This window comes from Acomys russatus, chromosome 27, assembly GCF_903995435.1.
Source record: "Acomys russatus chromosome 27, mAcoRus1.1, whole genome shotgun sequence".
Taxonomy (NCBI): domain Eukaryota; kingdom Metazoa; phylum Chordata; class Mammalia; order Rodentia; family Muridae; genus Acomys; species Acomys russatus.
The window spans coordinates 50,693,808-50,837,986 of record NC_067163.1 but is presented as its reverse complement, the minus strand read 5'-3'; the positions used below and the strand labels follow the sequence as shown (position 1 = coordinate 50,837,986).

General features: G+C 42.2%; 2 protein-coding genes across 2 annotated transcripts; both read left to right on the top strand.

Annotated features, from left to right (window-relative positions):
• Window positions 1–3,137: 3,137 nt before the first annotated feature.
• Window positions 3,138–15,100, top strand: Msmo1 (methylsterol monooxygenase 1). The gene is made up of 5 exons (XM_051169503.1): window positions 3,138–3,407; window positions 7,945–8,093; window positions 9,133–9,259; window positions 11,998–12,152; window positions 14,522–15,100. Exons 1-5 carry the CDS (start codon window positions 3,153–3,155, stop codon window positions 14,715–14,717), a joined length of 882 nt encoding a protein of 293 aa, XP_051025460.1. The 5' UTR covers window positions 3,138–3,152; the 3' UTR covers window positions 14,718–15,100.
• A 21,087-nt stretch (window positions 15,101–36,187) lies between these two features.
• Cpe (carboxypeptidase E) lies at window positions 36,188–134,984 on the top strand. Its single transcript, XM_051169501.1, has 9 exons — window positions 36,188–36,849; window positions 109,188–109,384; window positions 110,987–111,154; window positions 117,798–117,915; window positions 119,781–119,963; window positions 123,572–123,711; window positions 129,561–129,660; window positions 132,319–132,437; window positions 134,308–134,984. Exons 1-9 carry the CDS (start codon window positions 36,543–36,545, stop codon window positions 134,404–134,406), a joined length of 1,431 nt encoding a protein of 476 aa, XP_051025458.1. The 5' UTR covers window positions 36,188–36,542; the 3' UTR covers window positions 134,407–134,984.
• Window positions 134,985–144,179: the final 9,195 nt, after the last annotated feature.

Genomic DNA, 144,179 nt, shown 5'->3' with positions numbered 1-144,179 from the left:
CAAGTTGCTGGATTGCACATATGCACTACTATGCCTAGTTTATGTGATGTGGGAAATGGAATGCGGGGCTCTCTTTGTGCATGTTAGGCAAGCACTTTACCAGCTGAGTCTTAAAGTATGGTATCTGATTTGCTTTTTTAATGGAATGGTCCATCAATTTGTATTATTAACAGCAGGGTAATTTTCCCAGAAGTGAGATTCACAATGAATTCAACATATTTGATCGGTGGCCAGTTAGGCTAACATTTATTAAGTAAGTACAATATATTCTCCCTTAAGAGATTAGAATTATTAAAATTAAGCTGGGTGTGCTGCCTTTAATCCAAGCACTCAGAAGACAGGCAGGTGGATCTCTGAGTTCAAGGCCAGCATAGTCAACAAAGTGAGTTCCAGGACACCAGGGCTACACAGAGAAACCCTGTCTCAAGAAAAGGAAAGAAGGACCCCATGCATGAGATGAGAGTGTATAGAGGAAGAATGTAATTTTTATTAACAACCTAGGGCTTCAGTTTTACATAGTCACATTTGCCTTTTCCTATTTCTGTAAATGTCTCTTTTGGGTTAAGACTAAATTTTATACGTCATCTCCTATGCAAAATATATAGGCTTCCCCTTTGTAAATTTAATTTTATTACCTGTATATGGTGAGCATTTGGGGGCACTGACATCATACATGTAACTGCAGGTGGCTGAAGGTCCAGAGGAGGGAATCTGATCCTTTGGAGCTGGAGTTACAGGCAGCTGTGAGCCGCCCAACATGGGTGCTAGGAACTAAGCTCATGTCCTCTCAGAGCTGGGTGTGTTGATTAACCATCAGCCCACCTCTCCATCACCTCCTTTTTTTTTTTTTTTTTTTTTTTTTAAAGAATAAAAGAATAGGGCTTAGCTGGGCATGATGGCACATGCCTTTAACTTTAATCCCAAGACCGGAGAGGCAGAGGCAGGCTGATATCTGTGAATTTGAGGCCAGGCTGGTCTACAAAGAGAATTCCAAGACTATTACACACAGAAACCATGTCTCGATAAGCAACAACAAACAAAACGAGCAAAAACATGGGATTGAGAGATGGCTCCGTGGTTAAGAGCACTGGCCGTTCTAGAGGGTCCAGGCTCTGTTTCCAGCACCCACATGGCAGCTCACTCACAACTGTCTGTAACTCCAGGTTCGACACAGATGTGCACGCAGACAAAACACCAGTGCACATAAAGTAAATATTTTTTTAAAAGAATAGTATATAATTCCATTTTAGAATGAAGAGTAAGCGCTGTACTGATAGGTGATGCTGCATAGATGGTTGCAGAAGTGCTAATACGTTGGCAAGAATGTGCTTAACCAGTTTCTCACTTGCTTCTGAAGGCTTTCATAGTATTTGAGATATCTTGAAGGTGTCTTCCTATGTAGTTCAGGCTCACCTTGAGCTCCCAGCCATCTTCCTGCCTCAGGTTCCCAGTGCAAGGATTACAGCTGTGAGCCCCCAATGCTTAGCTTCCTTGTCCTTTTGTTTTGTTTTGTTTTTCTGTTTGTTTTGGTTTTTGTTCTTGAGACAGGCTTTCTCTGTGTAGCCTTGACTGTCCTAGACTTACCTTGTAGACCAGGCGAGCCTCGAACTCAGAGATCTCTCTGCCTCTGCCTCGCGAGTGCTGAGATTACAGGCGTGCACCACTGAGCCTGGCTAGCTCCCTCATTCTTGTAAACAGCTGTATTATTGCCTGTGGAAGGAATTAATAGAATTTACTTAACTCATCTTTTACTTATGGACTTACATATTCCTTTGTAATCTGTTGCTAGTTAGAAGCTATGCTTCCTTCTAGCTTGGTGTGTTTGTCCTCTACACTTGAGTTAAAAGATAGAATTATTTTGGGGTTATGTCCATGCTGCTGATTTTTTTTTTTCCCAAATGATAAACTGATTTGTCCCAAGCCAACAGTGTGGATAATTAATGCCTCCTTACACACCAGTCCTGAGCAGTGGATATTGTTGAGCTTTAAAAGGTTTGCCATTCAGACAAAAAGAGCTCTTAGGGTTACAACAGTTCCTCCTTAGAGGAAAGTTATGTTTCTTGGTTTGTGTATATGTGTTTGTGTGGGCTTGCCTGCCTATGAGTGCACGTGGGGAGGCTAAGGGTCAGTGTTGGCTGCTTCCCTCAGTTGCTCTGTACTTTATTTTCTCAGATAGATCTCTCACTGAGCCTGGAGCTCCTCGGTTTGACTACTGGGGTTACACGTGTCTGCTGCTATCCCTAGTTTTTGTTTGTTTGTTTGTTTGTTTTTGTTTTTGTGAGACAGGGTTTCTCTTGTAGTCTTGGCTGTCCTAGACTCACTTTGTAGACCAGGCTGGCCTCGAACTCACAGCGATCCACCTGCCTCTGCCTCCTAAGTGCTGGGCTGTCCCTAGCTTTTGTGCAGCTGCTCAGAATCTGAACTCCGTATCTGTGTTCCTACAGCAGGCCCTGTACTGACAGAGCCATCCCTTGAGCCCTTAACTAAGCCTGTGGACCATTTAGTTTTATTATTCTGTGAATGCCCTTTGTTATTTTTTCCACTAGGTTTTTCTAAAGCACACTGTGTCCTTCTTTATCATGTGCTGAGATGCTTTTTGTAGTCATTTGATCTCTGGCTTTGTTTACAAATACCATTTTGTTTCTGTCAGAACTTTTACTTTGTCTCTTTTGGCAACGTTTTTGGTAAGGTGTGTGTGTGTGTGTGTGTGTGTGTGTGTGTGTGTGTGTGTGTGTGTGTGTGTAAATCAGAGCACAGTTTCGTGGAGTCAGTTCTCTCTTTCCATCTTCACATGGGTTCTAGGTAACTTGAATGGCAGGTGCCCACTGAGCCATCAAGACACCCCAAGCCAAATGCTTCCACAGAGGATGTACATTGAAAATCTCTTTAAAGTTAGCTTGGAAATCCCTTCCCACTGTTGTTTTAGATATTGCTGTACAAAAGATCAGGTAGGTTTTAAAGCAATGTCTGCAAATGGAGATGGTGAATAACATTCAGTAGATTATTTTTCATCATATTTATAAGTTAAGAAATTAGTCCTTACTTAGTAATATCACAAGATATTTTTATGGCTGTTCTTCAGAATGTCGTTATTGTTTTGTTTATCTGTTTACTTACTACAGGAATAAAAGGCTCCTGGCAGAGATTTGAAAATGGCCACCAAAAATAACGTAGACATATTCAGCTCAGCATCGCTGGCTGTGGAGTATGTGGACTCACTGTTGCCTGAGAACCCTCTGCAGCAGCCCTTTCGGGACGCATGGTGCTACATGCTGGACAACTACACAAAGTTCCAGATCGCAACCTGGGGGTCCCTCATAGTTCACGAAGTCATCTATTTCTTGTTCTGTTTACCTGGATTTTTATTCCAATTTATACCTTACATGAGAAAGTACAAAATTCAAAAGGTGAGTATGATGGGCTTGGGGTCAAATACTCTGATGTTTTTGGATGCTTTTTAAGAACACTGAGCTTTGAGAGACACATTAGTTCTGTCCAGTAGTCACTTACATAGCTTAAGAAGGTGAGGAAGCAATAGGGAGGCTAATTTCATAATGGTTTATTTAATGCGATAAAGCTAGGCTATTATTTCACTAGCTAAGCCCAATCAAACTGCTTCATGAGACATTTTGGTATTTTTTATCTTCATAGTTGTATGACCTTGACTGTGTATGTGTGCTAATTTTGAAAAAGTGTTTGAGCCTTTAATCCCAGCACTCGGCGGGGGCGGGGGGGGGGGGGGGGAAGAGGTGCAGAGGCAGGCAGATCGCTGTGAGTTCGAGGCCAGCCTGGTCTTCAAAGTGAGTCCAGGACAGCCAAGGCTACACAGAGAAACCCTGTCTCGAAAAAACAACAACAATAACAACAACAAAAAGAAAGTGCCTGGTAGCTTCATGCTGTTAGTTGATGGTCTCCTCAACAAAATAACCATAGATCATAATTGATGGTTCTTCAGAGCATTGTCTGTGAAAGTGGGTTTTAACGTTTGATCTTTAAACTAGCTGGCAGGTGTAGTTAAATGTGCTCACGGCACTAGATTTAATCCTCAGCACACATTTTTTTTTTTTTTTCAAATCCCACCTGTGTGCTCCCATCCTGAAAAAGAGAAACTATCTGGGTCATAGGAAACCGAGCACAGGGATTTGTGGACTTTGCTACAGTTCTTCCCACTCCCACAGCCTTAGCAAATCTAACTGAATGTTAGTATGGAAAAGATGTCGGGCCTACACAATGGTGTGTCAGCAGCTTTCACGTGTTCCCAAATCAGGAGGTAATGTCCTTTGTGTCTAGGCATTTGTTTCAATGTATTAGATGTGTCTTGCAAGCCCACCATGTACATGACAAGGTACTCAGGCATACATAGTACTTTGCCTCGGTTTTAAACAAAGGTAACGTTAGCATGGCTTTTAGGAAGAATTTAGACACGTGTAGAGGCAGAAAGGAGTTTGGTACATCAATATTAGTTCTTGTTTGTTCTGAGCCAACATCTCTTATGTGGCTCAGGCTGGCCTTGAACTTGAGATCTTCTGATTTTCACTTTCTGAGTGAAATAGACACAGACCATCTCCAATCTCCAATGCCTTTTTTTTTTTTTTTTTTTTTTTTTTTTTTTTGTATGCCACCATTGGCTAATCTGAACAACCATAACTAGCAAAACTCAAGGGTACACAGTAGTGGCAAGAAGTAGATGCTGAGTGTTCGTCTGGTTTATTGGCTGTGTAGGTTATGTCTCGTCAGTCTCTTGGCTTTGTAGCCTCTCTCAGTGAGTCATGTAAGGAAGGACTCACGCAGGTTCCTCTGCAGCTAACATAGGCATTGGGTACCTGTGGACTCTGGGCCAAGAAGAAGAAACGAAAAGGAAAGGAGGAGAAAGGGGGAGGTAGCCTAGAGGGCCCTGTCAGCCTTACAGTGGGAGCACTTCCAGGGTGCATTTGCTGAAAGGACCAGAGCTAAAAGACAACTCAGTTTGAATGTCTTACATTCTGAGTCATTGAGGTGATGCTGGCCACCGTGTGTCATCCACTGATTCATTTATTATAAGTAAGGCTGAGTCATCGTGTGGCCACCAAGCTGAAGCATCCTTTCTTCCTCCACTGCCTTCTGCAGCTGGCTGCTCGGTCAGCGGTGGTGGCGCCCTTTCCACAGGAGAGCTCTTTTAGCCCAGTTGTGGGGGTGGCCTTAAAAGGAAATGTGTCTGGAAGAAGACTAAGCAGGGCTGAGGATGTAGCCTAGCACACACAAGGCTGTGGGTTACAGCCAGTGCAAGCACACGCACGCACACACGCACATGCACACATGCACGCATGCACCAAACTCCACCATCCAATTGATTACACCTAATGAAAGGCTGGATAGAAGGGCTGCAAGTTGGTGCTCCATGTCATTTCCTTGTTTGGGTTTGTTTTTTGGTTTTTTGATTTTTGTTTTTTGTTTTGTTTTTTGTGGTTTTTCAAGACAGGGTTTCTCTGTGTAGACTTGGCTGTCCTGGACTCACTTTGTAGACCAGGGTGGCCTCAAACTCACAGCGATCCGCCTGCCTCTGCCTCCTGAGTGCTGGGACTAAAGGCATGCGCCACCACTGCCCGGCTCCATGTCATCTCTTTAAGTTTCACAGCCATCAGAGCTAACTAGTGACTAGAATTGGCCTCCATGATGATGGGGAGCGAATATTGAAGATAAGGAAATAGCTGACTTGTAAAAATAAATGGATATGGACTAGAAAGAACAAAGCTGCTGAGCTGAGGGAGAACTACAGGTACTTGCACAGTAGGGAATGTAGGTAGAGTGGAGAGCAGAGTAGGAATAACAGCAATCCATGAAGCTGTGGAGTCTCCAGTCGCCTTTGAACCATAGCACACACTTAATTGTGAACTTCACTTAACCTAGCAGATGTTTTGAGTGAGCTGCCTTGTGAGTACTAGGAAGGTTTGGAAGGGTGAAATTATACCTGATGGACCCACAACTGACCTCTAGTTTCATTTGTGAATTCTGTTTTTGTTTTTTCCAGACAGGGTTTCTCTGTGTAGCCTTGGCTGTCCTGGACTCACTTATTAGACCAGGCTGGCCTCGAACTCACAGCAATCTGCCTCTGCCTCTGCCTCTGCCTCCCTAGTGCTGGGATCAAAGGCATGCACCACCATGCCCAGCCTCATTTGTGAATTCTGAAAGCACACACTGATTGAAACAAATAGAAAATGGCTCATGGCTTTTGCTCAGGGTTTTAGAAAGTCCAAGATAAAATATTCAGGAATTATATTATTTAACACAGAACCTTTTTTTTTTTTTTTTTTTTTAATTGACCTTTCCTCTTCCACATACCAGTAATCCTAACACTTGGGTTGAGGCAGGAGGATCAGGTTTAAAGTTGTTATCTGCTACTTAGGAACTTTGAGGCCATAAGATACATGACTCAGGGGCTGGAGTGATGGCTGAGTGGTTAAGAGAACTGTCTGCTCTTTCAGAGGTCCAAAGTTCAATTCCCAGCAACCACATGGTGGCTCACAACCATTTATAATGTGATCTAATGTACACTGTATACATAATAAATAAATACATTTTTAAAAAGATATATGAGACGCTGACTCAAAAAATCCTCACTCACAAAAAAAAAAAAAAAATTAACTAGGGGCTAGAAAGATGGGTCAGTGGTTCAGAGCTGCTTCTGCAGAGGACTTGGGCTTGGTTCCCAGCACCCACATGGCAGCTCACAAAGCTCTGGGACTCCTGTCCCAGGGGATCTAATGTCCTCTTCTGGACTCCAGGGGTACCAGGCATATACATGGTACACAGACATATATGTAGTCCAAACACCTGCACATAAAAACTAGCAATTGCTACGGTGATTACACAATACTAAATGCTTTCCACTTTGACGTGACTAGACAGCTGGAATTCACATGCTTGCTGGTTAAAGGAAGTTTCAGCTACATGGCAAGTAAAGCAAACTGAAAGCATTGTTTCTTTTAGAGATGGCTCCAAGGTTAAGAGCACTGGCTGCTCTTCCAAAGGACCCGGGTTCAATTTGCAACACCCACATGGCAACTCACAACTGTAATTACAAGATCTGACACCCTCACATAGACATAGATGTAGGCAAAACACCAATGCACAGAAAATAAAAACATAAATTTTTTTTTAAAAATCACATTTTGATAATTTTTCTCAGAGATGTGTAACTAAAACATCTCTAAAGTCCATGGTCCCTATGGGGTATCCCTTCATACTAGGGTACAGATATGTATATTAAGTAAAAAGAAAAAATATGCTTTGGTGTTGGACTGGGCATTTAAATGCCTTTAAGTACATTTAAGTGCTGTCTTAGCCATTTTTACCATAGAAATATCATAGCCTGTAGTATAATAGTAGTTGGTTATTCTAGGTTCACACTACACACACTAAGGAAGGCCAGGGCCTCACATGTGCAGGTGGCATTTTTCTACTGTTCTCTTCCCACCTCCTAAGGTGGTTTGTATTTGTCTTCTTAAAGCTACGTGAGTATCAGAGTCTAGCCAGGATAGAGGTACCATCACAAATAAGCCTGGATTTTTGGGCTACTTTGTTTTAGGTCACAGACTGAAGTGGGGTCAGAAAGTCTTTTGAGTAGAAATACAAAGGCAATCTAAGTTACTGTGTGAGGTCCACTTTACTGCTGAGGAAACTGATGCCACTGTGAGCATCACAGCTGGTTAGCTGCTTAGTTAGTTACTTCAGTATTAGATTGAGGATTGACTCTTAGATTAAGGATTAATTTTGGTTGTGTTTCCTATATACTTGTTTGTATGTTTAAAGTAATTATGTCAAGATCCCTTACTAGACCTAGCATAGGACTAAGAGATTATATACATTAGAGAAAATTTTAAGAATTATTTCCACTTGTTCAACTGAACTACTGATAATAGACTAGTTTTAAATCTTATGATTTTTTTTTTTTTTTTTTCTCCATAGGATAAACCAGAAACCTTTGAAGGCCAGTGGAAGTGTTTGAAAACAATTCTCTTTAATCATTTTTTTATTCAACTGCCTCTGATTTGTGGAACTTACTATTTTACAGAGTTTTTCAGTATTCCTTATGATTGGGAAAGAATGCCAAGATGGTATGTCAATGATAATTTGATGTTCATATTCATTCATGATGTATTTTTTAATTAAATTTTGCTTAATGTTTATCTTCTTCATTTGGTTAATACCCTGAAGTTTATTATGTCCTGAAATAACTGGACATGTATGTACCAGGACCTAAGTATACAGTCATTCCTGTGTATGAGTTCTACCTCTCTGTAGCTAAGCAACTACAGATTTAAAATCCCTTTTTGAATAGAATCTTTTAAACAGGATGTGTTGGCACACACCTGTAGTCCCAGCACTCAGGAGGTGAAAGCGGGTAGGCCTGGAAATGCAGAATCACCTTGGACTACACAGCTAGTCCATAGGCTACCTGGGATACAGTAAGACCTGATCTCAAAAAAAACAATAAAAATAAATCAAAGAAAACATTGAATCTTTTCTGAACCACTTACATGGTTTTTTTCCCTTGTTATTTACTAAATAATACAGTCCAACAATTATATAGCATTTACATTATTAGGTATTGTAAGTAATCTAGAGATAATTACATGAGAGGATTACCAAGGGCTTCCTACAACTGACTATTTCAATATCTTAAATAATATGTTTGGGCATATTTGTATACAAATTATTTTTCATCATTTTATTTAAATTTAAGTATTTCTATGATTTAAAAAAAAGCAGTGGTTTTACTGTTAATTTTAGACTTTGGTTTCTTAACTGCTTTTTAGCCCAGGTCTTTGGCAGCATAAAATATAATGGCAATAGAGTCAAACTCTTTAACTCCTCTTTCAGACTATAACATGTAGACAGTTTGTTTCTTTAAAACTAGGTCTTATAGTGTAGCTTGGAGCTCACTGTGTAGACCAGGTTGGCCTCTGCCTTCTAAGTGCTGAATTTAAGGTGTGGGCCACCACACCCAGCTCAGCTATCGTGAAGCCTGGAGAATGTATTGGTGAATATATGCAGTTAGATCGAGCTGATAACTGGGTATTTGGTTTGTTTAACGTCTGAGCAGTAATACCAAGTTATGGCTACTTGGTGGTGGTCACTGTTTGTCTCTCACAGGTATATGACTTTGGCAAGGTGTTTGGGCTGTGCAGTCATTGAGGATACCTGGCACTATTTCCTGCACAGACTCCTTCACCACAAGAGGATCTATAAATACATTCATAAAATCCACCATGAGTTTCAGGTATGTTAGAATCATAGTTCAGGCTTTTTCTGCTGAAGTGGAATAACCTGGTTTATTGCTTAGACATTTTAAGAGCTATCAGGGGTATTTTATCTTTTTTTTTTTTTCCCTTAACTTTGTTTGTTTGTTTTGTTTGTTTTGTTTGTTTTTCGAGACAGGGTTTCTCTGTGTTAGCCTTGGCTGTCCTGGACTCACTTTTGTAGACCAGGCTGGCCTCGAACTCACAGCGATCCACCTGCCTCTGCCTCCCGAGTGCTGGGATTAAAGACGTCCGCCACCACCGCCCGGCTCCTTAACTTTTATTATGCGTGTGTACATGCACACACATGCTGTGGCAGGAAGAGGTTAGAGGACAACTTTGTGGAGTCAACTCTCTCCTATCTTAAAAAAATGTATTTTATTTTATGTATATCTGAGTGTATGTATGTCCACCCTGTGTGTACAGATGCCTCAGAGCCAGAAGAGGGTATTGTGTGTCCTAGAACTGGAGTTATAGGAATTGGAGCTGCCAGTGTGGGTGCTGGGAACTGACTCTGTGTCCTCTTGTAAGAGCAGCAAGTGCTTTTAACCACCCACCCATCTCTCCAGCCCTCTCCCTTCTACTTTTTGAGATGGGTTCTAGGGATGAAAATCAGCTCTGCAGGTTGCATAGCAAGCATCCTCACCCACTGAGCCATCTCTTGGGCCCCTTTGTTTCCTTTTGGCATGATAATGAAGAACATGATGTGCATGTCCATACGGAACCATGCCTAAAAGTTTTCTTCAGTGTCACAATTTCACAGTAGGAACTGGGACTCAGTGGTTAAGAGCACATCCTGCTTTTGTAGAATGCCTGAGCTCAATTCCTAGCACCTGTACAGACTACTCATAATCAAAGTCATCTGTACTCAAGTACACACACACACACACACACACACACACACACACACACACACACACACACGCGTTAAATTGAGACTTTAAACACTTAATACACAACATAGTTGAGGTTCTCATCCTGTGGTGGACGTCCGGATACAGCTAGCTGCCTGGCAGATTGGTACTGGCTAGCGTGATGCCAGGGTTAAATAAATGAGCTGCATAAACAATAAGTACTTACTATTTAAACTAAAGCAGTTACTCAGTTGACGTGCATCTTCAGAACAGAGGATTTATTTTTAAATCAGAGCTGCTTTCATATAGGTCTCAGTGGATACTGGAAAAACATGGACAAGACACCAGAAGTAACTACTGGACAGTGTATTCAGAATATAAACACTGGACGAAAGAGAAAGAGTATTTCTTATTGGGAGGGCTGAGACTGATAGGACATTACTCAGAACAGTGCACAATTTCAAACAGTATTCCTCATGGTTTTCCACTTAGTACTTTAGAACAATAGTTAATCTAGGATAAATGTAACCCTGGAAAACAAAGCCATGAATAAAGATTGACTACAGTGTGTGCATGTATAAGCGTTCCCTTGTTGGGAGAATAACTGCAGAGTCATAATTTAAAAATAGAGCTTAATGGTCTAATGACTAGTATGACCCCTGACTCCCCCACAAGGTGGTAGGAGAGAACTGAGTCCTGAGGCTTGTCCTTAGACCTCGGTGTACACAGGTAGATAAGAAGTGTGTATTAGGGTTGAAGTTAGATAAAAGATGAATACTAAGACTTTCATATCCCCAGACCTTTTGATAAGGAATGTACTGGGAACTGCTGTCATTACTTGTGTATGTACAGCTAACTCAAGAGAACTGCTGTTATTACAGCTGGATCAAGACAGAGAAAAGAACAGGAAGAAATCCCTGAGTCTTAAGTTTTTATCCCTTGTTTTCTCCCTGAATAAGACCATTAATAACTTATAACCATCCCCTTTATATTGGCAATAAACATCCGTATTCCAAGAAAACAACCAAAACCCTACCCAACCCACCTTAAGGGAAACTGGACATTATTCTTCTCAAGGTTGCTTCCTGCTGATTTTGGGGCATAGGATACTTTTTTGGGGGCCCAAATAAATTTGGGGAAAATGGTTAAGCAAGCTAGCAATAACATTTGTGGTCCAGTCTCTGAATGTTGAGAAATTTTAAGCTTAATACAAGTCCTGTTTGGAACAGTCTGGGAGGCTGGACAATTTGCAATCAGCAGCTTTGAAGATGTCCTGGAAGTAAGCCTTGATGGGAAGTAAGCCTGAAGCAGTCTGAGGCAGGACATCTTGTGTCAGCATCCGATTCAGCGTCACTGTTGTCTGTACAGCTCGATCACCATCACTACGTACCCAAACAATATAATTTTATAAAATTGTGTGTATAAATTGAATATATTATGGTTCTCCAGAGAAAGAATCAACACACAGCTAATGTAATATACACATAGGTTTATTTGAAGTCTAGTAGTATATACCTATAATCCTAACAGTTAGGCTGAGGCAAGATGCCATGAGTTTAAGGCCAACTTCAGCTATATAGATCCTGTCTTAAAAAAAGAAAAGAAAATTGATTTTTAGTCTGAGGCCCAAATTTGGTAGAGTACCAAGCTGGAAAGTGAGGTACAGTTGTGTGACTCTTTTCTTGGGAAGCCTTGTTGTTGCTCTTATGGCCTCTCGTTGGCCAGATGGACGCCACCTTCAGTATGGAGAATAAAATCCGCTGGTTCAGACACTAACCACAGCACAGCGCAGTTGGACCCTAGCAAGTTGACTCATAAATTACCCATCACCATATGTTAAAGAATTCTTCCTCTGTTGGATTTAGGCTCCATTTGGGATCGAAGCAGAATATGCACATCCTTTAGAAACCCTAATTCTTGGGGCTGGATTTTTCATTGGAATTGTCCTTTTGTGTGATCATGTGATTCTTCTCTGGGGATGGGTGACCATTCGGTTGCTAGAAACTATCGATGTCCATAGGTGAGTAGTGCTTTTTGTTCAGGTAAAAGGCATAATGCTTGTATTTGTGTGTGTGTGTGTGTTGGTGTGCTTGTGTGGATGGATGCATGTTCTGTGGGGGTAGGTGGGCATGGGTGAACATGATCACTCTTCCCAGGCAGGGTTTCCTCAGTCAAACCCAGAACTGGCCAGTCTTGCTTCTGAGAATATCCCATCCCTGCCTTTTGATGCTTGAGTTACAGGCAGGCCACTCAGCTTTTATGTGGATTTCTGGAGCTCTAAACTCCCATCCTCGTGCTTGCATGACAAGCATTTTGTTGTTGTCATTGTTGTTTTGTTTGTTTTATTTTTTGAGATAGAGTTTCTCTGTGTGTCCTTGGCTGTCCTGGACTCACTTTGTAGATCAGGATGGCCTCGAACTCACAGAGATCTACCTACCTCTGCCTCCTGAGTGCTGGGATTAAAGGTGTGCACCACCATGCCTGGCATGGCAAGCATTTTTAAAAGTTTACTTATTTATACACTTTATATCCCTGTCGTAGCCCCCTCTCTCCTCTCCTCCCAGTCCCACCCTCTTTCCCCTTTCTTCCTTCCCCTTCTCCTCAGAAAAAGACAGACCCCAACAACAGCAGCCCCCTCCCTGCTCCCTCCATCTCCCACCCCCCTACCGCCTATATCAAGTCACAATAGGACTAAGTGCATCCTCTTCCACTGAGGCCAGACAAAGCAGCCCAGCTGGGGGAAAGTGGTCCAGCATAGGCAAGAAAGTCCATGTCAGAGACAGCCTCCACTCTACTTCCTAGGGCACCCACATGAAGACCAAGCTGCCTGTCAGCCACATGTGTAGGAGGCCCAGGTCCAGTCCATGCATACTCTTTGTTTGGTGATTCAGACTCAGTGAGCCCCCATGGTCGTCGTTAATTGACTCTGTTGGCCTTCGTGTGAAGTTCTTGTTCCCTGCAGGTCCATCTATCCTTCCCCCAACTCTCCCACGAGACTCTTCGAGCTCCCCTAGTGTTTGGCTGTGGGTTGCTGCATCTGTTTTGATCTGCTATTGGGTGGAGCCTCTCAAAGGACAGCTTTGCTTCAAGCATAGCAGACTATTGTTAATAGTGTTAGGGGTTGGCTCTCTCCCATGAGGTGATCTCAAGCTGGACCAGTCATTGTTTGGTCCTTCCCTCAATCTCTGCTTCATCTTTATCCCTGCACACCTTGTAGACAGGGTAAATTTTGGTTTTGTGGGTGGGTTGGTGGCATGACAAGCTTTTTAAAGAGATTTATTCATTATGTATACAACATTCTCCCTGCATGTGTGCATGCCCACCAGAAGATGGTTGTGAGCTACCATGTGGTTGCTGGGAATTGAACTCAGGACCTGGAAGAGTAACCAGTGTTCCTGACCTCTGAGCCATCTCTCCAGCCCACGACAAGCCTTTTAACCACTAGCCATCTCTTATGTTATTTCTAAAAAGAAGGTCATGATCATTGAGTAAAAGTTCATATAATAGATGTTTTTTAAAGACTAACCTGTTACCATTCATTAAATGAAAGCATACAGTGTGTGTCTTGTCAAGCAAAGTGCTCAGGACCAGCATTTACCCTGCTGTGGTGAGCCTTACTCTCAAGAGGATGTTGAAAACCTGTAGCTTCTGCCTTATAAAGTTGTTGCTGGACACTGGGTAGTGCTGATGAAGGCACCTACTTAAGGAAGGTGCTGCTTGAAACGGGTATGTTTAGATATTTCCTTTCCACGGACTGCAGACTCGATTAAAAGCTACATACAACTTAGATTATATCCAGTTTACATTAAAGAGGGTAGACCAAACAAGATTCTTTTTGAAGTCATTTGTTCTCCCAACTTAAACAGCACAATGGTATTTTAATTTTTAAATACTCAATGCTAATTTTACACAACTTTTTCATAAAAACACAAGTAGTATTTATGGACTTTGTTTAAACCCTTTCTAGATTGTGGTGGACAGGCTCCTCTAAGCAGAAAAAAGTTATTCTTGAAAATGGTTTACTTCTTTACTACAGCCCCTTTCTTTCATTTCCTGGTGTCAGATTTCCATCTTTTAAGGTTGTTACATTTTCCTAACACATATCTTTTCCTGTAAGGGTTGTTGTTGTTTTACCAGCTAGGGCCTTAAAGCCCACACTGACCTGGAATTCACTCTAACTCAGGCCACTTAATTGACAGTCCTCCTGTCCCGTCTCCCCAAAACTGGGGATACAGTGCTTGCCACCACACCCTGCCCAGGTTTTGTTCTTTGTAAACACGTGAGGAAGGAAGTGATTGGACGAAGTAGATTGTTATGTGCTAACGAGCAGGTGACTGCTAATGAAAATACCATTCTTCTCGGAAATGACCTGTGCGGCTCTCATTTCAGTGGTTACTACCTTCCTTTCAACCCGTTGAACTTCATCCCTTTTTACGCGGGGTCGCGGCACCATGATTTCCACCACATGAACTTCATCGGGAACTACGCCTCCACCTTCACGTGGTGGGATAGAATCTTTGGGACAGACGCTCAGTATCATGCCTACATTGAAAAGATGAAGACGTTTGAGAAAAAGACTAAGTGAATACCCTTCAGACACACCTTCCTGAAGTTATGTGTTTCCTCAGCTGGAGCTAGTGACTAACCTTGCTTCTGGGGAGCAGAGATAAGCATGTGACTTGGCTGCTACGCGATCAAAGGAACATTAACAGCATTTAATTATCTTCCACATGGGAACTTTTCTACTTTACATTCAAGTTCTGTATATGTGGGAATAAATAAATATATATATTTAAGTACAGTTTTCATGAGGAGGTTTTAAAGGCCATATTGCTAACCTCATCAGAAGGTTTCAGGTATTGGAGGAAGAATTAATGTACAACTTATCACTTCATGCCTCCCGGGGCTGAAGTTGACATTGCCTTTTAAGCCTTTTATATACGCTGGTCAGTTGAAAAAAAAAAAATCTCAACAATAATGCTTGCCTTCTGGTTGACTTTAAGATTTAGTGTTTTTTAGAATTTACCTGACATGAAAATATCATGAAGTGGATATATCAACTGATGAGCGAGTGAGTAAAACCCCACTCTGGTCTGGGGTTGGCCTGGTTAGGACTATTCTTTCTGTGAAGGACTGTTTGATTGTAGTAACTTTACTGGCATCTTGTAAATTGACTCATTTCTTACGTGATGTACATAGAATATTATAGTCTAAAGATTTTCAAATTACTTGAGGTGTTTTTTAAAATCGAGGAGCTCCGTTTCTGCCGTCAAGCCCCATGTTCTTGTGTGTCAAGTGTCTGATGGAGTCACATTTTGAGCTTTGTGGGTCACTTCTCTGTCTGCCCCTGGAGCTGGTGAAATAAATGTAACTTTTGTCTGATTCTCTGGTTTTCAGCTTTGAAGATTAGCTGTCATGTTTTATTCTTATAAGGAAAAGCCCAGAAACCATTAAAGTAAGTTTTACAGTCAAGGAATGGTTCAGTTTTGCTGGTGGTTGTGGTGCGCCCGTGGGTGGTCGGGGTGTAGTGGGGACATTCCACTGACCTGGTGAAGGCGCTGAGGCAGCTTGCTGGGCTTCGAGAATTTTCCACGCATATGTAAGGATAAGCATTATAGGCGAGACAGCTGCCACTTCTCAGTCCTTAGTAGTTTCTGTTCTTTTTCACACAGGCTCTGTCTATCTTAGGCTGATCTTGAATTTGTAGTCCTGCCTCGCTTTTAAAGTGCTGGGGTTAGAGGGCCAGCCGTGGTTTTGCATAGGTTCTTACTATGGGGCTCAGGACGGCCTCACCAGCCATCTTCTTGCCTCAGCCTCCCAGCTGCTGAAGTGGTAGACACAAGCCTGGCCAGGTTTGCTTCAAACTTTTGCTCCATATCTGCCTCTCGTGTGTGTGAGAGAGAGAGAGAGAAATTGTGCTGTGCTGTTTGCTTATGAGATTACCTGAAAATTATTTTTAATCTTTGCTTTTCACTTTCATGCCCATGGAATATACAAAACTATTTGGAAGGAAAGCAAATTCTACTGCTAGAAATGGTGGTAAGCATGCTTAAGTAGCTTGGTGCATGACAAGAACATTTAAATTTTTTTTTTTTCTCAATGCTGGAGAGCAAACCCAGGGACTTGGGCGTGCTAGACAAGAGTTCTGTGACAGCTGTGCCTGTCACCTACTCAGTATCTACTAATAAACACTTAGCACTTGTTTTTGTTTTTTGTTTGGAGACAGGTTTCTCTGTGTAGCCCTGGCTGTTCTCGACTCACTTTCTAGACCATCCTGGTCTCAAACTCACAGAGATCCACCTGCCTCTGCCTCCAGAGTGCTGGGATTAAAGGTATGTGCCACCACGCCCAGCATGGTGTGGCCTTTTAAAATATGTGTTCTTTTTTTCTTAACTGCCCCTAATTCTACTAGATAAAATGCCTTCTTTTGACTTCCTAGGGAAACCATACACATAAGCGCACACACTCTTCTACTGGCGTCAGTGTTCAACCTAACATAGCTTAGTCTTCTGAGGGATTGCCCAGATCAGACTGCTCTACAGCTGTTTATGATGACTGATGATTGATGTGGGAGGGTCCAGTCTAGTATGGGCAGCACCATCTCTAGGAAGGTGGACCTGGCCTGTCGAGAGTTAGCTAAGCTGATCATGAGCCACAGAGAGGCAGCAAGCAACATTCCTTTATGATTCTCACCTCTGGGATCCTACCTTATGTTTCTGCTCTGGCTTCCCTCAGTGACTGAGTGTAACCTGGAGATATAAGCCAAATGAAACCTTTCCTTCCCAGGTTATTTTTTCACCAGGGTGTTTTTATAACAGCAACAGAAAGAAAACTAGGACACACATAAAAAAAAAAAAATCTTCAAAAGATCCATATTCCTAAATATGTCAGTACAGAATAAACATTACTCAGCCAAAACTTTCAAAGTTACCTGAATTGATAGTTAAGAACCCTAAAATATGGGCTGGAGAGATGGCTCTGAAATTAAGAGCCGTGGCTGCTCTTCCAGAGGACCTGATTTCAATTCCCAGCACCCACATGGCAGCTCACCAATGCCTACCAATCCAATTCTGGGGCATCTGATATCCTAATACAGACACATATGCAGGCAAAACACAAATGCACATAAAATGATTTGTAAAGGCTAAAATACAATATATAAACAATAGATACAATATGAAGCCACAATATATAGCTTTGATTCTACCTTGGAGAACAGTTGATAAAAGCTAGGTGTGGCAATATGTGCCTAAAGTCCCAGCACTCAAGAGGCTGAGAGAGGTAGATCACAGGTCCCAGGCTAACCTACAATAACAACACTTTTTTTTTTTTCCTCTCAAAATTAGGACATTTTTCTCTTTTAAAGATTTGCTTATTTTATGTGACAGGAGTTTTGGGTGCATGTATGTTTGTGTACCATATGCTTTGTTTATCTGGTCCCTTTATTCCATCCAGTCCCCAGCTTATGAAATGGTGCCAACCACATTCAGGGATAGCCTTTCCCCATCAGTTAATGGTCTCAAAATTCCCTCACAGACACACAAGAGTGGTCGGAGTCACACCTGGTACCATGCAGGGTATTCTATGTCACCTATGTGCTTCCTAGTCCAACCAAGGCAACTGTCAACATCATTATTTCTTCTTCTCCTTCTTCTCCTCCTCCTCCTTCATCTTCTTCATCTTCCCCTTTTCTTTCTCCTCCTCCTCTTCTCCTTCCCCTCCTCTCCTCTCCTCCTCCTTCTGTGTGTACTATGACTATATATCATAAATCTAAATGTATATTTGATAATTATATCAAGCCATTAAGTAATTGGCTTTTGAGATAGGATTTCATTGTGGATCATAAAGTGGCCTGTAATGCCTCCTCCTCCTTCTTTTTAAACATGTGTGTCTTAGCTACTGTTCTGTTGCCATGAAGATACACCATAACCAAGGCAACTGTTATAAAGAAAGCATTTAATTGGGGCCTGGGTTACAGTTTTAGAGGATTAGCTTAGCCCCTGATCACTAGTCATTGTGGCAGGAGGCAGAGGCACTAGAGCATGGCCTTAGAGCACTAGAACGAGCTTTACATCCTGGTTCACAGGCAGAGGGAGGAATGCCTGGCCTGGCATGGGCTTTAGAAAACTCAGAGCCCTCCCCAACCAAGTGACCCACCTCCTCCAAAAGGCCACACCTCCTAACAGCTCCATTTAAAGAACCAAGCATTCAGACATAGCCTATGGAGGCTACTCTCCTTCAAATCACAAGTATTTCTCTCTCTCTCTCTCTCTCTCTCTCTCTCTCTCTCTCTCTCTCTCTCTCTCTCCCTCCCTCCCTCTCTCTCTTTCTCTCCCTCCCTCCCTCTCTCTCTCTCTCTCTGTGTGTGTGTGTGTGTATGTTTTACTGTGGAACATTTGGAAGGACCCTGCTGTTTGAGGTTGCAGTCCTCCTGGTCTGGGTAGCCACTCTGAGCTCAGCATTAGGTGCAGGCCTCCCTCTCCCCAGTAGGGCCTCCTACTGTCTGCCTGACTCCATCTGGAGTGTCTTTAGACATAGATGCCCCTAACCACATTTGATATGTGGCCTTTGAACAGCTCTCCCCTCTCTATGTCTATAGGATACTTACGTACTGTATTTCTATTCATATAATAGGAGTGTGCTGCCAAATGTAAAATAATAAGCATCCTAGAAGCATCTGGTTTCAACCAATTATGCATACCTAACCTAGAAGGCCCAACCCCTCCCCAAGGACTATATAGCCTGAGTGGTCAATCTCCTTCAGGCTCACAGCCTTCCAATCTCTCCACCTTGACTTCTGCTCCTCCTGCATTCATGGGCTGGTAGCCACCCATTCCCCAAGGAAAAGGAATTTACTCTTGTGAGTCTTTAGTCTTGTAGATAAACAATTTTAAAACAGCCTCAGGAAATACCATTTTATTGAAGTTTGAAAGAAAAGCAACAGGGCAGGTGTCTTAGGATTTTATTGCTATGAAGAGATACCATGGCCATGGTAAACTCATAAAGGAAAACATTTCATTAGGGCTGGCTCACAGTTTCAGAGGTTTAGTCCCTTATCATCATGTTGGGAAGGAAGCATGGCAGCGTGCAGGCAGACATGGAGCTAGAGGAGCTGAGAGTTCTAGATCCTGATCCACAGGCAGCAAGGAGAAGACTGTTAAACTGGTCAGATTTGAGGACTTCAAAGCCCTCCTCCACAGTGACACGCTTCTTCCAACAAGGCCACACCTACTTCAACGAGGCCATACCTCCTAATAGTTGCACTTCCTATATGACTGCGCGGCCAATTCCATTCAAACTACCATAGCAGGCAAGCTATAAAGCTTGGTGGCTTCTGGGAGAAGGAAGATGGATTTGAGCGAAAGGCAGGCATGCTTTGAGTTTGGGTCCTATAGAAGTAGCTGTGTGGGGTCGAAACTTCAAAGAAGCAGTGAGAACAGGTAGTGTCAGTCCACGCGTACTGAGGATTTTGGCCAGTATGCAAAGGATGGATAAAAAGTGGGGAAAAGGAAATATTACACTTTCTGGTTAGAACTCAGAAAAGTAGGCAAGCTTAGGGGTGGAAATTTGCCATTGACTACATGAGGAAGGAACTTCTCAGGGGACCGTGTTAAGTACCTTATCTTACCAAGGGCTTAATTATTTCTTCCATCCCTCCATTATGTTTTTAGGTGATTCAGCTGCCCTAAGGGACAACCTCCTGGCAAAGTGATTGACAAGTCTGGTTGAATTAACTCTTAAGGGAAGAGATAATAGTACACAATGTTTTGGGAGCATAGAATGTCATGTCTCCATTCAGTGCCAGAGGTAGAACTCAGATTCATTCTCTTGACCAGGGTAAAGTAATTTTTCTTTACTGGGTATTCATCGAGCCCTGATACCCCTATCCTCCTCCTTATTGAGATTTAAGGAGGGGTAAAGCTGTTATGAGGGAGAGGTCCATCCTAAATGGCTTCCAAGCCTGCTAATGCCTGCCTATATATAATATATATATATATATTTAAAAATATATATGATAAGAGAAGCTTTATATACACACACATGTGTATGTATGTATGTATGTATGCATGCATGCATGTGGTCCATTTTGTCTACAGTGTTGTTCAAGTCTGCCTCTTCAGCATTACTTTTATATCTGGGTGTTTCATAAACCGTTAGGAGTAGGGTATTGAAATATCCTATTTTTGTTGTATTCTTGTCTGTTTATTCTTAGATCTCAAAATGCTTGCTTTATTTATTTTGGTGCTCTGGCATTGGGTTATGTATAAATGTATACGTATGTGTATATGTTCATAATCATTTCATCTTCCTAAGAATTGCTCCCTTAATTTTTAATTATTATTTTTGATTGTTAGTACATCATGTACATATTGAATTTTGCTCATATTTTCCTCCTCTCCTTTATGCTCTCTTAACCCCCTCTCTCCTGATAAATCTATTCCTGTCAGCAAGTCTGCCTCTTACGTTCATCACCATCACTATATGATTGATTGACCAACCAAGTTTAATTAGGGTTGCTCTCATGAGCACCTTTATAGAGCCTGCACAACTAATCAGGGCTATCCTACTTTAAAAAATGACATCCTCATTCCCCAACAACCACTAACTACCAACGGCTTCTCAGGGAGGAGAAGGGCCTCGTGAGCTCCTCCCCAACACATGATGAAGTGCTGACAGGCCCTGTCTCGTCCAGGACTTGGACAGGTAACGACAGAGGCTGTGAGTTCATGAGTGCAGCAGCCAGAGCACTGTGTTCCACAGCACTCCTCCCCATCCTACTCTCCTACATCCTTCCCACTTTTCCATGATATTCCCTGAGCCTTGGAGGGGATAGCATAAATCGTCCCGTTTAGGGCTGCACACCCAACAGTCACTTATTCTTGGTACTTTGATCAGTTATGAAGCTGTGTATTATCTGCTGCCCATTACCAAAAATAAAAATTTAAAAAGTGTTATTAGGTATCTAGAAAAGGACAATAGCCTTAAATGCCATTGAGGATAGACTTCTTTCTACTTCTCCTTTGGACACTGCATCCCTCATTGTTGGTTAACCCTAGATAGGGATAGGATACATTTCGCTCTGTTTCAAAGATTAAAACATTACATAAAATTGTCTACTCCCTAGGTGCACACCTATAAGCCCAGAACTCAGGAAGACAAAGTCAGGCAGATCAAAGTGAGTTCAAGGCCAGCCTGGTCTACAGAACGAGTTCAGGACAGCCAAGAATACACAGAGAAACACTGTCTTGACAAACAAACAAATACATAAATAAATAAACAAAAGATTGTCTATTCCCTTAACAGTCACTTCACCTGGGCCTGTCAGTCATCTAGCCAGGAGCTCATCCCATCCTCCGTGAAAGTTGATTTACTTGAAGGCATACTAAAAAGGTAGAAAGAATACTTATCCCTTTAATGAAATAATATATTATGTTTCCCAGAAGCCCCCTTTCCATGCAGCCACTTAGCGTGCTTCTGCCAAGCAGCCTGATGTCTTTCATGAGTCCTTACTCAGAAAAGTGTGACTTTCCCTCTCCCAACCCCAGTTTTGATACTGCTAAAGCCTGGACATCCTTTTCCTGAGGCTCCAGGATTTCTCACTCTTTTCCCAAAGATCCCTCTCCCTTTACCATGAATCCTTTTTGCCAATCTCCGTAGCTAAACATGCCTAACAAAAAAAGTGTCTTTCTCTCTCCCTTTTGTTGAGCTCCCTCCTTCCAGCAGCTTCCTGACCAACTTAGTTTCCCCTTAAACTCTAATAAAATTGTTCATTAACTTTTTTCTGCATCCATTTAAAAATTATTTTATTGGGAGATGGATAGATAGATCAGCCATTAAGAGCACTGGCTTCTCTTTCAGAGGACCTGGTTTCAATTCCCAGCATCCACATAGAGCTCACAGCCATCTATAACTCTAGTCCCAGGGCATCTGCTATCCTTTTCTGGGCATCAGGCATATATGTGGTGCACAGATATACATGCAGACAAAATGATCATAAATGTAAAACAAAAATAACAAAAAATTATTTTATTAATGCGGCTAAATCCCAATTTCCACAGATACACTCTGACAAAGGCTGAGAACAGAGCTAACCTGCTAACCTATGGCTATAAACAGAAGGGTTTCGAAGGCAGTTTGATAACATGTCCATTTAGCAAAAACAATAGTTGTCATTCTAGCGTGTGTTACTCAGCAGGGAGTGGTAGGATGGGCCTATTGTGTAAAAATATGTATCTCTTATAGACACCACAGTGCTGGATTTTAAGCCCATTCCATCTCTCTCTCTCTCTCTCTCTCTCTCCTCTAATACATTTACATTTATTTTAGTTACTGTTCTATTGCTGTGAAAGGACACTGTGACTAAAACTTGCTTACAGTGTCAGAGTTTAGCCTGTCATCATCATGGCGGGGAGCATGGTCGCATGCAGGCAGGTACTGGAATAGCAACTCAGCTGAGCTGATCCATGGACAGACAGATACTCTGGCCTTGGCATGGGCTTTTGAAACTTCTAAGCCTACTTCAAGTGACATACTTCCTCCAAGAAGACCACAACTCTTAATCCTTCGAATCCTTTCAAATAGTGCAAATTCCTGATGGCACTTACTACGCATTCAAATATATGAGCCTATGGGGGCCAATCTTATTAAAAACCATGCATTTCATTTGAATGATTGATGGGTAAGGATTTCTTTACCACTTGTTTCTGTTCCCCTGTTGGTCATCTGCTCTTCTTCCTCTAATCCTACTGTCCTTTGTTGGTTTTTATGATGATATGCATCGTTTCCTATTGCTCTTAGCTTACATAATGTGGGTGTTTGTTTTTTATGGTTCCTTTGAGACCCACAGCATCATTAAAATAGGTGATTTTAAATTGATGGAAATATAATTTCAGTTTCACAGAAAGGTTCTCAATTTTCTCTCCCCTTTCTGCAATTTATACTGTTTGATTCTTTGTGCTTTCACGTTCATCGTGGCCTCTTTTCATGACACCTTTGAAAAAATTCCTTTCTCATTTCCCCTAAGGAAGCATAGGTAATAATGGGTTACCTTAACTTACGTTTGTTTAGAAAAGTCTTTCTTTTCTGGAGACAGATTATTTCCCCTGATTATTTTCTTCTTTTAACACTTGGAACATGTCATCAACTTCCTTCATGTCTGCAAGGTTTCTGCAGAGAAATCTTCAAATAGACTCATGGAAGCTCTCCTGTATATAGTAGGTCATGTATCATTTTGTGTCTTTTTTTTTTTGGTTTTTTGAGACAAGGTTTCTCTGTGTAGCTTTGGCTGTCCTAGACTTACTTTGTAGACCAGGCTGGCCTCGAACTCACAGCGATCCACCTGCCTTTGCCTCCCAAGTGCTGGGATTAAAGGCGTGCTCCACCACGCCCGGCTTTTTGTGTTATTTTTATCCTCAAAAATATTTCCTTATTTATTTTTTATTTTCATTTATTCATTTATTTTTTTATATATTACACACACACACACACACACACACACACACACACACACACAGACTCACTATGTAAACTAAACTGGCATCAAACTCACATCCATTGCATCTGTCTCTTGTGTGCTAGGATTAAAGATAGTAGCTACCTTTCCTATCCTCTTTCCCTTTGATTTTTGACAGTGGGGTTAAAATATATCTACTGAAAACTTACTAAGCTTCATCCTACTTGGGATCTTTTCAGTGCTGTTAATTAGATGTGTATTTCTCTAGAGTTGGAAAATTTTTTTCAGCTTTTCTTTTTCTTTCTTTGCTTTTCCAATTTTTTATTTTTCTTTTTAAAACGTTTGTCTTTCGTGTATTCCATCCTGACCACAGTTTCTTCTCTTTCCCCTCTCTCCAGCACACTCCCTCAGCTCCTCATCCATTCCCCACCCCCCAATGTTCCCCTCCTTTCTGAAAAGACCAGGCCTCCAAGGGACATCAACCATACATGTCATAACAAGCTACAACAAGACCAGATGCATACCATCACATTGTTGTTTTTTGGTTTTGTTTTTTGTTTTTTTCAAAAAGTCTTTCCTGGTGTTGGAGGGATAGTTAAGAATACATGTTGTTCTATAGGAGGGCTCAAGTTCAGCCCCCACCATTCACATTGGGCGGCTCATAAGCACCTGGGACTCAAGCTTCAGAAAGGTCTGATGCCTTTGGGTATTTTCAGGCACCTGTACTCACAAGCAATACTCACTCACACACAGATATATACATACAGTTAAAAATAATTGAATAAAATACATCTTTGGGGTTGTCATTAAGAGCAATTGCTACTTTTCCAGAGGACCTGAGTTTGGTCCTCTGGAAGCACCCATGTCACGTGGATCACAGCTGTCTGCCCAGCTCTAGGATGTATTCTTCTGGTCACTAAAGGTACCTGCATAAATGTGGCATATGCTCACAGGAATCCACACATGCATAGCAATAGAAGTAAAGCTTGCATTCCTTTAATGTCAGCACTCAGGGAGCAGAGGCAGGCAGGTCTCTGTGAGTTCAAGGTACAGAAAGTTCCAGGACAGCCATGACTTAAACAGAGAGACCCTGTTTAAAAAAAACAAACAAAACAAAACAAAACCAAAAACCCCATATCTAATCTTAAACAAGACAAAACTATTTTCCACCCACTGTTTTTCCATTTTCTGTATGGATACCGTGTGTGTGTGTGTGTGTGTGTGTGTGTGTGTGTGTGTGTGTGTGTGTGTGTTATCTAATAACTTCCCTACATTATATGTATACTCTTTTATTCTTTTCATTTTGATGGGATACTTTCAAATAAACATTATTTGAACTCATTAATTCTTCTGCTTAATCAAGTTTATTGTTGAATCCTTCTGGTAAGTTTTTTGGTCAAGTTACTGTACTATTTAGCTTTAGAAGCTCTTTGACTCTTACTCTTTTCAATTATTTGTCTTTGCAACATTTTCATTTATGTATTTATTTTACTTTGTTTCTCTTATAACTTACCAAACTTCATTAACATCATCACTTAGAATTATTTGTCAGAGAACTTATAGTTCTTTATTTGTGTAGCTTAGTGAAAATTTATCTTACTCTTTTGATTGTGTTTTGTTTCCTGGGCTCTTAAAATTTTTAGCATCTTTACACTGACGTGTGTATACCTGAAGAAACAGGGAGGTGTTACAGGATATTTGATCACACTGTGAATCCTGAGATTGTCTTGTTTACTGGGGGAAAAAACTGTTTCAAATGGTGGTGTGGCTCAGCCCAAGCACACACCTTTACTCCAAGAGTTTTCTATTTGAATTAAATAAAATCAAGTATAGGTCAAGAGGTGCAGCGAACTACCAGTTGACAGTAAGTAAACACAGGGAAAAAATACTGAGAATAAGAGGAAGTCAAGAGGATGGAGAGAGAGAGACACATGGGAAGCAGAAGGGAGGGACATTAAGTTTGAGAGGTTTTGTGAGATGGTGTTGGAGAGGAGGTTTTCTTTTCCTTTTGGATCATTGGCTGAGGAAGAAGGACAGCTGGGTGCTTTCTTTGCCCCTCTGAGCTAGCAGCCTTTCTCCCCAGCATCTGGCTCCCCAGTATTTATTGGTAAAATAGAATTATTGATATTTTTCTTTTTAAAAAAACACACTTGGATGTATCACAGGAAGTAGATTGTCTACCTAGCATATCTGGAACCCTGGATTCAATCCCTAGCACTGTGTGGAGAGATGAGAATGGAGTGGGGATAGGGTGGGGGAGTCCCTATCCATGAAAGCTCTACTGCTGGCAGAGAAATGAACCATGAGAGGCAAGAAGGAAATTCAGTTTAACACAACTTAGTAAGCCAGTGCTTACTAAAGTCTGACCCTGATCAGCTTATTTTTAACATCTTTAAGTACTGTACAAATTGAGTAAAGATTTCCTTGTGACAATTATTGCAACAAAGCTTAAGGTGTGATTATATTAAAACTGCTTTGCAAAGTACATGTCTTTTGCAAAGTACCTGTGACCTCTTCCACAACAGTGGGTTCTATTGACTGAGGATTAGTGCCCAGGATGAGTCTAGTGAGGAAGGGTCTAGAATAAGTATAATTGTAAACTCTTTGGAGAAGTATATGGGACCTCTTTTATAAGAATGGATTCCATATTCAGCAGCGATTGAATCTGCCGCTGTCAAAATACCTTACTTGCACTATTCCAAATAATCTTGTTTACTCTTAACTTTTTATGCAAATTGTGAAAGGTTTCTTATGCCCAAGCTTGAAAAATGACTTTCCAGTAGACAAAAGGCCACCACCCATCCTCCAGTTGTGTTCATTTACATGAGAAGGTGACAGGAACACCCTCTGTTCTTGTCCTAACAGGGCAGCCATGAGCCAAGGAAAGGTGGAGATGGCTGTGCAGGTACAAATAAGAGCAAGGTCTCTTACCTGCAACTGGAGGTTGCTAAGCCCTGACTGACATTCAGTGCCAGTGACAAGGTTGTCCTCAGGGTTTGTCCATTGGCTTGTTGAGGGGGGCTGGGCTGCTGCTGGTCCCCTCTTTAGAAGTACAATGCATACGCAGCGTTTATTTGGAGGTTTTTGTTTTGTTTTGTTTTGTTTTGTTTTTGGCTTTTTTTTTTTTCCTTTTGTAAGTTATGAAACTTGTATGCATTGATTTCACATCTTCCTAGCTAGACCCACCCATGGTCATTATGACCGTGTCTCCCACAGGGTCACTTTTGTTACACAATACAAAGAATGCTGTTTTCAGCCTTGTTTTTCTAGAGTGTGTCTTTCGGTCATTTCTTCAAGGAAAACTAAATTATCTAGTTGGAGAAAAAAAAAAAAAAGGTTGGGTTCTATCAACTGAGAAACAATGCTCAGGAGTCTGGGGGATTCAGGCGGGGCCTGACTCTACAGACAGCAAAGATTGCCAGGCTGTTAACAGCATCCATTCCAAGCATATGTGTGTGTGTGTGTGTGTGTGTGTGTGTGTGTGTGTGTGTGTGTGTGTGTTAAAACTCTTCCGTTGAAGAGAAGTCTGAAAGTTTAACATCACTGGTTTCTCTAATTCTGTCTGTGAGCACAAGGACCCCGGGCCTTTCTGCATAGCATTGCATAAATTGGGTATGGTGGTACATGCATGTTCTCCCAGGACTCAGGAAAGAGATAGGGGCTCATGGTCATTTCCAGCCACATAGAGGGCATAAGGATAATCTGGGCTGTTAGAATAAATCCTGTCCTTGCAAACATCCTTTTGAAGAAGCACCCCCCTGCCCCCCCCCCACACACTCCAGGACTGCAAGACCTGCCTTTGACTGGGAGAGAACATCAGAGGTCAGGCATCATAAAGATTCTGGGGCTTTGTACCTAGCTGCTCCAAACTTCAAATTTTTATTTATTTATTTATTTATTTATTTACTTATTTATTGTCAACGTCAGTTATCCAATGATGTCTTGTTCACTATGAGGTCTGATTACAAGGATTTTGTCAGTGCTCTACACGAAGTAAGGCAGGAAGTGGTGCTCTGCAAGAGGGTGACAGGAATCAGAGCTCTACAGAGGGGAGGCAGGATCAGTGCTCTACAGAGGGGAGGCAGGATCAGTGCTCTACAGAGGGGAGACAGGAATCAGAGCTCTACAGAGGGGAGGCAGGAAGTGGTGCTCTACAGAGGGGAGGCAGGAAACAGTGCTCTACAGAGGGGAGGCAGGAACTAGCTTCTTCCGGAACTCCATGAAATGCTGGAGAATCACAGCCATGACCCCCTCCTGCTCTCTTGGACAATAAGCCTCTGTTCCATGCCTTCCCTGATGTTGCAGAGCCTTTCAAGACACAGACAAGTGCTCACTTCCTCAGGTTTTCTGGGGTATCTGGCCTGTACCTTTTCTGCCGCCATTTTGTGTGAGAGAAGTCAGGAGCTGCCTCCTGCCCTTGAGTGTTTCCTCCCCTGCCTACCCCAGAGAGACATTGTGGTATATCTGTTTTCTAAACTATGTGGGTTTGTGGGTAGGGATTGAAATAGGTAGAGCTATTTTTCCATGTTTTAGTGTGGCTCTAACCTTGACTTATGCTTGCCTGGGGTACTTTAACTTCTTGATTCAATTCAAGACTGATAATGTAGCTAAATCTGGGTTTCTGTGGGAAAATAAGAAGTAGGACTTGTTATTCTGCCTTCTTACTGACAACATTATTGCCTTGGAAGCCGGGACAAGAAATTCACAGCAAAGCTTAACGGCGTGAGTGGTTGTTGCCTGTCCTCAGTCCTTCACTGACTGTGAGGTGGAAGCTATCAGTTGCTTTCAGGATGGCCTCAGGAGGCTTCATGTCACGGTTCAAACATCAGCTTTCCTACAAAGGCTCATGCTGAACGCGTGGCCCCTGGTGTATCCAGGGTTTGTAAATGGGGTCTTTCGAGGATTGGATAATAAGAGCACTAATCTCATGAATAGACTAACCCATTGATGATTCCACAGCTGCGTAGGATATAGGAAGTGAATTCTAGCTGGAAGATGTAGGGTGTGAGTCCTTGGTCCATTTCTTCTCTCCATCCCTTCTCTCTCTCTCCTTCTTGGCCACCATAGATGAACAGCTTTCCTTCATCACAGTGCACCGCCATCATGTTGCTGCCCTGCCACAGACCAAAGCAATAGATTCAGATGACATAGTACTGTATCCCTGAAATGGTGAGCCAAAGGTATATATTTCTTCTTTCAAATTGTTAATCTTAGGTATTTTGTTACAGTGATAAACAACTGATTACGTAGCTCTGCAACATGGCTGCCGACTCATATTCATACATACATATATACATATACATGTATATACACACACACATATGTGTGTGTGTGTGTGTGTGTGTGTGTGTGTGTGTGTATAGAGAGAGAGAGAGAGAACAAGTGCAAAAAGATGGAAGCTGTACTCTTTCTGTAACAGCTTTGGAAGATATATCTCTTTATGTTTGCACTTCTAGAGAGTTAACTCGGGGCTTTATGTATGCTAGACAGGTAATTTACCACTGAGCTAAATTTTCAGCCCAAATTCCCATCATTTCTTCTTTATTGTGTTCGTTTGACTGAGTTACAAAGTCCTGCCTACATTCTGATTCAAGAAAATTAAGCTTCATCGCTTTGAATGGAGAATAATATAGAACCTATGGCCGTCATTGCACCGTGTAATAGTTTGTTACAGCATATTTCTTAACAGGGTTTTTGATAATTTCACTTTGGTAATTTGAGATTTGCCATGGTGGAAATCTCTACATCATGCAACACAGCAAAACCTCTGAAATCAAGCTGCCCACCTCCCCCCACTCCCCACCGAGAGAATTAGTAACCATTTCCCAGCACACAGCTGGACAGCTGTAGACACAGAATTTCCGTTGGGTAGATAAGCTGTAGACAAGACTTTGGAAGAAGGGAATAAAAGTTAAACACATAGTTCCTGAACTGATGGGTATAGAGGTGAAGCTGAAAGTAGAGGTTGTGAGAGTTTAAATATGCAACAACAGATGTCTAGAAGTGACATAAAAGAAGTGAGTCCAGGACAGCCAAGGCTACACAGAAAAACTGTTTCAAACAGTAGCAACAACAGCAGCAGCAACAACGACAACAACAACAACAAATACACTGTCTCTTTCAACTTCTTTATGTTTGTACTGTCTTTTTAAAGTAGGGTCTGCCCACTGAATTTAATTATGGGTATACAAACATATTAAAGACTTGGCATGCAAGATATTTTAAAATTCCACTATCAAGACGAGTAAGTGCATACATGCCTATTAAAGCCACAAAGAAGTAATGCATGCTGCTCCAGGAGAACGGATGCAGCTGACCCACATATAAAATAGCCCAGAAATGCAAAGACCAAACTTTAATTCCTTTGAATCAATGCCTTAAGTCTCTGGTAGGCCCGTCTATCAGGTTTGTGGGAAATTATTTAAAAAAGAACACTTCCAGAACCATGGCATTTTAGATTTGAAATAGACCTTAGCAAATACTAATACATGCACCATTCTTTCTTTCTTTCTTTTTTAAATTTAAGTAATTTGTTCATATTATATCTCAATTGTTATCCCCTTACTTGTATCATCCTATTCCCCCTCCCTCCCTCTTTCATCCTATTCCCCTCTCTTAGGTCGGTGACAGAAGGGGGCATCATCTCCCACTATGAGATCACAGCCTACCAGGTCTCTTCCTGGTAGCCTGCTTACTCTTTCTCTGAGTGTCACCAGGTCTCCCCACAAAGGGAAGTGGTCAAATAGGGGGCACCAGAGTTCATGTCCGAGTCAGTCCCTGCTCTCCACACAATTGTAGAGAATGTGCTGTCCATTGGCTAGATCTGGATAGGGGGTCTAGGTTTACTGCATGCATTGTCCTTGGTTGGTACAGTAGTTTGAGCTGACCTGCCTGGGTCCAGATCTGCCAGCCTTAATGGGTTTCTTATAGGCTTATAGGACCCCCTGGATCCTTCTATTTCCCCATTCTTCCTTACCTTTCTCACCTAGAGTCCCAATAGGAAGTCCCAGTATCTATCACAATCTTTGGCTAAGTGAAGATTTTCAGGAGACATCACTGTTGGGCTAGTGTCCAATTATAAGTGAGTATATACCATGTGTATCATTCTTTCTTTTTTAATTTAATTTTAATTTTATGAATTTATTCAGATTACAACTCAATTGTTATCCCATCACTTGTATCCTCCCTCCCTCCCGCTTTCACCCTATTCCTCTCCCCTAGGTCTAAGACCGAGGGGCTCCTCCTCTCCCACTATATGGTCATAGGCTATCAAGTTTCATCTTGGTAGCCTGCCTATTCTTTTTTTGATTGCCATCAGGCCTCCCCACCAAGGGGAGGTGGTCACATATGGAGCACCAGAGTTCATGTCAGAGTCAGTCCCCACTCTCCACATAACTGTGGAGAAAGTCCTGCCCATTGGGTAGATCAGAGTAGAGGTTCGATGTTTACTCTTTGTATTGTCCTTGGTTAGTGCAATAGTTTGAGCAGACCCCCCCCCCCCCCGGGCCCTGATCCACCCATCACAATGTTCTTGTAGGTTTCTAGGACCCTCTGGGTTTGAATGAGAAATGCCTCCGGAGGCTCAAGCAGTTGGACACTTCGTGCCCAGCAGGTGGCGCTGTCTGAGACCATTATGGAACCTTTGGGAGGTGGAGCAGGCTTTGAAAGTTGGTGGCTCCGCCCCTCTTGAAATTTACTCTTTCTGCTTCTTGCAGGCAGATAAAGATGTGGTCTCTCAGTTCCCTACTGTGGCCACCTTAGCCACTTACTGCATGCCGCCTCTGCTATGATGGCGCTGTAAACCAGAATAAATTCTTGCTTCTATAAGCCTTTTTTTGGACATGATATTTTATTGCAGTAACAGAAAATTGACCAATGTGTGGAAGGAATGTCACCTTGTCTTAGGCTGGGCCCAAGATGAGAGTAGTCTTGGATGGCTTGACCCTACTGAGATGAAGATCTTAGATAGGCTCAGTGAGAAAGGAAGTTTCAGCCCAAGACAAAAGGCAGGCTCCTGCCTTGTATTGCAAAAAGGACCAACAATCAGGAGGAAAAGGACGTTGTTGACTCGGAGTGAGAGAGATCAGAGGTTCCTGACCATGGAAGGGGCTGGAGTTCTGGCAGGGAGTGTGCAGACATCTTCTGTCCGGTAGGGGAGAAACCAGGAGAATTATGCTAAGGGATTCGCTCCTTGCAACTGATACCCAGGTTTCATTTTTGTTCTCATTATTTTTTTTACCCCCTCCTGTTTAGGATAGTCAGGTTGTAAGAAAGATACCTTTGTAGACCAGGCTGGCCTTGAACTCACAGCGATCCGCCTGCCTCTGCCTCCTGAGTGCTGGGATTAAAGGCATGTGCCACCACCGTCCGGTTTACAAAGTTAGTCCAGGACAGCCAAGACAGAGAGACCTTGTCTCGAAAACCCAAACCAACCAACCAAACAAACAAAACAAAAAGAAAGAAAGAAAGAAAGATAACTTTGTTTAATAAATTCATAATAAGGTTTAATTGTTAAGGACCCAGAGCCAACACCATTGCAACATATTTGCCAATCAGATATTAACATTGGAATTCTTTTCCTCTCTATTCTTTTGTTTGTTTTGACAGGGTTTCACCGGACCCAGGTTGGTTTCAAACTTGTTACTGGTTGAAGCTCCTGACTCTGCTGCCTTCAGTCTCAAGTGCTGATGTACCAGCACACTTGGTTGATTTTTTTTTTTTTCTGGTTAAAATCAAGCACGTTTAAAAAACTTTGTCTTTTAGAAAAAGCTTAACTTATTAAATGTGTGTGCCTGCCATGTGTGTGTAAGTGCCCAGAAAGGCCAGAAGAGAATGTCACCTTCCCTGGAATTGGAGTGATAAGTGATTATAGGCCACCTGACAAGGGTGCTAAGAGTCAAACTCAGGTCCTCTGGAGGAACACAGAGCAATGTTAACCAGTGAGCCATCTCTCCAGCCCCCTAAACCAAGGATAATGATGATGATTTCACTTATTGAGACAGGGTTTCTCTGTGTTACCTTGGCTGTCCTGGACTCCTCTGTAGAGCAGGCTGGCTTCGAACTCACAGTGATCTGCCTGTCTCTGCCAGCCCCCTCCCCAACCCAAGTGCTGGGATTACAGGTGTCTGCCCAGTGCTAAGAATTATTATCAATGCCTGAAACTCTGTGGGTCATGAGAGCTTGAAGGCACATGTATTTAAAACACACACACACACACACACACACACACACACACACACACACACACACACACTGTGGGAGAGAGCCAACTCCAGACACTATTAACAATACTCTGTTATGCTTTCAGAGAGGAGCCTAGCATAGTGGTCTTCTGAAAGGCTCCACCCAGCAGCGGATCAAAACAGATGCTGAGACTCACAGCCAAACACTGAGCAAAGCATAGGGAGTCTTGTGGAAAAGGATGGTGGTGGTGGATAGAAGGACCTAGAGGTAACAGAACTCAGCAAGGAGATGGGCAGAACCAACTAACCAAGGCCCAGAAGGGCTTGCGGACACTGAAGCACCAACCAACGACCTTGTATGGACTAGACATAGGCCCCCTACACAGTTTTTGATCACTTCCCTCTAGCAGGGCTGCCTAGCTTAGCCTCAGTGGAAGAGGATGCGCTCAGTCCTGATGCTACTTGATATGCTGGAGTCGGTGAGTGGTGTTGGGGAGGCTGCGTGGGGGGATCCCCCCTTCTGAGGACTAGGAGAGGAGGAGAGGGAAGGAGGATGGGATGGGAGAAAAGCAGGAAGGGGACTACAGTCATGGTGTAAATTAAGTAAATAAATTAATTAAAATGCATACAAGGGGACTGGAGAGATGGCTCAGAGGTTAAGAGTGCTGACTGCTCTTCCAAAGGACCCGGGTTCAATTCTTAGCACCCACATGGAGCTCATAACTGTCTAAAGTTATGATCTGACACCCTCACACTGACATACATGCAGGCAAAATACCAGTGCACAGAATAAAAATGCATATATGTATATATATATATCTTCAAACAATGCTTTTAAATTGTTATTTTAAAGTGCATATGTGTTGTGCTTACGTGTATGTCTGTACACCATGTGCCTGCCTTGTACCAGCAGAGACCAGAAGAGGGTGTTGGATGCCCTTGAACAATAGCTATAGACGGTTGTAAGCTGTCATGCGGATACTGGGGATTGAACCTGTGTCCTCTGGAAGAGTAACACGTGTTCTTAACTGCTTAGTCCCAACACATACATTTTGTAAGAACCTAGATGGTTCTCTTGCACTGAAATATTTGAGGATGGATAATCTAATCTTCTTTCTTTCTTTCTTTCTTTCTTTCTTTCTTTCTTTCTTTCTTTCAGATTAGGGCCACAAATATCTAAAATGCCAGAGAACTCTTCAAGTAATATCACATAGTTAGTATAATCCCACCTCCATGCCCCCCCCCCTTTAAAGTAAAGAACAAAACGAAAAGTACCTCATGATCCATAAAGGTGCCATTTTAAAAGAAAAGTCATCCAAGGAACAAGTTAGAACTTCAGCCAGAGGACATTATGTGTGTGTGTAGTTATGAACCACTATGCCCCCACCTAGCCACAAATTAGTGAGGTGCTTTAAATTGCTAACATGAAAATCTTAACTCTGTACTTTTGAATTCATTGGTTTTCAGCCACTCTGTTTTCTTTTCTCTGGTTTTCCAAGGCTGCTCTTTTGGGAATGATTTTAGAAACATAATTATAACTATGGTTTCAAACTTCTGAACGAAGTAATCAAACCCAGGCTGCTCGTAGTGGAAAGCATGGAGGTTTTGTTGTTGCTGCTGTTTTTCCTAACTCTCTGTCTCCTTTAAGGAGGAAGTTGGATGGCACCTTCTCACACCCCATAAGACCTGACCCACCAAAATCTCTGGTAGCTCCTTAAGGCAGCACCTAACTATAGTACAAGCCAGTACTTGGGAGGTTGGAGGTAAGAGATCAGGAGTTCAAGGCTAGCCTCAGATATATACTGAGTTTGAGGTCAGCCTGGGCTACATGAGACCCTGTCTTAAAAAAAATCTGTGCTGCTGTGGGAGATGTAGATACTGCGATTTGAAGCTAACCTCTCTTTTAGCACCTTGGCAACTACGCCTATCTTTATTAACTCACTTTTACTTACTTTCTTGAGGCAGAGTCTTACTAGTAAGCTCAGGCTAGCCCTGAGCTCTCTATTCTTCTACTCTTGGATGCCTGGACTATAGATGTGCACTATCATGACTTGGTTTTTGCTTCCTTTAAAAATGTATTTATATGTGTGCATACCCCCTTTTATTCTTGTGTATGTGAGGGTGCCCAAAGGAGCCTGGGCATCAGATCTCCTGGAGCTGGAGCTGCAGACAGTTGTGGTCCCCTGCTTGTAGATGTTGGGAATTGAACCCAGGTACCCTGCAAGCATATTATGGTTTTTCTTTTTTTCTTTTTTTAAACCGTGAAGCCATTTCTTCAGCCCCTGAAACAGGAATATTTATTTTTTGACTGATTGTTGAAATTCTAATTCTAAGGATAAGCTGACTGTCTAGAATTGCTGCTTGTTTTGGTATAGGTTTGTTCTCTGAATGCCTGACTAACAATTTTTAGGCCCTTTGTTCATCCAGTGCCAGTAATATTTTGTGCCTTAGCTATGGAACTCTGGTTATGATTTTGAAGGGGAGGGTGTGTGTGGGATGGGATGTGGGGAGAGGAGGGGGCAGTCATATCTACCACAGGCCAAATTTCGAAGCCAGTGGTCCTTTTAGGGCCACAGGGTCCACACAACCTGTTAGCCTTATTGGTGTCACTTTCCAAGCACCTGGGTTCCTTGTGTCCTTTAGCTGGTTCTGAGATCAAAGCACGGGGAAGAGACTGCTTCATGCGTCACTTTAAAAAGAAAATCTAATGGAATTATTTATAGATCTGGATTCCTTTCCAGGTGACAGGTTTTGTTCAGGACAGTGTATTATTAGCCACACTCAGTGGATTGTTTCCTCAGATCTGTGCCGTTGTCAACTCCAAAAGGCAACCTATGCAGAGTAACATCTGCTGCAGATGTTGCTCCAGAAATACAAACTCTGCCCAATGGTGGCCAGTTAAGCCCGGGATTTTTATATTTTCTCAGTCACTTTGTGAAAGGAATGGAGATGTCATTTGCCAGTATCGGTTTTTCCTCCATTACAGGTTTTAATCCTAATGCCAAACTAAATCCTTTGTCTAACTGACGGGCAGAGTTTTATTTGGGTTTTTCAGGGTGTCACAGAATATGAGTGGTTTACGTTCTGCTTGCAAAGGACACTGTCTTGCCTCATTTTTTTCTTTCTAGAAGGATTCAGGAACACGTCTAAACACAATTAAAAACAGTATCTGTAAATTAGTACAAAGCATCTTCAGTTCTAGCCAGACCATGCTATGAAATCACATAGATGAAGTAGATGAAATCACAACCAGTAAGTTTGGACTATTGAGGCAGTGATGATCGAGGAGAGAAGGCAAGCAGCTGGTTGCTTCTCATCTTCACCCCGTATTCTGGTGCATACTGATGGGAATCCTGGTGACGCTACTTTAAAAGGGCCTGCCAACAACCCAAAACTGTGCTTTCTATAAGCATGGTGCTGGGTCGTGGTCCGCTCTCATTGACAACAGCTTTCCTGAGGCAAAGCCTTAGCTGTCATTCTACCTGCGTGGTCCCTGGCGCCATTTGGCTTTTGACGTGGGTCTGAGCCAAGGAATAAAGCCAGCATCTCTAGCGGCAGCTCGCCCTGTGCTAGGCCTCCTGTCTTTCGCTCCCCGGGGCGGGTAGTGCTGGACTCAGAGCCGCCGCGTCGCCGCTGTCCTCTGGGTGGCCCCAGCGCGCACCACCGCTCATTGAGCCCTGGAAGGTGAGGCGAGAAGAGGCTGGTGCTGAGCTCGGCAACTCCACCCGAGACCGGGCAGACAAAAGAGACCGGCTCTGCAGCTCACCGGGACGCGATGGCCGGGCATGGAGGACGGGTGTTGCTGGCGCTCTGCGCCGTGCTGGTGGCCGGCGGGTGGCTGCTGGAGGCTGAAGCCCAGGAGCCGGGGGCTCCAGCGACTGGCATGCGGCGGCGCCGGCGGCTGCAGCAGGAAGACGGCATCTCCTTCGAGTACCACCGCTACCCTGAGCTGCGAGAGGCTCTGGTGTCCGTATGGCTGCAGTGCACCGCCATCAGCAGGATCTACACTGTGGGTCGCAGCTTCGAGGGCCGGGAGCTCCTGGTCATCGAGCTGTCTGATAACCCTGGGGTCCATGAGCCGGGTAAGTGTGCTGCCTGCTGCCTACTGGGGGTGTGTGTAGGGGGGAAGTGGGCCCCGAATTGCTTCCCGGTGGAAGATGCCTGAATGGAAGGTGGGAAGTGGGGAGGAAACCGAGCACCCAGCCTCACCCCATCGTTGGCATCTCCCACCCGTTTTTTGGTGAACGGGGCAAGTGAGGCTGGAACAATGGGAGCAAGAATGACAGGCAAGAATGACATCCCCAAAGCTGGGTCCCGGGGTGCTCACTCTCAAAGATGGGTCAAGCTCTAAACAGAATAAAATTATGAATTCTCAGAAGGGCAAGCACCTTCCTCGCTGACACGAGTGGAAAACAAGGTGCGGAAGGCGGGGTCTCAAAGGAGACGAGAATGAGTCGTTTATCATTTGAGAATTTCCAAAGGCTTATTGGTCGTTGCAGGCTCTGCGCGCCCACCTCTACATTTGTGTGAGTGTTAGCTACACTCTCGGCTGTGGATGCTGGCGAATTTTAAAAGGATATTGACGATCTAGGAGGTGTCGTGTCGTGTGCATACATGTAGATCTTCCTAACAGGGTGGAAAAAATGGTCTCTAAAAGGTATACAGGTTCTGAAACCGTGCATAGCCTTAATAAGGGAAACAGCAGAAAGCCCCCCTTCCCCTCCCCCTGGCCCCCAACCACTCGGAGATAAGCAGTTCTTGACCGGCTTTAATCTCCCTTAGCCATCCCCTTAGGCATTTTCTGTCAGAGTACATTTAAGCACGTTTTGATTTATGTATTAAAAGGATATTTTAAACAATCTTTTGGCACGTTTTGGGTTATGTTTATGCTCTTTAGAAAAGACTTAAGCCTGACCTTTCTGTTGATAAATAAAGGCCTTGCTAAAGCGAGCAGAGCACTAAAGTCAGTATGGATTTTTTTTTTTTTTTTTTTAATGACTAAGACAACACATAAATAAGCCAGGCTAAAAATTCTCAACGCAGGACATGAAAACTCTCCCTTCCTCCATCTCTCCGTCCCTTTTTCTTTCCTCACGGGGTCTCTTGTTGCTTAGCTCAGCCTGGCCTTGAATTTGAAATGTAGTCAAGGCTGGCCTTGAACTCCTGATCCTCCAGTTTCTGAATTCTAATGCTGGGATTATGGGTGTTTTCCACCACTCCTGACTTTTTTTTTCTTTTTTTTTTTTTTTTTTTTTTTTTTTTTTTTTTTTTTGTCGTGGGACGATGCAGTCTATGAAGGGTACCTAAGCCTCTATCGCTGAGCCATGCTTTCAGCTGCCGACATAGCTTTTTTTCCCTCTGTATCTAAGGAGCAAACTGAGAAGGAATTAAAATAGGCGATGGCAGAGAAATTTTGATCTTAAGATGTGGAGCATATGGGTCGATAAACAATACATCCTCAGAAAATATTTGCATATGACTAAGAAGCAAATGAATTTGCTAAAGGCTTTGGGCCTAGCATTAGGGTGAAAAGCCTACAACCAGGTCCTAAGAGAACACTGACAAACGGTTCCAGCAAGGTTCATCATCCTGTAAAACATGACGGCTAGTGTTTGTGCAGCTAGGGGGAAATAAAGGAGAAACGCTTGCATGGAGACGCATTCTCAAGCAAGTCACACCAGAAAGCTGGCCACTCCTGACAGCTAAGCTTGTATGACTCTGCTGCTCAGCCACGGCCCTGCTGTTCTTACAGGCTTCTGGAATTATTTAGCGAGATTATATGAAAGCCATGGTTTAACGCTAGGTTGTCCAGTTTCAAATGTTGAGATAAAACGATATTGTTGCAAGGGCGTGATGTGTTCTGAAAGTTAAAGCAAACCATGTTCCTCCAATATCTGGAGTGCATAATCCATTAAGGTCTTTAAATCTGGCTGAAAATGACCATTTTTTAAAAAATAAAAATGTCCTTCTGATTCCTTTTAGGTTAAACAAATTAAAAAAAAAAAAAAAAAGGATATCCATGCATCTTCTGAGGCAGAAATGATGCATTCATTTAGTGGTTTTCTTTATGTTGTTTTGAGATCTTACACCTTTAGGGTGAGCCAGGTTCTATGAATTATACACAAGGCTGTTCTTGCCCTCAGGGGGGATGGGGAGTGGGAGGGTTATGGGCAATAACATCTGTGGCAACATTCAGAAGACAACACCAGGGAATCATGGGCAAGGAGACTGGAGAGTGCATGATAAATGGCAGGAAACGTACACAGTCTGAAAATTTACAAGTTCTAATGTTCAAGAAGCCCCCTTTGAAGGAGATTACCTACCTTAACTAATTTCATCTCAAAAGTACCTTTGGGATCTGTTTGAAATATTAAAAAAAAACATTCTTAATATTAAAAATATTTTTAAGACTTTATTATTTCTCTCTCTCTCTCTCTCTCTCTCTCTCTCTCTCTCTCTCTGTGTGTGTGTGTGTGCAGGTGTGCATGCACACCACGGTGTATGGTGGGCACAAGGGGACAACTTTCAGAAGTTGGTTCTCTCCTCCATCATGTGGGGCCTCCTGGGAAAGAACTCAGATTGTCGGGCTTGGCAGCAAGCGTCTTTATTCACCGGCTCTGAAGTAACACTTCGATTCTGCTTTAGATTCATTTACCTTGATGGAAATTTTCCATGAAATTTCTTACGCGTATTTTATTTTCAAGAGTGAAAGAGGAGTCAAGTTTGTTTTTGTAGTCTAGGTCATTTTTTATGAACATCTGCCCAAATGCTGTGGACTTGGAGTATAGAGTGCCTACTTAGGGCCTTATGTTGGGTCCCCAGTACAGAAAAAGAAAATGTGGCTCTTTCTAAGGACTTAGTCGACATGATAGAACCCTAAAAAAACAAGCATATCTTCCAAACAACAATGGCAGCATCAGCTGAAACTTTCCTTTAGTTAGATTAGCACTTTATGGACAGATACTTGTTGAAACCATCAGCTTTCTTCCTGGAAGGAGGAAGTGGTCTTTGTATGTGTCTGGGGCGTCTGTGGGCTGCACTTGAACTTATATCCTCCAAGTGGTTTCCTTAGGAATTCATCAAAAGGGAAAGGAAGCTGGGGGATGTCTCTGGGGAGATGGTTCAATCAGTGAAGTGCTTCTCACCAAGTGTGAAGGCCTGAATAGGATCCCCCAGAGGGCATTTGTAACCTCAGTGCTGGTGATGCAGTCAGGGACCCCATGGGCCTGGCTGGCCAGCCTATCCAACTGAACCACCAAGCTCCAGGTTCAGTAAGGGACCTTGTTTCAAAAGAGTAAGGTGGAGAGTGGTTGAGGAAGGCACCCAGTGTTAGCTTCATACCCTCCCTTTTACACGCAAGCAAGCAAAGAAGCATACACACGGACACACACACAGACATAGACACACACGCACACACACCCGTGTGGGATATCTATACATGTTCTCTAATGATTCAATAGTCATCAGCTTGGTTTTTGACTTGCTAAAATACACAAAGAAACCTTTGTTAATTTGTATCTATGTGGTAGAATCCAAATACTCAGGTCATTTTTTCTAGAATTAAAAATCCCTTTGTTTGGAACAATAATTGTTTACCTGTAGCTCAAGCTCACTTTTGCGAATTTGACCTGATTCTCAGCTGACATATCATCTTTAAACACATTCTTGAGAGCATGGATTTTTCTCCCTTTCAGGATGGAATGATTATTTTAGACCTATTTCCCCAAATCTGTAAAAATTTAAAGTGCACAAGTGCCAGTATGTATTTGCCAAATATTTTGATGAAACATGTTGTGCTGACAAAATACCTACACAGCTTGAAAGAAAAGAAAAAAAAAGAAAAAGTGGGGATTTTGATGAATTGTTTCTGTGCATTTTTTTTTTCATTTCGTTGTGTTTGGTTTTTTGCCTGAGGAATTTGGTATGAATTAGTGTGAACTGATTTCAACCAAGTAAGAACTAACAGCCAGCAAAGATAGCTGTCTGAACCTGGAGAAGAATCTGAACCAAACTACACAAGGTCAAGAGTTATTTTTAGACTACATGAGTCAACACAGCATTTTGCCAGAAGTTGCATTCTTGATTGATTTATGATTGGCTAGTGGAAGAGAGGAGAAACTGCTCTGGCCTATAGCCTTATATTCTACGCTCAGATTGCCCATTCTTGGAGTACAACCCAAGGCTGGTGTATGCTGGACCAGCACATCCCCAAACCAAAAGGACAGCTATTTATGGAAACAGACTTGAGAAGTATCAAGGAACCAAATACCATATGGGTTTACCTAAGAGGCAAAGTCCTTTGCCCTTCAGACAGATAGTCTTTGGAAGATATTAAGAAATGTAAAGGAGTCTTAGAAAGGACAATACATCACCCTAGAATTTCCTAAGTGCTTTCAGTACAACATGGGTTGTACTGACAAGCATTAGATAAATAAGAAAAACAGGTTTGTTCATTTAAAAATTACTCAGCATCATTAATATGCAAATCTCTAGATTAGCTGTATACAATGCAAGAACACCCCCACCTCCGGCAGTCCTGGGAAATGAATCTAGAGCCGCAAAGCTCCCTTTCATTGAGCTGCACCCCTCAGCCCTGTTGGGTGTGTACAATCCAGCGTTGGCATTCGTTATTGTATTATTATGTCTTAAGCAGAGTGCCTCCTAAGAGACGCTCTTCAGGTGGCGGAGCATGCCTTTGCCTTTTTGTTATCGATGGTCATAAGTAACTAGCATAGTGATTTATATAATCACATTTTACTTATTACATTGAGTCTTGTTGGGAAAGCCAATTACCTTCTTACTGGAACATATCCACATATCAACCGTGAAATGATAATAGTATGAGAAATAAGATGGTAAATAGAAAGTTCCTAATTCTATATGTAACAACAGTTAATATCACCTCTGCAGTGGCATTTCCTTTGTTGGCCTGTGTGTTCTAGAAAGTACGTGCTTAGGGGTTTTACTCTGTTCATTTCTTTACCTTAAATGCCTAGCAAAGTTGTTGTGGCTTTAGATATGAGATGTCCCCTGTAGGCTCATGTACTTGAATGCCCTCACACTGGTGGTACCACTAGGGAGGCTGTTGAACCTTCAGGAGGTGGGCCACTTCTGGAGGAAGGTCATGGGGGCATCCTGTGAGGATTTGTACTTCAGCTCTACTTCCAGTTCACTCCCTGGCTCTGGAGCACTAATGCAGCATGCCCTACTGGCCTCTGGATTCTTCCATCATTCCTTCCACACCACAATGGATGATATCTCAAGCTGTAAGCTGCAGGAAGCCCTTCTGTCCTTAGCTTGCTTTGATGGCCAAAGCAGTGGACTAACGAATGCAACAATGCTTTAGGCATGGCGGCCATTCTAGGGATATCTGTTGAATAAATACATGATTTCCCAAATAGGCAAAGAGCTCTTTACCAAACAAGGCCACGATGAAGGCCATGACATAGTGCATGTGAGCGATTCTATTTTATTGCATACAGTTTTTCGTCATGAAGAAATCCAACAACTACTGTCATTTCAAGGCCCAAGGATATCTTTGCTGTGTTGTTGAACTGGAAATTCTTCACAGCTAATTAAAAAAAATTTTTTTTAATTCTTTATTTTATAAAGTTGCCTTTTAGAAGAAACATGAAGTAAAAGCTTTTAGTATAATCAACAAGAATTGCTCTAGTGAATTTTAACCTGGTGAGATGGCTTACTGGGTAAAGACACATCCAACCCGAAGATCTAAATTCAGTCTCTGAGGTCCCTGTGGTAGAGGGAGAGAACTGACGCCCTCAGGTTGTTTTCTGACCTCCACATTCAAGTGATAGCATGCGTGCCAATGCATGTATACTCTCACACAAATAAACATAAAAGAATAAAACACGCACCAGTAGTTAGTGTTACCTAGGAAGAAATGCTTATTTGAAAAAACTGAAGCCCGCATCTTCAGGCTTTACTTTTATTTTTCCTCATGCAGTGATATCTAAACATACGCTCGACAATGTCCTGGGGTAGACCTTTTGGGAGCTAGCTGGTAAATCAAGTGGGCTCAAATGTGAAAGATGTTTTAAGAGTGTTCTTCCCTTCCCAGGAATTATGGGAACTGCATGAATCCATTATTTTGTGAGTGCTTCTTTTAAAAAGAAATTCATGATACGGTTCTTTCTAAGAAAACCTGGTGAAGAGAAGAAACTGCCTATGTTGCTAGAGCTTTTGATTATTTTCAGATGATTGACCTACATGTTAAACTGTCCCCAAGAAGGTGGGGTATGTGGAATATTACAGGGTTGGTGAGTTGCTTGGGACAGTACACTCAGGAATAGTGCTCTGAGGCTAGAAAATGTTTTGCTTTTTATAGAAGCCTATTTACTGTAAGATCACAGTCTCCTGGCTCTATAGCAGTCACCTACAAAACGTCACATAAGGATATTTCATTTCAAGTAAAGACTTTCTCCGTCTCTCTCTCTCTCTGATGGAAATCATGTATTTTTAAAATGAGCCTAAATAAAGCTTTTAACTTAAATTTGGGTCACTAACAAATTCCTTGCTGTGGTTTGGCATGTCAGGGGAATTGGGATAAACCCATAATTTATCTGATTTGCTTGCTCATGGCGGCAGCTCCCTTGTGTTCACATCCGGAAGAGATGCTGTCCTCGCGCACCCTCCCAGTTCCTCTCCCTACATTACACCAACTATGTAGATCTGGAAAGTTTCACTTTTACCTGGTGGTGTTTACTGCAATTCCAGCCTGTGACCCCCATGAAACATCTTGGATTTACAGTAAGCTCACACCATACAGCTGACCGTGTTTAGGGTAATAAGAAATGTGATAATATGAATAGAGTTGGAGTTGGCTGTCTCCTCTCTGATCAATTTTTTTTTTTTTTTTACTAAATAAGTGTTTTTATTCTATGTGTTTGAGTGTTTTGCCTGTATGTGCACTTTGTGTGTGCCTTCCTTGTGGATGTCAGGGCTCTGTATCTCCTTGAACTGGGATTTCAGGTGGTCATAACCTCCATGTGGGTGCTGGGACCTTAGATCCTTTGCAAGAGTAACTGGACTATCTCTAGCTCCTTTCCAACATTTTAATAATCTTTTTTGGCCACTAATTAAATTTTAAAACTTTTGCCTATAACTGTCACTTCACGCAGAAATGGATTTCTCAAAAATGAGAAGAAAATGTACCTGTGATAATACAAATAATACTTCCCCTTTAATTTGGGGATTACTTAGTAAATAAATTCTCAACATTTATATGGTGTTTATCGTACTTACCAGATCCTTGGAGGAAAAACCTTTGCACTTTCTTCTTTAATTCTTTTTGCATTTATGTTTATATATATATATATATATATATATATATATATATATATATATATATTGTGTGTGTGTGTGTGTGTGTGTGTGTGTGTGTGTGTGTGTAACAGCATCATGTGGGGATCAGAAGGCAGCCTGTGCATTTTCTCCGTCCTTATGGATCTCAAGGACTGAACACTGCTTTTCAGAATTAGTAGCAAGTGACTTAACCCACCAAGCCATCTAGCAGGTCTCCTTTCTCTTTTCCTTTCTTTTCTTCTTTCTCCTTCCTTCCTTCCTTCCTTCCTTCCTTCCTTCTTTTTCTTTGCATTACAAGGGTTGTGTTTCATCACATACTTAGGATAACTTCTAACCTACCATGAATACCCCAGGCTAGCCTCAAAATGGCAACTGTCATTCTGCCTTAATCTCCTAAGTGCTGAGATTCCAGATTTAAGCCCCTGCGCCTGGCCCTTCGCTTAGCCTGCCCTGGTTTTACCCTTTCATAGAAGATGAGATTCATTGTCACATTCTAGTAACATCTTTAATTCTGGAAAATGTCTACTGCATACAGATCCCAAGGTTGTGGCCTCCCCCATCCTTTGCTGGATGCTGAAGACATAAAGATAAAAGGCCCAGGAGAAGCTACTAAAATGCTAAAGGCATTCACAGAATGAAATGGTTTGTGCTCTGGGAGGCAGAGTCCAGTCTGGTTTTAAAGTGCAGCAGTCCTAACAAAATGCTTTCATTTGTGATACTAGCACAGATGTTTTTGGTTTACACTTACTAGAGGAAATCAGTCTTATTACTGTGGGAACTCAGTGAATGTTAGCCCAGATTCTGGACCTCTCTGGTGTTGTGGGATTAGGCGCTACACTTTTGGAAACAGCTTTAAACTGGCGCAGTCCACCAGCCATCACACTTTCCCACAAGGAGAGGTCAGGTGGTTAAATGGATTTTGTCAAGACTCAAATCCAATTGTGAAAACTAACAAAACAATAGCAAAATAATTCATATGTGTCCATTTTATAGACATATAGTTAATAATGGTTCTGCAAAGAAACACAGTCTGTAAAATATGCCAGACACGTAGATTTTTGTCCAAGTTTTTATGAGGGCAAAATTGTTGCTTAAAATTTGCAATTGGGGGCCAGGCATGGTAGCATATGCCTTTAATCCCAGCACTTGGAGGCAGAGGCAGGTGGATCGCTGTGAGTTTGAGGCCAGCCTTGTCTACAAAGTGAGTCTAGGAAAGCCAGGGCTACACAAAGAAACCCTGTCTTGAAAAAAAAATTTGCAATCGGTATTCACTATCTATGCATATCTCATACTTTGCATACTAATTTAAAAAATAAAACAATAATATTTTCTAAACTGTTCTTTCAAGAATTTTCTTGGCTATTTTCCTCTTAAAATGTGGCCACGTATTCTCCCAAGGTTTCTAGGTACTTGATCCACATTTGCCCTTGCTTCTGTGTGAGTGCTCACTGAGTGCCTCTGGGTCAGTCTGGAGACGCCAGTGAGTAGGAATGTGTCCTCGTGCTTGCTCTCTTCTTCCCTTTTAGCTTCAGATAGCAAAAGAAGAACAGTCCTATCTTCAACATTTCTTAAAGATTTTATTTATTTTATTATTTTATGTGAATGAGTGTTTTACCTGGGGCGAGTATGAACATGAGTCTGTTGCCTTTGGAGGTTAGAAGCGAGCATCGGATCCCTCTGGGACTGGATTGACTCCCTGAGTCAACTCTGTAGACCCTAATTTATGGATTTTGTCTGATTCATCATGACCACCCAGGCATGTATCACCATGCCTGGCCACATGTGAGTCTCTGGACACCTTTGCCATCAGTCATTTCCCTGTAGCTGCCTTGTTCCAGGGATACCTCCAACTTTGGTCCTGAATCAACAACATCTTTGTGTCTAAGAATTAGTAGTTATCTTCACAGGATTTGGAATAAGTAGCGTCATTCTTTTGTTGAAATGTTTAGAGGCTGGGAATACAGTTCAGTCAGTGGTGGGGCACTTGCTTATAATGTTTGTGTACAGTGCAGGCACTGGAGAAAAAGAAAAGAAAGGAAATACTTGAATTTTCTTCTGTTTTAAAGATGTTGCCACACAATCTTATTGCCTACAAAATGCATTTGCCTTTATAAAATGCTGTCACTTTATAGCTAAATGCACACACACACACACACACACACACACACACACACACACAGACAGACACAGAGGCAAAACACTCATGTAAAATAATACAATAAATAAATCTTTACATTTTTAAAAATAGTTTCATTTTAAGGAAGACAGGTAACTTGAGCTGTTTATTGGTCTATTTTTAAGAGGATTTATAGACCCATGTCTTAAAATAGGCATATTTTGTTTAGGCCTATATTACCTTATTTTTCCTTCATTAGAAAGGATAGCCTGTGGCAGGCTATACAAAAGAGTCCCTTTCCTTCCCATCAACCTCCTTGCACTCCCGACTCCTTTATGACAGAAATCAGAGCTATGAAATGAGACTTCAAGAATGTATCTGTAAAATCCGTCCATGGCTTGAGTATTGCTTGTGCTGGAGTTTTCTTCTCTCAGGAGGCCCATCCTTTCCTTTAATTTCTTAGTTAAACACATTACAGCTGCCAGAGGCTGCATTGACTTATGACCATTTATAAATTAAGTTTCCTAAATTTAAAAAAATAAACATGATTAAAATGTCACTAAAATAATAAACGAGCAAGTCCAAATACCTAATGAAATTTATGCTTTCAGTTCAAGACACATTTTTATGTCAGTTTTAAGTTTTTACATTGCCAAGTTATGATGTCTGCTATTTCTTTTTTTAAGCTTTGTATTTGTGTGTGTGTGTGTGTGTGTGTGTGTGTGTGTGTGTGTGTGTGTGTGTATGCATGCCATGGCATGCATATGGAAGTCTGAGGACAACTTGCTTTAGTCAGTTCTCTCCTAGCATGTGGGTTCTGGAGATTGAACTCAGGCCACTCAGCTTGTTGGTAAACATTTTTACCTGCTGAGCAGGCTTGATGGCTCCTTCCCATTTCTTAAAAATAGGTTTTCTGACTGATCTGTAATTTTCTGGACCCAGGATAATGACTATATTTTTGGAGTGGACTATACAAGGTGTCTGTTGGGTCTGTAGTAGATTCTCAATGGATTAATGAATTAATAAATAAATAATAAACAAGATGTATGTGTTTTGCCAGCTATTATTAGTAAGTGTGCGAGCAAATAGTTATGTCAATGCACAGTTTTGTCCTCCTTCCTATATTGTTGAGCAGAACTGAGCCCTCTCTCTGAATTTTATTGTTATAGTCATAGTGTCTGGTACACTGGCAATTTTATCACCACTGAGGTCCTGTGTTAATGCCCTAGGTTAGTTCTATTTCTTATTCTAGTTCTTTGTACATAAAGCCCTCACTGTACATGGGCTTTCAGACATGATTCTTCTTTAGATGCGGTTCAGGACAAGTTGAGATGACTCAGCAGATAAATGTGCCCACCACTAAGCCTGAGGACCTGAGGTTGGTTCCTGAAACCGACCTCGTGGAGGAAGAGAACCAACTCCTGCAGGATGTCCTCTGCTACACACACACACACACACACACACAGACACACACACACACACACACACAGACACACACACACAGAGACATACACACACACACAGACACACACTCCATGGCACCCCATACCCACACACCTACCCACTCCTGCACACAAGACAAACAAACAAATGTTAAAACAACAAATACATAAATCCCAGCTCCTCTATGTATGCTGTGGTGCCTCAGTCTGGTTGCTTTCTTAAATCAGAACCAAAGTACAAAAAGGCTCTTAGACCTCTGGTGAGCAATCCTGGAAACTGTGAAGGAAGGACAGCACACAGTCACATGTGACATTTAACTTTCCTTTAAACATCACTTCAATATTTTTAAGAGTAATATGGGGCTCTGGAGAGATGGCTCCAAGGTTAAGAGGACCTTGGTTGAGTCTGAACACAAACACAGTTGCTTCTGTTTCAGGAAATCTGAGGCCTTCTTCTTACCTCCACAGAGGCCAGGCACACACATGGCACACTCACTTACGAATCACATTCTCACTCATTCCCACGAGTGCATCATACATACAGACAAAACATTAATTCAGTAAAAGTAAAGATATAAAATAATAATTTAAAAGAGGGTACTATGGCCCTATCATATAGACTGACAATGAGAAGAAAGTCTTTGCAGCAAGATGGAAAATACTTAATAACTTAAGAACCAAGGAAGTACAACACCAGATAGTGTCACCTGGGAGGAATTAGAGATTCTAATTCATGTTGAAAATTAAGTCACAATAGGACATAAACGTATGGCTGTGGCCTGAGTCGTTAGCATGCTCACTTGTAGATCTTGAGGAATGTGAAAAAGAAACCATAAAGAGGCTTCATTGTGCCTGTCAGGCTGGGAGACAGTTTGCCCTGCCTGTGGCTTCAGGTGTCCCGTTTGGTGAGGATGTCAGTCAGTTGACTTGCTCTGAGGACTCCCAGCCTTCCACGCATGTGTAAAATATCTCAGACACTGGGTGCCATGACATACTGTTTTCCTTTGGAGGAAGAACTTTTAGCTTCAAGGAAATTCATATATATATATGTGTGATATATATTTACATATATATGTCTACTCATTATTTTAAGTATATTTAAACCTTATGATATTTAATGGATTTTGGCACTTTGAAGTGTCTAAAAATTAACCTAATTCAGATAAAAAGCACGTAATCGATTAGTGTGTGTGTGTGTGTGAAAGAGAGAGAGAGAGAGAGAGAGAGAGAGAGAGAGAGAGAGAGAGAGGGAAACTTACATAACCTAGACTGTATCCTGTGTCCTCTGGCCTCCATCTCTCTATGTAGTTGAAGATGGCCTCATCTCCACCTCCTAAGTGTTGAAAGTTTAGGTCTGGACCACTACATTTGGTCTTTGCTATCCTAGAGATGGAACCAGGGATTTGTGCACGCTGGGCTAGCACTCTACCAACCTGAGCTGCATCCCCAGGCTGATTTTTTGACCTTTCTGAGACACGATTTCACTTTTTAGCTCAGGATAGTCTGGAACTTGCTTTACCAGTATTCAGAATGCTGGGATTATAGGTGTGGAACATTGTGCTAGCAAGTTTTGTGATTTTTTTTGAGGTAGGATCTCTCTATTATGTATCCCTGGCTGTCCCAGAATATTGCAATATAAACCAGACTGACTTCAAACTCACAGACATCCACCTGCCTCCACATCCCAAGTGCAGAAATTAAAGGCACTGCCACACTTGGCTTCAGTTTTGTGGTATTTTTAATGAAAGAAAATTAGCAGTATTGTCAATGGTGAGGCTCGCTCTAGGCTCTGCTATAGCAGTAACATTTTTTTTTTTTGAGGCCTCTTCTGCTATTTCCAGGTTTCTGAATGTAATGTTCATAGCTGCTTCTGGGAACTGGTGACATAGTTCAGTGGATAAAGGTGCCTTCTACTGAGACTGAGGATCTCAGTTCAATCTTTGGAACGTACTTGGTAGAAGAAAGAACCAAGTCCTGAAAGTTGTGTTCTCTCTCTCTCCTCTCTGTCTGTCTCTCAAAAACATACACGTGTCCTGAACACATACATACAAAATAAAATAAACAAAAACATGAAAAGTCATTGATTGGGGTTGCTAGAGAGGAGTTTGCCACTGAATGATTTTAATTTTTAAGCATTTTTCCTTTCTTTCTTTTTTAAACTCTATTTCAGTTTGTATGAACTGTATTTTACAATCTCACGCAGCATGCAGGAGTATAAGTCAGTGTGAGTTTGGAGCTACCTTTCTCAAGCATTTAAAGTTCTTATTTTATTGCTGTTATTCCTTTAATGTTGACATTGAGCTCACCTGTTGCTTTAATTCCATGACCGCTGCATCCAGGGCGAGGGAATGAGTGAGAATGTGTTTCTTAAGTGAGTGCACAGAAGGGTGAGGCTTGCTGGAATATTCTCAAGCATTCATTGGATAAAGTTAGTGTGCTCGTAGCCTCTATAAAGACAGTCACATAAGGAAAACATTCATACTTTGCCCAACATTTGCAAAAGACTAAGAAGGCTCTTTTTTTGTAGACCATGCCACATTTTCCATGATGCTCTCAGACCCAGGGCATATGCTTTGGTATCAAAGGGCCCTACTAACAACGTTTAGGTATAAACATCCTAATAGGATGGAGCACCAAGAAGGAGATAATGACTTTCATTCATGAGGTATTTGGAAATGCTGGATAGAAACACATTCAAACCTGTTCTCACTGGGAAATCAAACTGTGAGTCTAGAGGGCACTACATCATCTCTGCAATGCTCTATCCACCTCAAGTTCAATGTAGCAATAACAACAAGGTGCCTATGTGAGTGACAGCAAGTCAGACATTTCCAGAGATGTGGAAAGAATGTGTTGGCTTCATGGCTCATGCTTGTTATCCCAGCACTCAAGAGGGTGAGGCAGAGTATTGCCGTGAGTTTGAGGCCAGCCTGGGCTACCTAGCAAGACTCTGTCTCAATAAACAAACAAAAAAACAAAAGGGAGAGGGAAAAGAAATAAAACAAACAATAGTGTATTACTAAGAAATTAATAATAAGGAGCTTCAGGAAGACAGGGAGGCATGGAGGAAAAGAAAGGGAATTAAGGGATATATCTAATTTATATTTACTAATATATATGTATATATTAATATATATGATTATGAGCATTGAGGAAAGGATCAAAAAAGAGGAAGGAGATAAAGGGGAGCCAGACAGGGTAGTAGGTGGGTGAGATAAACAGCTATCTTGTATTTTCTCTTTAGGCAGAATCTAACTTCATGCTTAAACTTAAAGCAGAAAGATATCTATTTGTGATGAAGGAGGAAATTAGGGAAGGGAGGGAGAAGGGACAGAGGAGGGTGACAGGAGTGAAGAAGATAAGCAAAGTGCAGTGATATGTATGTGTAGGATGTTATAATGAATCCCATTATTTTATATGCTAACTAAAGCAATTAGAAAAATGGACATAGCCTTTTAGAGAGAGAGAGAGAGAGAGAGAGAGAGAGAGAGAGAGAGAGAGAGAGAGAGAGAGAGAGAGAGAGAGAGAGAGAGAGAGAGAGAGAGAGAGAGAGAGGAGGAGAGAGAGAGAGAGAGGTTATTTTAGAAGAAAGTGGGGATTTAAATAGAATTAAAAAGATAAGTTAAGAATCCTTTATTTTTGAGACAAAGTTTTTCATTGTTGTAAGTCTGCCTGTCCTGGGACTCACTGTGAAGATTATTAGGATGGCCTAGAACTCATAGAGATCCACTTGCCTCTGCCTCCTGAGTGCTGGGATTAAAGGCATGTGCTACCACACCTGGCCTAATAAAATCTTGCAAGTAGAAGAAATGGTTAATTCTAAACCTGTAAAAAGATCACTACACCTGTTCTTATACTTTTATTTTATGTCTATGGGCTGTTTTTTGGTGCATATATATACATGTACCATGTGGGTGCTGGGAATCAAACAAAGGTCTTTTGGAAAAGAAGCCAGTGTTCTTAACCTTGAGCCATTTCCCCAGCCCCGTCCACTACACTACTTACATATTGTCCTTTTTGTCCCCAGTCTGGTGACATTACTGTCACATTTCCATTTTGCCAGTGGATACAGTTTGGGAGCTGTTATTCTTTGGATTCTGCTTCCTGTGTCAAGAAAGTAAAACTATTTTGGGTGGCGAATATACTAACATTTTATTTATATGTTGAGAAACGAGGCATATAATATGGTTTTATGATTACACAGAACTCTGGAGCCTCCTATTTGACCACTTCCCCTTGGTGGGGAAGGTCTGGTGGCACTCAGAGGAAGGGGAAGCAGGCTATCCAGATGAGACCTGATAGGCTGTGATCATATGGTGCGGGAGGAGGTCTCCTTCTGTCACAGGTCTAGGGGAGGGGAATAGGGTGAAGGAGAGAGGAAGGGGGCAACGAGAAGATACAAGAGAGAGGACAACAATTGGGATGTAATCTGAGTAAATTATTTAAATAAAAAATATTGGGTTGCAAAAAAAATATAAGCATGATAATTAGGTAATAGCATACTGTAATAAGCAGCAGTTGACCATTATTCCTTCAGTAGGTATTGGACACTTTTTTGTTTTGAGATAGGGTCTGACTATGTAGTCTTTTTTTTTTTTTTTTTTTAAAGTATAATTTAATAAAATTAAAGAAAAAGACACTAAATCCACCAAGCATAATTATGTGTGTAGGGCTTATCCACAGCTCTCCTGGGAAGCATACAGGCCCACAAATTGGACACATTTGCAGGAAATTGCAAAGAGTAAAAACAAATATGCATGATTAGAGAAGACCCTCTACATAAATATAGTTAAGATTTCAAAATTACAAAGCAAAAATACAATATTAAAATTACAAGGGGGAAAAACCAACTCAACTTCAAAGACATACATATTAGAATAATATCTGATTTCTTCTCAGAAAATCTTGACTAGGAAAGAATTGAGAAAGAACTATCATACCTTAAAGTAAATACCTGTCAGCCAAAAATGCTATGCTATCTTTTAAAATTGATAAAGAAATAAGAACAATTCATAAAAAAGCACAAATCTTCAGCCATGTTAGCATGTCGTTTACAAATGTTCTGACTATGTAGTCTTGGCTAGCCTCTTGCTATGTAGCCCAGGCTGCCCTTGACCTCACAGGAATGTCTCTATCTTTGCTTCATGGGTGCTGGGATTAAAGGTAGGCCTACCATAGCCAGTTTCTAGATACTGTCTAGTAATTCTTTGAGTAAAAACATGTTAGATAATTTTGATTTTCCTAAGCCAGTTTCCATCAGTTAAATATAGCTCAATTAGCATTCTGTTTTCACCATGCAATTAAAAAACCATATTTAATATTGGGCACAGTGGCTTTGCTTTCAGATCTAGATACCTAGGGCGCTGGGATGGCAGGATGTCTTAAGGCCAGGAATTCAAGGACAGTCTGGATAACACACCCATACCTAGTCTCGAAAATAACACAACAAACACATTTAAAAACAAAGCACCAGGAAGAGAAACAACAAATGTGACATGACGTAGCTGAGGAGCCGAGGGAGAACCGAGCTTGCTGCAGCTCTGCTTTCCCAATCGGCAGCTGCTTTCCAACGTTCACCCAGCTGCATCTCACACTCGGATGATGAGCATGGAGTCTGTCAGGTGATTTGAAGAGGGATCCGCTGTTCGGAAATATTTAGCATTTAACTAATTTTTCCAATTACAGTTTTTTTTGATGAGGGCAAATTGATTTTGAATCACTCCTAATGTTGAACCCAATCTTCATTAGTGTTCCTTAGAGCTGTGGAACATAAGACCCATAGCTTTTGCTCCCTTGCTGAGTGGAATGCTCTCTTTTTATAGATGGTTATACTTGAGCTTCCGAGAGAAATTAAACAACGTGCACTATGTGGTGCAGCCCAGAGTGCCTGGAACTCAGTTCCTTGGGATAGCTGGGAAACAGACACAGCTATTTCTTACGGCTGTGAACTGTTTGTGTGGACTTGTCTGCAGCATTTACCAGAACATGACTGACCAGCGTGCTTCCCATTCCTTAGGGCAGTGCTTCCCGGGCCTGTGTGAGGGGAATGTTTGCGGGAATTTGGATCGTGGATGGACATGGCTTGAGGTAGAAGAAAGTCAGGAAGGGACCGAAATACATCACTTTAGCACCGCATAAGCAAATGCAGAAGATGTTATTGTTCTTGGCAGTAAAATCCACACTCTGGGAAGAAACAAGCTTTTGTTGGAAGACTTCTCTGAACTTGTGGGAGGGCTGAGCTTCCAGGGCAAAGAAATGGAGCTAAAGAGCTAAAATAAATACAAAGCAGAAAGCGCACATTTGGAGTATGGAGAGAGAGGGATGGGGAAGGGAGGGGGGGAGGGAGGGAGGAGGGCATGCGGGGGAAGGAGGGAGGGAGAGAGTGCTAGAATTTAGAAAAACACCAGGAATTAGCAGGCGTGTAGAAGGGACCCTCAGTTTACTTTATTCACAGTATCCTGCATTGTAGAACGGATGCCTTTGGGAAATGGAATGAAGGATTTAATCTTGATTCAAGATACATATTGACAATTGCTGGTGATATAGCTTAGTGGTAGTGTGTGCTTAGAAGAATGCAGTGGACCGTGGGTTCAATGCCAAGCATCTCAGCAATATAAAAAGCACTAGTCCAATAGAAGAGGAAGTGGGGAACAGCCTTGAGCAGATTGGCACCGGAGACACCTTCATGAACAGAACACCAACAGCACAGGGACTAAGAACAACAATTAGTAAGTGAGACCTCTTGAAATGGAAAAGCTTCCGTAGGGCAAAGGACACCATCAACAGGACAAAACGGCAGCCTCCAGAATGGGAAAAGGTTCCCATTAACTCCACATCTAAGAGAAAGCCAATACCCAAGATATGTAAAGTACTCAAGAAATTTAGACATCCAATAACAGACAACCAAAAAATCCATTTAAAAATGGGGTGGGGTACAGATCTAAATTCTCAATAGAGGAATCTCAAATGGCTGAGAAACAAAGAAATGTTCAAAATCCATAGCCATCATGGAAATGCAAGTCAAAACAAGTGGCAGCTTAAGCTGGTGAGGACGTGGAATGAAGAGAATATTCCTTTATTGCTGGTGGGAGTGTAAACTTGTACAACCATTATGGAAACCAATATTGAGACTCTGTAGGAAATTGGGAATCTGTCTATCCCATGACCCAGCTATACCATTCTTGGCCGTATACCCAAAAGACACTTCATCCTACCACAAGGACACTTGTTCAGCTATATTCATAGCGGCTTTCTTCATAATAGTCAGAAACTAGAAACAACCTAGACATCCCTCAGTGGAAGAACTGATAAAAAAAAAAAGTGGTACATTTACTTAACTGCTAAAAAACAACATCATGAGATTTGCAAGCAAATAGATGGAACTAGAAAATAAAATCATCCCGAGTGAGGTAACCTAGATCTAGAAAGACAAACATGGTATGTATTCTCTTATAAGTGGGTATTAGCTGTTAAGTAAATGACAACCACTACAATCCACAGACCCAGAGAGGCTAAGTAATGAGGAAAGCTCCCCCCTTTCTCTCTTTCCCTTCCCTCCTCCCTATCTGCCCGCCCCCCTGTATGGATCTCCCTGGGAAGGAGAAACAGATTTCATGGATAGACTGGTGGTGGGTGGGTATGGAAATAGAAGGGAGGTGGTGGTTGGGGTGGGGTGAGGTGAGACTGTGGGGAGATATGACTGGACTTGGAGGGCATTTGGTGGTCGATGTAGAAACCTAGTCTAATCAAAACGCCCTGGAATCTGCAAGGGTAACCCTAGGGAAGACTCCTTGTAATGGAGGGTTCGGAGCCTCAACCGTTCATCTCTTGTAACCAGGCAAGACTTCCGGTGGTAGGACTGGATCACCAACCCAGTCACAAAGCATTGGACCTACAATCTGCCCTGCCTGCAAAATGTTCTGGGGGCAATGGTTGTATAGAGCCTGTGGGAGTGGTCAACCAATTACTGGTCTAAATTGAGGCCCGTGCACACACATACAAAACAATTAATGAAATGATTCCTAATGATATACTGCTATACTTATAGGGAGTGGATCTAGGGAAGAGGGGAGGTAGGTGGGGCTGGGAGGGATGGGGGAGGAGAAACTTCAGTCAGGATGTCTTGTATGAGAGAAAGAAATAAGGATTAAAAAAAAAAAAAAAGCACTGGTAAAGCTGAATTTTGCATCAGGGGGTAGTGGTGCATGACTATAATCCCAGCACTTGGAAGAAAGGGGCAGGCAGATCTCTGCGAGTTTAAGGTGACCGTGGTCTGTAGAGTGAGTTCCAGGATAGCCAGTGCTACACAGAGAAACCCTGACTTGAAAAACCAAAAACCAACCAAACAAAGCCCTAATTTGGCCCAATTGTGATGGTCAACACTGACCAGATCTAGAAACAGAAACAGCCTCTCTGCGTGCTTGTGAGAGATAAGTTCGATCCAGTTTGCCTTTGAGCAGGTCTTCGAAAGATTATTTAAATCAGGTTACCTGAGCTGGGAAGATCCATTTTTATGGACCAGGTTGCCGACTTCATAAAATAGAAAAACTAGCTGAGCTCATCTCTCTCTCCTCCCTGATTGTGGGATGCAGCGTAACCAGATGCTTCACACTCCTGCTGACATCACTTCCTCATCTCGATGGACTGTATCCTCAAACTGTGAGCCAAAATAAACCTTTTTCCCGCTTAAGTAGCTTTTGCCAGGTATGTTGTCATAGCAACGAGACATGTAACTAATACAGCAAAGAGGCCACTTATATATCAAGTTATAACACAGTTTTGACCAAATACCCACCATGCCACAGTACTTGCTAGAATGAATAAATAAAATTAATCTAGGGAGAAGAATTGAAAGAACTGAAGCCGGCTATCTTCCACTGAGATAATTCATTGATTCATTCATTGATTCATTGGTTCATTCTTTCTTTCTTCTTTCTTTCTTTCTTTTTTCTTTGAGACAGGTTTTCTCTGTGTGGCCTTGGGTGACCTAGAACTCACTTTGTAGACTAGGCTGCCCTTGACTCAGAGATCTGCCTCCCAAGTGCTGAGATCAAAGGCATGCACCACCACTGCCTGGCTGAGCCAATTTTGAAAAAGGTTCCTGATTTGTGTTTTTCCAAAGTGGCATCCTGGCCCCAGGGTAAATTGAACAGTGGGGGATACTGTTTGGGAAGTGTACTGTGGGGATAGCTCCAGATGAGTTCAGAATAAGTCTTGTGTTGCATTATTAGAGGTTATATAGTAGAGAATACATAACCCAGATTGAGTGGGGTTTCCACTGAGAGAACACACTATGTTGACCTGTTCATAGGTCTATAGTAAATGATATGCATGAAGTTATTTGTGCTAAAGGGAATCACATAATTCTTGATGATATTTTCTAAATCAACAATTAGCAACAGTTTCTCAAAGGATATTGTTTCCATATTTGTAACTTTTTTTTTCTGCTGAAGTATCTGATGATCATAGCTTGAATGATATGAAAATTTTAGATGGGCAGTTTGTCGTGGAAACCCAACACTATTGCTGAAGTAGTGTTGCCATGGTGACAGAACAGCTTAGCAACTGAAGACTGACCTCATTGGCTGAGCGTTGGCTCATAGCATCAGCTTATTTCTTCCTGTTATTTTTTTAATCAAGGAGACTAGCTGGCGCTAGCCGTATTGGATATATAGTTCTGTTGTCAAAGACTCTCTTAGGTGATGTGCAGTCAGTTATTAGGCATGGACTTGGCAGACATTCAGTGTTTTAACCAGTCAGTAATTCCATCATTGTTACAGCTAATTAGTTTGTGGACCTATGCTTTGGTACTAGGAATTAAAGGGATTATTTTTGTACTTATTTATGCCTGAATTACCTACATATTCTTCATTATGTGATCATGTCATTCTTTTTTTTTGAGATATGTATTTATTTATTATGTTTATGAGTAGGCTGTCTTCATGTACACCAGAAGAGGGCATCTGATCATAATACAGATGGTTGTGAGCCACCATGTGGTTCCTGGGAATTGAACTCAGGTCCTTTGGAAGAGCAGCCAGTGCTCTTAACCACTGAGCCATCTCTCCAGCCCCGATCATGTCATTCTTTATGGACCTAAAAAAAGGTCCATGTGGGACACATTCTTCTACATTATATGTTCATAAGTCAAATGGTTACATATGTCCTTTTTTAAAGACAGGTTTTGTGTTTGGTTGATATCTCTAGAAGGCGTTCTCTTTTTTGGGCAAAGATGGATGGGTGTATCTGGACAAGCAGGAGGACTGGAAAGAGTGGAGAAATGGGAAGGTGCACTGGGATGTAGTGTACGAGAGAAGAAAAAATAAAATAAAAAGAGAAAGCATCTCACTTTGTAGCTCTAACTGTCCTGGAATGTACTTTGTAGACCAGCCTGGCCTCGAACTCACAGAGATCCACCTGCCTCTGCCTTCTGAGTGCTGGGATTAAAGGCATGAAACACCATCCTCAGCTATACATGTACTTTTAAATTAAATTTATTTTTGTTTTTCTCTTTGAGACAAGGTCTCACTATGTAGTCCAGGCTAGCCTCAATCTCCAACATGCTGGGATTATAGGCATGTACTGCCGGGTTTGGCTCCAAGCATTTTTTAAAAATTAATACAAAAATATGTACATATTAATGAGATGTTTTTATATGTGTATACATTGTATTATGGTTATATGTGTATATATAACAATGGTTATTAATGGTGCTTGATATATCAGAATATGAAAAATGTATTAGTGTTTTGAATTTAATAATGATAAAAATGGATTTTAGGTAAGATTTTTAAAGGTAGTAATTATTGATTGTAAATCTATTTAGCAATATGTAACTTTGCACCATTTTGAAGAAGCTTCTGCTATCTATCTGGGAGGATAAAACACAAGTATGTGTTATGATAACTAAAACCCAACACGGCAAATACATTAAAAGTAATTGAAGCTGGCCATTCATGGTGTGTGCCATTAGTCTCAGCATTTAGAAGGCAGAGGCAGGTAGATTTCTGAGTTTGAGGCCAGCCTGGTCTACAGAGTGAGTTCCAGGATAGCCAGGGCTACCCAGAGAAACCTTGTCTTGAAAAACAAACAAACGTAATTGAACATTCCAGGTTGCAGAATGGCGGAATATACAATTTATAGGAGTGCTGAGGAAGAAGTGATGTGGAAGAAATGATGTCTATTCAATTTGCATTGTGGCCAGAATTCTACAAGAATTCTGCAAGCTGTCATCCTCTCTGGGAGTTGTTGCAAGGTACTCTTCAGGGACTAGCCACAAAGGGCTTTGTGCATAGAGCTTGCAGTACAGGTAGGGGGTGTGCCACCTCAAAAGATGGACTTCACCTATATTATGAATGTTCTTGAATGCCAGGCTGAGGATTTAACCTAGTTGTTGGTTTGTGCAGGAAAGGTAAGACATGCTTTTGGCAGGTTTAGGAAGATGCTGAGACCAAATACCTGAAAGCAGATTATGACCATCACTTTGGAATTAAGACCTTCATTTCAGCTAAGAACCTATGTAAGAATTCTTTGCATGGCTGGTGAAGGTAAAATGGTGATTGTGGATTGGACCACTAAAGGAGAGAAATTGGCTAGAGAGATTAGCATGGGTGTCTTAGGACAAGATGTTAACCCCATCAGCACCTTAAAAACTGTAGGAATCAGAAGAGAGGAGAGAGGAATTGGCAAAGACAGACAGACAGAAGATGTATCAGTCCCACAGAAATCATGGAGTCTCAAGAGAGGGTTGGGGGCCTGTCACGACCATTACCACTTGAGCCAGTGTATTTGCAATACAAAGGGAAATCTTCTAACACTAATAGTGGCAAACATTTTCTGCCTGATGCACTCAATGTATACTTGGCAGCTCCTTTAACTCTTCAGACCTTGGGATGGCTTAGAAAAATGAATGGTCCCAGTGTTTCAGAGAATCCTCAGGGTGTGCAGTTCCCTCTTGAAGGATGATTTTTACCTCAGTGGACTGTTACATAATACATTTTTAAGACATAGTACATCAAGATCTAGTCTCTGCTGAAGAAGATACAGTAAATAAGAAAACGCTAAGAAAAATTACAGTTAGAGACTAGGAAGGAGAAAACTATTTAAATTCTTAAAAATACTCTAAATATTTTTTTGGACTAAAATGATTTTATTTGGAGGAGGATAATTGTGTGTGTGTATGTGTGTGTGTGTGTGTGTGTGTGTGTGTGTGTGTGTGTACATGTCCAATGTAGAGACCAGACATTTTGGGTGTCATCCTCAAGAGCCATCCAGCTTGCTTTGTGAGATAGGTCTTTTACTGGGACCTGGGACTCAATGATTACGCTAGGCTGACTGGACAATGAGCCCAGGGGATCTTTCTGCCTCCTCTTTTCAGCACATGCGTTACAGGCACACACCAGCCTGCTCATAAAGGCTTCTTTCTGGTACTGCAGGGATAGAACTCAGATCTTTAAGCTTGCACAGCAAGCATATTATGGACAGGGCTATCTCCTCTGGCTAGACTGTTTTGACATCTGGACTATGGAATGCTAGAGTCTTGTTTCCTTTCCTGAACAGGCACCCCAAATTGAGATCAGGTTTTAAAGGCTAACCCTAGAAATATACAGCAAGTTAACAGTAATCATGAAAATTATTTTGATTGCTACAGTCTTTTTGGCTCCTATCACTATCTGAGCAAAGTATGAAGAGGAAAGAGATAGCTCAGTGGTTAGGACTGTGCTCCGCTCTTGCAAAGGACCGAGCTCTGTGCACAAAAGCTTGACTCCAAATGGTTGTGTGTGTTCTTCTCACTCAGTTGAGTTCTGTTGGGCTCACTTACAAACATGAACACGGAGGGTGAAGTATTTCCTACATGTTGACTAGATCTCAGGGGCGGAGGACCAAAGTGTGAAGGCAGTAGTGTTTATTGGAGAGCTCTTTTGTGTCAGGCGTTGTTTCACTTGTTTTCCCCTTTCATTTCATAAATGAGGAGAAGCAACTTAGATTGACTTCTCAATGTTGACAGCCAAGAAAAAAAAATGCCCTAAGAACCCAAAGCTTGTCTATGTTCTGTTTGAAGGCTCCACATTTGTTTCAGTATATTGTGTCTCTCAATCTGGAGTTCCCTCCGTTGTCCCTGTTAGAGCAGATTGTTTGTTTGTTTGTTTGTTTGTCTTTTGGAGACAGGGTTTCTCTGTGTAGCCTTGGCTTGTCTTGGACTCACTTTGTAGACCAGGCTAGCTTCAAACTTACAGTGATCCCCCTGCCTCTGCCTCCCAAGTGCTAGGATCAAAGGTGTGGGCCACCATGCCTGGCCTTTAAAGCAGATTGATGGGACCTCACTATAAGTTTCTGATTAAGTAGGTCAGAAGTAGGTTTTGAAATTTTGTATTTCTAAGTTCCCAGGGATGCTGATCTTGTAGACTCAGGGACTGTTGCAGGTTCCGGAATAAAAAGATACACTGTATCCATTTTCCTGTATATCCCTGAGTATCCCGGGACTCAGAAAACTCTCTGACTAAACAGTTTAAGAGTGCATAGAGTAGCCAGGCCTGGTGGCCCATGCCTTTAATCCCAGCACTGGGGAGGCAGAGGCAGGAGGATTTCCATGAGTTTGAGGCCAGCCTGGTCTTCAAAGTGAGTCCAGGACAGGCAAGGCTACAGAGAGAAACCCTGTCTCAAAAAACCAAAACAACAAAATAAAACAAGATTGCATAGAGGAGGAGGAGGAGGAGGAGGAGGAGGAGGAGGAGGAGGAAATCTCATCTGCAGGAGACACCATGGAAATAGGCTGGTGGGATCATCTCTTTTTTTCCCCCTCTCACTTGTGAAATCATGGAACAGATACCGTCCCTTCTTCCATTTATCATGTCAGAAGAATGCGTACTGTAGGTAAGTTCTCGAGTGTGTATGCAAGCTTATTCTGCAATGGCTAGTACAAGGGAGACAGAGAGAGCAGCCAGATCATTAAACCAAACACAAGAATATAGCACGAGGGAGACTTGTTAGAATTCTCTAGCTACCCTTACATACTACTAGGGTCAGGAAAGTCGATGTCCCTTAGAAGAGAGAGTAAGATTGAATAGTAATAGGCTTAGATTTGTTGATCGTTCTGGAGACAGGGTCTCATGCACCCAAGGCTGCCTTCAAACTCTTTATGTAGCCAGGGATATCTTTGGCATTCTGACCCTCCTGCCTTCACACCTTCACTTCCAGAGTGCTGGGGGACGTGGTTGTTTACCACTGTGTCAGTCCTCAGAGGTTTGCCTGTGCTAACCAAGCACCTTGCTGACTGAGCAACATCTCTGGCTCCACACAACTTTTTTTTTTTTCTATTCTGATATACGCATGAAATCTTGGTTAAAAACAAACAAACAAACAGAAAACCAAAAACTTAGCAGGGTTGTGAGTATATGCCAATGAATTTTTAAGAATCTATGAAATGCTGTGTCTTCTTATCTGGGGACAAATGTGACAGGCCAGTTGTGATTCATTTTCTGCTATGGCTGATTAGTGTTTCATGACCACCTGGGACTCTTGTTTAAACTTGGATTCTGTACAGTGTCTTTGGAGGACCAGTGTCTATGGCTTTGGCAGGATCTCAGGATTGTGGGGCAGCTGCTCTTCTTTCTGAAGTTGCTTTGTCTGTCAGCCACATAGGATTCCTACCCCCACCCCCACATTAGAGACCTTGACAGATCCGTATTAAAAAAAACTAATTAAAAATTTGAAAATTTACTTATTTGTGTAGTGTGTGTGTGTGTGTGTGTGTGTGTGTGAGAGAGAGAGAGAGAGAGAGAGAGAGAGAGAGAGAGAGAGAGAGAGAGAGAGAGAGAGAGAGATGGTACATGTGTGTGGTCAGAGGACAAGTTGTTGGATATGGGTCTCTCCTTCCATCATATGGATTCTGGGGCTTGTTGGCAACCGCCTGTACGTCTGAGCTATTTCACTGACTCCGAGGTAATTTAAATTTAATTTAAAAGTTAGTGTACAAAGTATTAGGTATCTCTGTGGTATTTTTAAACTGTGTTTTAGTAAATTCTTCTCCACCTAATCTTCCCCACCTTCCTTTTAACCATCTCCCCTTTCCACCTTCATGCCTCATGTCCTTTTGTCAAAATCTCTTTTTATCATCTCTTAATATTCTTTCTAATTTTTCAAAGTAAACTACATCTGTACCTATCTCTATAAATCTACACATTACAAATGAGGGTACATATATGAAAGAGTGTGTGGTTTTTGTCTTTCTGGGTTTGGGTCACTTCACTCAACATAATCCTCTGCAGATCCATGCATTTTGCTTGAAAATTTTGTTTCCGTCAGATCATGTTATACATACCACTCACTCCCACGAATAGATGGTCGGGAGAGAAATCACAGAGTCCCAGAGTTCTGAACTGCCTCTTTTTGTGCAGCTTTTTAATCTGTGGTCTTATTCATAGCTATGCCCAAAAGAGAGTCACACTTGGGCAGGGTGAGTAAGCGACAGAGGCCAGAGTTCTCTCGGCTGCCAAACACCTAGCTATTAATGGCAACATATTTTTATTACACATTTGCAGTCTCCTCATCCTAGAAAATACTGAAATAGAAGCTCATTAATGCTTAGGTAAATGTTTTTCGACTTTGTGGTTTTATTTAAAAAGAAGACGAAAGAAGGCTGGCATGTGCCTATACACTTATTTCGTTTATCAGAAGGAAGTAGAATATTCCATGAGGAGGCATTTTTACATATACATTTATATTATCACACGTGTATACAATAACTTACCTACAGCAAGAATAAGGCATTTTAAAGATCTCACAGGAACACTGAATTTGGCTTAGAGCATCCGGCCGTCTATCTCCTGATTGGTTTTCTTCTTTCCACTTATGGTGTTACTCTGTGTCCTAGGACTAGGGAGGGAGGGAGAGTGTGCGAGCATACATTTGTATGAGCCCATGGCTTCCATTTTGTGCATGACTTGAGGACCATGCAGCAGGAATCCCGGTTTCAGATGCTGCCACATGCACACATATGGGGCAATCCAAGGCTTCCTCATGTTTTGAAGAATAAGGACTGAAGTGGCCATATCCACAAGCAAGAAAGAAGCTGCTTTCTACTGATTTCTATCTCTATTCCGCGGCTAGTTTGTAGGGGGTGGTGCATCCGTTGATCAGAGTTGTCATTAGCCAATCATTTGGTACTGATTAACCAACTGTGCACAATGTAGCGGCCAGATGGTTGCCTGTGAGCTCTACCGCATAAGATAAATTAGCTATCAGGGAACCAGGGAAGGCCTGTCATTTCCTGGATTGCTTGGTTGGCAGACTCAGGCTGTAAAGTGTGTGTGTGTGTGTGTGTGTGTGTGTGTGTGTGTGTGTGTGCACGTGCGCGCGCGCGTGCGTGTAGGACCTTACCTTTCCAGCCTCCAATGGAACAGGGGTGACCATGTCCACTGTTACCTCAGGGATGTTGACCATACTATCACCCTGCCATTACTTAAGATAAAAGTCTGGCTTACTGCTTCTGAGAGTCTGTCTCTTTCTCTTCACCAAAGGGAATAGTTTTCTGTGTTATCAAGGCTCTGAGAGATTGCTAGGAAGGACCCCTTAGCAGTGTGAGCAGGGCTGACGGTCAGTGTTTATCTAAAAGTTAAAATTCCTTTGAAAACTGTTTCCACTTGTTTTTCCCTCTCTTGACTTCATCCCCCTCACCGCCCCTCTTTGCCTTGCTCTCCATTGCTCCCACCTGTGGATTTGCCTCCTTTCCTGGTTCCCGTTCTGTGTGGTTTATCTTATGCAGTAGAGCTCATGGTGGTCTGTGGGAACACAGAGGAGGGGGCAACAGACAGTGCTTCCAAAGTCCATGAAGACGCCACTGAAGTCCATCTTTGTCTTTCTCAGTCACTTGGTATCAAGGTGCCTGGAGACTCCTGAAAACCGGGCAGCTGCTGAGCTTTCTGGACGTGATGAGTCTGAGGTGTTTGTGAGCTGAAGCTTGGGCAGGTGGTCTCTTCTTTTACAGTTCTGCTGTGAGTTGATTGAGCTGTAAGGTGTATGTGGAGGACTCTGCTGTGAACGAGGGAAATGCTCGCTCTTCAGCCCTTCCAACCTGGGACAAGCAGTGTGGCTGTGCTATTTCTTCCAGGTCTTTATTCTTTCCTCCTGATGTGTAATAAGAAAAGCAAAGCCCATGTAGAACCGAGCACTTTCAAAGCTGTGCCGTAATGTTTTAAGCTTCGAAGTTATTAAAATAATGGGAGGGGCGACTATTTGAAGGGAACCGTAACAGGTCAAATGGAGCAGGTTGTATTTATCTTGTCTTTCAATAACAATTTTTTTTCAAAGAAAGCTTTGTTTTAGGACAGGCCAAAAAAAAAAAAAAAAAAAAAAAAAAAAAAAGGATCTGATGCTTTAGAATCTACAGTGAAATTGGATGGTCTGCTTCAAAGGAAGGCAAGTTTAATTAATTAATATTACTTAATTAATATGTGAACACTTGTGCATGGCTTGGAGTCATACATGCTTCTCAGAATAATTTTACACAAGGAAAACCAAACCAAACCAAACTAAACCAACCAACCAACCACCACCACCACCAAAGCAAATGACACAACCAGGAGGCTTAGCGTGTGTTCCTATCATGTCTTACTTTTTTTGTTTGCTTGCTCACTTGCTTTTGTTTTTCTTGCTGCTGTGACAGACTGACAGAGGCATTCAGAAGGTAGAAGTGCAGGTTAAGTGCTATGCAGAGATGGAGGATTTATCCTGGCTCCCAGGTGAGGGCAGAGAGCACCTGGCTGATGGAGCAGGTGGGTGTGTCACTGACCACAGTAGCAGCTTCTCATATGGCACCAGCCAGGAAGCAGATGGTTAAGTCGGAAGCAGTAGGTCAGACTACTATCCTCAAAGGCCTGCCCTCAGTGACATCTTTTTCCCAGCTATGCCTCCTGTATTAAAGATTTCATACTCCCCACCCTACCCTCCCGGCAAAGAAGCATGATCAGCTGGGGACCAGGTGTTTAAACATGAGAGCCATGGGGGATGTTTTACACTGAAAGTGTAATACATCATGGAGCTCTAAGTCATCGTTACAGTAATTTGGTGAATACCAACTGGTTTAAGCAATTCGTTTGAAGACATTTTGAATATAACATGCATCTATAAATAAGTAGTTTGCAAGAAGAATTCATCTGGAAATGAAACCGAGCTTGAAAAGTGGCATGTCACAGGATTGCAGGGATAAACGGCTGTTTTCTTAGTAGGAATTTGCATCTTCAAGAGAAGTATGGTGACTTTGCAAAATGCTGGAATGGAAGAGCAGGAAGCTAGTCTTTTCTTTCTTTTAAATATCAACACTGCAGAAATGGGTTTTCTCATGGTTAGCTCATTATTCCACGTTTGTTTCAGATGACTATGTTTGAATAAGACATTGGTTTTGTATCCTTAGTTTATTTTATGCTTAGCCTTGGTACTCACAAACTGCTCAGTATAGAAAATTGTTGAAAATAATAATAATACCAGTCCTGGGAGTGTCTCTGGATAGTGGGGAAAACTTGCTGGGGAAGCTTTTTTACAGGTCCCCATGGTAGGGAGTTAATCTTTCCTTTTTCCCAGTACAAGGTAGGAGAGGCTGTGTGTCTTCCTGTCACGTGTAGGATCTGTTTTTCTCTGAGGACCAATTGTGTAGGAAAGCACTTCCATTATCTTTGGAAACTGCTGCTGCAGAGGGTCATTTTTAATAATTCTGTTGTCGTTTCGGTTAAGAACAGCAAAACGAGAATACCATATTTTTTCAGCAGAGCTGTCATCACAGTCATTAGTGTTTTCTGAGTATTATTTTTCCTTAAAGTATGTTTTGAGACAAATAATAATGACCAGTAGATGACTTTTCACCTTAAGTTTAAGCTTTTTTGTTAAGCATTTATATTCCATGTTTTTCTCTTATCCTTCATCTTGTTTTTGTTTTTTGTTTTTTGAGACAGGGTTTCTCTGTGTAGCCTTGACTGTCCTGGACTTGCTTTTGTAGACCAGGCTGCCCTTGAACTCACAGCGATCCACCTGCCTCTGCCTCCCAAGTGCTGGGATTAAAGGCGTGCGCCACTACCACCCGGCTTATCCCTCATCTTTACCCAATTACTTCATAACTCAAAAGTTGGTAACTTAAAATATGTAGACACATATAGATCAAAGTTGATACAAATGCACCTAGTGACATGTGATGTGGTATATTTGTCATGAATGATCCTTCATCTTTTTCAGTAATGCATTATGCTCTCAAATGAAATTGACCTTTTTGTTTGTTTATATTTTTTAAAGGACATATAGTCACTAAGGATAAACACTAAATACAAATAATAGAGTTGGAAGTTTTGCCTCTCCCATACCAAATCCTTTGCTCTTCCTTCCTCTCTTCCCTAGCCTTCTGTCTCCTCCCTCCCTCCCTTTCTTTCTTTGCCTTCCATTTATGTAGGATCTCACTAGAGAATCCAGGGTGGCCTCAAACTTGTCCTGCTTCCCCCCTTAGGCTTTTGAGTGCTGGATTTACAGACTGGGTTTGTTTCGTTTTGGCAGCTTTTTGTGTTTTCAAATTTAGGCCCTGGATTAGACAGAGGGTGTTTCTCTATTTTTCTATTAACAGCAATTTTCCACATTCTTGTAACAGATTGACCCTAACTTTAAATGAACCAAATCCATGCCTTAAATGAAGGCATAAGGACACATGCTGGTCTCAGTAATAAAACTAAGGTAGACTTTTCCAGGTTGGCAATGGAGGGAGGGGACACGAGAGGAAAATTTAAATACCCCCTGGTCCCTGCATTTGCTCAGTTTCCTTTAATTTCCTGCTCTTGTGAGCCCTCATGACTACAGCCACATTAGCTGGGGTTGGGTGTAACAATTCCCCTTAATGTGCTTTGATTTGTGGAGGGGGTAAGCATAGCTCGTGACGAGATGTTGCACTTACATAAGGGAGCCGGAGGCTCTGTGGTAACAAGAGAGACCAGTGACAGGAGCTAATGCGGCAGACGTATTGGGCTGGTTAGTGTAATCTCTGTGATCTCTGAATCACCAGATTCTGCCACATTCCAGGCTCTTCACATACTGTTTCCTCTGTCTTCTCCAGGGAAGCAGTTTTGGCTTCACAGCTTGGCTATCTTTTCCTCACTCATGAGATTGCACTGTGCTATGCCCCATGCTTCCCCAGGCCTAGATTAGCTTGTCTCTGCAAACTCCGATGTTCCCAGGTGCGCCTCCTCATCACTCTTGTTTGCAGTTGTTTATCTGTTTAGGTCACAACAGTGCTGGGAACTTTTGTCTCTTTCAGTACTGTTATAATCAGCACTTTGGACAGCGCCAAACACACAGTGGGCTCTCAACAAACACTTTCAGATGATAGAGTGTGTTAGTGAGTGGATGAAGTCACAAATGATGAGTCAGATTTCTGATGTTACCACAGGGCTCTTCTCTCAGCACAACATGGAGGATTAGGGTTGGGCTTAAAAACAACAACAATAATGACAAAAAACAAAAACCAGAAAACCAAAAAAAAAAACAAACCAAACCAAACCAAACAAAACCAAACCAAACCAAACAAACAAACAAACAAAAACAAAAAACAAAAAACAAACCAAAAAACTGAAAGATTTCCTTCAGATGTATACATTAACCACTATCCAGGTCCAGGAAACAGAGAAGGGGCACTTTCTCAATATAGAGAGCAATACGGAATCGGTTAGAGATGCAGGATGGAATATGTGAGCGGGATGAAGAACCGATTGTTAGCAGGGTGTGCTGCTATTGGTTTTCAAAAGTTGTAATCTTTCCATTTTTCCTTAGTTTGTCCTCCCCTGTCCTAATGAATTGTCTAGATGTCAAATGTGCCACATAAAATTATTTGAGCTAAGTTAAATGTGACTTCTTTGATATTATAAGGTGACATTTGACTTAGAAAAAGGGCTACCCATTAGTGAGCTACTTCTGTGGGTGTTTGTATAGATCACAGCCTTTAAAAAAAAAACAAAGAATTATGCTTCCATTATAGATGAGCGAAACTGCTCAGAGGGACCAGTTAATTCTAGAATCGCAAAACTAACAAACTGAACTGAATGGCATCCATCCATCCCCTTCACAAATATTTATTGGCAGTAAAATGTTTTTCACCATGCCTTCTCTTTTGCTGGCAACACAAAGAACTCTGTGTGGCTGAGAGTACCGATTTAGGTAGCTCCTTTTGGTATAAATGGGAAACTACCGTTTAGCCCATGCAGAAGTGTGTTGGCCTTGGCTGGGGAGACGGCTCAGTCAGTAAACTGTTTTCCATGTGATTTTGCTCTCCAGCATCCATGCAAAAACTGGACATAGTGGCAGGCATTAGGACCAGGGAAATGGAGACAGTTGGATCCTGGAGCTGCCAGCCGGCCAGGCTATCTGAATCTGCAAGCTCCAGATAAGTGAGAGGAAGCAACTTCGGATGCTGAGCTCTGGCCCTCTGTATATGGGCACATGGGTGCAAACACATAGACTTCCATATATCCTACTTATATGAGTGTATTTTTATTAGAAGTTTAGTATCTCATCTGTACTTCTTAAATGTTTCTTAGATGTATGTATTTTATGTGTAAGAGTTTTGCCTGCATGTTTATATGTGCACCACATTCATGTCTGTTGCCCATGGAAGTCAGAAGAGGGCATCGAGATCTCTTGGAACTGGAGTTATAGGTGGTTATGAGCCACACTATGTGGGTGCTGGAAACCACAGTCCTTGACAAGGCCAACAAGTGCTCTTAACCACTGAGCCATATCTCCACTCCTGCTTTGTTTTGTTGTTGGTGTTGTTGGTGTGTGTGTGTGTGTGTGTGTGTGTGTGTGTGTGTGTGTGTGTGTGTGTTCTACTAAGTCCTTGAACCCCCAGTTGCTGGAGTCATGCTTAGGACATGGGAAACACCTCAGAAATAATTTATAGCAAGTGAGAGAATTGAGGGCTGTGAATCATCTACTGTTCAGTATGAACAGAACTTGGCAGTTTTGGTTGGTTTCCTATGTGAGGAGTAGTTCACTAAGCGCAAATTTTGAGTGACTTGAAGGATCAGACTCACGAGCTGCTGTTCCAGGCAGCACTGGAAGTGAGTTCTAAGGGACCTGAGACTCTCTTGTTCTCTAAGCCTTTCCTAAAACCAATGGCAGGCGATGCAAGTAGACACTTGAAGCCACAGAGAGGAACAGTGTAAAGGCGACGTTTTCAAAACACAAGTAAGGCTGGGGAGATGGCTCAGTAAGTAAAGTACTTGCTGTGTAAACACGGGGACTTGAGTTTGGATCCACAACACCCAAAGAAATGCAGAGGAGATGGAGGAGATGGGCCAATCTCTGGGGTGAGGTCCAGAGTCAGTGAGAGACTTAAACTAAAAAAAAAAAAAAAAAAAAAAAAAAAAAAAAGATAACATCAGCTAAAAGATGTTGCAAACAAGAACTCAGCCTGTTGGTTGGCATTCCGGACCAATTAAAAAAATTAGGACACACAAGAGTGGGAACAGCTTAGAGTCAACCAGACTGGAGCAGCTATCCAAAAATTCCAGAAGGCCAGAAGGTGGTGAGAGAAAATGCCAGACAACAGACTGGCGAAACATCAGCCAAGAAGAGTTCACGTTGGCCCTCCAAGAGACAGATGGTAGCAGGAAGTGCTCAGTGAGGGGTGATTGTGATAGAAAGCACAGACTACGAAATCGTCTATTTGTGGTTTGAGGTTTTGTGGAGAAATGAAAACTCTTTGCTAGGGCACCAAGGGCAGGTGATAACCCAGCAGCAGGAGGTTAAGAACCCCAGTGTATTTGTGTCTGAAGAAAGAGGTGTGGCGTGGATCATTCCATCAGATCATTCCATCAGCATGGAAATTTTGATTAGAGATTGTGACCAAAATTGTATACCGTTGTGCGGTGTGTAAAAGCAGCTGGGCTTGCATTAAATGCGCTTCTTAAACATCTTTGTGCAATAAAGCACCTTCCTTGTCCTCTAAGGTAGAAATGTTAGGTTTCTAACTATACAGATAAGTGCTTTACACATGCATGTTGGTTGTCTACCCATATCCCTCCTTGGAAAGATATATTAGAATAAAATGTAGGAATTGGCAGTCATGGTTGCTTATACCTTTAATCATAAGACAAATTTTTTTTCTCTATTATTTTCAGTGGAAAATATGGGCATGTATGAGTTTGAGAAAATGAAAATATTTTATATTTTTCCTTTTAAAAATTACATCAGGTTTGCTAATGTGGTAATATTTCTCAGTCGTTTCTATGCAAATAATATTTTTATTGCTACTGTGAATGGATTCTCCTCACCACACAGTTGCTTTTGAGACAGGTTCTTGCTATGTCACTTAGACTGAATTTGAGGTCATTATGTAGCCCAAGCTTGTCTCACACTCACATTCTTCCTGCCTGGATTGCCCAAGGACTGAGGTGGCAGGCCTCGCCACACCTGACACATTGTTAACATGCAAAAGATCAAAAGTAGTTTCTCCTGGTAGAATGCTGTGATTGTCTGTCACCTTGTACCCTGAAACCTACCACCTGAGATGATTTATTCACAAATCACAATGTTAGCTGTTAAGTTCTATCAGCCCCTCAGTACCTATGCCCCAACAGGCCTTCCTCCACCACAGAGCTGCAGGAAAGCCTTAGCTGTAGGTCAGAATGCTGTTTAAGTGCTAGCCATCTGGCACTTCTCTGGGCTCCACATTTTCTGGGATTCCCACGCATTTTTCAGGTTACTCTGCAGCTGTTTCTCCTGTGAACTAGTCTGTCGTCGGTTTGTTTTATGGGCTCAATGAGGCACTTTGAGTGTCTGGGGAAAAAAATTCTCTTGCCCCATTTCCCAGGCTAGGACCTGGAGACTTCACTACTGAACTTAATGTACTGACCTTTTGATCTGTCTTGTCATCCCACTTAACATTCTGTCTGAAGTGGGGCACACTCTATAAATGGGGGGAACTGGGCCACTGCTATCCATCTTTAACCCCCCTGCACTTCTGCACAGCCTTGAATTATATCTCATTTCCCTCAGCTCACTATTTCCATTTTATTCTCTCTAACCTAATTAACTACTTTTGGTTTTTCTTTTTCTTTTGTTGTCTTGTAAGAGGTTTATCTAGTTCAGCATTTCACATGCTGTTCTCGGTGGGATACTAAAAAAGTGGGGCAAATTAGCTTGGGAAAATTGTACTAAATACCCTACTTGAGGATTCAAAGTACACATTAGCATAAGAAAAGATCTGAAAAGGTTTTAAGTGAAGGGAGGGAAAAGAACTTTTGAAGTCGATTTAATGATTCCAAGAACTTCGAAAGTAAGGACTTGTGTGGAGGAAGTCTTTTCTCCAGTCGACTTCCATTTTCTTTTTTAATGCCAGTTGGAGGAATGCTGGTCTATTTCTTTGTTATTTAATATAAGGAGTTTTGCAATTCATTTATTCAAGGCATTGTTTTTTATTCTGATTGTGTACCACATATATTTTAATTATGATTCATCTTTGTAAAGGAACTTTTCCATCAATTTATACTATAAGGGTTATTTGGTTCACTTATTTTTATATCCAAACTGGAAAAATAATTGAAGCTATGACATTGTCTTCAAATATACTTTTGATTCAACCTAAAATGTTGCTCTTTAAAAATGTCATTATTGCTGTTTTATAAAATATTTTTATTTTTTTTTCTCTGACTTTATTTTGAGAAAAGGTCTCACTATATAGCCCAGGTTAGCCTAGAACTTTTGCCTTGTAGAGCAGATCAGCCTCCAACTCCTAGAAATCTGCCTGCCTCTGTCTCTCAAGTTCAGGGAGTAAAGTTAAGCACTGTGTGTGTGTGTGTGTGTGTGTGTGTGTGTGTGTGTGTGTGTGTGTGTTTAGGGGCCAGTGAAATGGCTCAGTGGGTAAAGGCACTTGCTGCCAAGACTGATGACTTAGTTCAATCTCTGTAAGCCACAGAGTGGAAGGCAAAACATGACTCCTGAAAGCTGTCCTCTGGCCTCCACACGTCCCAGGTGCATAAGCTCATGCCTCTTATTGGCACCTGTCCCAAATCAACACATTACAAATAAATTTAAAATATTAAAATGTCTAATTCTAAATATTCTTTATCATTGATTCTTTTCTTCCTTCCTTTCTTCTTTTTCTTTTTTAGGGATAAGGTCTTCTTACCCCTTGCTGGCCTGAAACTTACCATGTAGATGTAGACCCAGCTGTTCTTTATCACACTGAGATCTGCCTGCCTCTTCCTCCTAAGTGGTGGCATGTAGGCATCTTTATGAGAAACTGGGAGGTGGCTGCAGTGAGCTCTTACAGAAAAGCTTCTCTATCGTTGGAGCTCAGGACTCTCAAATGCTCATCCCAAAGTCATTACGTAGGCTAGATCTTTCTGCCTCTGCATCCTGAGTGCTGGGAATAACAGTGGGCCATCATCATGCCTGGCCCAAGGGTCTCTGGTGTTAGTCTCAGCACTTTAGAATCTGGCTATTTCCAGCACTTCTCCACTTTCTTCTTGTTGGGCTGGTTGACAGATAAACTACACAAAGGCTCAGAAAGGTGTCCTCCTTGGAGACTGTTAGTGTAGCAACTTCTCTGCATCTTCCATTTTCAGTACTTCTCTAAAAATGTTTGCTTTTTAATTATCTTTAAACTTATGTGCATTGGTGCTTTGCTTGCATGTATGTCCATTCTAGGTTGTTGGATTTCCCTGGAAGTGGAGTTACAGACAGCTGTGAGCTACCATGTGGGTTCTGGGAATTGAACCTGGGTCGCTCTGGAAGAACAGTCAGTGCTCTTAACTGTTGAGCTGTCACTCCAGCCCCCATTTTCAGGACTTTTGCCAATCCAAGTTATTCAAAAAGTGTTGTTGCAGCAAGCCTAATGAAAGGATTCTTTTTTCTTTTAAACATAGTTCGAAAATTATGATGCTTACTGGTAAATAGACAGCATGTAATGTAAAAACAATAACCACTCAAGACTAAGAGTCTTGTCTTTGTCTTTTAAAGCCTCTGTTTATCCTGTGTCTGTGACAATTTTCAGGCTGTGTGCATGACTAACAGGCAGGTATGAAACATGTGATCTGCAGGGAAATCACAACCTGGCATGGCCAGTCACAGCTGGTGTAGGAGTTTGTCTGCAGATGATTTTCACGCACCTGGAAAAAAATTTTTTTGATTATTCAAAAACTGAATTTTAACAGGACAAAAGAAAAAAAAAGAGAGATACATTATTATAGTTGTTACCAGGAGGCTCTTTCAAAAAGATTGGTTGGCCCTTCCTCCCCACTCTGTTTGGTGATCAGGACCAAAACCCAGGGCGATGAGCTTTGGAGGCACTTCTACCACCAAGTTAAATCTCTAACCCCAGAGTCTTTGTCTTTAAATTTACTTTTGTATAGCTGCAGAAACCACATATTCTAAAGACAGTTTTCATGCTAAAAGAATTGCTTCTTGTAAGTAATAACTTACCATCTGTGGCTAAATTGATTGCATGTGTTGACACAATTTTTGGGGAAGAAATAGTCTTAGTCATACTTGCTACAAGGGCGTCTTGTTCTCCAAGGAAAATGTCACTTTGAGAATTTTGCACAAAGTTTCTCGAAGCTGTACAAAACAAACTGTGCAGCAAAATAACATAAAAAGGTTTTTTTTGGGGGGGGGGCGGGGTGTGTGTGTGAGGGTAGGGCTTGACTTTCTCAATATGAGTGCTTGTGTAAGGTTTCAGAGTGCTGTTTACTTTGATACCCTCAAGAGTCTATTTCAGGGATGCTTTGAAGTTAACTCATTTAACTTGTGTTAATTAATATGTAAGACACATCATTTCTGGTGTACAGTCCCTCAGGAAGAAAAGAAAAACTTTCAGGAGCTTCTAGTTGATGGTGGAAACTCTTAAGTGTTAAAACACATAGATTCTACTTCTATATTGTGTTTGGGAAAAATATCAACTAGGGCCTGGGGTTGTAGGCCCAATTGGTAGGATGCTCACCCAGCATTCACTGAGTTCTGGGCTTGATCCCCAGCATTCCTTAAAACTGGGAGAGGTGACAGCACTTGGGAAGGGGGACTAGCTATTCAAAGCCACTCATGGCAAGTTAAAGGATAGCCTGGAATACATGAGACCCTATCTCAAAAGTTATACATGTATTTAATAAATTTCCCTTAAAAGAAACTTTTCCACAAAAATCTTAAAGCAAGTAACTAAATTATATATACTTTCCAGGCCTATAAAGAGAGAGTGAAATTTGGGGTGAGGTTTTTTGACATTGCTGTATTTCAGAAAAAGCAAAGCAAACATCACAGAATGATTAAAGCTAAATATTTGGATTGTCTGAAGACACTAAAATGATGACACGGGGTCATTTCAGAGGAAACTAAGAGAGTGACACTCTACACAAGGCGCGACAGCCATATCATTCCTAATGGCCCAGCATTTTCACTTTTGATTCTTTTATTTTCACAAGTATTTTCAATATTATAATATAATTATATTATATATTTTCCATTTCCCTTTCCTCCCTCCAAACTCTCTAATCCAGCCTTCCTTGCTTTGTCTCAAAGTCATGGCCTGTTTAACTGTTGTTATACATATAAACATACCAGTCAGTCTGTCTGTCTGTCTATGTACCTATTATCTATCTATTATCTATCTATCTATCTATCTATCTATCTATCTATCTATCTATCTATCTATCTATCTATCTATCTATCTATCCCTAAACATAGCCTGCTCAGTCTGAATAATGCTACTGGCACATACGCTCTCAGGGCTGACCACTTGGGATTAAATAGCCAATTGGTGAGCTCTTCCTCAGCATTTCTTAGTTGCCGGCAGCCTCTTGTATGGGGTTGAGGGCCCCCAATCTTGCTCCCAAGTCCCCATGCCCCCCTCCCACCCTCGGGTCCATACTAGCATGTCTATTCTTATTCAGCTCCAACTTAGGCAGCTGGGTTGCTGAGACTTTGTCAGACCTAGAAGAGCACAGTCTCACCACAGGCTCTGGCTGGTAGGAGCATCCATCTGGACCCTCTTCTGCAATATTCCCTGGCCTTGGGGGAGGAGAGCTGGGGTGCCGGAGGCGGGGCAGGGTTGTCTTGTAGATGCACTCATTGGGACTGGGCTGTACAACTCTGCATTTTGGTTGATTGTGGTTTCCTATACTGGTGTCTATCTGTTGAAAAGATGAGGGGTGAGGGAGGACTGCCTTTATCTGTCACCCAGCACATTCTGTTTGCTGAACAAACTGCTCACAAGCAGCTCCCTTTTCTGGCTTTTCCCAGGCCCTTGCCTCAGGTGCATGGGGACTTGATGACCACTGCAGCACCTGTCCAGCCTTCTGGGAGGCAGCAGGCTGTAGAACAGAGCCTGAGCCTTAGGCCTCCAGCGTTCACCACAACCCTGCCTCCTACCAGCTTCTTGACTTGCTTCTCTCAGTTGTCTTTTGACTATTGCACAATGTTTGAGGCGCCGTGGTCAATTTATCTTCACGCCTCTCAATGCCTGCTCTAGCCAGACTTCCCCATCCTAATGCGGCCCCTTGCTTCTACTGTCCATTTCTCTGTACCGAGGACTAGCTCCAGCACCTGTTTTTGTATCTTTCATACCAGTCTGGCTACGGCTTAGGCACATTGCTATATTTCTGTTAAAAGGCTGGCCGAGCTAGCTATCTTTCTGAGTGACCCGAGTGAAGTAGAAAGGCAGAATGGGAAGAAGACATATCCGGGCCTCAGGGTAGATGCTCATCATACTGAAACTCATTTTAGCCACACAATTTACTGTGAAGCAGGTGGCACCATCTCTACTAAGTAGGGACCCTCAGTCAATAGTGGGGGGGGGGGAGGCTTATGATAAGTCTGTGCTTGCCCACCCTGTCATGCTGCTTCTTCAAAATTTTGTAATGTGTGAAAAGGACACATCTGTCTTTTCTAGACACTTGATACAATGATGGTAACTGTGATTAAGTCCTAAGAGAACTGAGAGTTTTTGGCAGTGATATGTGAAAGCCAACACGATTTTTGTTTGAATATGAAGATATTTATATATTTATTTAATAATTTCTCTCTCTCTCTCTCTGTTTTGTTTGTTTGTTTTTTGCCTTTTGGAGACACGGTTTCTCTGCATAATTACCCTGGCTGTCCTGGGCTCACTTTGTAGACCAAGATGGACTCAAATTCACAGAGATCTCCTTGCCTCTCCCTCCCCAAGTTCTGGGATTAAAGGCAAATGCCACCATGCCTGGCTCATGAAGACATTTAAAATATGGTAAATAGGAAAGATACCAAAGAATCCTGAGAAAGCTACTCTCTAGCCTCACAATTCCACAATGTACTAATTATTTTTTGAGATAGTCTTGCTACTAGGTAGCCATGGCTATGTGGAACTCGCTCTGTAGTCCAGGCTGGCCTGGATCTCACAGAGACACACCAACCAGCTTCTGCCTCCCGAGTTTTGGGGTTCAAAGTACACACCCCTATGGCTCAAGTCTACTTAATTTCCCTCAATTGTTAGTTGTTCTTCACAAATCCCTGGCCTAAGTCCATGGCTCTCCTGCACGGCCTTTCCAGTACACCCTGACTTACTCTCCTTAACACTGTCTTAGCCGCTCTGATGAACTCTTCAAACCAGAAGTCATCAAATGTGGTCTGTACAGGGCCTGACAAGGATTTTTAGCTTTGTTGGCCATATGACCTCAGAGTTCCTCCCTCCTACTGGTAAGAGAAAGCAGCCATAGCTGACATCAAACAGGCAAGGCTGTGTTTTTGTTTTTGTTGTTGTTGTTGTTGTTGTTTTGTCTTTTTTTGTTGTTGTTGTTTTTGTTTTGTTTTGTTTTTTCAAGACAAGGTTTCTCTGTGTAGCCTTGGCTGTCCTGGACTATTGTAGACCAGACTGGCCTTGAACTCACAGTGATCCACCTGCCTCTGCCTCTCAAGTGCTGGGATTAAAGGTGTGTGCCATCACCGCCCGGCTGGCAAGGCTGTGTTCTAATAAAATTTTATTTATAAAACAGAACATTGTGGGATTTTGTGTTCTAGCCATGGTTTGCTGGAGATCCCTGCTCCCTGCTAGAGCTTGTGGTCTCTCTTATAAATGGCTCTTGTCCAGTGATTGCTTAAAGCTAGTTAGTTGCTTCAAGTTGCTCAGGGGAAGGACACTCCTTGTTCCTGCTTCTCCTGATCCCCTCCTTATTGCTCTCTTTGTACACATCCTGTTCTTATCTCCTGCATATCCTGCTGACCTTACTTCCTACATATCCTGTTGTCCATATTTCTTGCAGAGCCTGCTGGCCTTATTTTCTTCAGAACCTTGAAAGTTCTGCTTTTGTGTTTGAAGCAGGCTGTTTTTCTTCTCCTTGAAAAATTTACTTGCTTGACTCCCACACTACCGGCTGTTCTCAGCTAAAATGTCACTCTCTCAGGGAAACTTGCCCTATCCTTCCATGCTGACTTTGGGTCCTTTCTGCTTTATCTATAGTTTTGTAACTTTTACTTCTATGATGTGCTGAATAGTTCCATGTCAACTTGACACAAGCCAGGGTCATCTGAGAGGAGGGAGCCTCCACTGAGAGAATACCTCCATAGGAAGACATTTTCGTAATTAGTGATTGATGGGGGAAGGCCCAGCCCATTGTGGAAGGTGCCATCCCTGGGTTGGTAGTCTTGGGTCCTATAAGAAAACAGGCTGAGCAAGCCATACGGAACAAGCCAGTAAGCAGCACCCATCTGTGGCCTCCTCATCATCTCCTGCCTCCAGGTTCCAGCCATGCTTGAGTTCTTGTCTTGATTTCCTTTGATAATGAATTGTGACATGGAGGCATATGCCAAATAAACCCTTTCCTCTCCAATTTGCTCTTTGGTCATATGTTTCATCATAGCAGTAGAAACTTTAACTAAGACAAATTGGTACCAGGGGTGGGGTATTTCTGTGACAGATCTGACCATGTTGTTTTGGAGAGGAGTGTGGAGGGACTTTGGAACGTTGGGCAAAAAAAATTTTTTTTTAATTGAGTAGTCAAAGTTTGGTGAGCTGTTCTGTAGGAACTTGGAAGATAAGAATGTTGAGGGCAACACAGAAGATAGAAACCCGGCCTGTGAAGTTTCAGAGGGAAGTGTAAAGTTTCTATTGAAGCCATTCGTTATTTTGAATTAAGAGTCTGTGGTTCAGGTTAGCTGGGGCTGGGAAATCAGCTGTGATTAGTGAGATACCCAGAACTATCAAAGTGAAACCTTTGCTTTGCTGGGATACTCAATGCTGGTCAGCTGCAGCTGAGAAATTAGTGCCGACTAAGAAGAAACCAGCAGGGGAAGGAGAGACGGCTCAGAGGTTAAGAGCACTGGCTCTTTCAGAGGTTCTGAGTTCGACTCCCAGCAACCACATTGTGGCTCATAACCTTTTACTAAGATCTGGTATCCTTTTCTGGCATGCAAGCATACATGCAGACACAACACTATAATATATATATATATATATATATATATATATATATATATATATATATGAGACAGGGAGACAGAGAATGTCCAGATTCCTGGACTTCCTTTGATAATGAGTTATGATATGGAAGCATAAAGCCAAATAAACCCTTTTCTCCCCAACTCGTGTTTTGTTCATGGTGTTCACCACGGCAATAGTAACTCTACCTAAGACACGTGATAATGAAATAAATATTGTGGGTGATTATATAATATGTAGCTTCTGCTAGACTGTCAGCTCTCAGGGTAAGCAAGTGTTCCTGAATGTCCAGCTATGAGTTCAGTGTGTGTGCCTTCTGTAGTAGTTTCAAGTTTGATAAACAGATAAACTTAGGTCTGTTTTCTATATGTAAGGGTAAATACTGAAAGCACATGTGTTGGTGTATGTCATACCTGTAAAATGGGCATTTCAGAGATGGAGGCAGGAAGATGCAGATTTTAAGGCTAGCCTCAGGTACTTAGCAAGATTGAGGTTAGCTTGAGCAAAAGAAGTGACCCTGTGTTAAAATCAACAAGCCAAACCCAACCCCAGAAAACCCCAAAATGATTGATATGAGAGAAGCAGTTGCAGGTTGAGGAATCAAGGTGTAGAGATGTTCAACAGGAGTCCATAGAGAAAACACCACAGACTCCATAAGAAAAATTCTTAGGCTGAATCACACGCAACTGTCTATATTTGACAATTTGTGACCTACCTAAATACAACATCATGTCATTTGCTTCAACTCTAGATTTTAATTTCTTATTTCCACTACCTGGAGAACTTGATAGGATGAGAAGCCCAGGGCCTACCCAGGACATGGTTGGTGCACTGAATCTTGAATTTAAATCTTATTTATTATTATTATTGTGTGAGAAGGTATTGTTATACCGAGATTACCCAGATCGTGAGATTCTCCCCCCGCCCCCCAAAAAAAAGACCACTAGGATTTGGTACGGATGCAACAAACACAGGGTCCTGTATTACAGGCTCAGAGCTTTGGATCCCAATACTTCCTGATGGAGCAGGATAGGAGAGTGATACGGGAGCTTCAAGGGTAATGGGTTTATAAGGAAAAATTGTAATTAGGGGTGAGAGTCACAGGGAAGTAAGGACAAAACCATAAGCGGGGGTCGTGAGTCTCAGTAATGTAGTCCTTCAGGCAGGCTGGGTGGAGGCCGGACCTCCAGGGAAGGTTGTGAGTCTCAGGAATGTTGACCTTGCAGCAGATTGGGTCCAGGGGCTGAATCTCCAAGGAAGTTGTTCCATCTCAGAAGTTGTTGAGTGGAGAGTGGGGTCTGACTTTCACACAAACTCTGGTACCCCATATTTGACCACGTCCCCTGGATGGGGAGGCCTGGTGGCACTCAGAGGAAGGATAGAAGGCTACCAAGAAGAGACTTGATACCCTATGAGCATATACAGGGGGAAGAGGTCCCCCTCAGTCACAGTCATAGGGGAGGGGAGTAAAGGGAAAATGGCAGGGAGGGAGGAATGGGAGGATACAAGGGATGGGATAACAATTGAGATGTAATATAAATAAATTAATAAAATATATTAAAAAAAGTAATTGTTCCGGTGCAGTTTCTGGAGAGTGTTGGCAGGTGTCATTCCCAGAATGCAGGGGCAAGGGCACCTAGCAGACAAATTCTCATACAGACCATCATTAATTGTAGACTATAAATTACATATAGGATATGGCATTAATTTTTCCCCTACAGTATGCTTGATGTGTGTGTGTGTGTGTGCACACATACATGTTATGTGTACTATGTATAGAGGTCAGAGGACAATTTCGGGGAGTCATTTCTCTCCTTTCACCTTTATGTGGGTTCTGGGGAGTAAACTCAAGCTGCCAGTCTTGGCATTGAGCATTTAGCACATTTAACCATTTTATAGTCCTGTATCCTGAATTTAATAACCTCTTAGTAGCGATGAGCTACAGGAAACAAGAAAAAGAGACACCACCAGTCCAAGAAGCTGAATGTAGGGTGAGAAGCAGTGGGTACACTTGATATCTGAATGTGTGTTAGCTGGATCTTTGGAACTATTTGGCCACTTTTTAAAAGCTTCTTTTTATATTTTATTTATTTTTTATAATTTAATTAATTTATTCAGATTACAACTCAATTGTTATCCCATCACTTGTATCCTCCCATTCCTCCCTCCCTCCCACTTTCCCCCTACTCCCATCCTCTATGTCTGTGACCGAGGGGGACCTCCTCCCCCACTATATGGTCATAGGCTATCAAGTCTCATCTTGGTAGCCTACTTATTCTTTCTCTGAGTGCCACCAGGCCTACAGACACACATCCATGGCACAGAGTCAATGATATGAAAGGACTTGGCTTTGCACATAACAGCTTTCTGGGGGAATAGAAATGTCAGGGGCTTCCAGGCTTACAGAATATTGTGGGGGGGGGGTGTTGAAGGAAAAACAAAGTAATATGCCTTGGGAGAGACCAGAGGAGAGGAAGAAAAATTCTTTCTGAGAGTCCTGGAATTCTTGTGTTAAAGCACAAAGGACAGTTGCATAGTTTGGTAAAAAAAACCTCTTTACATTAGATGGTCGTTAAAATCAACTAAATGGGAAACAGCTGGGTTCTGGAACACTCTGGCCCCATGGTACATGGCAATGTTGCTCTCCAAATGTATTTTTACAGTAAGTGGACCACATGGACATTTCAACAGACCAGAGGCACTTCACTGACCTGAAGTAAACCTATTAGACGGCTAAACTTTAAAGATGAAGTTACATATTGATATAAAACTCTCAAACACTACGTCCAGTCATGATGCTTGCTGTTATAGGCACCTGTAGTTCCAGGGTCTGTGGAGGGTCTGGCTTAACATCTTTCCTCTATGGCCTCCAGCTAACCACGAGTGGATGAAGGCTTGGGCTGGGAACAAAGCATGGCCTCTCCTCCTTAGCTTAGGAGAGCCAATTCTTTTGAGGTTCATCTGTAGCCAGCTGGGTAAACCCCAATCAGAGAACGGACAAACAGAAGAACATGCCAAGTGCAGAAGAAGCAGGGAAGAGAGGGGACCCTGCTGGAGGATAAAGTCCAAACCCAGTACAAATCCGTACATTTAGCCACACACGAGAACACCAGGCACACCCTGGCCAACATGTCCACATTGAACAAGGTCCTTGAAATTGGCTTTCCTCAGAATGCAAGTGGATGAGTCTTAGCATATTAATAAACTATAGAGAAATATAGATGTGGTTATCATCTTGGGTGGATAGCATACATAGATTAAGGGAAGCAAATAGGAAAAAAATAGTCACCCACCTGATGTTTTTCAGGTTATGGAAAGTTTTTAAAGCCATTGCTCTGGTATTCAATCATCACCTTACATTGCCACAACCTCTCATTGTGCAGACCTGCTGTTAATGACCTCAACTGATAGATAATAACACTAAGACGGATCCGGTTGTTCAGGATTGCCTTGTTAGCAAGGCATATGCAATGCTGGGATCCTGGTATTCATTTTCCTGTGCCTAGTCTAGACACACTCCCCTACACCAAACTGCTACTTTGAAAAATAAATGCTATACATCTGCACAACTACACAGTCACTTGCTATGGCCCTATACCCAAGCAGCCGTTTTATTTCTGACATGCAACTACTAATTATTATCACTTGTTTTGGCATATGATCAGGATAAGGAAACTAAAGGACCCTGTGGGAACTCAGAGGGGATGTAGAAAAAGGCACAAAGCTTATTTTAGGCCGGGAGAATGAATATTATTATAAAAGAATGCAGTTTTCCTTCCAGGAAAAAAGCCAGGAAAATGACTTAATAAGGTTTGCTATAATGCAGAGTAACATTAAACAGAGGTTGAGAACCAGATTTACTCTGGATTCACTGAAGGGATAAAGGATGCTGGCCTTCTGCTGTGGGCACCTGTATTAGCAATGCTGGTAACTGTGGCACTTCGGCAGTCAAGGCAGGGTCTAAGCTAGTTTTCTCATGCCTGTGACAAGACACCCAGCTGAAGCTTAATGAAGGAAGGATTTATTTCAGCTCACAGTGACACAGGGACTTTTGTTTGTTAGCGTGGGAAAGGCAGCAGGAGTGGCTGGGCCCAAGGCAACTGGAGTGTGCTGTCGAACTCCTTACAGGGGGTAGTGGGGCCTGGAAGCTGAGAACTGGACCACAGCAAGGATCGGATGTAACCCTCACAGGGCCTCTTCTGATGACCAAGTGCTGCTGGAAAGGCTACCCCTCCCAAAGGTTCTAGAACTTCCCCCATCATTGCCACCGGCTGAAACCAAGTCTACAGACGTAGACTGGTGCAGCTCATTTCATGTCCAACCCCTAACTGGTACATTGTAATTCAGGCAGTCTGCCAGATCCTACATATAATGCACAGAAAAAGGAAAATGAAAGTGGTAGATCGTGAGCTCACTGTCCGGTACTTGGACAAATGTTGTAAACAATTTAAAGTAAAACGCAAACATGGAGGCACTCCTGCTCAGTGTCCTGGCATCAGAACCTACTGAGGTTAGAAGTGAGCACCTGGGTGTATGTAAACCAGCAAAGCCCTGGGAGCTGGCAGCTCCAAGCAGAAGCAGGATGAGATAAACCTCTGAAGGGTTCTAAGAACCCTGGCTCCAGGCAGCTCTGCAGATGATGGTCCAGTGTAACTCAACAAGGGACCCTTCCAGTCTTGGTACCTCCTGCCAGGATTTCTGGCTGCTGATCTTGGTGACTGTTGAGCATCCAGTATCCTGGTTGACGTGGCTAAGCACAGCTGAGGCTATGACCATCCATCTCCAAGAACATGGCTCTCAGGAGCATCTGCTACAAGGCTAGTATCTATGCATTGTTCTTTCCTCATCAGTGGACATGGTGCCCTGCTGTGCTCTGGGCGTTGGGCCTGTAACCCACTAGCCACCTCTACCTGCCGTCTGTGACAGAAATCTAGCTCCTGGGATTGGCAGCATCACTGAAAGGTAGACGGCTAACCTGTTAGATTTGATTTCCGCGAGTTGTTTCCTTTCCCCTGATGTGCGAACAGTAACCCGTGCTCGTGACTGTCTGCCTCTCTGTGACTTGTAAGTCATGTTCCAGGTGATGTGTAAACATGTAAATGCCACACAGTACCATACTAGCTGTGCTAGCCTCACTCATTGGATACCGTGGGAAGAAAGACGGGAAGAAAGTCTTGCATCACAATGTGGGTTGAGGGGAGCGCTCAAAGCAGCACCCCCTCAGAGGAGCTAACATTTGAGCAGCGTGAGTAAGAGATTCTGCGTGAGGTAGGGAATAAGGCAGAGGCAGTAGTGAGAACACAGACGGAGGTGAGGCAGAGCTCTAAATGATTCTATGTGGCTTGAGGGTGAAGAGTGAACCAGGGAGAGGTGGCGGATGTGCGACAGATGTTGGAAATGAAACAGGACACGCACTATCGCATGAGTTCAACGAAAACGATTTAGACTTTGTCTTTTGAGAGCCCAGCTTTGTGAAGAGTGTTCCTTAGGAGGAGGGCACAGTCTGGTGTATGTCTTTTTTAAAAAAAAAAAAAAAAATCACTCTGATTTCTTGGAGAATTAGGGGTTGGCTGGTTCGCTCCTGGAGGCAGAAGACTAGGAGATTGTTTTATAAGCTAGTGAGAGATAATGAGGTAGTGGATGGAAAAAGAACAGATCTGGGAAACCTTGGCAAAGTTTGAAAATGAGATCTATGTGTGGGTGTAGTTTCATAACCCAGGGCTTCTCCTAGATACAGGACTATGCCGTGAGAAGGCCGCTTTGGTCTTGGCAAAGCAGGAGGTATATGTGACAGCACACAAAAGCCCTTCAAGAAGGAGTTGGGAGGCAGTTGAGAATCGTCTGACCTTTATCTGAAGCACATTTATGCTGAATGAGCCGTCCACCCTCCCCCTCATTCATTTCATCCAACATCTGTCAGGTTGTCGCTAGACTGAGACACTAAGGATGAACAGAACAAAACAAGTCCCGTCTCCGTGGAGGAGCCTAAGTGTTTAGAGGCAGAATTTGAAAGCACGATGTCAAACAGGATGGGTGTTATAAGCGGCTAAGAAAGAAAAGATGGTTCTTTTTTTTTTTTTTCAATTTTTTAACTAATTTATTTTATTAATTTATTCTTATTACATCTCAATGGTTATCTTATTACATCTCAATGGTTATCCCATCCCTTGTATCCTCCCATTCCTCCCTCCCTCCCATTTTCCCCTTACTCCCCTCCCCTATGACTGTGACTGAGGGGGACCTCCTCCCCTTTTATATGCTCATAGGGTATCAAGTCTCTTCTTGGTAGCCTGCTGCCCTTCCTCTGAGTGCCACCAGATCTGACTCAGCAGTTAAGAGCACTGTCTGCTCTTCCAGAAGGTCCTAGTTCAATTCCTAGCAACCACATGGTGGCTCATAACCATCCATAAAGAGATCTGGTGAAAAGATGGTTCTAATGGGGTATAAGGCCTAAGCTGGCTTCCAGGCTAACAGGTGCCAGACCCTGTAACGGTTAATGCCAGGTGCTATGCTGCGGCCTCATATGGAAACATTGTAGGATTTTTTTTTTTGGAACTCTAGGTAGGAGAATTCAGAGATGCAGAAAGCACAAACACCAGTGGCCAAAAGGACAGGAGAACCTTGGCTCACATCTAGCGCAAAGCTGGTCCTTTCAACGCTGAGTAGCCTGGCACAAAGTTGGGTTTGGTGCCAGGGCCTTCTGACTAGAACGTGTCCTGGCATGTTACGGGCATCATTTTCACAAGTGTCTGATTTGTAGTCAGCAAGAGGCTTAAGCCTTCGGAGCCTCTGGAGCGTCTTATTCTGCGTTAGCAAAGAAATGATGGGAAACCTCTCATGTGCCGAGCTCACTGAAGGTGATCTTGGATAGTCTTGCTTCGTGTTTGAAAGCAACAACCACCATCCGTAATACCAACACTGGGACCAACAGAAGAATAACTGAAAATCTACTTACCTAGGTAATTCCCCAGAGGTGGTTTGTGTTTGGGCCACCTTTAACACTTGGCAAGGCAACACAAGGATCGCACGCAAGAAAAAATGGATAAGAGACACATGGGGAAAAGTGAAATTAGTTGAGGGAAGAGGCAGCCAGCCTATTGTTGTTTATTGCTTCTAACTTTTAGAAGTCAACAGAAGTTTCATTTCCTCATGAAATGGTTAGAAATAAATTATTCACGGAAGAGCCATCTGGGCTTCCTGGTGCCAGCTCTCCACATCAAAGAAACAGTATGCTGCAGCAGAAGAGCGGTGGAGCAACTTTTAAAATGTGACTCATGTCATCTTAAAGGTTTGCTTCAGCTTCAAACATGGCACATGCCTCAGTGCGACCGGAGGATCATTTGTGCTTCTGACCCTCAACCCACGCGCCCCCCCACCCCAGGGAAACAGATAATGCAAGAAGGAGGCGTTTACTGCTGATATACACACTGTGGTTGTGCGGCCCCTTTCTCTGTATGAAGACGTCGGGGCCGCAATCTGGCTAGAAATCCATCTGAGACAATGTCAGCATGCTAGGTAAATGATCACCAGTGAGACAAGGGACTAGAGCATTTAGCCTTTCAGGGATCACGTCAGCAGCGAATGCTGTCAGAAAAAAAAAAATCTTTAAGTGTCCTAATCTTAGTAACAGTGATAGGAAGTATTACCTCGGAGGAAGGCGAGTTCTGGGTAGAGAATTTGCCAGCTCCAAGACATGTCCTGAGGGAGGCAAGTAGAGGAAGACTCAGGTCTTAAAATTTTTCCCTAGCTGGTGCCATAGTTTGAGCAGGACCTCTGGGCCCAGATCTGCCCATCATAATGTTCTTCTTGTAGGTTTCTAGGACCTTCTGGATCCTTCTATTTCCCCATTCTCCCATGCTTCTCTTACCTAGAGTCCCGATAGGAAGTCTTCCCTTCTGTTCCACTTTCCTGGTAAGTGAAGACTTTCATGGGACAGGACAATACGTGCAGTAAACTTCAAACCCTTACCCAGATCTAGCCAATGGACAGGACATTCTCCACAGTTGAGTGGAGAGTGGGGACTGACTTTCACATGAACTCTGGTGCCCCATATTTGACCACGTCCCCTGGATGGGGAGACCTGGTGGCACTCAGAGGAAGGATAGCAGGCTACCAAGAAGAGACTTGGTACCCTATGAGCATATACAGGGGGAGGAAGTCCCCCTCAGGGGAGTAAGGGGAAAATGGCAGGGAGGGAGGAATGGGAGGATACAAGGGATGGGATAACAATTGAGATGTAATATGAATAAATTAATAAAATCTATTATTAAAATTTTTTCCCTAGCTTTGACCCAAACTATGAGGCCTTAGAGGTCTCCTCAGGTCAACTCATTACGCAGATGAAAGAACACAGGCCATCCACTTGTGTGTGACATTTACTTTGCTGCCACCTAGTATCCTTAGACTTTATCCCTTTGACTCAAAGCTCGTCCTTCGCACAACGCAACCATTCTGTCAGAAATTTAAGTAAGACTCACACTTCAGCTTTCCCTGAGTTTTAAGATGTTTGTTTTTTTCTGCTGAAAACAGCAACATTCATTTGTTTTTCCGTTTTTCCTCTGTGTGTACCCTATCCAAGGTCTCAACATGCCTGTTGTGCTATGTAGACTTAAACCAAAAGGCTTGTGGCTCCTCGGCCAGTGGTGAGGCATGGGGAGGCAGGAAGAGTGGTGGCTTTGAGGCTCCTCTTCAGCACCACATAAGGAAATTTCACCTATTTGCTTGTTTGGTTTTCTTTCTTCCTTTTCCTTTTTATATTTGGAGTCAGGGTCTTGCCATGAAGCCCAGGTTGGCCTATGGCTAGATTTGAACTGTTTGCTCCTTCTGTCTGCTGAGATTATATAGGTCAGCACACCTAACAACTCCATGTTTTTCAGTTATCTAAAGTTCTAGTCAGTTTGGGCTGGGTCCCCTTTACAATTCAGATGCTGTTGTGGTACCGTGCAAAGTAGGTGGGGTCCCCTGGTTCATTTGCAACCAAAATGAGCCAGACATCAGCTTCAGAATCACTCTCCACAACTGCTGAACCCCTTTCCAAGTGATGGTTTCTGGGGTAGTGATCTGACCTGAAGGATTCTGGGAAATGAGACTGATTTTATGACTCAAAGGAGCATCATGGGCATGAACAAGAGAAAACAGCTATAATAATTTAGATTCTTTGAGCTTAGTCTGTCTTATGGGATTTCTTTCTTTTACCTTCCCAACCGTTCCCAGCTGCCAGCTATCCACAGCATCAGTGCTGGGACAATTCCAAGCAGTGTTCTGGAAAATACTGCCTCTGCCTTATTTCTTAAAGTTGGAAACATTTGCCCTGAAGGGTCTTCCTCTGTAGCATGTACATTTTTCATAGGCATTGGCTCATTAGTGCTGGAAAATTCCTTAGAGAGTTTGAGACACTGAAGTCTTTCTTTCATGGATAGCGTTAGCCAAAGTTAATGAGATGGAAATTGTTTAACAACCTAATCTTAATAACAATAATACGAAATGTTGTTTTATATCTCCCAGGGTGCCCCCAGATAGAAAATGTTCCAGTGCTGAGCACATCTTGAGGGAAGGAAAGTGGGGGGAAGGCTTGGGATCTGAAATATCTCCTGGCTTCTACTTAGAGCATGTGGTGCTAGGTACCCAGTGTTGCCAGAGTGTCTGCATATCTAATCTGTAAATGTGATGACTAGTTTTCAGGCTCAAAATACTGATACCTTGCTGATTTATGATTTGGTTTGTAACCTAAAGAATACTGGAGTTTTTGTGAATGGCTTAAGTTAATTGTGAGTCTGGAGAATTGGATGGTGTGAAGAGGTGGCCCGTATAAAACCCTAATTCCTGAAGAGGATAGATTATCAGAGTTTGGCAGACGTTGGCTATGATGGTCCCTTTGTATCATTAACTCCAGTAGGTTTGGAATTACCTAGAGGACATATTTCTGAGTGTACACTTTATTTTATGATAGTTTCATGTAGTCCAGACTGGCCTTGAACTCAGTATGTAGCCAAGGATAATCATGAACTCCTAATCCCCCTGCCTCTACTTCCTGAGTGTTGAGATACCCGGACACACTTGGTTTGTATAACTCTGAGACTGAAGCTAGGACTTTGTGTAGGTAGGGCCAACACTCTGCTGACTGCGCTATGTACCCAACTACCGAGTATGTTCCTACGGCTATTTCAAGAGATGTCCCACTGAGGAGGAAGACCCACCCTGAAAGTTGGTATCACCACACCATGGGCTAGAGTCTGGGATGAGGGAAAAAAAAGGGGGAGAGGAGATAATAAAGAACACATGGGGTCCACACTGTTATAATTCTCTGCTTCCTGAGTGCTGACAGATGTGACAAGATCTTTATGTTTCTACTGCGATATACTTTTTTTTGACAGGGAGGAGATACCCCCTCCAGCTGTCTGCAGAATAATCTCTCCTTCCTTAAGTGGCTTTTGTCTGAGCCATGAGGAAAATGACTTTCTGTGACGTAAGCCATCACAGTGCTTCAGCTCCACTTTGTCACAGAAGAGCACCTGCTGCAGTCTGCCTCTGGGATAGCCTGTGGCAATGCCACAGAAGAGCACCTGCTGCAGCCTGCCTCTGGGATAGCCTGTGGTAGTACGAGGGGGTTTGTTGTTGTTTTGTTTTTTGTTTGTTGCTGTTCTCTTAAGCCAGGACCAAAGACTCACTACTCACAGGTTGAACCCTAATGTTCTAGAGTAGGCATTTCCCACTCAATCTTGCTTTTGGTTACTTTCAATATTTATTTCAATGTATTTGGGTTTCTTCTAGCAGATCTTTTTTAAAAAAATGTTTTCTATTGGCTCTGATCCTCCTGAAATTTTTAATTTTGGCTTTCATTCCTAGCTTGCAGGTGTGAACTGTGGTTGAGGATGTACTGGGCATTTTGACCCAAACCCAAATGACCACTTGTTCCAATTCCAGCTTGCTGCCTTAGTTTGTGAACAGCTTGTGTGAATGACTCTTATCAGGATTCATCACCTTTCCTGCTGCTAAGAGGAGAAAAGTTGAATTCTACATTTAGTATAGAAGAAGACATTCATGCTATAAATTCTTAATATTTAAATAGTGCTTGGGGCTTGGCAGAGCCTTCTCCCAACTAAGAAAAATTTCTTTTTACAGTAAAATAATTAGTTTTTATATAAAAGTAAAATCAGTTTATGCAAATATGTACATAACACCACTCCCAGGTTTTACTCTGAAAACCCTCAATCTGTCCTGTTGGGATGCAGACAAACTCCATAGAAGGAAGAAATTCATTTAGAAGAACTGAATTCAATTTCCAGATTTTAACAGCAACAGCAAAAGCACCACCACCACCCATGAGTGTGAGCATAAGGTACGGCCAAAGTACTCTTCTACACAGCAGCCACTTACAGCTATTTCCATTGAAATGAATGACAATTACCTGGATGTAAAAATCCCACTCCTCTGTGATATTGGACTCCTTTTCGGGTCTCAGAAGTCATTGCGTTGGGCAGCACAGATTCTACGTGAGGTACCAGGGGGTTGAGGCGAATTGGTTGTGGTGCATTCCGATTAGGCCTGGGGAAAGCAGCTTCTGGTGAGTAGAGGGACCACAGCACCTCGGCTCCTGGCAGTGTTCATGTGCACAGGACGTGTGCAACGCCAAGCAACAAAGAACACAACTCCTCATTGGAAGTTGGGCTGATTTCTGTACTTTGTTTTTATGTGGGTGGGCAAGACGGCTCAGAGGTCACTCACTGTATAAGGCAGACAACCAGATTTCCATGCCCCGGATGCACATGGAAACCTGACTACCAATGTATCCTCTGACCTCTGTGTGTGTATTAAGTTATGTGATACACTCTCAATAGTAACAAAAACAGTGGAATTAGAATCTCTGGTCTCCTTTTTCTTCCTTTCTGCTAATATCACGTGCACCTCTTTTTCTCAGACACAGCAGTATGTATCCACATCTTTTAATTTTAGTGATGTTATTTATTCTTTGTACTTCATTAAAAATTTTTTTTTTTTTTTTTAATTTCAAATTGCCTCTAGCATTTAAAGTTTCCTACCGTCTTTTCCCTGGCTTTGACATTTTCTTTGGCTTTCCAAAGGTGAAAGAAAAAAAAAACAAAAAAAAAACCAAAAAAACAACTTTAGCAGCTTTTAAAAATAGCGGCAATAATGAGATATATAAGTGGAAGTGTTCCCTTTGCATCTGTGTTCCCAGGAGTAGATTTCACAAGAAAAGTAAGTGTTAATCCTGAGATTCGCCAGAAAAACAAACTCCACTCTTTTGGGCCATATTTAAAGCAAGCTTTATTAAATATTAAATATGGGCCAAGAGATGAACTTTGGTCAGCCCCATTCTATGGAACTTTGCAGCTGCGACAGCTCCAAGCCAAGCACTGCAGAAGCATATAAGTATAAACCTATAGGCCAACATACTTTCCCATGAGGCATTGCTATTTTCTAAGAACTACAATTCCCAGCATTCTAGGAAGTTACCTGGTTCCTGGGTAGGTGGGGCTTACAGACTAATTTTGGGCATTATATAAACCCTTTGTGAAGAGCTATATACTTCATTGACATACATTATGAAATAGAAATTGAGTTCACAATAAGGCTTAAGACCATGAAAAATGCAATTCTACTAATATAACTTAATAAAAACTCAGTCTTACATGATTTCACTAAGTATTTTCATGTTCATTTGAAATGATAAATGAAACAGAATTTTAGAGAAAATTATGATGAAAGGCACTTATAATGGAGTACTAGCCCTACTAGTTATTAATGTGTGTTTGATTCTTTTTTCTTGGCACTGAGAAGATAGCTCCGTGGTTAAGGACACTTGCTGTTCTTCCAGAGGACCCAAGTTCAGTTCCCAGCAGCAGTATCAAGCAGCTCATAAATACCTTTGATTCCAGCTCCAGAGGACCCATTATTTTCTTCTGATCTCTGTGGGCATTGGCACATATGCAGCACATTAAAAAAAAAAAAAAAAGTAGAAGGAAACCTTAAGATAGCAAACAGCTGAGTTGCAATCTTTTTTTTTTTTTTTTTTTAAAGCAGCAACTGGTAACATAAGATCTAGAAACGAGATGAAATATATGTAAAAGTCTAATTTGTGGTAAAAGTCAAACTTGAATTCAGAGTGGAAAACCGGATATGGTGGCATACACATGTAATTTCAGTACTTGGGAAGCAGAGGCAGGCGGGTGGGGCGGGGTTCAACATCTTCTTTATCTGTATAGTGAGTTTGAGGCCAGTCTGAGCTACGTAAGAGACTATATAAACTGTCTCCTCACTGTGAATGAAAAGTCAGAGAAAATGAAGTTGGTAAAATAGACTTTCAGTGTCCTCCCCCCTCCATCTCTCACTCTCTCATACACACATGGTGGCAGAAAGCTGTGAATTTGGAAATGAATATACAATAATATTTTTGGTTTTATTTGCTTAATTTTTCTTTTAAAGGGAGAAAACACCCAGATGCCACTTCAGAAATGAGTTGGATGGTTTTTATTAACAAATTATGAGCTTCTATGTGGAAAAATGCATGACAATAGAAAAATAGGTTTAGAGAAAGCATTTGAAGACTGTATGACAAATAGAAATGTCATGTACTTACTACAGAATAAGATCTCGTGAAACATTAACCAACATAACCCAGACACGATGGCTAACACTTGCGTGGCTGAGGCAGAAGGATAGCTTTGAGGCCAACCTGGGCTATCTCGAGTTTCCAGAATGAGAGTCTGTCTTATGAAGAAAAAAAAAAAAAAAAGAACATATTTTCCATGAGTTGTGGGCCTAAGGCCCACTCTAGCCAGCCTCATGCTGAGTTTGAGCCCGAACTGCAAAGTAAAACATATTTCAAGACACAAAAAACAATCAAACCAAAGAGTCATGTTCTTTTTCTGTGGGTCCAGATCTGTGGAATTCTGTTACTACCATGAGTAACTTCACTGATACATGGGAGGAGGGGGTGATGTATATTTCCCACCTCCTCATGGCGTTCTTGAGTTGCTCACTTGGAAAATGTAGATGAAGTAGTCCCTAACTATGGGTGTGCGCGCATGTGTGTGTGTGCGCGCTCGTGCACTTAATAAATGAGGCAGCACACAGGAAATGCTTGGAATATTCCCTTACACAGTGAGTGCTCAGACACACTTAACCATTAGGATGATGACACCAAGTCCTAGACTCCCGATTCCCGGGTGACAGTCGGCTTTCAACGTGTTCGGCCTGTTTGCAAGGGCACAATGGCACTGTCTAATTTTTGTCATCAGTTGAGAGAAGGAGAGGATGAGACTGAGATGAAGGAACGCTTGGATACTCACATGTCTGTGAGTATGTGCTAGTGCGACCATCTCCTTCCAAGAAAACTCGTTTCCTTTAGGAAAGACCATGATTGTATTGACTGTGAAGGTCTTTCTGTGGCCGTGTTGGAGACCGGAGAGATGTGTGTGTATTGACTGTGAAGGTCTTTCTGTGGCCGTGTTGGAGACCGGAGAGATGTGTGTGTGTGTGTGTGTGTGTGTGTATGTGTGTGTGTGTGTGTGTGTGTGTGTGTGTGTGTGAAGACTGCAAGGTGTTTGCTAAGTGAGGCAGAGGGGAACAGGTTTCCTATTTTCAGAGTTCTGAAATGAATAGAGCTATTTAGTTAGAGTTACATGGCTTTTTGTTTGTCTCTTCTGGCTTATAGAATTTTCCTGATTGTTTTTATCTTTTGGTTATCTATCTTCTCAGGTGAAAATTTTTATTTCATACTGAGCTTGACTTACAGCTATTTTTACTTCTCAAACAGTTAAAAACAGTTAGAAGTCTGAACTAGAAACTTTTACTTTTTTTTGTTTGTTTCTGTTTTTTTTTTTTAAAGACAGGGTTTCTCTGTGTAGCCTTGGCTGTCCTGGACTCACTCACTGTGTAGACCAGGCTGGCCTCGAACTCACAAAGATCCACCTGCCTCTGCCTGGGATTACAGTTATGTGCCACCATGCCAGGCTAGAAACTTTTGATATGTCTTTTTGATGATTTTTTTTTATCATTTATCTTGAAACCAGAAAGCTATTTATTTTATTCATAGAGAAATAATTTAAAAGGGGCTGTGGAGATGGCTCAGTTAGGAAAGCACCCGCTTTAGCAGCGTGAGGACCTGATTTCGATCCCTAGCACTCACCCAAAGCACTGGTGACCCACGCCTATGATACAAATTCTCAGAAAGCAGGAATAGGAGATTCGCCAGGGCCTCCTGCCTAGGTAGTCTGGGTGAATCGTAATCTTCAGGTTCAGTGAGAGACTGTCAAATAAGGTGGATAGTGACAGAGAAGGGCACCTCTTGTCAGTGTCTGGACTACACACACACACACACGCGTGCGCACACATGCACACACACATGCACACACACATGCACACACACACGCACACACACACATGCACACACACATGTATACATGCATGCACACGCACAAAGTTACATACACATACACCAAACATACACCCATACACAAATATTTTCAAGCTGGAATGCAAGTGGCTTGCCACTGGAGACAAGCCTAAGCTCCATAGGCAGACGCTATAAAAAAACAAAGGGAAGGAACATTTCAATAAGAATGTTTTGACACCACATATCAGATCTTTCAGAAACAGAATCTTAAGTAGCTTTAAAGAGATATGAACTTTTAAAGCAAAAATAGTGATTTTTGTGTTATGACTTTAGGCCTGTAGATAGTGTTGATTTTAGGGAGACATAAAATTGCAAACAATTAATATTTGGTAATTATAACTATGTCTTCACCGAAGTGGTTTATGTTTCAGTTAGCAAAACATTTCAATAGCCTCTACTCTTCTCTGTGAACTTGTGAACTTACTTTAAATCAGTATTACAAAACTCTTAAAGGAAGGGACAGGTAACTTTTGGCAAACCAATAAGTATTCAGTATCAAGAATCATAAACCTTTGCTGATTTTTATGAATCTTTTTAGATATATACACTTGAGTTTGTATGAGATCTTGGTGTTCATTGTATTATTTATTCTTCATTGGGAAAATGATTCTCTAAATTTTGTGTCTCAGTCTCTGAAGAAATAAGGCAGGAGATAGATACTGATTGGGAGATAAAATTGGAATTGCTGTGATCAGTAAAAATCTTGACAGTACCTCAGAGAATGAGGAAACTCCGATAGGCCACCACCTATAAGGAACCGCACTTACTCATAACTTATTTACGAGCGCTTTAAAACGTAATGCCATGCATGATTATTTAATGTATGTTTAACATTTAAACATTGAACTGGAAACAGAGAAGAGCAGTGTGCCCTCTTACCCGAATAGTTCAGGAATGCTGTAGCGGCACATGTTTGGGCTGGGTGGATGCTCAGAGTGATTGGATTAGCCAAGAAGAAGAACACGTGCTTGGCTTTTTGGGTTTTGTGTTTTTCTCTTTCCCTGCCTGTCTCATTCCCACTTTCCTCCTCTTGCTTTCCAAGCCTTTTTTTTAAAAAAATTTTTATTATTAATTTATTCTTGTTACATCTCAATGGTTATCCCATCCCTTGTGTCCTCCCATTCTTCCCTCCCTCCCATTTTCCCCTTACTCCCCTCCCCTATGACTGTTCCTGAGGGGGACTTCCTCCCCCTGTATATGCTCATAGGGTATCAAGTCTCTTCTTGGTAACCTGCTATCCTTCCTCTGAGTGCCACCAGGTCTCCCCATCCAGGGGACATGGTCAAATATGAGGCACCAGAGTACGTGAGAAAGTCATATCCCACTCTCCACTCAAGTGTGGAGACTGTTCTGACCATTGGCTAGATCTGGGTAGGGGCTTAAAGTTTACGGCCTGTATTGTCCTTGGCTGGTGCCTTAGTTTGAGCGGGACCCCTGGGCCCAAATCTGCCTATCATAATTGTACTCTTTGTCTTGCTCTGCTGTTGATTTTGGTGGGCTCAGGTAGCCTTTAAAAAAAAAAAAAAAAAAAAAAAAGATTTATTTATTATGTAAACAGTATGCATCAGATCACATTATAAATGGTTGTGAGCCACCATGTGGTTGCTGGGAATTGAACTCATGACCTCTGGAAGAGTAATCAGTACCCTTAACTGCTGAGCCATCTCTCCAGCCCTCAGGTAGCCTTTCTACACCCAGGCTCATTTGAGAGATTACTTTTGTGTTTGGTTTTGAGTACAGGGTCTTCTGGAGCCCTGGCTCGCTTTGAACGTAGTGTGTAGAAGAAGGTAACCTTGAGGTCATTGTCTTCCCACTTCTACCTGCTAGTTCCTGGGCTTCAGTTTTGTTCCACCACATACAGGGCCCCCAGGAGCTCAGTAGGGTTGCAGGCTCCCAGGAGGTTCTATGTCACTCTCCCAATATTTTGCTCATCTTTATGGTCAGAGATGGCATAGAAGAGGATCAGAAAACAGGCATGTAAAAAAATGCACTCATGTGGAAATTTATGGATGGTGGTGATGGCTTTCCGTTCATCCTACCATGTAAACATCTTGAATAATACATTTCTTTAAAATGTAAAAATCTTCATATACTACAACTTTGGAGAAACAAATATGAGGGGATTTGTGGTTTTGTTCAAATCAAAATTTCTGAACAGTGACCATCGCCTTCCTTAGCCTTCTTCCCAGTGAGCCTCAGATGCTGAAATTCCCACTTGCCAGCTGCCATCTTGGAAGCTCTCATTCATCCATGCACTTTTCAAGTGTCAATTCCCAAGTCATCCCTTCTCAACCTTGGCAGCCATCATGACCACCACTACAGCCTTTATAGAGTGTTGGTGCTCAGGCTCCTTCTCAGACCTTCTCAAGAATGGTCTTCTTCAGGTGTGGAGCTGGGAAATCTGTACGTGTGACAATATGCACAGACAATTTTAGCTGAGCACTGTCAGCACAGTTTTAACTTTGAACTTAAGTTCAGATGAGGATGTTTTGTGTGGAATGACCTGCCATGGTAGGGAATGATTGCCTGAGGAGAAGTGGCAGTAGATTCAGCCTTCCCAAGGGATAGTCCTTACCAGTCAGTAGTCACATATACACTGTGACCCCGAAAACTCCATTAGATTTTTGCCTACCCATCTCCACTTAACTCATGGTCTCAGTGTGCAATGTAGGCTGGCCTTGCTGCCGATCCTATTGCCTTGATCTCCCACAAGCTGCATCACTAGTGTGTAGCCTCATACTCAGTAGTCCTTTAGTGGTTTAAACAAATTCACCGCGTTTCCTATTGCTTCTGGAGCCATGGAGATGTTTGAGTTTTAGTTGTTTGAGGTTTTAGTTGTAATGTTGGGAAAGTTACATCCTGAAAAAATTTTGACAATTTGACTTCTTTGTTATCTTCTTCTTGGGGCCGGCGGGGCGGGGGCTGGGCGTGGTGGGGGGGGAGAATCATTTCTGAGGATCATTTGAGAAGTAGTTCAGACAAGCTTTTACACTACTTCCTCTTCATCAGGTTATCAGCAAATACAACATTTTTTTTTTTTTTTTTTGGTTTATCACTGTCTGTCAGGACTGTTTCCCTCCCACGTAGGTGCTGATGACATCAGTTTTACTCATCCTCCTGTCTGTACTCTTTTAGCGGATGAGCTGTTCATTCATGGGCATAAAGAGAGGCGACGAGTGGAAATGGACTAGTGTTTTTCCACTGCATTTCAGAGCCACATCTTAATTCATTATACTGACCTATAGCTTTCTCTTTGTTCTGGGGGAACCATCAAATTTATCAACAGTATCTACAGACAGCCATGCTTGGGAAAGGACACTATTAGAAGCTTGACTACCAATAGTTATTCAAACAGAGGATTTAGAAAGTGCTCTTATAGACTCTAAAACAGCATTTAATCCAAAGTCCAAAAACAGGTTTCCTAGAGACCTTTCTGTCTCTTTGGGAATTAATCACCTCCCAGCATTCTCTCTGCCTTCCAATTGCTCTAACTGAAAGGAAGTTTGTTCTTCAGCTGTCTGACTGCTGTCTCTGAACCTCCTAGTTACTGATTCTAGCTTTGTCCTCTGTGACCCTGTGGAATGAATCAAATCCTTTACCACATAACAACCTTCAAAAACATGAAGAACCTTCAGTCTGCAGAATCTTAATGGTGTCGCCCGCCCAAGCTTCTCATTTCAAGCATGAAGTAAATCCTCATGATTTTCCAAAACAGAAGTACAAAGTCACAAAAAACACGTCAGTGAGATGATAAGCAAAGACCCGAATCATATCCACAAATGCCATCCATCCGTGTGTCCCTAACAGAGTTGCATGCTGGGAACTGAACATGATCTCTACAGCAATCTGGCCATCTCTCCAGCCCTGAGTGGGGATGTTTTGTTTTTTTTTTTTTTAAACTATGCTTTATATAAGAAGAGACAGAGAGAGGAAGAGGGAGAATGAAGGAGGAGGAGGAGGAGGAGGAGGAGGAGGAGGAGGAGGAGGAGGAGGAGAAGGAAGAGAGAGAGGATCCAGATCGCATAGAAGCAGAGTCTATTGTGGCCTGGATGCCCACACAAATAGGAACTACAATCTTCCTTGCATCTTAGGATGGCTGCTAAGTTTTGTTTTGTTTGGTTTGCTTTTGTTTTTGTTTTTGTATGAGGTGTTAATGAAAAACATAGTTCCTGCATCTGGTATACATAGGATGAATGTTTAAATCTGCTTTAGGGGGCTGGAGAGATGGCTCAGTGGTTAAGAGCACTGACTGCTCTTCCAGAGGACCCAGGTTCAATTCTCAGCACCCACATGGCAGCTTACAACTGTCTTAGAGTTACGACTCTGAGAGCTGCCACTCTCACACAGACAAACACGCAGGCAAAACACCAATGCATATAAAATAAATAATTATTTTTTTAAAAATCTGCTTTAGTTCTTGCAAGTGCTAAATAAACATCGGTTGGGGTAACCAGAGGAAGCAAATGTTTAGAAACAGTGACTTCTCCTCTTTTAAAAACCTTTATTATTTGATAATTCCATCTATGCATACATTTTCCCCCCTCCCCCATCTATGCATGCATTGCCCATCTCTATCTCCGAGAGTCCTGTTTCTTATTCCCCTTAGACACCTTTTAACACCTCTACCTCCAGCCTTTATGCCTTCTCGACTTTTCTCCTGCCACTAAGCCCATTTAATTGCTGCCTATTGGAATATTGATGGATCTTATTGGCTTGATATTGGGTAGGTAAGCATCATTGCAATGAGTTCCTGAGTAAAATGACCATATGGCCATGTTATGCCTGGAAGGCAGTATTTACAACTTTCCTCCACATCCTCTTGCTCCTATGTGCTATCACAAGCCTCAGGGGTCAGGGTTGATACAAGTGTCTCATTTAGGGATGAGCACTCAAGCAATACTTATTCTCAGGACATCAACCAGTTATATAATTTTGTGGGTCGAAGGTTTAGTGCAGGACAAGTGTGTGTGTGTGTGTGTGTGTGTGTGTGTGTGTGTGTGTGTGTGTGTGTGTGTGTGTTAGGTACAGGTACAAGAACCATGGGACTGGGTTAACTAAACTAAGGATGCATGAAAAAAAAAACCTTATAGAAACCCATTACTTCGTAAACTAACTTAAAAGTAAAATTTAAAGAAGAGAGGGTCTCCCTTATTTTCTAAAGCCAGTTTGTTTAATTTAGTTTTTTCTTAGGCTCTTAGATAAATTTATTTTTCCATTTTATCTATTTGCTTTGCTAAGAACATTGACCAGGGGCAGCAATCCTCCGAGAGGGTCGTCTGAACCGGCTAGGAATTGAGAGTTTTAAAAGATGTGCCAAGACCCAGAAGGCTTCTTAGCAAATCAGTTCACATGGGTATTCGGATGAGTGCTTGGCATTGTCACTGACTGCCACGGTTCTTAAAGGACACCTGGTCTTTCTGTGAGTCAGCTATCTGCAGAAAGGTTTCCAGTCAGAGTTTGCCACTGAAACAACTCACATTGTACCTGACTTGCACATGAAAGCTTCTGGTCACTCTATTCTTGAGAAAGTCTGAGTTTTGGCTTCTAAGGGATTTTGGAGACCACTACTGCAGGCACATATTTAAAAAATCTTAACTGATTATGTTAGTCCCGAGATTCGCAAGAGAAAAACCAGATCCATAATTCTGAGTCAAATAAGAAGCAAGCTTTAATTAAATACTGACCAGGATGGATTCTTGTCTGGTTCCAGGGAGCGGCTAAGAGTCCTGTGTTGGGGCAGAACCACCGGGCCATCCCATGTGGCTTTGTTATTTTCCAAGAACTACAACTCCCAGCATTCCAGGGAGTTACCTGGTCCTTGAGCAGATGTGGCTTACAGGTTGGCTTTTGCTCTTAATAGTTAGAATAAAATGTTTTCCATGATTTCTTGTAGCTAATATTTGGGCAAAGGGTAGCATATTGTGGTGAAGCAGTAATTGTTGGAATAATGAACTTAGTCAAAACCAAAAACACATTTCCTAGGCTTGTACCTTTCTTTACACTGAATTGATAATGCCTCAATGTTCTTGAAGTCATATCTATAATTAATAAAACAAAACCAAAATAACGTCTCTTGAGTTTTTCCCGCTTGATAATATAATTTTGAAAAGTATTAGAGATCAAAGCCAGGGCCTGTTGCATGCTAGGTAAGTGCTCTTCCATTCAATTGCAGCCCCAGCCCTTCCAATGTGGAATGGAATGAAGCCTATGAGGTAGGTCTGTTCATATTTCTCGTGACATGTCTGAAAAATTTCAGATGTCTTAGGTTTCAATTTCATCTGGTGGAGACCGAATAGAACAATGGGAAGGCATTTATCCCAAATTATTGCGCTGCATATGCAGAGGTATATTAAAGTACACTTGTGAGAGCCTATTTTCAGTTTTCAAGATTTTTGTTCTCCTCTTCCTCCTCCTCCTCCTCCTCCTCCTCCTCCTCCTCCTGTGAAATGACCTCGCTTTGACAGTTACAAGCCAACCAGGGGTGGAAGTATTTCCACAACACGAACAGACAACGTTGCACGTCTGGCTGGTTGGTAAACACGCACCAGCACTCCACTGCGCATGGAGGTGTAATGACTCCCCGGCGTCTTCTGTGAAGATGCCAAATGACATCTTCCTTTGTCCAGTGAGGATCTAACTAGAAACATGGTAGATGTTACATGTAAGAGAGTTATGAAGTAATGTTAATATCTAGCACATAATTAACATTTCCAAAAACCATTTTGGGGCTGGAGACATGGCTCAACAGTTAGTAGCGAATATTGCATTTTTCTGAGAACCTGGGTTCACTTTTCTGCACTGGGCAGCCCAGAGCCACCTGGAACTCCAGTTCCAGGGCATCCAGTGTCCTCTTCTGGACCTCAGAGACACTTGCACTCATCTGCACACACCTACCCCCACAGGCGCAAAGCCCCGCCTGTATACAATTGAAAATATCAACTAAGTCTTTAAAGAAACCATCTATATCTGTTCTTTAAAAAAAGTTGTGAAACATATTCTGCTTTCACTGGACATTTAAACAATCAGATTAAGTAAAATGTTAAATTAATTGAGTTTTTTTTTTTTTTCAATATGATTTTAAAGGAGGTAAGAAACAAATGGAGAGGCTATAATGCTTTCTAGGTCTGTAAATTTTTTTTGCAATAGTTTTTTTTTTTTTTTTTTACTTTTTAAATACTTCTTTTCCTTCTTTCCTTTTCCATCATTTATTGTATAGAAGAAGGATCTATTTTTTAAAATATTTTATTTAATTTTAATTTATGTGCATGTGTTAGTGTAGGGGTGTCAGGTCTTGGAGCTACAGACAGTTGTGAGCTGCCATGTGGGTGCTGGGAATTGAACCTGAGTCCTTTGGAAAAGCAGGCAGTGCTCTTAACCACTGAGCCATCACTCCAGCCCCGAAAGATCTATTTTTATGAGTAAATTCACTTCTTCCGTTGTTTACCTGACCCCTGGAGTTTTGAATTTCCATCAGAAATATGCTCAGCATTAAATTAAAAAAGCCTGCTAACACTGTGCTAAGCTAAAAGCCAATCAATGAGCCTTACTGATGTTCCTGTAAACCTACTGGCAGGGCTCAGCTCCCCCAGGATGATTTATAGCTGCAACAGTGTAGATTGTCATGTAAATGGAAGCAGTCTGCTGATGGACTTATGCCATGCTTACCAGCCAGGGGAGGCAGCTCACTGGCTGAAGGGCCCATCTATTCCGGTGCTCCAGTACCTGCAAGCAGCTCGTGAGCCAGGTCAGCTTAATGATTGATTGAGTTGCTATTACAGGCTTTGCTCTTGAGAAATGGATGTGTACTATTCAGCAGTATATTTAGTGAAATATATGTACTTGGAATATTTACTTTGAAATTATCACCAATTCTAAGGGTGATATACTAGTGGATTGAATACACACAGACACACAGACACACACACACACACACACACACACACACACACACACATACACACAGACACACACACACACACACACACACAGAGTCAGCACTCCGGAGTAATATATTCTATAGTTCTTTATTTGCACATTCTGTCAATTCTGTATCAAATTCTTATATTTGAATTTTATTATTTTTTTTTAAAAAAAGATTTATTTCGTTATCTTTAAGTATGTGTGCATACCATGTGCTTATAGGTGTCCATAGGGGTCAGAGGTATCCAATCCCCTGGAGCAGGCTGTACAGACAGTTGAGCGCCACGTGCTCTGAGCCACTGAGCCATCTCTCTACGCTTCCAATGTATTTAAAAGACTCACATGAACTGACCACATGCAGACCATTTCTGGTTTCTGTCCCCAAAGCTGCTGCACTCCACAGTTATTTGCATGGTCTTTGCTCTGTGTTACAAATTCCCTGAAGTCCAGGTGATATGAGTGTGGAGGAGGTCACAGAGGCAGGGACTCCATTACTATACACAGCTTGGTCTTCCCTTTACCCTCCCTGTAGTCCCCAAGCACATATTGGTGTGGAATTTCACCACTTACTTCCAACTTTAACATTCAGCGTCTCATTTCCCAACAGTTATTTTTCCTCATGCCGTGGCTCTTTAAGCTCCCTAACCAACACTGCACACAATTGCCAGTCAGCCTGTTTGTATTTCTAAGAAGGGAAGGGCTTTAGGGACTAAAAGTTACCAATCTTCCTTCCTTCCATCTTTCTTTTTTTGTAGGAAATATTGCAGATAATATTGTTCTCATATTTATCTTTCAGTTGGCCATTTTCCTTAAAACACTTTTAGATACAATTTTATTTATTTACTTTAAATGTGTATATGTACTGAATTTAAATATATGTATATATATATATATGGAGGATAAAACTCAGATACTGAGGATCAACATTAAGGACCTTTACCAGATGAGACATCTTGCTGGCCCCATGGACTGTTTCTTTTAGACTAGCCTCTTGGGCTTCTGAACCTCTCTTTAAAGTCCCTAAGGTCATTCCACAGTATAAATGTCCTCTACATCTGAGATCAATGTCAGCTTGCCTCCTGCTTCAAACACCATCTGCATGTTGAGACTAGTAGGTATGTCTCTCAGGTGTAAAATAGCAACATTTTACTTATGTGGCAATAAAAATGTCTTTAAATTGTATTTTTGGATGTATTTATTTCAAGTTCTACTAACACATAGCATCAGCAAATTCAGGGACAGGTTTAACACCTTTTGCTGCTCTTGCTCTGGATTTATGAAGCCATTTTGGCCTTTATTGAAACTGTGGCTCTTGCCAGGTGTGGTCCCATCCACCTGTTACAATCCAAGTACTGAGGAGGCTGTGGCAGGAGCCTCTGAGTGTGGGGCCAGCCTGCACTACTTAGCAAGTGCCTATCTTTGTTTTTTTTTTTTAATAATTTATTCAGATTACATTCTGATTTTTGTCTGCTCACTTGTATCTTCCCATTCCCCCCCTCCCTCTTTCACCCTATTCCCCTCCCCTAGACCTCTGAGAGAAGGGGACCTCCTCCCTCACCATATGATCACAGCCTATCAGGTCACAAGAGCCTATCTTAAAAAAAACAAAAACAAAAACAGTAAAAACAAAACCCAACCCAAAAACCTTTGTGGCTCTTATTTTTTAAAATGAGAATGTAAATCCAATCAGGAGGATTTGTTATTTCATGTTACAGATGACCAAAAAAAAAAAAAAAAAAAAGGTAAAACAAACAAACAAAGCAACAACAACAGCAAACAATAACAATTAAAAAAACCAAACAAAACGGGTCCAGTTATATTACATAGGGTCCTCTGCCTTTTAATAACCTCTTGATTGAGGAATATTGCCCTATGAAGAAAATGCAATGCTAATAGCTTTTTAAAAAATTGTGGAAATTGATGGAGTAGGGAAGGGATGCTTTCTGAGAACCCCCGTGCAATCTACCGGCTCTTTTCCTAATCGTCAGTTGTCAAACCTGGAACTTGGGGCTTACTATGTAACGAGGGAAATGAATTGGATGGTGAAGGGGGAAAAGCAGATGACTGCGCGCCATTTATCCCCAAGACGTCAGAGAATTGAGCTTCATGATGCCCTTTGCTGTCTAGTTGCTAGGAGAGGGGTAAGTGAGCCCATATGGCTGCGTGTGCATCACCAATTACAACGACAAGGAGTGACGCACCTGGGAGCTTCAGCCCTGGAGAACCAGGGACTTGTTCTTCCTTTGTATACACTGTAAACAGGATGACAGATGCCACCACCTGTCGCTGGATTTCCCTCATGCCCCAGATAAACCGAAGACGTGCTGGCACCGAGAGGACCATTCATTTCCGAAACCTTCAACTGAATCTCTATTTTTGGATTAAGCGTTCTGAAGGCAGTTTCTTCAGAATCTGTTGGTTAGCCTCTACAGCAAAAATAGGGATTCGAGAGCTTTTGCCTGGCAAGGTCTGTGGTGACCTTGGAGATTAATCTCCTTCCTGGGCGGTCAAGCTGCTGTTTGCAACCCTGCTGCCTCCATTTCCAAAGAGGAATTTCCATTCCAGCTTGGGGAAGTTGCAAGCCACAGAGGGTTGTAAACATCTGACATGGGATGCAGGCTTCCTTCAGGATGCATCAAGTTCCCTTCAGTTTTCCACGGTGCTAGGGAGATTTTTTTTTTCTAAATTTTATTAATTTATTCAGATTACAACTCAATTGTCAGGGAGATGAGTTTTAAAGCAAGATGTTTAACTTACCGGTTCCTCAAGATTTCTCTGGATTACTACTTATTACACTCTTTTCATATTATAGGCTCCCTGCTTTGTATGGCTGACCTGCTGATGTGTTTGCGTGAATGCCGTTTCACCTCTGACAGCACTTGCAGACTTAGCGTGGGAGGGGAGGGAAGCAAATCACAGGGATGAATATATCAACTCCAACTGAGGTACTAACATTGCTGGGACATTGGTTTTTGGTGCTATTTGATCGTACTAGCATTAAGTACAGCACGTTGGCTGTAGGGAGCACCACTGGAAGAGAAAGGATGAGGCGTCTGTGAGTGCTGGGGTCACAGCTAGGTCACACAGAGAACTTTGGTCTGTCTACTAGGAGAAAATGGGTAGTTATTGATGGGATTTGAAGAGATTTGTAATTGTAAAAAATATCTTGAGTCCAGCAAGACGTCCCAGGAGGGGAAACATTCGCTTCACAGACTTGATGATCTGAGTTCAATCCCTGGACCCGTGTAAAGGTGGGAGGAGAGAGCTGGCTCCATAGAGCCGTCCTTTAACACCCACACTTTTGCTGTGGCCCTCACACACCAGTCACGGATGGATGTATGTACCGCAATAATACTGAAAAATTATTTTCTAACAAAAAGGTTCACTCTGGCTATAGGTGAGATAAGAGCTGGGAAGAGGCCCAAGCAGTGAGGGGAATAGTGTGGTTTGAAATCTTGAAACACACTCATGATGGATCCAACATTCCTTTATCCTCAAACCGCTCATTCCTCGAGTGTAGGGAGTTTCGATTTGCTGTTTGACTTGCTTCTGCGTTCCCTGTAGCCTCTTCTATGATTAGATTTATATGCAATCCAGCAAACGTTATATTTAAGCACTGTGGCCCCACTCCATCTCATAAGTCATGTAGGCGTGCTGAAAAGAATTCAGCTTTTCATATTCTGGAGTGGTTCATCATAGGGCAGTGGTTCCATTTGTCTCTGAGGTCAGGGGTGACTTTTCTTGTGCTGTCACAATTACCTTGATTTTTATTATAATGAACATATTGGTTTCTTCATTATAATGACACACATTGTCTTATATTGACACAAAGATTTTTTTTTTTAAATCTGCCCATAAATATAATAGACATTTTGGTGGAGACTGGCTGTGAGAGGAATTTCCTGCACAGGGGAAAACCAGAAACAATAGTGAAAAAAATTTTTTGTTGACCAAGAAATCAGGAGTTGCAAGCAAGTGTGGAATAGGCAACAAGCCAGTGTGGAATAGGGAACAAGCCAGTGTGGAGTAGGGAAGGGTGACATCTGTAACACACCGGAAGAGAGTGTGCTCAACCTCAAAGCATTGTGTTAAAATGCAAAACAAACTGCCCGGCTGAAGCATATGGGGCCAATTTGGCTAAGTGACGTGAACTTAATATTCTTCTTTTAAGTGATTAAAAAAAAAAAAACTCAGAGCTAATTAAAAAAGATTCACTGTAGTCACTCTTTCTCTCTGAGACACGAGGCAAGCTCACACTTTGCAATGATTCAAGGCATTAGACAGTGCTGTGGGAGGACCAGGGTGCCACATAGTTTATTCCTGCATCTGTGAAATGGCTTCTCATCCTTTCATTTGCTTGCATCCGTTATCATTTGCCCTTTCCCATCTCTCCCCTAGTTCTCTCTCCTCTCTCCATCTCCTTCTGTCTCTATACCGTCCTTGTCTGTCTTTATTATTTATTCCCCCACTCTCCATCTTCTTTCTCACCTCTCTTTCTACCTTCTGATTTTGATTCTCTCACCTCTCTCCTTTCGTCCTGGTTTCTCTTCTTCTCTCTCTTTCCTTCTCATCTCTCTCCATTCTCTACTCTCTGTTATTTTTCTCCCCTGTCTCTCTCTCTGGAAATGTCTCTCGTGCCCCAACCAGATGTTACACACAGTAAGGGAAGGTGTCAAGAACAGATGCTACACACCGTAAGGGAAGGTGTCAAGTGAATGCTTTACACAGATAGACAAACAGAGGTGACTTAAAGGCCAGAAATGAAGGGAATATCTCTCATCACTCTTATCTCCTCCCAAGCCCATAGACCAGTCGCTTGCAGGTAGTTTAGAGACTCTTCCTCAAAGGAAAACAAAATGAGTTGGATATAAATAGCACTGACCCACTTCCCACCTGATCCTTAGATTAAGATTAGCATGAACTCAGGGGAACACACAAGGACACTCAAGAACAGGCTTGCATGGTGAGCAGCCACTGCAGGCAGAAGCTCTAGAATTTCATTAATACATTTGAAGGAGGAAGGGAAGAAGGGTGGAAGGGAGGGAGGGAGGGAGAGAGGGAGACAGAGGTAGACACAGGTAGACACACACACACACACACACACACACACACACACACACACACACACACACACAGAGTGTCTGTCTCTTTAATACCCATAGGAGAAGCGCTCATGATTTTGTAAGTGGGCACATCTTTTCCACTGCAGCAACTGAGGCAGATGCTGCAGAAAGGAGCAGAAGGGCAGGATTAGGGAAGACCATTTGGCCGCCACGCCCTACAATATCACGACTTCTTCCAGAATGCAACAGAGAACAGCAGAAATGGGCAACTGCATTCCACTTCCAAGCCTCTCAGCAATACTTTCTCTCTTTGGGCTTCCTTTGTGCCATCACAATACCAGAAATATCTGTCTCCCATATTATACTGGGTAATTAGTTACAAAGAATAAATTAGGTTATGTCTGACAAGGCATCTCACCGTGGCCAGGTAATGTAGTGGTAATATTAATATTGTTAGGAATAGTGACAGCAAGTTTATTGCAATTGCTGTCTCCAGATGCAGGTCTAAGGCTTTGCAGCCATTATTTCTTGTCTTCTCTACAAGGTAAAACTGGTTTTCTCTGTTTTTAAGATGGGGAAGCAAAGGAAATGAGCTGAGATGACTTACAGACGGTCGGCCACTAAGAACTGGTTACAGGCTTTGATCCCATACAGGTTGTCGCCATGTTTGTGAGCCATCTAGAGTCCCTTCACCCTGGTGGTGGCAGCTTACACAACAGAGGCCCCTCCCTCCATGAGTTTTGAAGGCTAGAAACCTAAGATCCTACTACTTGGTTTGTGATTAGGCCTATTCCTGGCACACACGCGGATACCTCTTTATTGTGTTCATGCCGGTAAGGTCTTTCCTGGTGAGGAGAGAGAGGTCAGGCATCTTTAGGAGAGAGAGGTCAGGAATCTTTCCTTCCTACAAGGACAACAGGTCTTATTTAGCAAGGATCTTGGGTCTGAAATGAACCGTAATTACTTCCTTGATGACTCTGTTCCCTAATGTGGTCACACTGGGTCCCAGACCTTCATACCTGAACTGTGTGTGGACACAATTTTGCAAGAGGTAGTCAGCAGGGAGAGAGGACTGAAAAGATGGAGCCATAGGGTACTTGCATAGCTCTAACACATCCAGGCAGATTCCACAGACTTCCTGTCTAGAGGGGAAAGAAGCTGTTGGTCATTCATGAAAAATTAATAGATACGTAATACATGTTTTGGGCAGTTGCCTTAGTTTCTTTTCTATCGGCATAATAAAGATCACAGCCAAAAGTGACTCGGGGCAGGGTGGTTTATTTAGCTTGTACTATCTTATTAGAGTCCATCATCAAAGGACGTCAGGGGAGGAACTCAAGACAGGAACGTGGAGGCAGGCACTAAAAAGGACGCCGTGGACATGGGCTGCTTACTGGCTTGGCTTGCACTCCATGGCTTGCTCAGCCTGTTCTTGTTTTTGTACTACAAAGGACCAACTTGGCAGGGGTGACACAGCTCCCAGTGATCTGGTCTCTCCTATATCAATCTTTAATTAAGAAAATGCCCTATAGATTTTTCTAAAGGCCAGTCATGTGGAAGCATTTCTGAATTACATTCCCCACTCCCCACTTCTGTCTAGGTTTGTGACAATTGTTTCAAAAAAAAAAAAAAAATCAACACAGGATGCGCGTGTCACTCGCCTTCTCTTTGTTGACACAGAAAATATCTCTTTACCGTGTGTTTTTGGTCTTTTAGGTGAGCCTGAATTTAAATACATTGGGAACATGCATGGCAATGAGGCGGTTGGACGAGAACTGCTCATCTTCTTGGCCCAGTACCTGTGTAACGAGTACCAGAAAGGGAACGAGACGATTGTCAACCTGATCCATAGCACCCGAATTCATATTATGCCCTCCTTGAACCCTGACGGCTTTGAGAAAGCAGCATCTCAGGTGAGTGCCCTGCAGGGTGGGTGGCCGGCTGTCTTCATAGTTCTGATGTGTTACTATGTGTGTGCTCGCCTATCCATGACGCCGTCTCACTGCTTAGGGACCAGAGAGAGTATGAGAGAGACATAGCGCAACTTGCTGGTAAGAAAAAAAAAAAAAAAAGTTTAGAATGTAAACCGTGAGAATTTCTTCAGTGGAAGCGTTAATGAGAAAATTTGTAAATAAGCTAATAATTTAACGGTGTTTAGCCGGACTGTTAAATAAATAACATTTATTTACATGTGATTGTAACTAGGCAAATTTGCTCCTACGGCAGTGGTTCTCAACCTGTGGGCCGTGGCCCTCTGGAGATGAACTTACCCTTTCACAGGGGTCATCTAATACCATTGGAAAACACAGATATTTACAATATGATTTATAACAGTAACAAGATTACAGTTGTGGAGCAGCAACCCAAATACTTTTATGGTTTGGGGTCACTATCACATGAGAAATTGTATTAAAGGGCCACAGCACCAGGAAGAGTGAGAGCACTGTTAGCAATGCCTAGTGCCATGCTGTAGCTGGATGAATTGGTGTCATAGCGCTCTCTGCTGGAAAGAAGAGAGAATGACTTGCGATTAGATCACTATTTTACAGAGGTTTAATTGCAGGTTTCATGAAAGATCAGTAAAGATTCCCTCCCCTCGCCCCCCCCCCCCAAAACTCCAGACTCCCCCCCCAAAGCAAACAGATTCTCACCTTTACAATACAAATTATTTTTATACACTTTAAGTGTCAAGCTAAAAACTAATGGCTTTCTTTTTGAGACAGGGTTTTACTATGTACCCCAGTGGACTGGAACCTGCCTGGTAGACCAGGCTGGCCTTGAACTCACAGAGATTCTCCTGCTTCTTCAGTGCTGGGATTAAAGGCATGCACCACTATATCTGGCACTAGTGCCTTTTCAAGACAAGATATGTGGCCTCCCACTTTGATTGGATAAGATTGGGGGACATTATAGCTGCATATCCTATTTATTGTATAAGATGTAAAATTTTGATACATGTCATATAACTATTAAGAATTATGAACATATTCATTTCCTGTTATGCTGGTCCTTTTTTGCTATAAAGAAAGAATATTTTCTTCTAGGTTTTTGGAACAGAATGCATGTTTTTAAAGACTGTAGGAAGCATACTCGTTATTAACACATAAGAGACTCATGTCCAATTCATCTTAAGTTCTAAGGATTATTTTTTTGTATATTTAAAATTCAAGACTGCTGTGATTCACAGAGACAATTTTAATTAATTCTAATTGTTGATTGTGTGGTTTTAAATAGGTCACCTACGATCAGTGAGTTTGTATTGAAATCTGGTAAACATCTCTTACATAAAATTATTAATTAAAAAATCATTCATTAAAATACTTTTTTTTTCAAAATGCTTGTAACAAATATTTTAAATTGGCTACTTTCATGAGTATGTTAATAAAATAGCGAGCAGAGCAGTATGGGAGAACACTGTAATAGATAATCTCAGATTATTTTTGAGAGCTATGATGGAGGCATTAAGTAGGTATCGCCAGTACAAAACCCTAATGGCGGCTTCTTATCTTTCTTAGCCCGGTGAGCTGAAGGACTGGTTTGTGGGCCGCAGCAATGCCCAAGGAATAGATTTAAATCGTAACTTCCCAGACCTGGATAGAATCGTGTATGTTAATGAGAAAGAAGGCGGTCCCAACAACCACCTGCTGAAGAATCTAAAGAAAATTGTGGATCAAAATGCAAAGGTAACACGTGCCTAGCTTTCCAGAGGTCTGCCCTGTGGCCCCTGGAAGTATGTCCCAATATCCCCGTTACAATGAATGACACAAGAGTGGCATGATGCTTTTTTGTTTGTTTTCGAGACAACGCTTCTCTGTGTAGCCTTGGCTGTCCTGGAACTCACTCTGCAGTCCAAGCTGGCATCGAACTTAAGAGATCTGTCTGCCTCTGCCTCCCGAGTTCTGGGCTTAAAGGCAAGCGCCACCACCGCCTGGCTTTGGGGTGACATAAATCTTGAGTGGAGCAGTTACATATGACTCTCAGGGCCAAGGCTGGAGGGGCTGGAGGCTGGGACTTAGCTTGCTTTTGAGGGCTGAGGATAAAGGACGGCGATGAGAAAATAGAGAACACAGTGGCAAGTCTTGGCTGGAGGAAGCTAGTTTATTCATCTGATCTTGGAGTCCTTTGGGACTCCACGCTGTTGATCTTTGCCCCTTTTTTCTAAATTTTCTCCTGTGGAATTCCGCGTCACCTACCTGTTCTATTGCCCCTCAAATCTTCTGAGTTTTTCCACTCCTCTCTCTTGGATGAGACCCATCCCTCCTGTGGGTCCCACCTTTTCCTTACCTATGTCCCAGGACTTAGTGAAACCCTTGCCTGGATTGTTCCCATCTGGTTCCCCACAAGGTCTGCATCTCTATTTCCTTTTAGACCTCCAGGGAACTTCTGTTTCCCTCTGTCACATTTTCACTGGGTCCCCTTATCAGGTGGTGCCTAGGGCCTCAAGTTCAGCTTATCTAGAAACAAGTATTTTCCCCGCGAAGGCTTTTGTTTCTTTTATCCCTATAATCAAGCTCTTTGACTTTTTCGAGTTTTGTCCCTGCCCACCAGCAATTAGCTCTAATTTCTCAGTGATTTGGCCTCCTGAGCCCATCTGTTCCCATCTCATTCCCTGGCTTAGTTCAGCCCACTGTCTCCTGTTCCCTCTTGTATGTATGTATGTGTGTGTGTGTGTGTATGTATGTATGTATGCATGCATACATGCATGTATTTCAGTTTTTGGAGATAGGGTCTTGCTATGTAGCCCAGGCTGGCCTTGCCTTTGAAATCCTCCTACCTCTATCCCCAAGGGCTACTTTGTCTGCTCTGTTGCATCAGTTACTTCTGGACTTAGTGATACTTTAGAAAGTAGAATCTTATAATGGCATTATAGCTCCAGGACCCCTGAGATGCCCTGTGGATGCTGAGGCTGCTGGCTGACTTTCTCCTTAACCAGGCTCTGGTGGTCCATCTACTCTAGTCGTACCCCAGGATGTACCGTTTGCTAATGATACAGTCTTTATATTGGCTGCTGTTGCAACTGTTCTGAATCCTCTTCCTTTTCACACTGAGTCACTTCCTCTGTGTGTGCTTTTGCTTTCTGAGACTGCTCCTGTTCACTTTCCTTGTGTTATGTGAATACATTTGCTAAAGTTATTTTTATAAAATTGGGTTCGTTTCTCAGTTTAACAAGCTTCTTAGCATAATAACTGTAAGGAGGAAGACCCAAAGGAATCTATGGAGGCGGGGCTCTGATATTTTCCCCAAAATGTTCTCCAACGCATACATTAAGATGTCTTTGTTAACTCTAGGAAATGAGGAAAAAGACTTCTTGTTGTCCATTCATAGGAGAACTATGAGATTCTCTTGTTTACAGGACCTTTGACTGAAAACTTGGTGCAGGTGAGATTGTTTCAAGCCAGTATGGCTGTCTTCTCTGGTTAAACCTGTACCATGGTTGCTATATGATGCTTGTATTATCTTGCTTTGAGCAATCTCATTAAGATATGCCAGTGGGGCCTGCGAAGATGGCTCAGCGGTCAAGAGCACTTACTGCTCTTACAGAAGACCTGAGTTTGGTTCCTAACATCTACGTTGGACAAGTCATAATCACTGTGACACCATCTCCATGGGATATGATGCCCTCTTCTGGCCTCCACAGGCACCTGCACTCATGTGCACATAACGTTGGGTACACATAGTTACAAATAAAAATAACTCTTAAAAAAGATATGCTTATGCACTGGTAAAATGAGAGCTTTCATTAAAAAAAAAAAATCCCAATGCCATTTTTATATTAAGGAAAATGATGTAATAATTTTATTTTAATTCATTACCTGAGATATAAGTGAGATTTACTTGTTATAGTAAACCTTTAGTGGTTCGAATAAGAATTTGAATGCTTCGTCCTCAGTTGGTGCAACTGTTAGGGGATTAGGAGGTGTGGTCTTGCTGGTGCCATGCTTTCCTCCTGCTGTGTACACTGCCATGTTGCTCAGGGACTTTAAGCCTCTGAAACTATAAGAGATGAATAAACTCTTTCTTCGGTAAGTTGCCTTGGTAGTGGTGTGTATTCACAGTAGTAAAAAGTAACTAATACACATACTGCCTATGTCTGGATCCCTCCTTTTTAAAAAAATTTTTGACACTAAGAATGACTCAACACTTAGACTCAGAGCAAGCATTTCATTAATGCTCTTATACAGTCCTCGTTTTCAAGTTCCCATTTTTCAACATAGCATTTTTACCTCTCAAAGAGGACATTTTTCAAGGCTTATTTTGTTTTGTATGTCAGAAATCATGGTTTAGGGAAGCAGAGTTCTTTCGATACAGATTTGGGGGTATGTGCATGACAGTCAGATGGCAGGAAAAAAATATCCCATTCCCACAGGAAGCCCTACAGATGTTGCCATGTTTCTGAGAGACATCACTAGGGACCAATATTCTCCTCATTCTTCAGACTCTGGGAATAAAAATATCATCTCCTGCTTCCCCAAGGTTCTTCTCTTAAGTCATCTCTCATCTGGCCCTGAGCCTCTCAGCCTGGCTGCCTCTGTCATTACTTGAGTTCAGCATGTGAGCCTTGGCCTGAATTGCTTGAAAACGCCAGGGCTTAAAATACATCTGATAATTTATTAGTGTTATGATTTTCCTTAATGGATGGAGTTGTAAAGGAATCTGAATAAATACAGCTTTAACTAATTTTAAATGCCAAAGCCATCTAATTATAGAACATGTCATTTAGCTATATTTAGTCTTTAAAATGGAAAAGTCCAGAAGTTTTAAAAGATTAAGTTTACGTGTGTGTGTGTGTGTGTGTGTGTGTGTGTGTGTGTGTGTGTGTGTAGGGGAGCTTGCGTGTGTGCATGGAGGGCAGAGGACAACCTTTGGAAGTCAATTCTCTCCTTCTGCCTTGTGGGTCCTTCAGATGAATTCAGATGATTAGGCTTAGCAGGAAGGAGCCCCTTTGCTTTCTGAGGCATCTTGCCAGCACAGTTATTGGAGCTTTGAAGACAAGTCACAAATGGTTCTCTAGTTTTCCAGGGTCTTGCTTTTAGGAGTGCTGCACAGAGTAGATCAGTTAGACAGGTAACCATAGTACCCAGGAACTCTCAACGTTTAGTGAGGCAGAAAAACTCCATTCATATAGTTAAAGAGAACACCTGTTTAATTTGTCCAATCATGGAGCATACTTGACTGCTTCTGAAAACAGTAACATGCGTAACGTTAGCAATAGCATAGGAATAAAAGGGAGCTTATGCGCAAAATCTAACAGCTGCGTGGAATTTTGTGTGTTCGGTTCTATATTTGAGCTTGTCCCAAAACTGATTCTTTAAAGTTTTACATTTTGAGATCGATACCGTTACAGAGGATAAGCAGATATAAATAAGAAAAATAACACAAGCACTGTAGCAGCAGCCCATATTCCTATTATCCCACATGCTGGTATGTGTTCTTTAAAAGTATTTCTGCACACACTACTCTAAAAGTTCACGGAGGGTCCTCAGGTGAGGACGAATGGGCATCCCGCTCACGCTCCAGTAAATAACACCCACTCATGCTTATCCACTGAGCCTGCCATTTTAGAAAAGTATTCATTGACAAAATTATTTATTATCTGTTTGCAAGAAATAGAAAACACGCATGTAAGTGATCACATTAAAATATTACGTAGGGGTAAACGTTGCATAAGATGACAGAATGCTTGCCTAGCATGCATACATCTTGGGCTTGGTGCCCAGCATTGCTCGAACCTGGCATGCTTGTAATCCCAGCATGTGGGAAGTAGAGGCAGGAGGATGAGAAGTTCAATGTTGCCATCAGCAACAAGGTGAATTCCTGGCCTGAGCGAACCCCTGCCTCAAAAATAAAGTTATAAATGGATTGTAAAAAGTCTGCAAAGGAGACATATGAAATGGGTCCTAGTTAGAATTACTACTGCTGTGATGAAAAACCTCTATGAAAGCAAATTGGATGGGGCGGTGGAGGTTTATTTGGCTTATGCTTCCATATCGCTGTTCATCGTCAAAGGAAGTCAGGGAAGGAATTAAACAGGGCAGGAACCTGGAGGCGGGAGCTGATGTGGAGGCCATGGAGGGGTGCAGCTTAGAGGCTTGCTCCTCATGGCTTGCTCAGACTGCATTTTTATTTTTTATATATTTTAAAATATTTATTTATTTTATTTATATATTATTATTTATACAATATCCTGCCTGCATATGTGCCTGCCCACCACAAGAGGGCACCAGATCTCATTATATATGCTTGTGGGCCACCCTATGGTTGCTGGGAATTGAACTCAGAACCTCTGGAAGAGCAGCCAGTGCTCTTAACTAACTCTGAGCCATTTCTCCACTCTCCCAGTTTGTTTTTAAAAATAGAACCCAGGACCACCTTGCCAGAGATGGAGCCATCCACAATGGACTGGATCCTTATCAATCACTAATTTTAAAAAATGCTGTATGGGCTTGCCTCCTGCCCAATCTTATGGAGGCATTTTCGTATTTGAGAATCCCTCAGATGACTTTAGCTTGAGCCAAGTTGACATATTTTGCACAAGATATTAATAGTAGGCAGGTTTAAGAGGCAAAATTATGAAGTCGTTTACATTTTCTTCTTTGAGCATGTGCGTATTTACTATATTCTATATCTAGCACTTATTAGCAAAGAGTCAAATAATAAAAAAACCCAAATAATAAAAAAACAGTGCAAAATTCATTTTGATTTTGATAGACACGTAAGTTTACATACGCGTGGTTTAAATGACCCACCCATCCGTATGCAAAGGTGTAGTGATCAGTCAGAGTGATTAGTATTTGCAGCTCCTTAGACTTTTAGTTAATGTTTTTGTATTGGGAATCCTTAAACTTCTCTTTTCTAATTCCGTTATTGTTTTAAAATTTTGTTCGCTTATTTATTTATTTATTTATTTATTTATTTATTTTGTGTGTGTGTGTGTGTGTGTGTGTGTGTGTGTGACATGCATGTGGTGTCTGCAAAATCCAGAAGAGAAGGTTAGATTCTTTGAAGTTGGGGTTGTGGGTGATTGGGGGCTGCCCAGTGTGGGTGCTGGGAACCAAACCTAGGTCCTCGGGAGAGCAGTGAGCACTCTTGACTTCTGAGAGGTCTCTCTAGCCCTTTTCTAGGTCTTTATAAATATAGAGCTACCCTGCTGTGTTGTGGAACACCAGAACACACTTGTCCTGAGTAAATGTCCTTTGGCAGCCTTTTGTGCACTAAGTGTGCCCTCTGCTAACTCACACTTTCTCACAGTTCTGAACTTCCTATGGGGAATCAGAACACACTTCATACCGAACAACTGATAATCCAAAGTCAGTGTGGTCCCTAAGCTTCATAGCCTGGGTTTGAGTCCTTGCCTCTATGAACCTGGATGTTACTTGTCTGCACTTGGCCTTAGACTCTGCTCTATGAAACAGTGACGAGGATCTGCATAGCCAGTGCGGATGCTGCAGTGCTCAGAAAAAAAATGTTGCGTGTAAGACCTGGTTGTGAACAGCACAGAAATACAAAGGCACAACCCATGTTGCCACTAGATAGTCTGTCCTGAAAAAGCAGGATAGATCACGTCTCAGTAAGACTTTTCTTTTTCACCAGGGGTGCCTGCAGCTTTGAGGTCTTCCTAACTTAAGATTAAAGATTCACCACATAAAAGAATCAAGTTGATTAGTTTTCTCATGATCCTTTTGTTATGAATTTCTTCTTTTTATTTACTTCCAAGAAAGATCATGAATCACTGGAAAGACAGCATGCATTCCTAAAATTTGTGCTTCTGTTTAAAGTCTAAGATGGCCGTTCCAAAGTAAACTGATTTTCTGTGGTCAGCGCCGACTGAGACTTGATCTATTTCCTCCCATGAAGACAATGTCTGAAGTAGTTGAAGGGAATTGGAAAAATTGTTTAAAAAAAAAAACAATAATAATGGGAAATAAATTCTGCCATGTATTTGAACCGCCTTGGAGGAAAAGTGTGGTTTTGTGGTTCAGCAGGCTTTTCTTAATTTGTTCAAGATTATTTGTAAGGCTTGTGGGTCATGGAAGACAGAGAAGGGGTCCCAGCGTGATTTGCACATTATTATCAAACCCACAGAGAGAAAAAAGTACATTTCTCCAAAGTGGAACTTTTACAGAAATATAAACACGGTTCAAATATTTTTCATAACAAATCCTGGCATGTTGAGTGTCGTTCCTAGGATGACATTTTCCCCCTCTAAAGTCAACCGAAACACGTTTGAACTCTGAGCAGTTTCTGCTACTTTGTTTGCCTTTTCTGTGACGTCACCGATGGCGATCACCAGCTTCTGATTGCTGTGATCTTCACTCTTTGAAACAGCTTGCCCCCGAGACCAAGGCTGTCATCCACTGGATTATTGACATCCCCTTTGTGCTGTCTGCTAATCTGCACGGAGGAGACCTCGTGGCCAATTACCCGTATGATGAGACGAGGAGCGGTAGGTAGTCCACTCCCCCCCCCCCCCCCCCCCCCCCCCCCCCCCAGTCTTCTATAAGTGGTTTACGGCCTGGTGCAGCATGGTTTATATCTTATTCTTTCTGTTGCTGTTGCTGTTGCTTGTGTTGTTTTGTTTTCTTTAAATCTTACTCTGCAGCCTGAGATGGCCTTGAACTTGCAATTCCCTTGCTCCAGTCTCCCAAGTGCTGGGGTTATAACAGATGTGCGTCACTGTGCGCCACTTGTACTATTCTATTAGGGAACCGACCCATACAAACGCTTGCATTTACAAGCGTACTCAGGTATTCATGTGGTACTGCGATAGACAGGTAAATGGCAGAAGTGACTTCTGGTGGTTTGTTTTTAGGTGAAGGAAAACAGGAGCTTAAATAACTCTTAGTTAAGGACGGAAAGGGAGAAAAATGGAAGTCCTAGCACAGAATACAAAGTAGCAGTGGAATCATTTTATGATTCTACGACATGCACTGCAGCACTAGAAAGGTTGAGAGCCACTATAACCTCAGATGAAGTGGATCGCATACCAACATTGGAGAGATTCGTGTGCAGCATGGCTTATAAACAGCGGCAGCCTCTGACGCGTCGCCCTGGCTGCGGGGATCCTGACACTCCGCACGCTCTCACCTTTCTGCCCTTGGGTCGCCTCCTGCTCATGTCAGGACGGTGAAAGTAGTGTTTTGGCTGTTCTCTAATGGGTTTCAGTTAAGCTTTAGACAATGCTAGAAGGAGACATCCCTACTTGGAATCCCTTCTCGGGGAACTTCTAAGGGTAAGAGCTTTGTAAATACAGGATGGCAGGTTTTTTTTTTTTTTTTTTTTTTTTTTTTTTTTTTAAGATATTGAAAATCCAGATTTGAAGAAAGTCGGAGATCCTGTGGTTTACTGTTGTAGCCAGGCATACTTTATAATACATAAGTAAGAATGTGGGCTATCAAAAAGTCCATTCTTGGCCGAGTGTGGTGGCGCACGCCTTTAATCACAGCACTTAGGAGGCAGAGGCAGGCAAATCACTGTGAGTTCGAAGCCAGCCTGGTCTACAAAGAGAGTCCAGGACAGTCAAGATAACATAGAGAAACCATGTCTTGAAAAACCAAAAAAAAAAAAAAAAAAAAAAAAAAAAAAAAAAAAAAAAAAAAAAAGTAAGAAAGAAAGAAAAGGAAAAAAGAATTCCATTCTTGTTTTTTCTTTACTATACACAGGGACAGTTTAGAATAATTTGAAATTAAATTCTGGACAGTCTGAATGTAAACACTTCACACTGCTTATAAAATTGCTACTGTTGAAATTTTAAAATTCCTTAAAGAATTTTTTTTGAGGCTGTCCCACATAGCTCAAGTTGGCTTAGAACCTGCCCTAGAACTCACATAGCCAAGGGTGATCTTGACCTATTGCTCCTGTCGCCTCTATCTCCCAAGTCCTGGTGTCACAGGCACCCACCAATGAACATCTTATTAAACTAAACGGTTTTGATAATGGAACTATTACTGTCTTCCCAGGTCTAGCCTACCTTGGCCTCATTAGCTACTCCTACCAGGCTTTCAGTTCATAAGGAGGGCATGCACTTGATCTCATCTGCCACCCAAGTCCTAACCAGGTCTGATCCTGCTTAGCTGCTGAGGCAGCGGCATTCAAAGTCGTGTGCCTATAGGACTTTCTGCCTAATCTCGAGATTTAGTGTTAGGGCTGAAAGTCATGCAACCTAAAAGCGAACTGTGTTTGTTTGAAAACTTTCACCTTTCCAAATGCTATGTCAGCGGGGCCTCAACACTGAACAACTCTTCAGGAAGCAGGCTGTGGGTGCCCTTGGCTCTCTGTCTCTTTCTCCCATCTAATGGATTCATTTCCTAGGTACTGCTCACGAATACAGCCCCTGCCCCGACGACGCCATTTTCCAAAGCTTGGCTCGTGCGTACTCTTCTTTCAACCCAGTTATGTCTGACCCCAATCGACCTCCCTGCCGCAAGAATGACGATGACAGTAGCTTTGTAGATGGAACGACCAACGGTGGCGCGTGGTACAGTGTGCCCGGGGGTGAGTTTCCCTTTTGCTCTCTGATTATGTGAACTCGGCTTCCTTTAATTACCATGTAGGCTCAGGGGGAAATGATTTCCATTAATAGAATTTTCACTCTTCCTCGGTAATTAAAAAAATTTGCTATCTCGGCAAAGTGATTGTTACATACTACTTTGTTTTTTGTTGGTTTGAAAATTGAGGTGTAGGGAGGAATGGGAGGATACAAGGGATGGGATAACAATTGAGATGCAATATGAGTAAATTAATTAAAAATAAAATAAAATAAAAATAAAAAAAAAGAAAATTGAGGTGCTAATATCTGAAGGGAAAATAGAAGCTGAATATTGTTAACTGGCCGATTTTCAAGCTCAGCCTTCCGCAGTGAGAGAGCATCCTTATATTTGGCAAGCCATGCTTTTGTTATAAGCAAATGCATCCTTTAGAGGCTGTGCGACAGTGCCTAGCAGACCTTCACAGTACGTTGAATGAAAACAGGCCCCCTTAAGCTGATATATTTGAATCTTGCTCCCCAGTCAATGGAATTGTTGGGACACACCTCCCCCTGCAGCTGAGGCAGCTCCTGTGGCCTCTCCTGTCCCACTTCCCAGAACTCATATTTACCAAAGTTCCCTTGTTATTAAAAGATATGTAACCTCAATCAGAGATGAAGAACAACATGTAAAATTATTGATGACTTAAGGATCATTTTCTTTTTTCTTTTATTTATTCAGATTACATCTTAATTTTTATCCCCTTGCGTTTCTATGCCTCACCTGGTAACAAAGCGTGAGAGAGAGAGAGAGAGAGAGAGAGAGAGAGAGAGAGAGAGAGAGAGAGAGAGAGAGAGAGAGCACTTTACATTTTGATGCATTATGCCCTAAGAAAATGTTCTTCATGTTTTCTATGGCACAAGTTCCTTCTGTTTTTTTTTTTTTTACCCATATTTTGCATTTGGACAGATAAGATCTCTGTATGTTGAGGAATATGGTCTATCTGAGATTTAGGATTTACAGTATGTCAAATACACCAGGTGTATTTACATTAGAAAGCAATTTGTACTTTGCCCCAGGACACTGGTTTTATTCACTATGTAGCGAGTTGCTGTAACTTAGAGTCACCCAAGAATATATCCTCAGCTGGGGGGCTGCCTAGATCATGTTGGCCTGTGGGCATGTCTGTGGGGGAGTATCTTGAATGTTAATGATCCAGCCTGCTGTGGGTGGCACTGTTTCCAAGGCAGGAGAAAACTGAGTGAAAGCCAGCAGGCAGCAAGGGTGGATCTATTTAGGATTAACAAAACAAACAAACAAACAAACAAACAACCCCCCTCCTCCACAAAACTTCAGTGATTTCTTTGGGACAACCTTTCTGAGCTATTGTCTGTCTGATATGAATTACTATGGATTAGTAAAGCACTAATAATACTCACAGTAACCATAGCAACACTGTAGTTATCCATGTCCCACAGTAAACAGCTGAAGAAATCTCAGACCATCTATAGCACCCCGCCATAACTTTCTTTCTATTGCAGTGATAGATACCCTGGGCAAAAGCAGAGTAGGGGACAGAGAGTTTATTTGGCTTACAATTCCAGGTCCATTTGTGTGTTGAAAGATTATTATTATTTAATATTTATTTATAATTTTTAGTATAACCAGGAGTTACTTCTTAACTAGGTACATACCTCAAATAACCACACAGAGAGACTAGGGATATATTTAATTAGCCTACAGCACAACACTAAGCAATAATTACTCCATCCTAAACCTCCAAGCTAGCATAGGTTCCTTCCATTCAGGTTTCCCATGTTCTACTTGCTTTTTACTCATATCCTAGGTCTGGCTCATTTCTCCTGGTGTTTCCTGGTTCTCTTTACATGCATTCCTCCTTTCCTTCCTACTCTTTCTCTTGCCCTCACTGGACCAGGATAACCCACACTACTCTCTGTCTTGTTCAGCATTGGCTAGTTGGCTTTTATTGGCAATACAGAGAGCAAATAGTGCCATGTTTATAAAAACTTGAGACAGCAGATACTTAGAATAAGCATCACAGTGCAATGTCCAGATTGAAACCAGATAATGGGGTAGAGAAATCAGCATTTGAACGAACAAGGGTTAACTGTACACAGTCCACAAGAACATTATGCCAACAATTGTGGGAAATCAAAGCAGGAGCTTAGAGCTTGCATCCACAGTCACGGGCAGAGAGAAGCATCAGCCTTGGCCAGATCCACCAGGTAAAGGGCCCAGATTGTAAATGACATCTCTCTCTGTCCGAGAAGAGGGCCATCCAGTGCCTCTGGGCTGCCAAGAAAAACTGGAGGTATAGCCTTTCAAGCTATGTAGCAGCTCTTATCAGCCATTCTCCAGGAAGTGGAGGTAGGAATGGGCAACGGTGAATTCTTAGCAGCCAATGCAGCAATTTAAAGGAAGGTAGTCTGGTTCCAGGAAAGCAGTCTCCTGGGTAACAATGCCCACAGCGAATCCAAATGATATTCTAATTAAAATTATTCTCAGTATCAAATCCTCTCTGTGGTCTTGATTTCAGTATAATTAACATTTTGTCTAATGCGAAGTAGATAGGCTACATTTACTGAATCAATATGTGATATAACCAAGAGTCTTATATATCATACATTAAGAGCCCGAGTTCCTCAGGAACACTCTTTTTTAAAATTTTTATTTAAATAGTTTATTCACATTATATCTCAATTATTATCCCCTCACTTGTATCTTCCCGTTCCCCTCTCCCTCCCTCTTTCACCCTATTCTACTCTCTTAGGTCTGTGACAGAAGGGGACCTCCTTCCCCACTATATGATCATAACCTATCAGGTATCATCCTGATAGCCTGCTTACCTTTCCTCTGAGTGCCACCGGTTCTCCCCACCAAGGGGAAGTGGTCAAATAGGGGGCACCAACCAAGGACAATGCATGCAGTAAACCTAGAAGCCCTATTCAGAGCTAGCCAATGGACAGCACGTTCTCCACAGTTGTGTGGAGAGCGAGGAACACTCTTTAATGTTGGTTGGGTTTAGGAAAGAACAGCATGTCCTGTCATCTTAGCAAATTCTCTCAGTTCGAGTCTTATAGGAAGGCAGCTTAGAGGTATGCACATTTCCTTAGTAGGTCAAGGAATACAGTCCTTCATGAAGCCTGTTGAGCACAGTGCAATGTAAGTGGCATCTGCCTTTGCTCCCATCCTACAGCATGGGAGCATTAAGCCAAATGACCACTGAAGACACAAGAGTTTGTGCTTTTAAAATAAGAGTCTCTTGGGCTGGAGAGATGGCTCAGTGGTTAAGAGCACTGTCTGCTCTTCCAGAGGTCCTGAGTTCAATTCCTAGCAACCATACGGTGGCTCACCAACCATCTATAATGAGACCTGCTGCCCTCATCTGGTGTGCAGGCAGAACATTGTATATGTAACAAAAAAATCTAAAATAAGAGTCTTCCAAGCATATTTTGTTGCCCAAGGGAGGGTTATTGCTGTGTAGATTCCTACAGGGTCCTGTAGGGCACTGGCTGGCCAGCCTTTTGCTTAAGCTCTTAGATTACCAGAAGGGCAGATGTAGCGCTGTAGCCACTGGGTGTATATATTGACTCTCTCGTTTGGTGCTTTGGGCAGGGATGCAAGACTTCAATTACCTGAGCAGCAATTGCTTCGAGATCACTGTGGAGCTTAGCTGTGAGAAGTTCCCACCCGAAGAGACTCTCAAGAGCTACTGGGAAGATAACAAGAACTCTCTCATCAGCTACCTGGAGCAGGTAAGCACAGTAGTACCCAGCATCAGCTGCTGTAGCAGTCTTTAGCCCTATGGTATAATAGATTCATGAGGGGCTTGGGGAAGGGGGGCACAGCGTCCATCTGAATGAAAATGGCAACGTGGGAAGCAGGTGTGTGTGGTGTCTGAATTAGACTTTTATTTGCTGTGGTTCATGGCTGCTCACTGATAAGTGTCTCCATTTGAGTGCTCTCAAACGAGACACTTTCTTTCCTTTATTCAAGCTATGCTAAGCAAGGACCATCTTAAGATGCCCTCTTAGCCAATCAGCAGACAGGGCCAGGACTTGAGTAAGGTGAATGAGCCATGCTGGAGTGAGACAAGTGCCTGAGTAAGTCTCTGGAATTTTTTTTTTTTTTTTTTTTTTGGTCCAAGTGCTTCTCTTACCCTTCACTGGACTCAATTGGATCTTAGGTGACAATTTACGGAGCCCTTAGTATTACTCAGGCCTTGTTCTGAACGCATTGGACCCTTATAGTAGTTCTGCGAATCGCATGAGACCGCTACCGTCACCCTCCCTCTATGAATTACACAGAGAATCTGAGGCCAAAGAAGTTGAGCGGTTTTGCTAGGTTACACACTAAAGACCCCAGGAAGTCTTGCTCTCGACTTTCCCTGCTGTATCTGTCTCTCAACTTGCAATATCAGGGTATCTCACAATCTGTCAAAAAGAAAATTTGACTTACCTACTTAGACTGGTTTTAGCATTATCCTCTTCTATTGTATATACCGATGTTGGGGCCAGGGAGTAATAGTGGACAGACAAAAGGACATCACTCCTTGCCTGCAGTGGCTCAGCAGTCTTCAAATTCTGCTCTGTATGCTGCCATTTCCACCTACAGCCCACTAAAGTGATGCTTATTTCACAGGACAGTCTAGACTACTCAAACTCCTTCAATACAAACAGACAGTCTTACAAAGCATTTATCTACCATCTTAGTTTCATTGTGGTTGCTGTGACTACACATCCTGATACAAGCAACGTAGGGGAGAAAGGACCGATTTTGGCTCAGAATTCCAGGCCATGACACATTGCTATGAGGAAGTAGGTGGCAGGAGCTTGAAGCAGGTCCTCACATCCACTGTCAAGAGCAGAGAGAATAAATGCACACATCTGGTTGTAGCTTGGTTTCTCCTCTCTTACAGAGTCTGGGACCTAAACCTGCTGGGTGGTGTTTCCCACTTTTAGACTGGCACTTCTTACATCAATATAATATAATATAATAATAAAATTAATTAATTAATTATTAATTAATATAACCCAGAAAACTTAGCAGAGTCACACCATAAGCCAATCTATCTAGGCCATCCCTAATTAAGACTTCCCAGGTGATACTACATTGTATCAAGGTGACAATTGAAGCTAATAATCGCAGCGATTAATGAATACAAATACATATGAAATTATACACATAAAGTCAATGCTTATATTTGAAACAGGCTATTACTCTGTAGTCCAGACACTCACTATGTAGACCAGGTTGGTTTCAAACTCAGAGGTTTGTTTGCCTTTTCCCCCAAGTGCTCGGATTAAAGATGTACACCACCATGCTATAAAACCATTGTGAGGATTGAATGACCCTTTCATAGAGGTCAGAAGTAATATATTCTGCATATTATATATTTATATTAAGATTCACAACAATAGCAAAGTTACAGTTATGAAGTAGCAATGAAAATAATTTTATGGTTGGAGGTCACCACAACCTGAGAAACTGTATTAAAGTGTTGCAGCATTAGGAAGGTTGAGACCCCACTGCTCTAAAACCAGTCATTCTAAAAAAGAAAATCCTTAGTGGTTAATTGACACATGTTAGGTATTTAATAAAATAGATTTATTGATGATGGATTTGAGTAAAGAACACCTGTTTTATAAGATTTTTTAAGAGATCAAAATAGTAGTTTTGAGCTGCATGTAAACATTAATATTTTTAGATAAATAAAAGTTGAGAATACTGAGCCATATTGACCTATGGATAACTGTAGTAGGAATACCTGAAGAGTATCTTGAGAAGAGCTGTGTCTAGGTGGATCTTCTGAGGTCAAAAATTAACCCCCTCCTTTTTTTTTTTGGTAGATGAAGTCTTTAGGTTCTTCACTTTGGGTTCTTGCTTTCCTGATAAAACATTTAGATTTTATGTGTTTATTTTTTTTCCAACAGAAATAAATAAAGGCTACTTTTATATCCCAGGTACCCTAGGAGGTGTTTCTTGTACAGAGCTTCTTCCAGAAGGGTTTGTAGTAGTGGGGTCATAAATGTGAGTACGTAATCACGAGAGGTTGCAAATGCTGAAATAAAAGTTCATTACAAGGATAACCACAATGGTTTGGCACAGAAGGGTCCTTAACTCAGTCATAGGAGTCTAAAAAGAGCTTCTTGGAGCTGTATGTAAGATTGCCTACAGTTAATACAAATAAGATCATCACCTTGACCAACAATTAAAAAACAGGTTCAGTTGATGCTTAACTGGTCTCTTGAGAAAAAAAAAACACAACACCAAGCTAAATAAAACATAAATCATTGTATTGGGAAAGAGAATACTTGCCCTCCAACTCTTTGCCCTTTTAATGATGCTGATTCATCTGATGGTGGAAACGAGTTGAGAATAGAAGTGATGGAGTCATATGGTGCTGGTGCAGGGCACTTCGAAGGAGAAGTTGTCACGATCTGGCATCACTGCCGTGGTGCAAGCTGTGGAGAACCAGGAAGAGGCTTTCATGAAACAAGCACCCAGGCTGCGTCATGGGATACCCCAGCTTAGGAATCCAGGCCTGCATGCAAGCTCAGGAAGACTGCTGGTAGTTCTCTGTTGGAATCATCCTCTTGACAATGGTGCTGATTAGGCCTTGAACTCTGGGCCTGAAATCAAAATAAGACCTAGTTTCCACCTCCTGCCAACTAGGCGGTTAGGTCTAATTCTGTCCTTGGTAGAGAGGACATTTCTTGTGGCGGTTTAAGAGATGTTTGCAGGAACCAGAGTTGTAAAGCTAATTAGAGTCAATGGCTTGTTAAGAAAAGCTCCCATTCAACAGCATTGTAATCGCCTAGTTCGCAAAAATTCTCAAGGAATTCCTGAGACTGCTTCATGACGCGCTCGAACCAAAGCCGTCTAATGATGCTGTCAGACAACGAGTTTCCTGTCCTGTTCCTGAGCTTTACACTTTTTGCGGGGAATGGCCCCAGAACACCCAGTGCACGAGCTCCTTGGGTGACTGACGCTACAGAGGTGCGATAGGGCTACAGATGCAAAGAGACCTTAGCAAGCCAAGAGCGTTTGCCATTGCATCACGGGGAGTGAAAATGCCCCAAAGTCCGGGGAGAGGTTACACAGGAGAGAATAAGGGTAGCAAAACAGCTTTCCATGCTCAGCGACATCTGAGCTTCTGTGCCTTTTTTTTTTTTTTTTTTTTGTTGTTGTTGCAAAAACTGTGAAGTCTAGTTTGAACTCCTGTCTAGGCAGTTATGACGGCTTGTGACATTTCTTCTGGTGCATGTTGCTACAGCAGGAAAAGAAACAGTTTAAAGAATAGCGAAAACACCGGCACGCCAGAACAATGACTCATGATTGACATATAAGAAGATGCTTAGAGGCAGGAGAATATCTGGGAGTTCAGTGTGACCTGGTCTACATAGAGAGCACTCCAGGCCAGACAGTGAGACTCTATCTAGAGAAAACCAAAAGAGTTCAACGTCATCTTCAGATTTGGGTCTGGAGAGATGGCTCAGCAGTTAAGAGCTCTTGCTGCTCTTACAGAGGACATTGGTTCAGTTCCCAGTACCCAGATGGCAGCCTACAACTGCAAAACTTCACACACACACACACACACACACACACACACACACACACACGGGTCGGGGGAGGGGAGAGAGAGAGAGGGGGGGGGGGAACTTGGCATAGTTTCACCTACTACAGACTAACCACATGTGTTTTTGGTGATTGAGTGATCCTTTTTTAGTTTCACAAAAAATGAGTGATGTCAAGACTACAGTATCCTAAGATGAACCAAGTGCTCCTTGGTAAACAATCCATCTTTTACAGGCTAGGGTCATTTGAAATTATATTCATCAGTCCTTAGCAAAAATTGCTCAGCCTAGATAGAAAGTTCTAGATTTTTGGCATGTCCAGCTTTCTGTGGCCCCTGTGTGTATTCTTTCCCCTATGTGCAGCCTGTCTGATCGGGAGTGACTTCTTCACTTTTCCCTTCAGGAACCCAGCCCTTCACACTCCCAGCTCCCAGAGGATGGCTTTCAGTATTTCAGTTTTGGTTGGCTGGTATAGAAACAGCCAACCAAAATTTAAGATGTATTTATTGTCCTTTCACTAGTTGCCATCAAAATGGTCGTTCATTTTTTCCTGATATATATAGCATAGAAATTGCCCTTAGAAGAAAAATTAAATGCTGTTATTTAGAACTTCAGAGATTAAAAATATGCAAAAACTATTACAGAGAGCCAGAGCATCTTACTGAAAAAGCATGCATGACTGCTAAGTTTACTCTTCAATTAAAAAAAAAAAAAAAAAAAAAGGGACGCCTGGGATTTATTTTATTCTCTGAAGGAAAATATTTAAATATCTTAGGACCAAATGGAATTTCACTTTATTTATTTGTGCCAAGGTCTCACACATCCCAGGCTGGCCTTTGAACTCCCTTTGTATCTGAAGATGACCTAAATTGGTCCTCCTGCCTCCACTTCTCTCCACCTGGGTCTACAAATGTGTACCACTATGCCCAGTTTATGCACTGCTGGAGACTGAACCTAGGGTTTCAGATAGTAAGATACCAGATGTAATTAAGAGGTTACCTTGGATACCCTAGAAGGTATAATACCTGCAGGTTTGAGTTCTACTGGGGGAGATGGTGGTTGGTAACATGCTCTTGGGCAGGCGTGATGCCCTGAGCTTGGAGCTTTGGCACCCATGCAAAAGGCAAGGTTGCTGGTGTAGATTCGGTCCCAGAGCTTACTGACTCCTACTCACTGTGGCCAGCTGGTGAGCTCTGGGTTCAGTGAGAAATTCAGTCTCAGATATAAGGTGGATCGCAGTAGAGGAGGAAAACACTTGATGTAGACCTCTGGCCTCCACAGGCATGCATATGTGCACACATGCACCTATCCACATGCATGCACATGCATGCACATGCAGGCGTAGATAAGTCATCTTATAAAGATTACAAAAGGGATGTTTTGTAGCTTGGGTTGCAGTAATTAATTGCTGACTTAATGTAGAGGGATTTTTTTTTTTTTCACTATCAGTCCTTCTTTTTCCATCCTTAATTGGTTTCAATCTTGGAGTTCACTGATCTATCATGCCCTATTTCCAGTCAAAACTGTATTGTTTATGAACTTGGTGTGACAGTAGGCACAGCTCACGTCTCTTCTTCCAGCTCAGCTAGTATTAATAGGTCGAGATACACTTGTCAGCTAACGGCGCTATAAAAGGATTGCATAGACGACCCTGTTTGTAGGAGAGAGACACACTGCTGAAATAAGCAAGCGGAGACTAAAACTTCGCAAATACAACAGGCCTTTTTTTTCTCTTGTCTATTCGGAATGCCCTTCAAAATCTTTGTTTGACATAGAACATGACATTTCATTCTCAGAAGGTAACTTCTCATTTCTTTGAGAAAAAGCTCAGAAAAAGAATACACACACACACACACACACACACACACACACACACACACATTTACTGGAGGTTTGTGCTTGTTCCATTTCTTAAATAATGGGGACCTACAATGTATTGCTAGAAAACAAGGAGATGCTTGACATGAAACTCGTTTTAAAATAATTTCTGTTATGATTTTTTTCTTGCCTGTTTTTGACCTTTACAGATACACCGAGGAGTTAAAGGCTTTGTCCGTGACCTTCAAGGTAACCCGATTGCCAATGCAACCATCTCCGTGGACGGAATAGACCACGATGTCACTTCGGGTGTGTATTTTCTTTCTTTCTTTCTTCCTTCCTTCCTTTCTTTCTTTCTTTCTTTCTTTCTTTCTTTCTTCCTTCCTTCCTTCTTTTGGGTATCGATCGGGAGACAAGCACTATGAAAACGAACACAATTACTATTTATCATAATTATAATTAGTATATTAATTCTAGGTATAGCTGTTCATTGCTTCCTCTGTCTTTACACTAACGCTAACTCTGACCCCATTCCAAGTTGTTCTGTGACGCCCAGAATGTCTCGAGCCAGCAGGTGGCGCCCTTTCCCCAGAACGAGCGATCTAGTGTCTGCTGCCTGGCTTCTTTGTTGGGGGCTGCTGAGGTTATGCTCTCAGCATTTGGTGTGTCTGGGTACCCTTATGCATTTCTATTAAGCTCATTTTACTTTAACTGCTACCTACTGAAATCCTTCATCCAGAGAAAAACAGGAACAAGAACATTCTTCTTGGTCCTCAGAATTATTTAACCTTTAATGTATTTTCCAAAGCCCCGTTGTCCTCTAAAACTCATTACAGCCATATTCAACAATATTCATCACCATCCCACCAAGTCTTGGCATGCTTTTCCAGCCAGCATTCTAGAAACCATGCCAAGATCCTACCCGCCTCCCCTGCCCCCGCCCCCACCCGCCGTGCCCCCATCACCCCTAGCTAGGGTAGGGCCCAAGGCTGATGCCCTCTGGCCACAGGATAACTCTTCTGTTAACTCCGGAAATACTGTTTTCTCTGCATTCCACAAAGCAAAAACATGGGGGAAATCTAATCTAGGGAATAATTCCTAGAAAGGAATGAAATGGAAGTTGTGTGTTATACCTCTGACAGGAAAGTTTCCCCCAGCGTAAGTGTTACAGCTCTGAGGTCGAAGTCTCCCCTACATAAGCGTTACAGAGCGGAAGGGAACTATCCTGGCAGTTGGAAGCCAAGGAACACCAGAAAGTCACACCACACAACAAATCTCACACAGGAGATTTATTAGAAGAGACACAGGAGGATGGATGCCTCTGCTTGGGCAAGAAGGAACATGGAATTGAACAGGAGATGGGTTACATAGGGTATTTGGGGGGGCGGGCAAAGTTTTCCAGTGAGTTTGGGGCAAGCCCTTGGATTGGTGGGATTTCGAGCTCAGGGATTGGTGGGATTTCAAGCTTAGATCTTTTATCCTACAATTTGGACTGGAGGAATATTGCCCTTTTGAGGTTAAGGGCAAAAGAAGGAACTAGAGACGAACCCTGACATTGAAATAAAGTGAAGTATATTGTCCTGGAAGCCCAGAGATGCTTCAAGAGGGCCAGAGAGTGGTCAAAGGTGTCCAGGCAGATTATCCTTGTGAGTGAATCATTGCCTTCGGCAGCGTGGGAACTCTTGATCAGATCTCTATCAACAAAGTGAGGGGAGCGAGCAGAGTAGGGAGCAAGCCTTTAGTGGTGGGAAATAGTGACATTTTAATGAAAATGTCACTTTGAAGCACAAATGATAAAATGTCACTTTGAAGCACAAATGATAAATGCATTGCTAACTGAAAGGACATATCGGACATGGAAGAAGATAGGGAGTTAGGAGATTCCGCCCCCCCCCCCCTCCCTGGCTGCTTTGTCACAGTAAAATAAGTTGTAGAGCGTCAACTGAGAGCAAGAAGGAAGGCGATGTGTTAGAGGCACAGGGAAAATGGAGAATGTAAACTGTCCAGTAAGACCTTTGTTGCTCAAAGTGTATGCCCCCTTAGAGGCTTCAGCATCACCCTGGAGGGTTAGGGATCCAGCATCCAAGGCTGCCTCACCTCTGAGCTAGTCAGTCCGATCTTGTGTTTTATCAGTGTTCGTGTTTGATTGACAAGCACCTGAGTATGGGAAAAAGCAATGCAGAAAAATGGGAGCTTGATGGGGCCAGGGAGGCGTGAGTAAGGGTGGTTTTAGGGACTGGAAACTGGTCAACATGGGTGTTTGTCCAAGCTTCTTACAGCTATTTGGGGGTAAACAGACTGTAGAGTTGGAAAAATCCAAGGCTGGTAGTTTGCAATGAGTCTTAGATTAAGGGAGAAAGACAGATGAATTAAGGCCCATGCATGAGCTCAATGTTGGGGGTGGGTGGTGGTGGGTGGTGGGGTGAGGTGGGGGTGGGGTGGAGGTGGGGGGCTAGGGAGTCAAAGAGATGGAACCATAGCTCTGCTGAAGAATTCCAGTTGCACTCCCTGACTGGCACTGCAGACCAAGTAATGTCTTGCAAATCTTCAGAAGTCGAAATCACTGACAAGGACTCTGGGAATTCTAACGAGGCTGTTTTGGGGCTATGCTTTGTGAAACATTTATCTAGAAGAGTCTTGTGATCTGAGTTCTTTCTCCGGCAAGAATGAAAAATACAGTGCCCAAGTGATCTTTCGTATTTGGGAATTTTATGTTTCTCCTTACCTGTGCTACTCTCCTCATGTGACTAGGAGAGTCATGTATGATAAGGCTTACTAAATATTAGCGCGGCTGTCTGTGAGTTAGCTCTAAGACATGGGATTGTGGAGAGAAATTTGCATTCCCCCCTCCTCCTCCTCCTCGAGAAAGAATTCTCAGAGGTGAGACTCACTGAAAGTGAGGACTCCTTAGATGATGTGACTACCCTTTCACACCTGTGCCTGGCTCTGATGTGCTGTTTCCTGCAGCTAAGGATGGGGATTACTGGCGATTGCTTGCACCTGGAAACTACAAGTTTACAGCCTCAGCTCCCGGCTACCTGGCAATAACAAAGAAAGTAGCAGTTCCCTTCAGCCCTGCTGTTGGGGTAAGTAGTCATAAAAATAGCCGAGACTATAATATTAGTTAAGCTAGTAATAGCTCAGCACTTGCCATTGTCAAACATGTTTAAGAAACTTATATTTAATCTTTACTACAGCCGTACAAAGTATACACCATTCTTATCCCCACTTGACAGATGGAAAAACTGAGGTCTAGTAAGGTTAGGGGAGTTAATCATGGCTTCTGCCTTTTGAAGAGATTCACCAGAACGCAGAATTGTGTTTGAAATATTAATTTTTATTTTCTAACTTTAATTTCAACTTAAATGGGGTTTTGTTCCAATTGTCTTTCCATCTGTAGCACCCAGCACAATACCTTACTCAATATATCTAGAAAAAAATGTTAATAAGATAATCTTAGGCACTAACTAAACATTTGTTAGGAATACATCATGAGGGATGGGAAGACAACGGGGTAAGAGAACACTTCCTTCCCAAAGTGGGAGGGACAATCAGTGTTGGATGCCCAAATCCAAAAGGATGCCTTTTAGACATGGCAGCCACCTGGGATCCATGCCCAGTAGACATGATGGCCCACCTGGAATCCCGTGTTTGGAAGGCAGCAATGGGGCATCCTCAGGGAGCTCCTCTCTAGACTAGCATATCAGTTGACTCTGGACCATGCCCCAGAGAATAAAGTGGAGCTCAAAAGAAGACTCCAGTCCTCAACCTCAGACCATAAGGCAGCCTGCAGGATTTCCAATAAAAAGACTTGCTTGAGGAAACTTCACTGTAGTTTTGCTTATGTGCCAGGAATTCAGAATATAAACAACTATTGTGTGTGTGTGTGTGTGTGCGTGCGCGTACTGTATGGTGTGCGCATGTGCTGCAGATTTGCTGAGCGATAGCTCTCACCACTGAGCAGCACTTCTCCTACCTTCAAACACTGTGTTTTCTACAAACAAAGGATCTTGAGTTTAAAAAAATGGTGGTTCATTAAATTTGGTTTTGTCTATATGTACACAAGGCTGTGTCCTGTGAGAGGCAGGAAGCAGAATTGGTCAGTGAAATCTGGAAACAGGGGGGCTCCAGGCATGGGATGGGAAACATTCAACTGTTTGGTCTGAGGGTGTAGTGAATGCAGGTATTGAGGTAAGCTTATCAGGGAATGCTTATTTCCAGCTAGGCTAGGAGACTGAGGAGGACTGGGTCAGGACTGTGACTGGATCAGCCTTTTTGTAGGTGTGTGCATAGATGGGAAGGAGACGTCCCCATCCCCCAGTTCACCAGGACAGCAGCTCCTGTATGTACTTTGGAGGGTCTTGTTAACAAATTCTCGATCTGGAAAAACAGCACTTTGTAGATGAGTCACAGCACATTGAGCTATTTTCTATTAGTCCAAACCCCTAGGCTGGGCAAAACTCATGGCTGAGAGGCAGAGCTCATGAGATAAAGGACTGTCCACGAGGGAGGAGGACAGGTATGGATTTCACGAAACTAGAACTGTTTTGAAGCTATTAGGTTTAAGCATATTCCAAGCAGTACTGGCTTCGGGATTTTGTCCCTATGAAAGCATATTTTGTTTATCACAGATTAAAAAAACAAAACAACTCACCCAGGCTCTATGGCACATGCCTATAATCAAGGCACTTGGGGAGGCAGAGGCAGGTGGATCTCTGTGAGCTTGAGGCCAACCTGGTCTACAAAGGGAGTCCAGGACAGCTAGGGCTATTACACAGAGAAACCCTGCCTCAAACAAAACAAAACAAAACAAAACAAAACAAAACAAAACAACAACAATGAGATCTCCTTTCATTCAGGTAGGGCTAGATTGAATTTTTTCTACTGTATAAGCTACAAACTGCCTTTTTAATATATAAGCAATTTGAGAGCAATCTTTTCTGGTTTCCTCTTCAGGTTGACTTTGAGCTGGAGTCTTTCTCTGAAAGGAAAGAGGAAGAGAAGGAAGAGCTGATGGAGTGGTGGAAAATGATGTCAGAGACTTTAAATTTTTAGGAAACGCTTCTAACCAATTGCTTTACTCTATATAATGTAGTAAGATGCAATGTGGCTCTTTTGTTTTAGACTGTGTGCAATTAATATTTAACATTTGTTTATTTTTAATCACTTAAGTAGTAGTTGGTATTACTTAAACACACTCAGAAATGTAAGATCTTGATCTACTTCATTCTCTCATTAGCATTTGCTTCCCCACATAGCTTTAAAAATCTTGTGACGCTCTTTTAGTGTAACTGGTGACAAGGTCACATCATGGATGCCATGAAAGTCAGCCAATGTAGCTTGGACTTGTGAGCACTGTACTGCAAGAATTACATAGTACCCTATCCGTTGTCATTTGTCTCTGTGCCTGACTCGCTGTGTAAGCATGATCCTGTTAATGAACTGCTGATGGCGAGACAATGTGAGTGTTTCAGAGTGGCTTTGCACAGAATGAAAGCCTCCTTCTTGCTTGTACTTGGAAGAATGGTATTGTATCAGTCAGTCTGTTACTGCCACTTCAGAGTTTGGGGTTTTGCCTTGATTGCAGATTGGCCCAGAATTGCATTCTGAATGAATAAAGGTTAAAAAACAAATTCCATGGTGTGCATTTCCTCTGTGAATTTTTTTTTTCGTCTAATACTGTGGTTTCATGGCATGAAAAAAAAAGTATTTCTTTCACAGTGGCTTCCTGTTTATTTAACTTCTACATTGAAAAAAATTGATTGATAGCTGCATGCCAAGCAGTGTTCAGGCTTTGAGTACATTATCATGTTGAATATAACATGTTCTGGTTCCACGGAGTTTTAAACAGAGATTTTCTTTTCGTGGTTCCGTGTGTGTGTGTGTGTGTGTGTGTGTGTGTGTGTGTGTGGTGAGTTTGTATACCTGAGAGACTTACAAAGGTGAGAAGACGGCTTCGGATTCCATGGTGCTAGAGTTACAGGTAGTTGTTGGCCTTTCAACATAGGTTCTGTGAGTATGTTTCCATTAGCAGACCTGGGGATGCTGCATACTGATTAAATAACATGGCCTAGAATTGCATTCACAAATGCAAGGGAGTCTGGGAAACATAGTCTAGCAATACATGTTGAGAGATGAGAGTGCATATATGTTACATATTGCTTAGAATTAGTCTCCAAAACTGCAAAGGAGTCTGGGAAATGTAGTCTAGCAGTATTCCTAAAAAAGTGAGGAGAATGAAGGCTGTATGAACATCTAACAGTTTGTCAGTTGGACGGGCCAGCAGGTGAAAATGCATTAGAATAGGACAAACACCATTTATGAAGGACTTAACGCCCAGACCAGAAAGATGGAAGTGGTGGGAAGTGGAATCTGTGGGATAAGGACAAAGAGATGCTACAGAACAGAACGGAAGGTTTGGGATTTTGATCTTAACTGATATTCTTAAACTGGAAAAGAACATGGGCTAGTGTACACTCAATTTTCTCAACCAATACATTTTATTATAAACTTATTAACCGAGCATACATCACTTATAACCTGACTAACCAAAACAATATGAAAAAAAGATTAAGGAACACAACAAAAAAACCGTAAGGATATCAGTTCCGAGGAGCGATTGTTCTGGCATAATGAGCAGGATTTCTGCTGGAAGCTGGGGTAACCAGATCCCAGAACCTCAGCAGGAACTGGAGCCCCAAAGCCTTCCCTCGAGCGGTTCTCTCTAGGAGCATCTCGAAGTGCAGCAATGAACAGCCAAAACTATCCCAAGTCTCCAAAAGGCCCTGCCTCCAGTTCTGGGCTCATTTATATATCTCCTCCCAGAGTCTGTTCACGGGATCTTTTCAGCTGGCAACAATCAAGCTCCCCCACGAGGTGGTTGGTCTTTGAATGGATTAACTTCACCTGTTCTCTCACAAGACTGTTTTGATCCTGCACTTGGGCTCCTAAAAAACAGGTTTATCTCTCTTCAGGCCAGTTTATACTTGAAAGATCATTCTAGCCACTATGCTACAAATAGAAGAAAGAACACAGACCAGGAGTCTACTGAAGAATGCAAAAAAGAGGTTGCAATTGCCATTTTATTTCTTCAGTTGAAATGAAGAGATGAAAGCCATGCCTAATCTGTGAATACATGGCTTGGGCTGAGCCCAGAGCATTTCTTTTTCTGTTCTAACTATCCCTAAGCCTGGGCCTGGAAGCTTTGAGCCTTCATACAATCTAATCTTCCAGACCAATTCAACCCAACTTCTCTTGGCTTCTGGTTGAATTGCTCTGCCTGGCCTTATACTAACTTTTGTAATATGTTTTAATCTTCTGGCTCCTTCTTCTTCTTCACCTGTGTCTAGCTTGTTCTCTCTGCAACCTGTCTCTGTAGAATTGTTCCGGTAAAACTGCCACACACACACACACACACACACACACACACACACACACACACACACACACACACACACACCCTCTCTCCATCACCCATTCTTTCTCTTCTCTTAAGCAGTCTCTCTTTCCTGTGCTTTTCTTGTGTGAGTTGGCCATACCCTATCTCTGACTTACACTGTCAAATTTTTCTCTGATTCATCACTTTGTCTGCCCTTCAATAAGACACCCCTTTCAAACGTGGCTGCTTTCTTCTATAAACTAACCTTACCTCCTGTTAGGGATTAAAGCTGTTCACTAAGGCCGTGTTTGCATTCCAGCCAGATCATACAAACCTAGAAGGTCTTTGGGTGTGATCCTTTGCAAGAGCAGCCATGCTACTGGATTATATCCTTTATGAGAGATTACTTGGATAAGTTTGTGGCAGCAAAGGTAAGACAGATGGTTTTGTGATGTATTCAGAAGTAGGGTTGACAGGTCTTAATGAGGAATGGGTGTGAATGGGGATGGAAGTTGGTTTTCAAAGATGACTTGATGCTTCTCATTTGGGTAACTCAGTGCTTGTTATGCGGCCTACTGAAAAGAAATAGATTGGGAAGTGTGAAAAGCAAGTAACTTCCACATAGGGAGAGTTATGTTTCTCTTGACAGACAAATGGAGGTGCCGAATGTATGGCTGGGTTCTCCATGCTAAAAGTTTCCAAAAAGGATTTCAGATTGGGTATAGAGATATGGACATCACTGGTGGGATGATAAAGTGGGTTTAAAACTTAACCATCCAGATAGGGACACTTTTGAGAAGGAAAAGAGCACGGTAATTATGTCCAGGCAGCTGGAGTAGTTCAGTGATCTCTGAGCAACTGTTGACTAGTACAGTACTATAGATGATTTTCAAAAACCACTCAGATACATACAGTCCTCCAGAAAGAGCCCTCCTCCCCCTCAGAGTTAGAAGGAAAACAGGTGCAAGGTTGAACCCTAAGGAAATTCAAGATTTTGCTGCTTCTGGTTTCCATATAACAATGAATGTTAGATACTTCTAGAAAAGGAAGAACCTCCAATACCATTGCTGGAAACTTATAGTAATTTGTAGGTGGGAATGTAGCTCTGTTGGTCTAGTACTTGCCTGGTACACATGAAGTTCTGTGTTCATTTCTCAGCATTCCACAAACTGGGCATGGCTATGCATATCTGTTATCCCAGCACTTGGAAGGTTGAGGCCAGAGGTCAGAAATTCAAGATCGTTTTTGTCCACAGAACAAATTTGGGTCAGCTTGAGCTACAGGAGACTTGGTCTCAAAAAGAAAGAAAATTGCAAAGTTTACAGTAATTTGTTCTGCTTGATTCTCCAGGAGACTGTCCCATGTGTAGTGACCCAGTAGTGCACAGTGCTTCCTCCTTATTGCTCGGCTAACTCGGCACAGGTTTCCCTTAGTCTCTGCCACTTCTTGTACTAGCTTCATTGACCAGGGCTATGCATACAGCCCCACTTAGCCTCAGTGTTTGATGGGCTCCATCACAACGGCCAGGATCTTCTCTCTTGGCTGTCAACACAACTGTGCTCCTCATTTTCTGAGTATGGTATTTACACAAAAAGTACAACAATTTAAAATCCTTTTGAGAAGTGGCATTGAGTTTCCACTTGTGGGCCCAAGAACTAATCTTACGTCTGCCTATGCGTCTCACATCCAGCACACACTCAAACAGCACCAGCATCACTGCCTAGAAAGTGACCAAGGAGAAAAGGCACAACGCCCTTACCAGTCTATGCAACTCTATAATTGTGCACACACATATTTACTTATCCTTTGAAAAATTTCATGTTAAGTGTACAATGTCTTTTTATCATATTAGAACCATCCAATTCTTTCTAGCTCCCCACCTCATCCCAATTTCATGTTCCTCTTTTATTTTTCCTTTTTTTAAAAAAATTATAACCCACTGACCTTAGTTAGTGCAGCGCAGTGCACACCCAGGTATGCAGCCACCCAGTAGCGCATGGCCAACCTGCAAAGGTCTATACCCTTAAAAAGATCTGACTCTCAGCCAGTCACAGTGGCACACGCCTTTAATTCCAGCACTCAGGGAGGCAGAGGCAGGTGGATCTCTGTAATTCTGAGGCCAGCTTGGTCTGCAAAGCTAGTCCAGGTCAGCCAAGGCTTCAGACAGAAACCCTGTCTCAAAAAAAAAAAAAAGATCTGACTCTCTGTCCCCAGCACATTAGCTGTCAATACCCTCAGTGGGGCGTGAGGAGTCTCCTTGCCACTTCCCTCATCCAGGGCCCACTGCTTCATCTTGGGTAGGCAAGCACAGCCGCCAAGAGTTCATGAGTACACCAGTCCTGTCATATCCACAGGCAGTGTTGCCCCTGTCCTTCCTGACCTCTGGTTCTCACGGTCTTTCTCTCATCTTTTCTGTGATGTTTCCAAAACCTTGTGATACAGATGTCTCATGTTTAGACAGACATTTTTATAGCTCACTGTTTTGCTGGTTGAAAACATTCCTGGGTTTTGAATGGACTCTGACCTGTGGTGGGGGAAGGGGGAGGAAATCTCCTCCATCCCCCCCACCCTTTTTTGTTTTTTATAGTTCCAATTTTGTCTCTTGAACTATTTAGCTCCTTCACTCAGGACTCAAGCAGGAGGCTCCACCTTGCATAGCTGGACCATCTACAATTCCCCCTGCTGCTTGGGGTGCCGGGGGTGAGGGGAGAGTGTACACTAACTAAACACATAACTTTGTCTGGAGCTGACACATTGGTTCTGTTCACATTTCCTCGATAGGGATTAGTCACACAGCCTTGTCTAACTGAACAAAATGCAGGCAATCCGGGCCAGAACATCCATCTCTGCCTCTATGCCATAGAGACCAGGTGGAACAATTACTCATACTAGGGGCTGGGAGTTGGTTCTGGGTGGTTTTGCCCTTTCAGTCATTTGGGATGGCCAAAGGATATAACTTGGCCACCCTTTGTTTAGGCAGACACAGGATTAGTTTATATATAAACCACAGACTGGCCTTGAACTTACTATGTAACCCAAACTGGCCTTGATCTCAATGTAGTTTTGCCACAGGCTCCTGAGTGCTGGAAGTAAAGATGCCTGGCTTCATGGTCTCTGTTTTACCTAGTGAGGGATGGGCTGTGTGTTGTTGGAAGTAAGCTCCTTCATGGCACTGCGCTGAAGTAGCTATGTTGTAATAACACGCTCAGCCTCCACTGTCAACCCCGGCTTGTTCCTTCCCAGGGAGAAGTTATTTATCCCAATGCTAAGTGACATCAGGTATGATAATCAAGTGGAACAAGTTTATCAAAGGTCCACAGCACCATTCCCTTCTCCTCTCCTCCCTGGAGTTAGACACAAGCTTTCCTTTGGGAAGCCCATGTAAGCTTTCAATATTTGTGCTGGCACAGTGAAGAAGGCCGCAGAGCACAGAGAGTTAATGAGGTCATTGATGCATAGAGCTAACAGTTTCTTTAAACAATTTATCAGTAAGAAAGTTCATAGCTACCTAGTTTATTTTCCATCTGGTTCTGAATGTAGGAATGGAAGAGATAGCCCTTATATACTAAACGTCTAAACTTCCCAGACACATAACACGTCAGTAGTTTTAGCATCACTTCCTTCTTCGGAAGTGAGCAGTGAACATGATCTCTCTTTCACACAGGCATCTTCTCTTATTGGAGTCCTGATGACCCAGATGTGGTGGCTCACATCTTTCATCCTGGAGAGAGGCACCCTCCCATCCCCTTTCCTCTTGAGTCAGATGCAAGTTTTCCCTTGGGAAATCTTTGGGTACTTGTGCTAGTATGGTGAAGGTGGCACTTGGGAGACAGAGGCAGGTGGATCTCTGGAAGTTTAAAGCTAGCCTGGTTTAGTAAGTTCCAGGAAAGCCAGAGCTGTGTAGGGAAATCCTGTCTCAAAATATAGAGCAATAACAGCAAAAAACAAAACACTCACAAAACAGAGTATATTCCTGGATGACAGGAATTTTTGGGAAGTTTTTCCACATTGTTGCCAAACTTAACATAAGTAAAAACTTGATGTGGTTTTTAATGGGAGATTAGTGAGGCAAGGACCCTGGAGATGTAAGTGACACGTGAAAAGAACGTGGCTTAGGAACAGACAAGTCACATTGCTCTAGGTAACACAAATCAGAAAGGGAGAGGCCTGGGAATTTGATTTTAATTCAACAACACAGTTTGAACGTCTCTTTCTCACAGACAATGAAACCCAGACACACCACTGTGGAAGGAATGGCTACGTAGACTGATCTCCAGTGCTTGACATAAACAAAGAGAAACATTTGCAGAAACGCAGCTCTGAACTTTGGTATTCATATTTTATTTATACAGACAGCCTCTAAAATCTTCCCACGATTTTGTGTCGGAGGCTTAAAAAAAAAAAACAAAAACCCAACAACCGTGGTTTAATTGAACACGCTGTACTGCTCCAGCTTTGTTTCTCCGGGTTCTCATGAGGACTGTCTGCCGTGGTTACAATTGCATGGCATTTGGGCTTTCTGCTTCAAAAAATGTCAAGATACACTGTTCCCTGAATTTTATGTCTTAAACCTTGAAAGTGCACGGCAACCTGGTTTTGATATTTTAAAATAAATGTCAGTCTAGGTTGTTATAAGTGCTCCACTTCCTTTCTCCCCTCTCTGCCCCTCCTTCTTTACTCACAGCCTTCCACCCTTCCTTTATCTAGACAATTAGTGTGTGCATGAATTGGCTCAATTACAACTTGCTTTTTGAGGGTAGTGCATATATATATATATATATATATATATATATATATATATATATATATATATATATAGTGTGTGTGTGTGTGTGTGTGTGTGTGATTAATTCATATCATCGCAAACTCCCTCAGCAATTGCTTTGTAAAACAGGGCAAATAAATGGCTTATCTAGGGTAAAGGTCACCGGAGTGATAGAAGCCGCTGTTGGATATGATCTACAGTGATGACTCATAAGAAAAATCACATTGGTGAAATTTGTGCAAAGTTCTTCTGATGTTAGGAGGTACAAGACTATAAAATTTTGGCATGATTGTGTATTTCTCCCCCCCCTTTTTTTTTTTAGATCTCAAGCTGCTTTGGCTCTTTTCATATTCTCCTCATTTCCTCTAATGCTTTTGAAGAGTCGTTCAGTAATTATTAGGAGCTGAGTTCTCTTTCCAGAGTTTGAAAATCACCTTGCCTTAGTCTGAGGTATTATCACCATAACTATGATTATCATCCTCATCCTTACCAGCATCATTATAAACATCCTCTCCATCCCTATCCTCCTCACCATCACTACTGCCACCATCACTGTCATCTCCATGTCTACCATCCCCCCACCACCATCACCGTCATTTCCATCTTTATCATCCCCCCCCAGTGTCATCTCTATCTCTACCATCCCCCCACCACCATCACTGTCATCTCCAACTCTATCATTCTCACTGCCACCATTACTGTCATCCCATTTCTATTGTGCTCACCATCACCTCTGTCATCTCTGTCACCTCCATATTTATTATTTCCACCACCATCACTGTCATTTCCATCTCCATTACCTCTATGCTCTTCATCATCACTGCCATCTTCATCTTCATAACTGGGAGCATCCTCATCACCACCTCCATTTGTCACTGTCCTCATCATCTTCATATTCTTCACCATTATTGAGTATGTACATTGTGCTACGTTCCACATCATGCATTGAAATGCATTACTTTACTTGTAGATTTCTAGGACCCTCTGTATCCTTTTATTTTGCTATTCTCCCATGCGTCTCTCATTTAGAGTCCCAATAGGATGCCTTTAACAACCTTGTATGGTAAGACCTCTCCAGCATTCTGATGTAAAGGGTGAAGAAAATAACCTGGATTTTCAAGGGAAATCCTTCACCTCAATGCCTTGAATCACAGCTTCTGGCCATGAGAATTTCTGTGAATCTCATTAGCTCAACCAATTTCCCCACGGAAATGATGGTATTTGACACATATGTTGCACTTATTGAAGACAGACACGTGTTAGGATTTTCCTGGGCATGTCAGGCACTTACACTGTCCCAAGAGAGGAAAAATCTGTACTACATCCTCCACTGTCTCCCAGTTCCCCAGTGAGGGAGGGATTTCCTAGGAAGCCATTCAGATGCTGGTCCTGGCTAAAGTCTTGTCTTATACATTTAGTCACATTATAGCCAGGGGAAACCTCAGAGGCGGGCTGCACAAAATAAAGTGTAGGGGTCTTAAATCAGGTGGGAAACTGATGCCATCAGGACCTGAAGACAAAGTCAGACACATCACAGGCATGCACAGTGAAGCTTCTGCCCAGCGTATAATCTAGAAGGAAGGCTGGAAGGGAGGGCGCTGTGTAGCACATGTTAAATAAATCAGTGTACACAGAGCATTTAGGAAACTGCATATAGCACATGCTGAAGATGCAATCAAAGTTATTAGCACGCGTCTCTATTAGGATGTGTAGTTGTCACTTAAAGATAGGCTATTATCTATCTTCTGTGTGCACAGTGTGTATGTGACTGTGTGCGCATGTGTATGTCTTGGCATGCCTACATCTCTGTGTGAACATGAGTAGAGACCAGAGGTTGATGTGTCTTTCTCAAGCACTCCCCACTTTATTTCTCTCCCTGAATGTGGAGCTCCCTGGTTGAGCTAGGCCAGCTGAACATCAGTTCCCAGAGATTTGCTTGTCTGTTCCCTTAGGCCTGGGCTTGTAGACATGTACCACTGCCAGTTTCTCTGTCTCTGTCTCTGTCTCTGTCTCTGTCTCTGTCTCTGTCTCTGTCTGCCTGCCTGCCTGTCTGTCTGTCTCTCTCTCTCTCTCTCTTCATTCCATTCTTCCATCCTTCCTTTAACATGAGCACTGGGCATCTAAACAGTGTGACAAGCACATTGTTGACTGAAGCAGTTCATTATTTCCTGATACACTTATCATGTTTATATAATGTTATAAAATAAATGAAATGACTTGGTACTTAAAAACTGGGGCCTGATCTGAGGAAGCTAAAGGCCCACAGCATGAAGTCAAAGTTTCCTTATTGGAAAAGCGACGTGGTGTAGTATTGGCCTCTAAAGAGATCTTGGTTCCACTTAAATATCCCCATTTTAGATCAACTTGAGTTCAGAGATCTGCATTTGACTTGACTCTTCCAAAAGCCTTGAAGAAACAGCAGTAGAACAGTACAAGAAAACCAGTGGGATTTCAAGTAGAAGAAGGTGGTTTTCTTTCTTTCTTTCTTTTCCCCCTCCTTCAAGGCTTCTATCATTTTCATCACCTCACATTTAAAATCTTCTTGTGCCTCAAGGGTGTTAGTATCTCCAGGGCTCGCTGTGGTAGGACCACTGTTTTCCAGTGGTGTCACATGGCTCTGAGTTTTGTTGTTTGTGTTCTTGCACTGGCCTCTAGCCATCTGTTTGTCCCTGGTGTTAGCTGACC

Bases quoted from the DNA above. Each gene is read 5' to 3' on its own strand.
- Msmo1 (XM_051169503.1), top strand. From the start codon at position 3,153: ATGGCCACCAAAAATAACGTAGACATATTCAGCTCAGCATCGCTGGCT. The intron at 3,408-7,944 runs GTGAGTATGATG...TTTTCTCCATAG, and splicing joins GAAAGTACAAAATTCAAAAG to GATAAACCAGAAACCTTTGA. The intron at 8,094-9,132 runs GTATGTCAATGA...TGTCTCTCACAG, and splicing joins TGGGAAAGAATGCCAAGATG to GTATATGACTTTGGCAAGGT.
- Cpe (XM_051169501.1), top strand. From the start codon at position 36,543: ATGGCCGGGCATGGAGGACGGGTGTTGCTGGCGCTCTGCGCCGTGCTG. The intron at 123,712-129,560 runs GTAAGCACAGTA...TGACCTTTACAG, and splicing joins TCATCAGCTACCTGGAGCAG to ATACACCGAGGAGTTAAAGG. The intron at 132,438-134,307 runs GTAAGTAGTCAT...TTTCCTCTTCAG, and splicing joins CCTTCAGCCCTGCTGTTGGG to GTTGACTTTGAGCTGGAGTC.